The sequence below is a fragment of the Sabethes cyaneus genome, chromosome 2 (assembly GCF_943734655.1).
Source record: "Sabethes cyaneus chromosome 2, idSabCyanKW18_F2, whole genome shotgun sequence".
Classification (NCBI taxonomy): domain Eukaryota; kingdom Metazoa; phylum Arthropoda; class Insecta; order Diptera; family Culicidae; genus Sabethes; species Sabethes cyaneus.
The window spans coordinates 215,077,387-215,189,784 of NC_071354.1; the positions used below are offsets into that span (position 1 = coordinate 215,077,387).

A 112,398-nucleotide genomic window follows, 5' to 3' on the forward strand; every position below is an offset into this window, starting at 1 on the left:
AGCCACCTAAAGGACCGACTGCCCGTAGAACTCTACAAAAATGGCCAAGAACTGCTAGCAACGGCACTTCACTGGATAAGTTCAAGGATTTGGGAGGAGGAGAAACTACCGGAGGAGTGAATGGAAGGTGTAGTCTGTCCCATTTACAAAAAGGGCGATCATCTAGATTGCTGTAACTGCCGCGGCATTACGCTAGTCAACGGCACCTACAAGGTGTTCTTCCAGATTTTGTTGCATCATCTATCCCCAATAGCAAGAGAATTCGTAGGGCAGTATCAGCCGGGCTTTATGTGGTCCCGTGCTTCTACGGATCAAATTTTTACTTTTCGAGAAATTCTCCAGAAATGTCGGGAGTACAACGTGCCCACGCATCATATTTTCGTTGATTTCAGAGCAGCATACGGTACAATTGAACGCAACAGCTATGGCAGATAATGCACGAGTATGGTTTTCCGGGCAAATTGACGCGGCTGATCAAAGCTATCCTTTTTTTTGTATTGTTTATGCAGGGAGAAAATCTTCATAGACAGCACCTTCGCGGTGCCGAATAGGATTCACATGGTGCCAACATGCGCCTACCTACTAAAAACTCTCCTGCTGCCCGTTCCTGAACCCCTCCCGGAACTACCGTTAGGTTTTACTTCAGGAGGGAGGACGTGCCGAAGCACTCCGACTTGTCCGTTGCGTGTGTGGGTCCACACAACACCCTTGCCATTTCATACCGCCACTACCCTTCACCTGGGGCCTGGGCTGCCCAATCAGCCCGTTACTGACCCTAGCAAGCTATGTCGGCCCTGTCGTTGCAAACGTTCTAGCCGTTGCAACTCCGTTATCACCGCGGTTGCCGCCCTATCGACGGCACCCCATGTACGCTGCTCAGCGCACATTCTCTGCACGATGTTGTCGGCGTTGGTGTCTTCTCCAACGACCGCAAGCATCACCTGCCGAGTGGACGTAAACCGCGGGCAGTGAAAAATCACATGCTCCGCCGTTTCCTCGGCTACCGTGCAAACGGGGCAAAAGGGTGAATCTGCCCGCCCGCGCCTATGTAGATACTTCTTAAAGCATCCATGACCCGACAGAAACTGGGTGAGGAAAAAGTTTACCTCACCATGACCTCTGCCGATCCAGGACGATATGTTCTGGATCAGCCTATGGGTCCACCTACCATGGTCGGTGCGATCCCATTCCGCCTGCCAACGCCTAATAGAGTCCAGCCTAACTCTGTCCCTAGCGCCCCTGACGTTCCTCTGCCTATGGCACTCGATATCCTCACCTAGGAGTATGCATATTGGAATCATGGCTGCAATAACCCCAATCGCATCCAACGATATGGTACGGTAGCCGCACGCAACGCGCAATGCTAACAGCCTGAACACCTTGTTCAGGCATGCCTGATTGCGCTTACTCTCCAAAGCCGGGGCCCACGCCGGTGCACCGTATCGTAGCACCGACATGGCAACGCTGGCCATCAGGCGTCTCTTACTGCTGCTAGGACCGTAGCCGTTCGGCATGATCTTAGACAGAGCAGTGACCGCCGTTGACGCTTTACCACAAGCATAATCCACATGACTGGTGAAGTTCAGCCTGTTGTCTGTCATGACACCCAGGTACTTCACACTTCGTTTGGAGACAATCACCTGTCCCCCCACGATTATTTTTGCCTCTATGGCCGACTTTCGGTTGCTGACCATCACAGCTTCCGTCTTATGGTGGGCCAATCGTAGATTGACGCCCGCCATCCAACCCTCTATTATGCTTATGGCGTCTGATGCCAGCATTTCCACCTCCTCCAGAAACTCGCCTGCCACTGTAAGGACGATATCATCGGCGAAGCCAGTGATATCGACCCCAGTGGGTAGTTCGAGCCTCAGCACCCCATCGTACATGGCATTCCAAAGCGTGGGGCCGAGAATCGAACCCTGTGGAACACCCGCTGTCACTTTGTACCTCTTCGCCCCGTCCGCCGTGTCGTACACTAGCGTCCGGTTCTCGAAGTAACTCTTAAGCAACCTGCATAGATGATCCGGTACCCACATCCTATGCAGCGCTACCGCAATTGCACCCCAGTTAGCGCTGTTAAAGGCGTTTTTGACATCGATTGTGACTATGGCACAATACCTGTCGCCTCGCCTTTTCCGTTTCATAGGCTTCTCGGCCCTCTCCACTACGGACTTTATGGCATCTACAGTGGACTTCCCCTTACGGAAGCCAAACTGCGTGTTTGCCAGTCCGACATCACTTTCCACTACAGGCGTCAGCCTGTTTAGGATTACCCGCTCTAGCAATTTGCCTAGCGTGTCCAATAGGCAAATTGGCCTGTACGACGAGGGATCACCAGGCGGTTTCCCCGGCTTTGGCAGCAGTACCAATCTTTGGACTTTCCATTTGTCTGGAAATTCGCATACCTCTAGGCAACTCTGAAGCGTCTCTCTAAACATATCGGGATACGCTTGGATCGCCGCTTTGAGTGCCTCGTTCGGAATCCCGTCAGGACCGGGCGCTTTCTTCGATTTCAAACCCCTGGCAATTACGATGAGTTCCTCATTCGTGACCGGAGTGAGGACATCATTCGATTGACCGTACGGGGTCGGAGGCCACCAAACTGGATCGTGTTGCGGAAAGAGCCCTTCCACGATGACTTTCAGCTTTTGGGGGCAGGTTTCCTGCGGCGCAGATGTACCCTTCATCTTTTTCATTACCACCTGGTATGCACCACCCCAGGGGTTTGAATCCGCATCGCGACATAGCTCCTGGAAACAGGATTTCTTGCTACGCCTAACCTCTTTCTTAAGCGCCGACCTTGTCGCTCTAAGATCAACTCCCCGAGCTTCAGCATCTGCATCGGTCCGGGCCCTCTGCGCTAGCCTTCTCGCTCTGTGGCACCTGGAACGGAGCTGGGCAATGGTATCACTCCACCAGTATACCGAGCGACGACCGTTCATTGGCTGCCCCGTCCTAGGCATAGTGGTATCACATGCCCGTACTAGGACGTTGGTCAGCTCACGAGCACTCAGGTTCGAGCGGGTGCTCTCTGCACTGAGTGCTTCAACGAACAGGTCTTTGTCGAAGGCCTTCACTTTCCACCTCCTCCCTGTCGACTTCGCCCCGCGTGGCCGTAGCGCCCGTCGTTCAATCGTGTACCGTATAGCTTGGTGGTCACTATGCGTGTACTCATCTGACACCCTCCAGCCCATGTTGGCAAGCAACGTTGGGCTGCAGAAGGTGATGTCGATGATCGATTGTTGTACCCCCCTACAAAAGGTACTGACGGATCCCACGTTAGCCAGACTTACATCTAGCTTGGACAGAGCTTCCAGCAAGCTTTGTCCCCTCGGAGTAGTGCACCTGCTACCCCATTCGACAGCCCAAGCATTGAAGTCTCCTCCAATGACAACGGGCTTGCGGCCCGTGAGTTCGTCGGTGAGCACGTCTAGCATCCGGTCAAACTGCTCCGGCGACCACCTAGGTGGAGCGTAGCAGCTACAGATGCAGACGCCATCGACCACCGCGATCACGAACCCCTCTTGGTCGGACGACACCACCTCCTGGATCGGGTATCTACCCATCACGGCGATCGCTGCCATCCGACCCTTATCGATAACCCAGTTAGCGCCTCCTCGGGGGACCCGGTAGGGATCCGCGATAATGGCAATATCGCACCCCGTCTCGGCTGCCGTTTGCCAAAGCAACTCCTGTGCCGTTTCACAGTGGTTTAGGTTAATCTGTATAACCTGCACCCTTATCGTTGCAATGCCCGCCTATAAGCCGCACACAGTGGGCCACCTGTGGCATGCTTATTTCCCGCATCGACTGTGCAGAGCATGCACCTGGGGGGTTTGCTACATCCCCTGGCGAAGTGGCCATCTTCGCCGCACCGCCTGCACAGCTTGGACCGATCGGGGGCCTTACACTTGGCCGCCCGATGGCCAAAGCCCATACACCTGAAACAGCGTTCGATACGCCGTTTCGACACCAGTGTACACACTGACCATCCTACCTTAATTTTGCCAGACGCCAACATCTTGTTGGCGATTGCCTCTGGCACGTTTAAGGTCGCAGTCTGCATATCACCGTATGCCTTCCTCAACCGGATGTCTGCGGGTGCCACATCAACCTTAAGCTGATCCCGCAGAGCATCACTCAGGTCCACTGTCGACGTAATCTCGTCGAGGTTTTTGCACTCGACCAGAACACGCTGCGACAGCGCCTTTACCTGGCCCGCTTCGCCCAGGGACTGCTCTACCAGTTTCTGGTAATTCGAACTCTGGACCGTTGGGTCCTTTTTGAGTTCGAAAAGCATATCCCCTGCCTGGGTTCGGCAGGTCTTTACTACGTTGGCCCCAAGCTCCTGCAACTTGGGGTCCACTCGAACCTTACGCAGTAGATCGGCGTACGACAGCTCACCTGTCAGCTTCACTACTAAGGCGTCGCCCTTATGGACGCGCCTTGGCTTTGGCTTTGCAGCCGCAGCCTCGCTCGGTTTCGGCCTCGGCGGTTTAGGCGGTTTACGCCTAACCACCTGCCATTCCTCATCCCCGGTCCCGGAAGCACCATCCGGGACCGCCTCCGCACGTTCGCTGGTAGAGGCGCGAGCCGAAGTCCGCTGCCTCTTGGCTACCAGCGTTGGTCCATGGTCGGGCGTAGCCGCCTTGCGCTTGGCAAGCGGCGTACGCGCCTGACTAGGCATGGCCACAGCCTTAGCGGCTATGACCAGAGCTTCGGCGATTTCGCATCGCTGCAGAAGCTCTTGCCTCTCCACCTCGGCAGCTATGACGGTAGAGCGGAGGCTCACCGCCAGCTTTTTAATGTCGAGGTGGACATTTGACCTTGAGTTGATGAACGAGTACAACTCGTCCACCAACTTTTTGGCTTCCTCCAGCTTGCTACTGGCTGGAGGAAGCCCAACTTCGCCCTCAGGAGGGTGCACCACGCCCTCCGTTGACATTTGCCTACCGCTGTCGCTCGCCTTCTTGGCTGAACTGGCAGCGATGGCCACCGGCGTTCTAACTGGGGTGTTAGTCCTAGGTGGTGTCAACTTCCTCTTCGGTATCGCCCCCGTTTTCGGGGGGCTTCCCTGTATGGGCTGTGCCCCCGATTTCGGCGGGCTTCCCTTCTTGGGTCGCGCCCCCGATAACGGGGGGCTACCTGTCTTTGCTGTTGGTGACCTTGCCAACTTACTACTTTTTGCAAAGATATCATCTTTGCCACTAGTAGCACCCGTATTCGATCCCTCTTTAAAATTCAAATTTAGAAATTTGTCCATTCGAAAGGGTCCCAACTCTAGGCCGCTATCTCCACTCGTAATTGTGTAGTCGCCTTAACGATCCCATGGTGATCTATGCAAGCAGGGAGGCCATGGCTAGGGACACTCCCCCCTACCCTTCATGGGGGCAGGGATGTCAGCATCCGATCAGCGTTAGTCAGGAATGTATCATCTGAGCCTACACCACCGCACTTTGACGTGAGTGACGAGCTTTGAACGTACCTAAAGACCAGCTACGGTTTTAACGGGACGGAAGGCAGCTGTACCATTAGCCTACTCGCCGTTTCGGGAAGGTATCACCCTTCCTTACATAAGGTAGTAGAATAGCACAGCCGTCAGCCCTGTAGCGCCAAATCCAAACGTTTATTCCCGCCCGTCCAGTACACCGTAATTAGGATCTTCCTGGAACCGATCCTAATGTGCCCATGGCACTCCTGACCTGGCTTTTTTGCTTAAAGTCCTGAGCTCTAACAGGACGCTACTACGTCCGCAGCTGGCTTATAGGAATTGAGCCCCGCTCGCCTCTTTACACCACTGCGCCACGCTAACCGCAAACACTACGGCGCCCGCAGCTGGCTTATAGGAGTTGAGCCCCGCTCGCCTCTTTACACCACTACGCCACGCTACCCTCAGGCACAACGTGCCCCCCTTTCCCTGTTAGCACACAACTGAGGGTGCAACCAAAGACTGGTATTTGGTCGACCCTAGGCCCAGTTGCGTCCCGGCCGGTACCGCGTGGAGGTAGGGATAAGAGTTCCCGCTCCCATCGTAGTGGCTATTCGGAGTCGCGCAAAGTCGAATGCGACTTTGTTCGGCGCCTTAACCTCGCTGAGTTAGGGCCTTAACCGGCCAAAGCTATCCTGGAGCGAGTGATGTGCTAGGTGCTCGTCTCGGGAGCACTCTCGAGTCCCTTCGAATCGCGCAGAGGGTTGTCTGTATGTTTTTCAATGTGGCTATTAAAGGTGTCCGGCGAACGGCCATTGAAACGAGAGGAACGATCTTCAGCAAGAGTAGCCAACTCCTAGCCTTCGCAGACGACCTCGACATCATTACTAGTAACCTTGGGACGGCGGAGGTAATCTACGCCAGACTAAAAACGAAGGCTAGTAGGATAGAGCTTTAAATCATATGCGTCGAAAACCAAATATATGGTAGGAAGAGGCTCCAGAGAAAACAACGTTTGCCTCCCACGGACAGTGACTATTAACGGCAATGTACTGGAAGTGGTTGTTGAATTCGTATATTTGGGACCTCTGCTGAGCACCGACAACAATACGAATAAGGAGATTCAACGACGCATCCAAGCTGGAAATGGAATCTACTTTTACTTTGTAGTAACTTTGCTTTCAGAAGACATACGTGCAGTTGCCGTATTTGAACGAAAGGTGTTGCGGACTATTTTTGGTGGAGCACAAACAGATAGCGGAGAGTAGCATAGGCGTACAAACCACGAGTTGCAGGTACTACTTGGAGAGATTCTCATCGTACACCTGGCGAAAGTTGCGAGACCACGGTGGGCCGACCTCATCACAAGAATGCAGAACGACTGTGTAATGAAATTCGTTCTCTGCAAGAACCCCATCAGGAATATAGGGACGCAACGTGCTAGATGGCTCGACCAGGTTGAAGCCGACTTGCGAGTGTCGAAACGGGCACCGAATTGAGATTGAGTACAATGGAGAGCAATTCTTGATACGGCTCGAGCCACCTAGTAGCTAGTATATTCCTTTGTCCATAACGACGCATTCGTATTTCGGCAACAAAACCTCGTAGAGCTTCCTAGAACGTTTCATTGCCTTGAGATTTTGCTTCACGTTACGATCCGGTAATACTTGTGCCTTGAAACTTCTCAAATCTCTTCACGATTTGTTCTCCAAATCTTTTCAAGACATCACACCATATATTTGGGATAATACAGCATTTTACCCAACTCATGAGCAAATATTTTTCGTGTATCCTAATTTTTTCGTGTTCAAAGTTTAGCTGAAAGTAGTGGTTCATTTCAAGTGTTTTTTTTTCATTTCGGCTACTTCCTCATTTTACTTGTATTGTGAAATTTGACTCACAATTTTTGTAATTCATTTTCAAAATTCAGAAATGATAGAGGAAAAATTCCCCATTACAATCTGTATGACTAGGTACATAATCAACGACCATGTTCCACGTGTTTCAACAGAGTCAGCTATGTTCGGAAGAAGCTTAACGAATTCATAAGCCTTACCAGACAAATTTTTATTTATTCATGGTCAATATATCAGAAACTATCGGAGAATTTGTACTCTGAAAGCATCATCGTGTTAAGCTAGGCAAAACCAGATACTTGATTATCATAAGTAAACGATGATAGATTGCTCATCAGGCACCATCTCCGCAGACGTGGATAGACATTCGAACGAAAGCAGTGCGGTAAGTTCCACGTGTCCTTCAAAAAGGGAAATCGTCCATGACCTTAATGGTTAACAAACTTACAACAATTAACAATGTAGCACCGTAGAAATGTTTACAAATAAAAATTACATCGTATTAGACAGCCTTAAAACAATCGGCTGGTAACAAACTAACTCGATTGACACTGAAGTCTGCACTTCCACATAGTTTATGCTTATGCAGATTTTTTTATTGACCACCGCTCCGCGGTTTTACTCATTTTCCCACAGTCACTGTGACACAATATTAAATTTCTGTACAATTAAAATGTTATACCTATATACATGCTGCAGGCACTTTTTATATTTTCGAACGAACGATATTGAATTTACACGTGCCGTCGTAAAATGGTAATCATAACGCGCGCTGATTTGAATCTATTCGTCAACATAAAACAATGAAATGCGACATAAATGGCGTGTCATTAGTAGGATCACAGCATACTTTGATGTTTGAGCTAAATTCGCCTTGACGCGCATTTATGTTGTGGCTTTTTGCTTGAGTGTGAAAAAATAAACATCGCCGGTTAGCGCTCAGAGGCCAATTAAAAGAAAATTGATTAAGACCAATATTTTAAACGAAGATATGCTTATGAAAATTGAATAGGTAAATTATTAAGCCCATAAAGAATCTATTTTATGCTTGACGAAGTTTTGTTGTCACGTTTTATATTACGTTTCCGCGGTTAGAAGGATGGGGTTAACTGCTATGAAGGTAAAGGTTAAAATATATCATAAGTCAAATTTTATGATAATTTGTGATATAGCAGTGATATCGTAGAATTGATCACAACAGAATGGAAGCAGTGATGTAATCCTGGTCCTGGCACAATGCTTCATTCTTTTCCTCAGTATCGAAATGAGACGCGGTAGAATGCTTTTTAGATCGCCTCAATTGTCAATCTAAACACGGTAAACTAATTATCCGTGAAAATAGAGCTGGAGCTGAATCTACGCTATGTTAGAGAAGTTTGAATATGACCACCGAAATTCAAATTGACAATTTAATTTTCCAAACCGGTTCATGTCATCGCATTTTGTCGCAAGCGTTCAATCATTGCGTCAAGCAAGAAGCTTTAGCATTCGCAGATGTACGCGATCGCGCCTGTCCTTGACGCTTCGATCCGTAATGTTTGTTTGTAGCTAGCGAAGTGTTTAGTAATTTCCGCAGAAGTTGAGGATGTGAAATCTGATTGACGAATGTGAAATATCCTAACTGTTTTACTCGTGTTAGGTAACACTCCGACCTAATTGACCACAGCGAAAGCCTTACTTTGCAAGATTTTTAACCAAAAAGTCGAACCATGAATTTAAATTTTTACTATTTCAGTCTGAAATATACACATGAAATGTGACTGAATTCGCACTGCTGGCATGAATGAAAAACCGCGTAATTGATTGAGCCGCGAGACAGTCAATTAGCCTTTCGTCTTGCTGATCAACAGCGTAGATTTATTTCTACGCTAACCGTAATTTTGTTAAAGAAATTACAATTTGTATTATAAACTAAAGACAATTAACTCTTTGCCGATCAAAATTCAGGTTAGGAAAATGTCTTATAAAAAACTTTAACCAATTTTTAAAATGAATCTTGAATTTTACTAATTGAATTCTAAATTATATACGTAAGATCTAGATTTCATCAATTTCAATAGTTCAAAATACAACCCGAAACAGGCGGCTAATACCGTTCGAATATCATCAATCGCGGCGTGGCTGAAAAGTCTGACTGAATGCTGCTCATCGCCTGGTGAATCAATCTAATGGTCATCTTATCATGAGCACACCAGTCGAGATCATGTTTACCCCTATGCTAATGAACTTACGCAATAAAATTCCAAAAGCGTTTGTACACCTGTGCTTGATGGCTAAATTTGGTCAGCCATGAAAACTTTTTGTCAACGGTTAGATTGCTGGCAGTTTAACACGTGCTCGAATTCCTGGTCGGTTTTCCGCCTGGACATTGGTCTGTAAAATTGCCATTTTGTTGGGAAGAAAACATTTCCTTAAAAGTTTTTTAGATAAAAAGTAATATTTATTTCGGAAAGAAATAAAATCGTATAACAAAATGTACAGCTTCTTTGGCAATACGGCCTTCAAAAAAGTGTCCAAGGTATGTATAATCCTACGTTACATCACGTAATCGATAGTGTCCCTGACCTGAAATCTTACAAAAACTACACCGAGTAAGGTTCGTTACCCTCGCCTGATTCAGTATGGGATCGGAATCAGCCGGCGCGTTGCGTTACCATGACGTGTCATATCTTTTAGTGTGCAAAATTATCCTGAGCCTGATCCGCTGCTCTGCTAGATGGAGTGCATCCCACACCCCACTCCGTGCACGTTAACACGCATTAAGTTGATGCTTAGGTTCCACCTCCTCGAACAACCTCAACGACCATGTGTGTGATGATGCCGTAGGGCACGAAAATTACGTCACTATTTGAATGACAACCTGGAGATTTCATGGATGGTTTCGTTTCGGGCGAGACCGGTTTAGACTACACAAAAAATTGCTTTCTTTTTCTTTTCGGGGCAAAATAATAAACCTCGGGGTAGGTATGTATTATTTGATGTGAGGTAGGTTAGTAACTAGCCAATCGGCATCATCTAATGAAATCTCAAGGATAACACTTCACTTGGGAAAGTTGTCCATCAACAGTGCAATTCTAACAACTAACAAACCTGCTGCTATAATCGTTATCATGTGTGGTCCATCTGTAGATCATCTAAAAATAAAACCGTTTTTGAATTATTTAACCGCTTAATATTGCAGGCTACAAAACGGTCTAATTTGAAATTCATACCACCGCGCGCGTGTGGCATGTTGTCAAACCAGACTCGCTCTCGTATGTGTAGTAATTTCTGCATTGCTAAATCGTCGAATAGTGAATTATCACTATTTTCCCCAACGAAGTAAAGTAATTTGTATTCACAGCTGTTAGCATTCTACCGAATTGCAGCCCAATTACCAAATTATTGACCTAACACGTTGGTTAAATTTTTACTTCAAAAGAAACTGCCGACGCGATGTCCAATTTGCATTCGAGCCACCGAGCCGGTTTGCTGCACGCTGCGGCGTGCACGATTTTGTCACACGAACAGGTGATCTGCACTGTTGCATGTGAATTGGTATCGCCTGCGAAAATGAATCAATAACACTGGTTTACAAATTTTAGAGCCATTCAAGACTAAAGGATTTTCTATTGTTCGACTAGGAGGATTTTTTATTGATGACATTTTTATATTCATTTGATAGTTTTTAACGTCTGTATTTATTACTAAGTTCTGCGTTCAGTAAGGATTATTCGACATGATTTAAGCTATTCAATTTTGACGACGTATACGTATGACAAATAAAAAAAAGATACGATAGATAGGTCAAAGATTCATCCAAAAAGGTTCTAAATAAGAAAATGTGTAACCTGAGACTCCCTCCCCACACTGCAAGGCGGATCATTCGCTTACTCTACTTAACGAGAGTCTACGCTCTATGCCATGAGCGGCTCACGACAGCGTCCAACTCGGAGCGAATAGCTGAAGTAAATAAAATACGTGTTGTCTCGAATACTAAAACCAAGAGATTCCGTCACGAGATTCGATAACGTGGCCCTAGTAAGACAACCTAGCTAAATCAGACTACTGCAAACATTTGAGCAAATACGGATTGGAACACATTCGGTATCGATCTAGGCAACGGAACAGGGACAGATAAAAAGGTGAACCTTACATATGTAGACTGTCGAGAATAGGAGGAAAACCTGGTTACAAATGAGCTCTAGGTGGTCGGTAGGTGGAAGAGTGGTGGAGAAGGAGACGAAACGGTATTTTAATGAATGCCTATGAGTAGTTCTCGTTGAAACGGGGCCACTACTGACACGAGGTCTTCAAATATTGGAACTTTTGCACTGGGTAAAAAAATGGTTAAAAAATGAGAATTACACTTTTAATACTTCGAAATATTGGACCACTCGTTCGCCAAGGGCCCTAACAGTTTCAAAAAAGTTGAATTTTCAGCAAACCTTGAGATCTATACCATGTGAAATATTATAAATTTGCAATGAAACAACTAACAAATTGCCCGGTTCTGTAAAGAAGAAGAACAGGCTCTCAAATGGAGTAAAATTTGTTTTGGCGGCCATCTTGGGTTCGGTCGCCATATTGGATTTTATCAATTAATCACCGTTTTTATGACCCCCCAATCGATTTTCGTTTTAAGGCCATCATTGGAAAGCTGAGAAAAAATGATATAAGAAACATTCATAAAATTAGGTGTGCAATGGCAAACTAAATAAAACAATCAGTTATCTGTAGCCAGGTTCACAATTTTCAATAATTATTGTGATACACTAGAATCTCATTTTACGTCCGTTCATTTTACGTGATTTCGTTTTACGTCACTTTTTTTACGTCCAAAATTTGAATTAACGTCCTCTCGTTTTACGTCCAAATTTTGAATTAACGTCCACTTTTTTTACGTCCAAAACTTGAAGGCGGCAGTCATTTAAGTAATCGTCCCGAAGACCGCAACTTTCTAGATAGTCAGCAGCGCAAGATACAGTCTGTATAAGAGTGCAACATATACGTAAGCGCCACGTAGTGAGTCAATTCAGCATTATTTTCCATGCCACCTTGAAGATGTCAGTCATCTGAGTAATCTTCCTGAAGACCGCAACTTTCTAGATAGTCAGTAGCGCAAGATATAGCTTGTATAAGAGTATTATATATACTCTAGCGCCACGTAGTGAGACGATTATGCGCTATTTTCCATACCAACTTGAAGGTGGGAATCATTTGAGTAACCTTCCGAAGACCGCAACTTTCTAGATAGTCAGCAGTGCAAGATACAGCTTGTAAAAGAATGCTACATTTACATTTGCTATGAAACAAACTACGGACGAAACAGTTATGTTAAGAGGAGAGATAGGGCTTATAAATGAAGTGAAAAAAAATTGGCGGCCATCTTGAATTTGGCCGCCATGTTGGATTTCATCATCAAAGCGCCGTTTTCGGCATGATTCCTCCAACCGATTTTAATTTTAGGACCACCATCGGAAAGCTGAGAAAAAAATACTACAAGAAACATTCATCAAATTGGATGTGCAATAGCATTTACTAAATGAAACAATTAGTTTTCTGTAGCAAGCTATACCATTGGATTACCTATACGAATGGCCGAAACACAAATGGCCGAATCACGAATGGCCGAATCTCAAAAGGCTGAAACACACGGGGTAAATCCAAGGGCATGGTGTGTTGCTATCTCTTTCTCATGTAGGAGTGAAGAGAGTAACTTTCAAATGGTGCTCGGTAAAGGGGAATTCCCAGCTAATTTTTTGGTTCCTGTCAAAATTAACATTTTGGTACCTATGCGTGGGACATCGAAAATGTATGAATTTGACAGCCACTTCACCCCGTAGGGTAAATCACTTCCTGCATAAATATTCAATACACTCAAGTCTTTTTTTACACGGTTTGTATTTTTCGATTACTATTTTGAGATATTTACTATTTTAAATGTGTCCACCTCATCATAACAACTCTTGCCACATACTGTTATGGGACTTGACAGCTCAAGATCGTTTGGAAAAGGTGGAAACTTTCGTAAAATATTCATCAATATCGATAAATATATTTAGCACCCGGGTAAATGTATGTAAATATGCATAAATATATTTAATATATTTATTAAATTTGAAGTGATTCGCCCCGTGCTGAAACACGAATGGCCGAACGTCATATTCGGTCGAAAATAATCACGGGCTTCAGACTGCACGAATGTTGGGTATATGCTGTCCTTATTAGCTGCCGCTCGTTCAGACTTAACCTACGGATTACCTACGAATGGCCGAAACACAAATGGCCTGAAATATAGAGGCGGCTTTCTACACTTTGCCTACCTTGGCTCACTGATAACGGCGGACAATGGCACCAGCCATGAGATTCGGAACTAGGATTATCACCGGAAGACGTGGTTACTATGGGCTTCACCAGTAATTGTGGTCGAGTAAACTAAGCCCTAGTACAAGACGCTTATCTAATAAGCGGTTTGAGAACGGAGAATGGAGGCGGATGATAAACCATGAACTCGCATAGCTCTATGGTGAACCCAGTGTCTAAAAGGTGGCTAAAGTTGGACGGATACGATGGGCAGGGCATGTTGCAAGAATGCCGGACAACTACCCTGCAAAGAACGTGTTTGCCTCAAATTAGGTAGGAACAAGACAGCCAACGGCGCAGCGAGCAAGATGGTTAGACCATGTGGAGTGACATCTGGAGAAGAGTACTCGGTGTCCGAGGCATTAGAGAGCGGTAAATCACAACCGAGCAAATTGTACCAACTTTGTCCAACAGGCTTTGTCGTAGGATGGTAAGCCACTTAAGCAAATAAGTAAGTAATCTACATTAGACTGAAAGCAGAGGTTAGGACCAATAGGAAGATAGAGTTGAAAATAAATACTTCGAAGACCAAATACCTGAAGAGTAAAAGCTCAAAAGAGATCCCAGTAAACCATTTGGTTTGTATATCTCGATTGCAACTGAGAAATACGACATCATATCTGAACGAAAAAGTTATATTTCAGGTCAGATAAGAGCATATATGTACCAAAGTAGAGGCAATATACGTGCGAAAATTTTGACGATTATTTTTAATTCTATCTTGCATTTTATACAGCGGTTTTTATAACACACAACTTAATACTCCTGAATGTATGATTGAGATATAACTAAATACTGCAATCATCTATACTGCTTTATAATTCACAGTCATGAGTTGTATATGAGGACACGCACGACTGCAAAACAACTTATTGTTCACTTTGTTTTGACATACTCTAATCATTATGCAATTCCAATGTTAAATTGACATGAAAACGATTTAATGTGAACTTTCTATTACGATATTGTGTTGTCTGGGATGAATGTTTGCCTCCCACAGATAGTGCTAGATGAGTTTGTGTACGTATTAACCCATTATGACCCGGGTATACCTAAATTTAGACCAAATGAAGTGAAACTCTGTAATCTATCCTAAAAATAAAAAATAAGAAGACTTATCCAATTTAATTCTACTATGTGTATTTTATTCACGACAGATACGTATTTCGCTTACGACTTACAGGCTTCCTCAGTGTCTGTTTTCGAACTCCTGGAACTGAGGAAGCCTGCAAGTCGTAGGCGAAATACGTATCTGTCGTGAATAAAATACACATAGTAGAATTAAATTGGATAAGTTTTCTTATTTTTTATTTTTAGTTTCGTATTCTACTAAGACGCTCCAAAAACTTCAGTCTGTAATCTATTATATTATGGCTCAAATGTGTCAGGAAACGCAAACTTGTCATTTGGAATGGTTTCAAGGTCAAAATATCGCAGGTTTAATATTTCATAGGCTCAGTTTCAAACAAACAAATTACAAAGTTGTTTACAGAATTCTAATCGAATTCTGTGATAGACTTTACATATAAACATCAATTTACATGTCAGGTAATGTTTCGTCACTAAATGTAGACTTTTTCATGCGTTTTGGAGACAAAGTTTTTTTCGCCATTTTTTCAACTTTTTTCCGCCATTTATCATCACAACTTTGCACTGTTGAAAATACAGATGAAATGACAAAAACTGACAAATTATCTCACACACCACACTTCAGACTGATGCCTTATCTCTCTTGTAGTGATATATTAACAATGCTAACTATTGGAATTTAGCAGGAAACAGGTTTTGGGGACGCTAGGGATGCGCTAGGACATAATGGGTTAAAGATCCGTTCGAAATAAGAATAGGAAAATGACAGACTCGCTGGACAATGAGCTTGCCAAATTTGTAAATTTAAAGAAAAATGAGCTCCGTCACCAGTGCATTAATGTTCAATTCTGGCTTTAGTTTTCGGAAGGTCGCATAGTCAACTCTTTTGCAAGACTTATGCGACCTTTTGAAAACTAACGGCAGAATTAACCCTATATGCAGACTAAAAATATTTACCTTTGACCAAAGATGAATGAAGTTTTTCAAAGCTTTATACAATCCTCCTAAAACTTCTAGATATTTGACAGTATGTATAAACGAGCTAACTTTGCCTCTAACTGGTCGCTCATCGCTCAGAACTGGTAACCGTGAACATATTTAACATAAAAATTATTTTCAGTGCGGAGGGTGCGGAGTAACTTTTTTCTCGGGATTATCGGCCAGCAGGGAACTGTCAATTCTTTGCGTGTGTGTGTTAGTGCAATATATTTAACAAACACTCATTACATTACTCATAATAAACAAAGACACCTCTCAGCTCAGTCGTACTTCAAGATTTAATTTGGATTGAAGCAGAAGTGATTTTTAGCTAATTGTAAGTTGGAAATTCGAAGAAAAAAAACATCTCAAATATCCGGTTTCCTCTAGAAATCTACTGGACACCGTTGTTAAAAGACTAGCGACAAAGTTTGGACCGCTTACTTGTGAATTAATTGATTAAATACAGTCTTATCAGTGCAAAAGAAAAAAATGTTCAACGGTAAGTAGATGCGGGCGAGGGAGAAAATTTTTCACCCACCAACGGGGAATGACTCGGAAAATTAAATGGGGGGCTTGCTCTGCTGGCTGACTACTAAGGAAACATCCTGCCTGCTTTGCATGCATGCGGATCGTGTTACCTTTTTTGATCTTTTGCCGAATGCTCCGTAGCAATGAGTGCATGAGTGTGTTTTTATGTCTCTACTTATTGTGTAACTTTGAGAATAAGAACCCAAGAAAGATGATGGATTGTGTCTGTCGTCGACTATTAGAATGAAACATCTGATGACTGCGGCTGATATCGCAAATCACTCATTCAGCGGTGGAGCAATTGTCATCCTGTTAATCGCGTGTTTCGTAAACTAGATTGAACTTGAAGTAGCAATCGGATTAGTCATGATTAATCTTCATTTTTCTTGTACTGTGTACTTCAAGTTGTTAAAATTTTCTTACTCTTTAAAAGATGCAGACTTATCGTGCGAAAGCTTATCTTTATAACTCACATCTGTTTCAGCCTGGCAAACCAGCTGAATCGATAAATACTATGCAGCGTTCAGCCCTTTCAAGTCTAAGTTTCTTAAACATTTGGCAAAACTATGTTGTTTTATATCTTTAGAACAAATTTTATTCCCACTGTTTAATTAGCAAAACCTATTACACCTATAACACTCAATTCATATTGAAATCACCAAAACATCCATGTTGTGCTTGTTTGTCATACATTTCCCGTCATTCATTAAAAAAAAGTCATTTTTGTGATTGAAAAAGCAAACCAATTGTCATATAGAATCGTAGTTTTGTTTAATGTTTCAATGAATGTATTAGTATTACAAATTTATACCAAGAATATTTTTATTTATCATTAGGACTATGGAAGAATCCTCCCATCGGGGAAAAAGACCTTCGACAAGGTAGCGAGTTTAATTTTCTTACGTAGTACCTCTGGCTAGAACATAGAATGTTTACGTTGCGTTTTCACAGAATTTGTGATAGTTTTCTCGAATACAATTGGGGCTATTAGCTTTTAAACCTTTACTATGATGGTGTTTTCTAGATTTTCACATCAGTTGCTTGTCCGTTACAGTCTTTCATTTCATTTCTCAACGCCAGAACATTGTGACTGTACTCAGTTCTATGTTTCCTTAAATATTCTTCCTGTATTTAAAATAACCAAACGAAATTTTTCTTAATTTGTATTTATTCCAGTACCATCCTTATACAATTTGTAAAGATGTAAAGAATGTGTCGATTCCATTCATAAGTATCATTCATATAAGAATAACTGTTGAGCAAACCCAAATTACCTTCATTTGTTACCACCTTCATTACATTCACCCATACAATTAACAACACCGTTAATACATCGCACGCAAATAATGGCTTGGCTCGGTATTGGCGCTTTGGCTTCCGGTCTAGGTAGGATAACAAGAAAACTCTCCTCACTACGCAATAATAGTTTGAAAGTTATATCGCTAAACTAATTTTTCTCTTCTTATCTTGACATTCCTTTACGGATGGATAGCGCTTCAACGGTTTCTCGGAGGCGAAACTCCAGCGAACAAGGTGATGGAGGTAAAAAATGATAACTACATAAATTTACACGTGATGCACCGGGACGATGCCATGCGCCTGTACGCTCCGTCAACGGGTACCACCGATAAAAAGCCAGTGTACGAGATCGTACTTGAGCGGCCACATTCGGAAACAGTTAACACATCGTACAGGTGAGTTTCGATGCTACGTTTAGGGCAGTCGAACAAAATTTAAATGGTAAGAAGTAGTTTCAATCTGATTTTAAAGTTGACTTGCAAAGTATTTCAGGCCACGTGGATTCCAAATATGTAGGTACATCATCTTTAATTAGATGTGCTGATTCTAGCAATGATTTGTAAATTGTTACAAGGATTACTTGGTATTTCCCTTTTTTACATTGTTTGTGCGTTAACCTTGCTTTGTTTGATACGTGAGCCCTAATACTTTCATAGTATATAACCTAGAGATTCTTCTGGATCGAACCAGTAAACCATTTAATTTGGTTGGCGTGTCTAAGACTACCATAATTATTTGATAGAAAAACCTATACTTCGTATTCAAGAATAAAACCGATTAACATTGCCAGTAAAGGTTGAACACGAAAGAACTCAGACACGTAAAATTGTGCCTTTTATGAGCGCCACGCGTTTGTATTTATCTAACAGCTACAACAGTTGTAGCTCGTCGTTAGTCGTTGCAACCCGATCTGCTGATACCGATCTCTCACGACGGCTCGTACTTCCGTCCGTGAGTAGAATCGAGGGCGAAGAAGAAGAAGAAAAAGTAATGCAAAATTGGTATCCCAGTGCGCCACCAGCCTGACGGGTATTTGATTCCCTACGAGTTTTTTGCCTCGGGAATAAACTATGCAAGAAGACGATGTGAGGATGAGCGTACGCGAGTGTGTGGGTAGCAAAATGTCTCGCACAGCACCGGTGGCTGTTTCTTTTACGCCTGCGCGTTCGGCGTAAGTGTTGAATGCTATTTTTTCGTACTCTTTCGCGTATGAGTAGCCATAGTTGACTTCTCGCTCGATTCGCAACATTGCTGGACTGGACTGGTATCAGGTATCAGCATCTTTGGCTCGAGCAGCACGTTCCTGGACTGGACTGGACTGTAGACTAGACTAGACTGAATGGTGGATTGGACTCGATTATGGACTAAACGAGACTGATGATTATGTACCGGAATAGATTGGGTTGTGGAATGCTTTGGGATAAGGACTGGACTGAGATGTGAGCTGGAGTTGACTGTGGACTGCACTAAAAACTAGACTAGCCTGTGGTGTGAACTGCGCTGGACTGGACCAGGTTGGACAGTACTGTGGACTGAGCTGGATTAGACTGTGAGTTGGACCGGGATTCGAACTGGTTTAGACTGAATACATTGATCAAGGGTTATGATAATGAGGATTTTGATCGAAATGAGGGTTTTCACAAGAGGTTGTTGCCTATTTAAGGGTATCATGCGATTAATTGCCTTTTCTGGTCCGACTTGGCAGGATGTTGAATGGTATTTTTTCATACTCTTTCGCGTGTGAGTAGGCTGGAATGGATTGGGTTGTGGAATGCTTTGGGATAAGGACTGGACTGCGATGTAAGCTGGAGTTTACTGTGGACTGTGGACAGGCGTGTATTGTGAACTGCGCTGGACTGTGAACTAGGCTGGACTAGGTGGACTGGACCAGATTGAACAGTACAGTACAGAACAGTACTGCCTTTTCTGGTCCGACTTGGCAGGTTGTCATTGTTCATATTCGACCAAACCGTTGTACAACGACAATCGTGTCACTTACTGTGGTTTGCAATAAATGGAATACTTCTAATATCCCGAAGCTAAGGCCGATTAGGAAATGCTGATAGATAGTGAAAGGCCAACTCAAGAGAAACGTTAGCTTGTAAGTGGCGACGATTCCAAGCGAAATTGCAATTGGACAAATGGGAAAACAACCGGTCCAATGGAGGATAGATCGTATTTGGGAAAAGTTCGAATAATGGGCTGCGGTCTTTCAACCTGCGAATATTTTGAAAATTAAAAATTATAATACATAAATTAACTCTGACAAGATTTTTGTGTCTGAATTATTCTGTGTTCAACTTTTAATTCCAATAATTTGAATAATCGAATGCAGCAACTGTTTTCCAGTTTTGAAAAATATAGAATGAAATTGGCAATAATACTTCCAAAGGGTTCAGAATTCTAAAATTAATTTTATTTATTCAAGCTTATACCGAGCATCAACTCAAGAGGAGGGAGAAGAAAAATTCGAAGCCTTTCATCAGAGACTACCCGAGTTGGTGAAAATGGTTCGAGAGGTGAGCGCACGCAGCTTCTCTTTAAAATGTTGTTTGAAAGACTAACTTTATAACTTTAACTTGACTATTTGCAGATGTACAACATTAACGGTCTCCAAAAGCTGTGCGACACGCTGGTCGAACATCCTTCGTGGACGTTGGCCCACGTAATAGCACACTTCAATCTCACCGATTACGTTTCGAATCCTAAAATTGTAGAATCTCTCGATGATCCCGATCATGCCGAATTGCTTACGCCGCTCCAGGTATTCTGAGCTAAGATTTTCTTGTTCTTTTATATTCATTCTTCAAGAAATATTTTTTAGATTGCTGCAAAAGCAAACAACCTTGAAATGGTGAAAGCTCTTCTGCCGGTTAGCAAGATCGATAACTTAGATAACAACAGCAATTCGGTGTTCCATTACGCAGCTAGCACTACAAAAGAAATGATCAATGTAAGTTGTAACACTGATATCTACTCAGTAAAACTTAATAGTTGCATAAAATGTCCAACTCCATTTCAGTTGCTGGCAGCAAAAAGTACGGCCAATCTAAATCACTGCAACGCTGATGGATACACACCGCTTCATCTGTCGTGTTTGGCCGACAAGCCGGACTGCGTGAAGGCTTTACTGCTGGCGGGTGCTGATACAAACAAAATGGCTCGCTGCGCCAGCAATGCTTTTCCTCAGTCAACCACTACGAGTAAGTAGTAATATACAGTTAATGTTGTGCATGGATTCAATAACCGATTCAGGCGATGTAGAACACACTTCGGTAACTGCATTTTAGTTCTATTCTCTATCAATTTTCTTTTGTCAATACGTCCACCGCATGATCAGAAAATTCAGCGTAGAATAGAAAAGATAACATCTAACTATATTGAAAAAAGTTTCACTGATCTTTATTTGTATTTTTTAAAATAATTATTTTCTATACCGACAAAATGACGAACCTGCACACAACCCATTTATACCATAAAAAAAACAAGAACCTTACTTCCCAGGCAATGTTGCGGACTTCCTCGTTAGCAATCCAAACAAGCTCCTTACGCAGGACATGAAGCACGGTGGTACACCGCTACACTGGAGCTCTAGCCGAGAAGTTCTCAATTCGTTGATCGAACGGGGCTGTGACGTTAATCTAGTTAACTTTAACGGGCAGACACCGTTACATGTTATGGTAAGTCCTAGAGCAAACTCAACTCAACCGTTCGTAAGTTCATAATCTAACCTTTCCATCACTCGTAGGTGACTCGTGATCGGCTCGAATGTGTGGTAGCTCTGTTGGCCCACGAGGCAGAAATCGATGTAGTGGACAGCAACGGCAACACGCCGCTTCACATCGCAGTCGAAAAGAAGCTCCTTCCAATCGTGCAGTGTTTGCTGGTATTCGGAGCCGATGTCAACAAACGCAACAAAGACGGTAAAACGCTTCGCCACATGGTTGGCAAAGACGATTCCGGTTCCAAGGATGCTATGATCCTGTACATTTTGCATTCGGTTGGTGCCAAGAGATGTTCCGAATCGAACGGAACAAGATGTCCTCCGGGTTGCGCGGCTAAAGGTACCTACAACGGCATACCGCCAGCGCAACCAGAAACTTCGGAATCGCGCGAACACATCCAACAGATGCTTGCGACCACCAGTAAATCTGGACGGAACAGCATCCACAGCATTGTCTCGAACACAATCAAAACTGTACGAGAGGAACGCGAACGAGAAATTCGTGAAGAAGTGAAAACCGTTGACGTTTCACAGGAACGCAAAGGAGCCAGCATGATGGACGCGCTGCTCTCGATGTTCACCAACACAGTTCAAGCTGCTTCCAAAGCAAATTCTCCAGGTTCGTCCAAATCATCGCCAACGGAGAAAAATGCCATCGATTTGGGCGACGAACCGATGATTGTTGAAGATGTTTCGACGAATAATAAGTCGCCATCCACATCCGCCTCAGGCGAATTCTACGGTCGTGGACGGCTCCTGTGTTTGGACGGTGGCGGCATTCGCGGCTTGGTACTTGCCCAGATGCTTCTGGAAATTGAAAAACTCGCACAAACCCCAATAGCGCATTTATTCGATTGGATCGCAGGAACAAGCACGGGTGGAATTCTCGCGCTCGGTCTCGGCTGCGGAAAGACAATGAAACAGTGTATGTGCTTGTATCTACGTATGAAAGATCAAGCGTTCGTGGGTTCGCGTCCGTATCCAAGTGACCTGCTGGAATCCGTTCTAAAAGAGCAACTCGGTGAGTTCACTGTTATGACCGACATTAAGCACCCGAAGCTGATGGTTACGGGTGTTATGGCCGACCGGAAACCAGTGGATTTGCACCTGTTCCGCAATTACAAATGCGCCAGCGATCTGCTGGGTATAGCCACTCCGTCGAACAGCCGAAGACAACCACCACCACAGCCGGAAGATCAAATGGTATGGAGGGCCGCGCGGGCCACCGGCGCTGCTCCGTCTTATTTCCGAGCTTTTGGGCGCTTCCTGGATGGGGGTCTGATAGCGAACAATCCGACGCTGGATGCACTGACCGAAATCCATGAGTACAATATGGCTCTAAGAAGTATCGGCCGAAATGCGGAAGCGGTACCGGTGAGTGGCTTTTGGAAAATTTGGTCACTCGAACGGGAGTTTCCATAACCGTACCTTTCGTTGTAGGTTTCAATCGTAGTTTCACTTGGCACCGGACTAATCCCGGTAACTGAACTGAAAGAAATTGACGTATTCCGACCGGACAGCATATGGGACACGGCGAAACTTGCCTACGGTATCTCTGCTATTGGTATGTGATTTAATAATACGTAGAATAGCAAAAATTGTTCAATTGCGCCCAACTTTTGTTCACAGGAAACCTACTGGTGGATCAAGCAACCGCATCGGATGGTCGAGTGGTGGACCGGGCCCGTGCCTGGTGCAGTATGATCGGGGTGCCCTACTATCGATTCAACCCCCAAATGTCGGTAGATATAGCGATGGATGAGAAAATTGACGAACCGCTTATCAACATGCTATGGGAGGTCAAGGCTTATATGCACGCGAACCGGAAAAAGGTAATAGAGATGATCAATCTTCTGAAATAACCGTCTGCTAAACTGTAAAGTCGACGATTATATTGGCGATCACTTGATTGAGAGGAAACGTAAGTTGATATTTCACACAGACAATACCATACATTATTTAAAAAAACAGGCAGTTGAAAAATGGGAAGATAAACCAATCACACCATATTTCATTATACATCATTATACAAGTGTGGGTCGAATTTTGGTTCGATTGCAAATTTCTTAGCTTTTTTGACACAAACAACAAAGAATTCCAGTTATCAATAGTAGTACAACGATAGAGATACTTGAACTAAGAGAGGAGAAAGTCATGCGCCTCCGACTTTACAATGCGCTCGTGTATTGGATGTAGTGAACGGAACAGTTAATGTGTATGTTTTCCATCAATGTTTTGTAAATGAATGCTGCGGATTCCACTAAATGAAAAGTTTTCTCTACTGTACATGTGTTTAGATATCGAACCGGTGATACCGCCAGTTAAGTTTCGCAACTTTAACTAGCCAAAAAACTATACCTAGACAGGCGGGCGTGATTGGAAAATTTGTTTATGCCAGGACGACGTCCACATCCGCATTCAAATTTTGATATCGTAAAAGACGTAACTTGTACCACCAACAATGTAAACATCTGCAGGTTAAAAACTATAACAAACTACCCCAAGATTTCACGTTTTACTTATCACAGAAAAAAATCCTCCGTACACCCGGATCGGTTTCCTACAGCATGGTTCGTTTTTCCTTTTCACCCCTGCCTTCATTTTGAACTGAGGCTTCGATCGGTTAATCATTGAAATATGGAATGAATGTAGGTAGAAGTAAGCTTGAAGCTATTCAATAAATAAGCCAAACCCCATATTTTTATCGACGCCTGTGAGGTTGTTTTGCTGCGATAAATTATAATTTATATTCTTATATAATCACGTACATACATTATTTATACTGTCTAAAAAATTGCTTCCAATTATTTCTGCTTCACAAAAATGAATTTTCATTTGCTGGAAATTCTAAAAAGTTGTATCATAGCATGCTTTGAAAGCCCAATGGTTCGCTTGTGACACTCAAACAAATGCTTTTAAATTAAAACTGACTGTTGAGCAACATGTTTTGTTTTTGGCTGTGCTCAGTTTAACACAGTTTTCGGACTTTAAAACATGTCCAAGTTACGGATCAGTTTAACTAAACTTCTTCCCAGTAGGTTAAAGCTCACGGTCATGTTAAATCAAGAAGTCGTCTCTACAGAACTCAACTCGGATTTGATCTTTTTGTCGCCAGGAGTCCAAACGTTTCATTATTCGACAGTTATCTTATGATGTGTTTGGGCCATTGCACTCTACTAACCAACGCCGGATGCACAACCAACCAACGTACGCACAACGACCATGGCTCTTGTCGTCACCATTCTGTATTCTCCATCCGTACTGCACCGTAAATAGACAGCAGCACCTTCTGTCCATAGAAGTCTAATCAGGGCATCAATATGGAGAGGCACCTAACTCTTAGGATAGAGCCGGGACCATCCTGTTTCAATGGAGCAGTCGTCTCAATTCAACTCAATCTTGGGCCAGTCGTCGCCGTTTTCTTAGGGAAGTCGCAAGTCGGTTTTGACCTGGTCGAACCATGTTGCGCGTTGACCGCCTCTGTACCTGGTGTTGGTGGGATTGTTGAAAAGAACCCTTCTTGTTGCACTGTCGTCCGGCATCCTTGCGACTTGTCCGGCCTACCGCAGCCTATCATCTTTCGTCAGATGTACGTTAGGAATCTCCCCGCTTTCAGTTTTGTACTCCGCCAAATTTCATTCGCAGTACCTTCCGCTCGAACACGGCAAGCAGGATCAGAGCTTCAAGTCCATAAAGAACTACCGATCTAATAAGGGTTTTATGCATTGTCAGTTTTGTATGGATGATCGTAGCTTTTTGCGAGAGGTAAAGTAGGCCCCATTTCTCACTTGAATGCGCCGCTGGACTACCGCTACTCGCATAACAATTCCATTTGTATAGGAAACCCCATATAAAATGGAACTGTTATGCAAGTAACGAGAGTGGGTCTCCTTATCAGTGTTGTCCGTGGTCACCAGCGATCCCAAATACACGAACTCATCTACCTCTTCTAGTACATCACCGTTTACGGTTACTGTCCTTGGGAAGCCCTCGTTTGTCTCCTAGGAGCCTCTTCTTTTCCTTTGGTGAAAATCGTGCCTCTTATTTCAATGCTCGGTTATCGGGTCACCTCCTCAAGAGCGAGGTTAAACAATATGCAGAGTAAACCCCGGCATTGTCTCAATCTTCGCCGCATCTCAAAGGGATTTTCGAGAATGTCTCCGAGATGCGCACGAAACATATCACTCGATCCATTGTAGCTCTGATCAGTCGTGTCGCTTTGTCCTTGAAAACTGCATTTGTGCCTTATCTGCCATAGCTGATCTCGATCGATTGTATCGTATGCCAGGGCTTCGACCGATCCTTTTTTTCTACCGCAGTCACACCAACGCGCATTCAAGTTCACACCGTCCGTTTAGAGGTGGAATACGAACGCTATGCATAACACAACTGGCAGTTTGCTCAGTCAAACGCCGAATGCACGCAACAGTATGAATGCGTTCTAATGCTTTTTGACATTTTCGTTTCGATCAAGTTGCCTTTACCGTTTGGAGCAGCGAATGACTGCAAAACAGTCAAATGACTGGCAATCACCACGCTAACGAAAAGCAACCGCACAATCGTATGATTCAATACTACAAAAAAACAACCACTACATGTGCATGGAAGAAGTCGGTCGGACTCCGTCCAATACAAACGAATATTTTGCTTGCGTCGGACCGACGTCCGGGTGACAAACTATTACTGTGAGCAGCCGATTTGGAGACAAAAAGAGAAACGAAAAAATACGTCACCGTATGCTTCCAGTCAGTTTGCAGTTTATATTCTCAAAGCGCAAAGCAAAACGGGAGATTGACTGTTTGCCTTAGCTGAGATGCCGCATGAATTGTAAGACGGCAGCAGCGCAAGCGGCATATTGACTGGATAAGAAAAACAGTCAAATGATCGTTCAAAAAGCGGAGTTTGAATGCGGAAAGTTCGCATTCGCGGCAGTCACATTCAACTTGCGATCCCTTTTCAAGCCCTGTCGTATGCTGCTTTGAAGTCAATAAAGGTGCAATGCACGTTGTATTCCCGACATTTCTGCAAGATCTGTCGGATGGTAAACCCGCCTGATAATTATCTACAAAATTGTTTCTCACTAGAAGTCCAGGTGTTTCATTACTCGAAAGTTATCCTTGGGTCCACAGTTCAATTCTATCCAAAGTAACGTTAGCAATCCACGGCGCATGTGTCTTCGCCGTTCTCCGTTCTCCGTCCATACTCCACCGAAAATAGTCTGCAGCACCTTCCGTCCATAAAAGTCTGATATGCTGTGCAGCGTTAACTCCATGCGGAGATACACCCGGTTCGATCTCAGCGTCTTGTACACGATTTTACAATATTGAATGTGGTTTTCCTTACTTATGTTGTCGGCAATCAACAGTGAACCCAAATAGGTACAGCAGCTCATCGACCTCTTCTAGCTCAAGGACTTAAGAGTATCTCCCTCGGGGTAAGTTCACCCGAGAAGATGTCCTCGATCTCATGCACGATTTGCCATAGCCTATTCTCGATCGACTGTATCGACGAAGGTATAAAAAAACTGTCGAGTTGAGAATGTTTGATTCGCGGTAGTGCGGGCTTTTGGGAAGACCGCAATCTTCAATGAAGCCAATCCTTCTCACTGTCAAAATACGCGCGGTTCGCGACGCTTCTTCTGCTTACAGCGCTGTTTCCGCTGCAAGAGTCGGGCCCATCAAACAATAAATTCGTTAGGTCGGCTGGACTCCAGACGGCTCAAGATCTTCTAAGAATGGGTATGTACATTTTCTCACAGTTTGGCCGGTTATTCCGACCTCTCGGGGTAAATCGCGGAAAAACGAAGGCTGTACCTTGCCCTTGATCTTCCTCTTCAGCGTCTGCTGCACTTTTCGGTCGCGCAGCATCGTCGGGCGGCCAAAACCAGGCTTCCATTTGACCCATTTCTCCAGAAGGGAGAGGATGTAAATGCCGGATCGACTATATGCGTCGGACTGGTGGAACTGTTAGCTCGAACAAAGCATCGAGCGTAGTTGCTTCGTTGCTTGACTGTTTTCGCCATGGCTGCCGCAAATCAGCTGGTAACACTATAAAATTTTGTTCTGTACACAACAGGGTTACAGGGTAATCGCATGAAAAATTTGTTTTCGGAATTTGGCCTTAGGTTTTTATTCGACCGATGGGTACAGATGGGTAATTTTTGAAATATCAGAGCTGCGCTTACTCCTCTACAACTTCGGAATTCAGTAGATGTTCAAAAGCCTCGGTACTCAACTACTTCATGTTCGATTTTATGTCTTAGTTATTAAACAGTCGACACTTTCGAGCCTTCTTTCAAATCTTCACTCTACTCGCCTCGTTTCACATAACAATACTGTCCCCAATTATAGCCATCCCTGGCGAAGCTAACCAATGCATTTAACTATAAGAGTCATTTTTGCACTGTCACTAGGCTTCATCGGGATAATATAGAATTCAACATTATAAGGAAGGGTGATAAGAGGCCTAAGAATAATTCGCCGTCTAAAGCTTGGTCCATTTAGTAATAGAATGATAAACAATTGCATGTATTTCGGATTCCAATTCACATATTTTTCGTCACCACAGCCTTCGCATTCAGTTTCCTGTTTACGATATTTCTCAATTGACCTGAGCTGAGAACGATTTATGTCTTTCGCTACATACGATTGCTTTATACACTTGCAATAGTCCTCGCTTTTTGCAAGATCTGGCCGAAATTTTACGGGTTCAACGGTAAAGTGGTAATACTAACTTCTGAAAATACTCCGTCTTTCCGATTTCATCGTCTTATCTGTGATAAACACCTGCATTATCTGGCCACAGCTACAGTTGCCTTGCCAGATTATGAAGCATTGCACGCAGATGTCATTGCGTTTTTTTCCCTTCCAGGTTTGACAGTGTTGTGGGGTTTGTTTTGATTACTTATTCGCAAGACCCAGAAGCAAAAAACTGCAAAAAGGACACAAATATATGTTGTACAGAACTGTTATCATTTTGCTACTTCGGAAAAGTCGGGTATTTCCGATTTCCGCAAACAAGTGGTACGAATTACAAGTAATAAACCCACTAGCAATAAAATTAGGTTACAAAGGGAATCAAAACAAAACACACAAAAACGTCAAACTAGAGTTGAGGTTAGGCACCGTGCAAAGGTTTATGACCTTGCGCGCGGATTTATCAGTCAAATGTATATGACAGACTGTTTGGCTGCTTGCTGGCTCGCTAGAATTTAAAACCTCCTCCTCGACATCTCTAACGTGGTCTACAGAGTTTAATATACCCCCATTAAGATGAACCCTTCTATTCTGAACCACAAACAACAATGGTCGTCCTACAGATTAACTATGAAGTGACTCCCGCCCAGTATTTTTGACGTTCTAGATTCAGTCACAGAAAATTGGCGACATCCAGAGGCGAATTCTGTAAACCGCGCTGCGATCGAAGCTAAACCTGTTTGTCAAATTACGAACCGAATTGTTCCGCCCTTTTAACCTTCCCACAGAGTTTGCGGTGAACGATTTGATTTGCGAGCCGTCGTTAAGCAGCTTTTATAAGCCACAGGCACCATTGGGCAATCAAAATAGCACTCGAAACATTGCAACTTTTAGCTTGGTCTATTTAAACTATGGTATATGTTGGCAGTATCGTTGTGCATATAAGTAAAAGGGTTGGCTCGTTATCGACTTCAATCATCAAATAGGTGTATATTTGGATTTACAAGATGTGACAAACGGAATAAGCAGATGCTGTTGTAACTTTGATGGACAGTGAAAATATATAATTGAAGTAATGAAACAAAGAATAGAATATATTGTACTCTCTCTTTTGGAAAATATACAGGATCGAGTATTTATTCTTGTTCACAATTTTTTTACATACCTTCATAATTTCGATGACAGTTATTCTACAATAATTATCGTATCTAATGTTTAATTTCACTTGTACCTACCTAATGTTTAACGTTTTTCAGTTTCAATTTCAATTCAGTTGCATAAACAAATCTGTTTCGTAGCAACGCAAGCATTAATTTGGTGCATTACCGTACACACATCGTCATATTAATTTCAATCACAACTTTATAGGGAACTTCTCTATCAAATCAATTGACCATGTTAAAATTGTCTAACAATCCAAGCGTATTTCTTTCTCCAATGAACATATGGGTAGCAGAAAATAATGAAAAGCATGATGGTTTATACCTATTCAAATAATTAGTCTTCCACCACGCAAAGAATGTTGATACCACTCTTGCCCAGATTGATGCCTTCCAGCAAGCCTTCATGATGATTTCTCATATAAATTAGGAACTGTATGATGACGTAGAAAAGATTGTTGCGATCCTGCATTGAACGAAGGAAGGGGAGAATCATAAATATAAAATGGTTCACAGAATATAAAAACAGCAACAGCCTTACGTATGCGTTGTTGTGAATCTTATCGTCGGAAATGAAGTTGAATTTAGGTTTCATCGGGTTCGAGCAAAGAATGGCACATTTTGCCTTGTTTTTAGTCTTTACCTCCGCCAGTGTTTCTTTGGGATTTTTCTTATCGGCAAGTACCACATATCGATGATAGAAAGGACGACCACCGGGCTGCGGAAGCGGCCGCAGCTGACTGTCCATATAAGTACAGAACAGATGAAAAATGATCTGCAACAAAAAACCAAATATTACTCTGTTTTTACTTTCCATTATTTCTATATGATTATATCTTACCGCCGAATCCGTTGGTAAATGTTCGTCCCAACTAAGACCCTTATAGGACGATCCAGAATTCCAGCGGTAATCGGCTATGCAACTTCCTTTGGAAAAATCCTTTATTCTTTGCACTAGATACTCCTGATTGGTAGACATTTCCAGGAAAGGTATCAACAGTGGCAGCTTTGGGATGTACAGTGTCACCAGCTGCTGATTCTCCGCGGTTTTCTTTAGCCTTTCCAAACCAACACTGCCTAACTGAATATCGGAAAAGCCACGACTTTTGAACGATTGGTCAATACTGTTCATCTCCGCAACAATTTGCCGAAGAATGGTTGCTGATATCCACTGAAAAATAAATTGAAGTTTAAATTTCTGGTCAAAATACAACCTGCTACGAACTTACCATTCTTAAGTTTGCAACATAATTTGATAATTGTACAGAGGATACTTTTCGTAAAACTTCGGAGCTAATTTCCGGATCCATTGGATTGTATGGCCCGCTTTCGTGCTCTTTCAACGTTTGCTTAGTTGCTGGCGCCGAAGGCGACAGCTGATAGAGAGACGTTTTAAGCAAATTTGACATATCATCAAGCTTATAGCTATTCCAGAACGAATTGAACGTGGTTGCAGAAGTGTTCATCCGCTCCAAAAACGAGCTGTTATTCTTTTCGCTATTCGAAACCTCCCTACAAATAAAGGTATTCATCATTGCTAAGTTTTCCGTAACTCAAAAGGAGACAAACTTACCTCAGATAACTCTGCAAACCTTTCTCGTCCACAATGAAATCGCTTTTGTTAGCGATTTTTCTCTTGGTTAAATTCATGGAATTGTTAGCACTTGCGCTGAACGACCCTTCCACGGAGTAGCTTCGTTCGTCCGGTGTCGCTTGGTGGTGAGGGCTGCCGCGGCTGAAAACCCACCCCGAGGATGCAGAAGTGAGGCCACTTTCGTTGAACGAATGCAAGCTGATGGAGGATACATTGCCACCCGGAGTGACAAGCGAGCTGGACACTTCTTTCTTCGCTGCCGGGGTTGTTGTAATGAATGAAGCATCATCGTCGTCAAATTTCAATAGTTTGCGCTGATATTCCGTCCCTTGCAATGGTTCTTTACTGAACAAATAGAAAAAGTAGCGTGCAAAATAGTATGCTACACTCATAGCCACCAGGACAACAGCTGCGTACTCCACATAGTACAACTTGGAGAATGAATAGGGACATTTGTTGGAAATATCAAACAGAATTATTGATAACAAAACAATGTTTAAGGAGCCCCATTTGAGACACTCTCTAGAACGCCGTTTGTTGAGGTTGAGATCTAATGTCCGGTTCACCAGTGGACTACGCTGGGATGGAGAATTCGGGTTGCTGCAAGTACAAAATTATAGCTTCCACAAAAAATGATATACTGTATCTAATTACCTAACAGACATTGTGTGATGGTTTTTACATTAAATGAACTTCGAATTTTATATCTACGGATGCCAATTTTGTGTTAAAAACTACTGAAAACAACCGATACAACAGCAGTGAACCCGACCGCACTATCGCGCACTTTTTTGACAGGACATTGTTGTTGGTGGAAAGCAAATTCACCATATTCACCATTGTTTTGAAAATGTACGTCGCGTGCGAAATGTGTGAACTTTGGTGAAATGTGATGTAGAAAAATAATTTACACGCTTAACCGGTTGTTCCTAATTTGGGTAAAAAAGCGATTCCTAAATCAGAATTGGTAATATGGGTAATCTTGATGGGGATAAAAGAGACAACTTGAGTATCCTGAATCTTTTTCCTATTTGGCCAGTATGGAACATAGAGCTTTCCAGTTATGTGTGTATTGGCGTTTGAAAATGAGGCAAACAACAACAGTAAACAAAAGAGATGCATTCATTTGTCACCAAGGTACAGAATGAATTTCGTCTTCCGCTGGCTTAAATACCAGCAAATTTTCAACATATGTGCTTGAATTTGGAACAGGATGGGAAGTTTGAGCGAAATATGTACTCTGCAGTGCGGCAAACGGAGAAACACAACTAGTAATCGCTATTTTTCGGTTTGTTCCTCCAGCATCAGCTGTTCCCCAAAATGAGGTAAACATCATGTATATACACGCGTGTTCGCTAGTGTGGGTGCTAGAGCTGTCAGAAAGCTCTATACAAACAATTTTGTTTCATTTCAATTATTAATAAAATCTTACCTTCTCACCGTTCTCACCAGAGCCTTAACCTAATAAGTCCAATTCTTAAATTATACCAGATGTGGAGTGGGACCACCACTCTTCGTAATTTTGTCTCAAGGGAATCCAGGGTACATTGACGGAAAGTACCCAAGCCTCCAGCATCTGTTTGAAGAAACTTCCTATTAAAGCAAATGTGCCATAGTACAAGTACTCGAGCTCGATATTAAATGTGCTATCGAAACCGGGACCCTTCATGTTTTTAGATCCTTCACATGGCCAATCAGTTCGTGCGCGGAACCTTTTCTTTGTCGTATGAGACAATTTTAAAACCAATTTAATCTGTGTTTAACTATCACAAGGCCAATAGGGAAAAATACAAGTCTCATATTAAGAATCATTTGAATCATAAAGTAAGTTTACAAAGTAAAACGAATATTGATTTAGCTTTAGAAGCTTTGAAAAGTGCTATTATTGAATCCGGGGATAACTCTGTTCCGAAGGTCCAAAATCATTTAGTGACATTAGATACTCACCAATTGTTGATGACAATCTTCAATTGCTTATTAGGCTGAAAAATTTACGTAGGTGACAATATCAACAAACTCGAGACGATCTTTGAAAATTATTTATGAAGATTTGCAAAAAGAGATGGTGCTTGTACCTTTGAACCATACATCCAGCGCCTCTATGGCTATGGCGAGCCACATGCCCTGGCACATGCTCCTGATCGCTGGTATTGGCGCCTGTACATGTCGCGCAACCGCATTAGATATTTAGTGTTAGAATCTATTTGGAAAGACGTGCACACTTGATGTTGTTGAACGGCGACCGGATTTTCCCAGCCGACAGCAATCGCTGTTAGGGCCCAGTTTTTTCCTGTATATCACTGCGACCACTCAGGTAACCAATAAGCATTTCCAATGCAATTTAAATGCAAGCCAATAAGCATTTAAGTTGCCTTAAATGCTGCTTAAATGCTATTTCGGCAAAATATGCGGCTACTTTACTGCTAGCCCTCTTATAGTGCTGACGATGCTTATTTGTAGCTAGTTACCGACAAAGAGATTTTAAATAGAATTATGGATGCCAATTGACAACAGTTATGCAGTCAAAAGGCTGATAAACAGCAACCTGCAGTATAAAACGCCAGGGATGCTAATAAACGATTGATTTACTGCTTATACTAATGCTTATTGATTACCTGGGCAGTACTTGACCCAGTTGGCACGATGGTAGTTTCGCTGGGGCCGATTGTCTGCCAAACCGGTAGAGGTAGCAAGTTTTAGCACCACAGGGTAGTGTTTAAAAGACAGTCCTTCAAAAACTTTCGGTACTGCGGAGATGGCTAGGTTTGTTCAAAAGAAGTCCAGAATAGAGTGATCAATGCGTCGAAAACCAAATATATGGTAGAAAGAGGCTCCAGAAAAAGCAACGTTCGCCTCCCACGGACAGTGACTATTGACGACGATGGTTGATGATGAGTTCGTTACCATTCGTATAAGGAGATCCAACGATGCATTCAAGCTGAAAATCGAGCCTACTGTTCTCTCGCCAAGACACTTCGATCAAGGAGCATACGCCACCACACAAAGCTGACGATGTACAAAATGCTAATCGGACTGGTAGTCCTCTACGGATTTGCGACATTAACTTTGCTTACAGAAGACATACGTGCACTTTCCGTATTTGAACGAAATGTGTTGCGGACTATTTTTGGTGGAGTACAAACGGAAAGCGGAGTGTGACGGAGGCGTATAAATCATGAGTTTTAGGCACTGCTTGGAGAGATTCCCATCGTACACATGGCGAAAGTTGGGATACTACGGTAGGTCAGCTACGTCGCAAGGATGCTGGACGACTGTGCACTTTAAGAACTCCACCGGCACCAGGAATAAAAGGGCCCAACGTGCTATAGTAGATAGCTCGACCAGGTTGAAGCCGACTTGCGTGTGTCGCGACGCGTAGTGGATTGGCGACGAGTAGCCCAGGACCGAGTACAATGGCTGGTAATCGTCATCAATAGAGTGAATCCCAGATCTAGAGATTCTAGTCGAACTGTCCGGTGCCAAGATGTTGTAGTAGCCGGCTTCAAAATCTTCCGCCAGGATGATCCCGTTCTGATTTCTCCTTCGGTTGCCTCACACTTTAGTCTCAAACTTTGAGTCTCAAAAACCAATATTCGAAAAGGTAGACGCTATCTACCGGCTTGAGATGGGTTTCCGTTATGACGGCAATGTCGATTTCTTTCATATTGAAAAAGTCGAGCAGATAGATATGTTTGCTTCTTAGAGAGCAAACGTTTCAATTAACTACGAAAAGTGCTTTACCGTGCACATCTGCTGACGATGAAGATAGGAAGGAACGCTTGTAAGCGATAACAAATGTCAAATCCGGTACTGCCTGTAGACGTCTACTGAGGGCCAAGCAGGATAAGTTGCTAGAATGCCAGACTGCTTTTCTGCAAAAATGATGTTCACACCTAAACCAAGTAGATGACGGGCACAACGATCGAGGTGATTAGACCAGGCGGAATAAAATGTAGCGACCACTGGGTGCCCGTGGAAATGAAAACTACTAAGCGCCAATGGAGCGAGTTAGATGGAAGCACTGCGTTTAACTGACCTCATAGAGAAGCCAGTCCAATTAAGTAAGTTATTTAAATAGTTGTGCTTGTGCTATTGTCTTCTTATCCGAAAATGCTCGGAAATGCTTGTCTTATATTTTAAATATAGGCTTCATATTTACAATACATAGCATCGTTTTTGAAATAGCTTTTTGGTATAATATAACTTATCACATTAATGATCGATAGTTGTGTAGGAGTATAATTTACATATGAATCGCTTTGGACCACTAAGCATTGGAACATATTTGTATTATTTTGAGCTATTTCTAGTATTACCCGGTGACTGGTAACAATAAAAAATACCTTAGCACTCATAAGTACAATCGTTTTTTTTTTCTGTAAACAATATTTAGACACCACCGTTCAGATAACTGTAGCATATTCGGAAGGTTTCCGCATCTATTGGGAAGATGCACTGTGCGTCAGCAACATTACGTCCTCTGGTAATGGTTTGCGTTTGTACATTGGTTCGGTGACCAGAAATACCACGAGGCATCCGTATACGACCATGAGCAAACCGATCATGTTAACTAGAACAGCCTGTGGTGGGAGTTGGGAATAATTGTTTCTGAAATAAGCAAAATCAATGTGAAATGTTGAAGAGCTAAAACATAAGTTTGAGACAGAATAAATTACATCGAGAAAATAGCTTTTTCCAGTAGTCCCAACAGACAAGCTGTAATGGCCAGAACAAAACCAAATACTCCGAAAAATACGTGAATGGGCATGTAGGTGGCACGCAGTGTGTCTCGAACTCCCGGAAACAGATAGGAAACGAATCCGAATACGTACTGTAAATGAAAAAGAGTTACTAGTATCCTAACAAGTAATGTTTTTCCACTGTCAGAACTCACCTGAAGACCAAATATGACCACGGCCGCCATGCCGACCCACGAGTGTAGCGTGTACATATTCGGTCGCGGAGGATTGGCCAAGTTATGCGAATCGAAGGCAGCCACCAGTGCAATTACGGTAAAAATGAACGCCAATCCATGGATGACGGCATGAGTGATTTTCAAGGGCTTTTTGCGCGCATAGCGGAATCCTCGATAGATAAGAATGGCTGTGCGAAAAATGTGCAGCATGTGCAGAAGTGTTTCAGTGTCAAGCATCCGTGCCCTACGAGCTAAATGCATACTTACAATTTCCGTACAGGAAGATCATTCCCATGGTCATCAGCAGTGGATGCCAGTTGAACTGTACGGAAGGCTGGGAAGTCCATGCGAGGCCATTCAGATGGGCACCAATCCAGGACCCTACCAGGATCACAATCGTTGCACCAACCATTTGCGTGATCAGATACAGAACCCGGAAGTTATTGTACGATCCAGCGGAAGGTCCGTTATTCTCCATCTCTCTTGTTTATTATTCTGAAATTAAAACAAGCCTTTAAATAGCTTAAAATAATAATGCTTATCGCAAATCTGCTGAATGGTGACATCACCGGAAAAAACGTGATTTGTTGTTGACAATGATAACGATAAAGAACTCGAGCATGAGTGTTCAAAATAAGTTGAGACAATAATTGACCGATAATTTCGATAATTATGTATACTCAATCACCGGACGAATCTAGTTATGCAGTCGTTCCATTTCGCGCTTCCTTTTCGAAATTGCGTCAGGGAAATTTCTGTTGGCGAGTTTAATGTGGAAAAAAGCTATTGTCTTTATCTGGGCCAAAATTACAACGTCGTCTAGCCGCCCAATCAATCAATCTTCTCGTGACCAGCCTAAGTAGATAATTTTTAGATTGGTGGCGCGTGGAATGCTTTAGAATATAAAGAAAATATGCATAACGATACCTTGAGCACTTCTATGTTCGAATTTCGACCACAAATTGATTAGCGCGCCAGCACCAGCAACAAGGTGTGGCCGGCTCTTCTTACCTCATTTCCTCAGGAAATGAACATCTAAGAAAATCCTCAATTCAACACTTGTACAGCTGATTCTTATCTGCAATATTGCTGAATTAGGGACTACGTTATCTCGTTTATTTACGACGCTATATCACAGTTCATTTAGGAAGTAATGAGGTAGCGGCATTGTGAATAGTACGTAAATACCATATCGTAAATGTAGATAACAATCAGCTGTTCAATTGTTCCATTCACAACTTTTTGAAGTTTTGATTCCCTGAGATGGTATAACGGAAATGAATTTCAATTACTGAACCAAAAAACTGTTGGTTGCTAACTACTTGCAGTCAAATCGATCATTAAATAAGCCCGAAACGTTGAAAATGTAAGTTCATTTTAGAATGTCTAGCATTCCGGTTTAGAGACTTTGGAGACTAGTTAGAGTTAGCACGAACTCAGATTAATAAATGAAATCTCCATACGTCTATTGACAGGACATGTGTTCACTCTGAACAATATCCTGTACAACGTGCCACTGCAATTAGAAGGGTAAATCTAAGACCAGTAGGAAACATCTATTCAAGTCGAAATATATAGTTAAAACCTACAAGGTATACAGCCCTAAGGGTTGTACGAAAGAGTGACGTAGGTTAGATCATTAGATCAAACACTAAAGTGCATTTCTGGCATATGTATCTTTATTAAAATCTGTGAATGCCATTGTTAAGTGAATGTTTAAAAGAGAAGAGCGAATTATTCAGATTCAATTCTTCATTGAATGCAATGGTAGCTTTGAAAATACGTGGACGGCAAGGGGTCGGACACTCGGCACAGCCGTTTTTATGTTAGGCGACTTGAAACGAACCGAACTGTGCCGGTGCTGTACCGAAAGTGCCGAACTGCAAGATTTGTTAAATTTGTTAAAATCTGATAGACCTGGCAACCGTGCGAGATGATTTTGACAACTGGCAGTGCTCCCATTTCATATGTAAAATTGAACCGGAGGTGTGTAAAGCCCTATAAATGTTATTTTTATAAGGCTTTAGAGGTGTGCCGTTTGATATTTCTGCAGTGCCAGGGCACTATGTGCTGAGTGTCCGACCCCTTGGTGGACGGGGACATAAAGATTTCTTTTAAAAAAACTTGTGTGCATCCTAAAGGTTGAAATAGTAATGAATGACCAGCCCACAGATTATTGTATTGCATATGATTATGCGTAGCTTGACATGTTTCAATAATCTTACTTTAACTCCCTGGTGGCCTTTAAAAGGGCCATTGGCTACAAATAACATTAGAGCCAAAGCACGTTCATCGCAAATATGACGTGCCATTCGAATGTCCTTCTCTTTTGACATGAATGGCAACAGACACGTAAGTTAGCGGCGTCGATTCACTATCTTTTGCTTCGAGAAGGTTTAACTAGTTTACTTTCACACCTTACCGCTTATTACATAGCAGAAAATATGGGACATACGCAAAAATTTCTGTTTTATCTATATGAGAGTCCTTATCCTTCTAGCACAGGGGTGAGGGTCTCAAACCATCATAAAATAAATTCATGCCTCCAAAAGCCCCCACATGCCAAATTTGGTTCCTTTTGCTTGATTAGTTCTCGAGTTATGAGGAAATTTGTCCCTGAATTTTGAAACCTCCACATGCCAAATTTGCTTCCATTTGCTTGATTAGTTCTCGAGTTTTTAGGACATTTGTGTTTCATTTGTATAAGAGGCCTCCTCTTACGCCCTCCTTAAAATTGCTCTCTTACTCCCCCCCCCCCCCCCCATTTGCTGGTCATTTTATCAATCCAACGACATATAAATTGTTCAGTTTCATACAGTAGTTCAGAAGTTATTACAATTTGAAATCTTTCATTCAAACGTTACACTTCTATTTTCGTTTTCACAAAGTGCTACCCAGTCCCAGTATAGTAAACAAAGACGTAGTCCTACGTCAAAAGAGATTGGAAAAACTATCTAAGCATATCCACGAGAGAGAATTTGGCCAAGTATCGACGAGCGTGGAATGATTTGACCTTGGTCCTGAGGAGGAAAAAGAACCAGAAGGAGGACAGAGATCGTGAGGACATGGAACAACTATTCCGGGCTAATGACACGCGCAAGTTTTGCGAGAAGGTGAACCAAACTCGTAAGGGCTACACATCTAAAACTGACATGTGTAGGGACGAGGGAGGGGATCTAATCACGAACGAGCGCGAGGTGGTTGACAGGTGGAAGCAGTTCTTCGATGAGCACCTCAATAGCAGAAGGAAACGCAACGGAAGAACCTATAAACGACAACAGCTTGCCGGCTCCCGATCTCGAACAGATCCGGCGAAAAATCGGTCAGCTGAAGAATAATACAGCCGCCGGAAAGGACCGACTCCCGGCAGAACTCGGCACTCGGCTAGCAAAGGTTTCAGAGATTTACGAGGAGGAGAAACTACCGGAGGAGTGGATGGAAGGTTTGGTCTGTCCCATTGACAAAAAGGGCGACCGGCTATATTGCTGTGATTACCGCGGCATCACGCTTGTCAACGCCGCCTACAAAATGCTCTCCCATATATTGTTGCGTCGTCTATCCCCAATAGCAAGAGAATTCGTAGGACAGTATCAAGTAAGCTTTATGGGGGCCCATGTTACTACGGATCGAATTTTGACTCTCCGACAAATCCTCCAGAAATGTCGGGAGTAAAACGTGCCCACGCATCATATTTTCGTAGATTTTAGAGCAGCCAGCATTCGATACAATTGAACGCAAACAGCTACGGCAGATAATACACGAGTACGGTTATTCGAACAAACTGACGCGGCTGGTCAAAGCTACTCTGGAGCGAGTGATGTACTACGTGCGCGTTTCGGAGACACTCTCGAGTCCTTTCGAATCGCGCAAAGGGTTGCGGCAAGGGGATAGGCTGTCCTGTATGTTATTCAATATCGCTATTGAGAGTGTGATCCAGCGAGCGGGTATCGAAACGAGGAACGATCTTTAGCAAGAGTAGCCAACTCCTAGCCTTCGCAAACGACCTCGACATCATTACTAGAAACCTTGGGACGGTGGAAACAATCTACGCCAGACTAAAAACGGAGGCTAGGAGGATAGGGTAACAAATCAATACGTCGAAAACCAAATATATGATAGGAAGAGGCTCCAGAGAAAGCAACGTGTGCCTCCCACGGACAGTGACTCTTGATGGTGATGAACTGGAAGTGGTTGATGAATTCGTATATTTGGGATCTCTGGTCACCGCAGACAATAACATGAGTAAGGAGATCCAAGGACGCATTCAAGCTGGATATCGAGCCTATTTTTCCCTTCGCAAGACGCTTCGATCAAGGAGCACTCGCCGCCGCGCAAAGCTGGCGATGTACAAAACGCTAATTAGACCGGTAGTCCTCTACGGACTTGAGACAACAGCTTTGCTTACGGAAGATATACGTGTACTTCCCGCATTTGAATGAAAGGTGTGGCGAACTATTTTCGGCGTAGTACAAACGGATAGCGGAGATTGGCGTAGGCGTATGAACTACTACTTGGAGAGATTCTCATCGTGAACCTAGCGAAAGTTGGGAGACTTCGATGGGTCGGCCACATCGCAAGGATGCCGGACGACGGTGCAGTGAAATCCGTTCACTTCAAGAACCCCACCGGCACCAGAAAAAGAGGGGCCCAACGTGCTAGATGACTCGACCAGGTTGAAGCTGACTTGCGTGTGTCGAGACGCTCAACGAATTGACGATAAGTAGCCCTGGACCGAGTACATTGGAGAGGAATTCTTGATACAACAAGAGCTACCCCGGCTCTCGGCTGGTAAATTAAGTAATTAGATAAAAAAAATCAGAGGGGTTGTGCACAAGACACGACCGCATAAGTGACGTAGGACCACGTAGGTCTGTTTGTAGCAATAGTAGAATGTATCCATGTATGTAATAATACGATTCTTCATGTATACAACCTAGATACGTAACGTTTGTCAAAGTAGTAACATTGTATAGGTTCAATTCTCAACCGATTTTGGAGTTATATCCATGAATTGATTAAATCTATTTTATTAAAACGAAATCAAGTCAGTAAATAAATTTTTATGATCTGTTTCTACGTTGAATAGTGCTTTTCCTCAGTTGATCGGTAGACGGTACACGAGTTTTCAAAAAGTTGAAAGTTTTGCGCAAATTTTCTGCGGCATACAAAAGAACACTGATAATTGAAGAAAGAATTCACAAAAGGGCGAATGTCGCAAGCGTAAACAAACCGAGTGAGGGTTGATTTCCTTATGCTGGTCCAGCAAAAAGTGACTCACCCGGTTTGTTTACATTTGCGACATTCGCCCTTTTGTTAATTCTATCTAGAATTAACAAGCTGCAGACGTTTTGGAAGTCGCAGAAAATGTCGCCCGTGACCAGAAAACTTATAACCGTCATTGGTTGGTCGTCCGCAATGGTGAAAAATTCAACTTTTCCCTCGTTGCCTGTAATTATGGTATTAACTGGGCAAGAAAATATAAACTCTTCAATCGTTGTGTGGCCCTTAAAAGGACCGATTGTTTGATTATCATAACTCCTGCTTGCAATAAACTTGCACTAACGCACTTAACGTAATTCTCTGTTCGGTAAATTGGAGTACCGATAACCGCTAACCAGGCACGATTTATTACAACGGACCAACCGGAAAGCCTCAGCAGCTATGCGATCAACGAAGCCGTTCGTGTATATTCTTGAATCACGATGAAATACCATTCCAAGTGGCCAGCTGCAAGTGACGTGAGATGCTTCTGGTCGTTTCGTTGTCGCGAGCAGCATATTTCCTGCCAATTCCAGAACTTCAGCAGCCAGATATTCCATCACGGCAACGAAATGAACCACCAGCAACAAGCGAACAAAACCACGAGAGGTGATCGGTTAAAATTATTTGATTAGAAGCGAACATTAGAATCAATCTAAATTAAATAGAATTAAAATCAGTGAGCAAAAATTCCTCAAATCTTCATGAACATATGTTTCGTTCTTAAAAGAACGGATTTTCGACGTGATATGCTGGAAATTTAAGCCTTCTTTTCTGTCTTCTTGGGCAGCAACAAAACAGTTTAGATGTTCGGAAAGACACTTTTCATAGCAGTGGTGACACGGGACAGCAATTTGTTCAACTCTTCGTTGTTGCGGATGGCCAGCTGCAAGTGACGATAATTCTGATCGTTTCGTTGTCGCGAGCAGCATATTTCCTGCCACTTCAGCAGCCAGATATTCCTTCACGGCAGCGAAACGAGTACTCCAGCTCCAACACCTCGCTTGGTGAATTTGCATGTCTTCGTTGCCTTACCCGTGGGAAGCAGCAACAGCTGAAGCTCAACAATAGAGGTTTTCCGTCAAAATTTTTTTTTCACTAAATGTTCGGTTTTGACTCTTAGAAATGATACCCATATAAAACTTTCTTTATTAAAGCCTCTAACTACTGTAAAAATGAAAAACTAAAATACGTATATTTCAACCGGTCACTTCTCGGATGTCTTACATGCCTTTTTGTACCAGTGTCCTCTATTTTCACCACTTCGAAACCATTTGTGCCACTCTTTACTCTTGTGGCAAGCAACAAACGAAATGAAAAAGAAGGTAATCATTAGCTTTTCATTCGTTTTATCCTTTTCACTCTACCGCTGATACACATATGTCAAAAACTATTATGCAATGCTGCCAGAAAATCTGAAAATTTTGATAAACAGTGCAGCCGAAACGAATTTTTTAAAACTCAACATTCGTGATTTGGTGAAAAGAAACTCAACATTCTTGCAATTTGCATTGTTTAAAAAATCGTAGTAAATTCTAGAGTCAACGAAAAAAATATATTTTTGCACCATTGTCACTCGTATTGGGAGTACTTTTGAGAAAAAATAAGAAAAGGAGGGGTATGATCTGACGGAAAACCTCTATTTTCAATCGGATTCTATAGGGCGTAAATTAAATACAATCATAAGGAAGCTTAACCTATAGCTTATATCGTATATATTTCTGTCATCCGTGCTAGGGAAGCACTGACGAGGGAAGGCAAAAATATGAAAATAATTCAAATTTTCAAAATCAATTCAAAAACAAAAATTTTTCAAATTCAATTTCAAACACAAAATCAATAGTTTTCTATATTTTCAATATTCTCAATCGATTTTCCGATCAATTGGTGTAAATATCTTGGAAATCTATTGAAAATTGACTGAATTATAAACCGAAGCGTGAAAACGCGTTTCTACTTTGATGACGTCATTTCCAACAACTAATCACGAAGCGAGAATTCTGGTAAAACATAGGTTCAATTTTTCAATAGTTCAACATCATGATTCCACACTTTTCTTTATTTGGGTCAATTCTTAGAAGATTTTTCAATCGATTGGTGTAAGAATATTGAAAATCGATCGGAAAACCGCTGAGCTATTAGCGCTCAAAACCTTTCATTTTTCGTGACGCTCGCATTTTTCGATTTTTTGGAATGACACCCTATCTCAAAACTTGCCGTAAGACGTAGTCCTACGTCAAAAATGACATAATTATTACTACATTCCATCTAGTCACCACTTTTTCGCTCTTAGTTTTTACTCAAAATAATCCACACATTCTACGTGAAAAATCACGTTAATTTCTCTAGGAGGTACGTGATTGTCAGTTGAACAGTATTGGAAAATATTATAACATATATCTGGGTTTTACGTGAACGAATTAGTGTAAACTACGTGAAATTCACGTAAATAGTACGGGAAAAATATTAACACAATTTTTCCTGTAATTTCGACATTAATATTATTTTGAGTGTTAAATATGCGGATTTCTAAATTACAGTTTAATCCACGAAAGTGACTGTTTTTTAAAATTATACATAAAGGGTCGAAGGGCATAAAACTTTTTATATGGGAATAGCTAAGGAAATTGCGGACGAAAAAATCTATACCTATAAAGAAGGATTTCTGTCTGTCTGTCTGTCTGTCTGTCTGTCTGTCTGTCTGTCCGTATGTTCCTTATAGAATCGAAAACTACTGAACAAATCGGCATTAAAATATGCATGTAGAGGTTTCTTGGGGCCAGAAAAGGTTTTAGTGATGGTTAGAGACCCCTCCCCCCACTAAGAGGGGGGGCTCCCATACAAATGAAACACAAATTTCTGCATAACTCGAGAACTAATCAAGCAAATAGAACAAAATTTGGCATGTGGGTGTTTTTGGTGACAAGAATTTATTCTATGGTAAATTGAGACCCCTCCCCTCTTTATAAGGGGAATTATAACTCCTCTCCTCTTTAAAAGGGGGGGCTTCCATACAAATTTCCTCATAACTCGAGAACTAATCCAGCAAATGGAACCAAATTTGGCATGTGAAGGTTTTCGAGGACAAGAATATTTTTTATAGTAAATTAGGACCCCTCCCCACTTTAAGAGGGGGGGCTCCTATACAAACGAAATACAAATTTCCTCATAACTCGAGAACTAATCAAGCAAATGGAACAAAATTTGGCACGTGGGTGTTTTTGGAGACAAAAATTTTTTCTATGATGAATTGGGACCCCTCCTCACTTTAGGAGGGGGGGCTCCTATACAAATGAAATACAAATTTCCTCATAACTCGAGAGCTAATCAAGCAAATGAAACCAAATTTGGCATGTGAAAGTTTTCGAGGGCAAGAATATTTTCTATGGTGAATTAGGACCCCTCCCAACTTTAAGAGGGGGGGGCTCCCATACAAACAAAATACAAATTTCCTCATAACTCGAGAACTAATCAAGGAAATGGAACCAAATTTGGCACGTGGGTGTTTTTGGAGACAAAAATTTTTTCTATGATGAATTGGGACCCCTACCCACTTTAGGAGGGGGGGCTCCTATACAAATGAAATTCAAATTTCCTCATAACTCGAGAACTAATCAAGCAAATGAAACCAAATTTGGCATGTGAAAGTTTTCGAGGGCAAGAATATTTTCTATGGTGAATTAGGACCCCTCCCAACTTTAAGAGGGGGGGGCTCCCATACAAACAAAATACAAATTTCCTCATAACTCGAGAACTAATCAAGGAAATGGAACCAAATTTGGCACGTGGGTGTTTTTGGAGACAAAAATTTTTTCTATGATGAATTGGGACCCCTACCCACTTTAGGAGGGGGGGCTCCTATACAAATGAAATTCAAATTTCCTCATAACTCGAGAACTAATCAAGCAAATAGAACCAAATTTGGCATGTGGAGGTTTCTGGAGGCAAAAATATTTTCTATGGTGAATTAGGACCCCTCCCAACTTTAAGAGGGGGTGCTTCTACACAAATGAAATACAAATTTCCTCATAACTCTAGAACTAATCAAGCAAATGGAACCAAATTTATCATGTGGGTTTTTTGTAGGCAAGAATATTTTCTATGGTATATTTTCTATGGATTTCCCCACTTTAAGAGGGGGGGCTCCTATACAAATGAAAAACAAATTTCCTCATGACTCGAGAACTAATCAAGCAAATGGAACCAAATTTGACATGTAAGTGGTTTTGGACGCAAGATTTTTTTCTATGGTGAATTGAGACCCCTCTCTTCTTTAGAAAGCGAGTTATGGCCCATCTCCCCTTTTAAGAGGGGAGCTCCCATACAAATGAAATTTAAATTTCCTTATAACTTGAGAACTAATCAAGCAAATGGAACCAAATTTGGCATGTGGGAGATTTTGGAGTCTTGAATTTATTTTACGATAGTTAGAGACCTTCACCCCTGTGGTAGGGGGATATGGACTCTCATACAAATAAAACAGAAATTTTTGCAAAACTCAAAAACTAATCGAACTCGAGAAATTCGAGACTCTTCCATAAAACATTAGTCAATACAAGACCACAAAAACTATCTATAGTAACACTAGATCATTCAGGACGAGACGGTCGCGAGTGTTGCCGGTGACCCGCCGTCGGAAGCGCCGCCCACTGGGGGGCTTGCAAAACTCAAGATTGTGACAAAGATCATCCGAGATTCATGATTTATGTACAACACAGGTTAATTTGTGGCAATACGAAGTTTGTCGGGTCAGCTAGTACTAAATAAATTTGTAGTCATCTATTTTCCCTAAATCTTGAAGGAAAAAATCTGATTATCTCGGCCATCCAGAACATTCAGGGATCGTAGAGCTAACATTTTTGTATAAGAATATTTATAATTAAATTTTCCCAGCAGTCCAGAAAAAATATCTGAAAAATTTTTCCACGAAATTTTTTCAATGCGAAAAACCCCAAAGAAAAGTCGAAAATATTATATTAAATATTTCGTTGTTTCTAAGTGTTGGTCAAAAAACTCGATTTCCTGTTCAAATGTTCCCTATCAATATTTCAAATTACAGGAACCAAGCATTATAAAGCCAATAACTTTTTTTTACAAATGTAAATAAATCTTTTCAGAAATTCTTTCCACCAAATTTTTTCTATTGTGAAACCATCAATGATTGAAAATAAAGGTAAATAAAATCTAAACCAGGAAAAAAATTTTTTGAAAACGTTCCATGAAAAAGAACATAGCTTTTGACTTTGCTCCAGCGCCGTGAAAAAAAAATTCCAGACAATATTTTCCTGGATAACAGATGAAATTTGCTTACTTTTTCATAAAAACAAATTTCGTTCCGGGACAGAGCGTGTAGGGCGCTATATCTCTACATATTTGCGTTGGTAGGAGGAAATGCTTATCAACTTAGGGACTATTTGCTTTTAGAAATGCTTTAGTGGTCTCACTGTTCCTAGTTTTAGCTGTCAGGTACTGCGAACCAATTAGCAATATGATGATTATCTACATCTTCATAAAAATCGCCAAAAATGTAAAACTGTTGCGCAATGGACAATGGACAATGGGTTCTTAATTTAATTTTGTTCTAATCATTCATGAAGCACATTATTACCCTCAGTTTTCGTTAATGGTCCTGAGGCTAGGTTCTGAGTACACTCAAGTCGCCTTTTACGCGAAGGATACGTCCCGTGTAAATCAAAGCCGCGTAAATTCCGAAATTCGCTTAAAAAACGCGTAAATTTCGAAAACCGCGTAAATTGCGAAATTCGTGTAAAAAGACCGCGTAAATTCCAAAATTTGCGTAAAAAACCACAATTTCACGTAAAAAAAACTTTGTGGACTTCAACACTACGCGAAATAATAGACGTTTTGAGCACATCCGCGTAAATTCCGAAAATCGCGTAAATTCCGAAATTCGCGTAAAAACCGCGTAAATTCCGAAATTTGCTTAAAAATAGTCGCGTAAAAAGCGACTTCAGTGTATTTTTTGCAAGGGATTAGCATCGCTTGCTTTCGTGCCTCGTTCGCTGCAACAACTTTGATAACCAAATTTATCCGAAACCGTGACAATTACGCAGATTGAAATTCGAAACCAGTCATTTTTAATAGTAGTTTGTATTGTAATTTACACTAATAATACAGATACGTTATTTGTATGATCTTTATTACGAAACGAGAAACTCGCATTAAAGCAGCATTAAAGTTGGAGCATTAAAGTTTTCAATGTAATGGTTCGTAAACGAATTAGAACGCGTGATTGATGACCACCATGATATCTGTATCTTAAATTTGCGAGAAACTATTAAATCAAATCAAAACATTCGTGATAAATCGTCAACCTTATCTACCAGACGGATGCAATATTTTTCGTCCATACAGTGGATTCGTGCGGGACTAGGTTATATTTTACTTACGGAAATAAATGTCCAAAGCATAAAATTCATATCCTCGAATTGAATTCAGGCTCAAATACGTCGCACGCGCTTTTTAAACGACAATCTGCAATAGTGATCGCGGAAAGCTTTTGTAATGGATAAAATATAATCGCTGACGCGCGCGTTGTTTTATCGGATCATATCATCTACCAAGATGAACCCTAATCTGTACCTTGCCCTGCTAACACAAATCCTATCCCGTGATACTTGTGGAGATGCAGTGGTACCCGCGGTCTCTAGCAGCAAGTATCGGACTAATATTCCTTCCTTTTCCCATGTAGTACAGCCTTTTGGTCGTGGCCGGTGTCGTTAGTGGTCAATTTTCAAAGTATTGAATTAGTAGAAGTTGCACATTGAGAATGTAATGCTACTCCCAAGCACCATTTAATTGGTTCTTTGTGCAATCTTACTGGTTCACGAAGTGCAACTACGGACAGTCTACCTAAGCTAAGCTAAGCTAAAACAAATTTCGTTCTGGGATACTTGATTCGAGAGTTAGGAACTTTTGCGCGATAAGCGATTTCCATTGTAGTTTTCTGGATAATAGAAGAATAGTTTTTTAATATTGGTTCCATTTATAAATCTATGCACTATGTTCGTGTACAACATTTCATGAAAACGTGTGCGTTAATTTTGAAAAATACTTAGAACTGCATCCATGTTCAGTTGAACCGAGGAGCAGGACTTGAGTGTTGAGCAGAGCTAATGTTTAATTAGCTGTGTTTAATGCGATCTCGGTAAAACAGATTCGAAAAATAAATTGTTGGTATTTCGGTAAAAACCTTTCATTCCAGATATGTATTTCAGTTTTTTTATTGCGGAAAAATTAAGAAGTTTACAGAGGCTTTCCCTTTTAAATTTAGTATGCAATATTGTAGCACATATTGAAAAATCATTTCATTTTTCCTCTCTACATTTTAGCTAAATTTATAAAAACGCGTCTCGTGTCTATTGAAATGTCAGAAGCACTCCTGCTATCTAGGTACCTGATACAGAGGTGATTCAGAGCCGCTTTCTCATCCAACGCGATGTGCATTAAAATACCATTGCATTCTGCGTAGCAGAATGAACGAAGCAACAGGGCGGGCGCCTTCACCACCCAACCCAACCCAGCAGAATGTCTCCACCCAGTCACCCCTGGAAAACGCTTTACCATTTTCCGCTACCATATGGAAGCTATTGTTCGGTGTAAGGTCAAACAACATCACACGCCCGGTTACTGGGGAGATGACTGTGAAGAATTATGCTTTGTACATGGTAAAGCGTAAGGAATGATAAGAACTTTTAGTGGAAATAAATAGGTAGGTACATGCCATGGAGGCCAGAGCGCAACAACTTGTTGCCCACCAGTCATAACGGGGTGGAATATAGGAACCACACTGCAAACGTTTGCGGAAAACTTCCCCCTGTCAATGCCACTACGTTTAAGGAAATAATTCAACCATAAAACCAAAAAACCAACGACCGTCACCGATTTCTCTTAATTTTCGGCGATATGAAAGTTACTTCCTCACTTTAGGTTACTCCACTGGCGCACAGTTCGTTGTTCTCGAATATTATTTTTAGCGCTTAGGTATTGTTTTCACTAAACTTAATTTAATTTTCGCACAGCATCTTACCGAAATTGTTTCCCTTAAATTGAAACCGGAGGCTACTGGATCCAGCAACAAGTAGTGAAAATGGCTGCTGCAGATTGCGGGTCAAAAGCGAACGGTCCGCGTCACCCAATGATATTGGCCAGTGGGTGAATGAAATCGGCAGTTGTTGCCACGATCGCGAATACCGCTAAACTGCTGTGCTGAGCTGCAGATTTCGGAAAGCACCGCGAAGTTAAACCAGCGATAATGATGATGATGATGGCGATGATGACGATAGCACATCGTGTCTACAGTCGCGGATAAAATGCTTGAACGGCGCGTGAGCGTGAATAGTCAGAGAGCGCAAGAGTTGTATAAGAAACGGTTTGGTTGAGTAGATAAATGCTAAATGTGCCTACACAACTAATAAGTAATGTTTTTGAACATTTTTAATAAAACCAGTTGATATCATGTTTTGATATTTCAGCGATAGCGATGATTGTTTTGTAGGGTAATCCAAACCATTCCCAAATTAAAGATCGAACCACATTTTACCCTACTCCACTCTACTATAAGGAATCCTTCTTTACTCCACCCATTGAATCTTTTCAACAATTTCCATGCGGAGAGAACTATTGTACCTACGTATATATTTATAGATTTATTGTGCAGGAGAATGCAACATTTAAATTATCTTCAATGATTTTTTGTTAGTTTTGTCAGTCACCTGATCGAAACAGATAAGGGTTAAGCTTTTATTACACTTATTTGTTAGTCATTTGAATCATTCAAAAGGCTAATCAGTTCTACTCTCACAAACAGAACATTCTCTTTACTCTTGCCTGTTAACAAGTGATATCATCACGGACATGTGTATATATAGTATACTCGTCAATCAGTTTAGAGTGAATGGCTCTGTTGTTTGAATTTTACCGATAATTTTGACTATTATATACTACTAGAAGACCCGGCAAACTTCGTACTGCCACAAATTGGACTGAATGTTTCAGATTGTAAATTTTAGATGAACTGAGAGAACTGCCGGTTTTTATAAAACGGAGTGTATTACAGGTGGTCGGTGTTAAGTCAGACCGAACCAAGTGACAAAACTCGATTTCGAGAAAAACGCGTTCAAAGTTTGCTGCTCTGTATGGTTTATAGTTATCAATCGTTCGAAAACATTTCATAACTCTGGCTGTTTACCACATTTATGTAGTCTGATTAGAGTAAGATATAGTTTAGGAAATTTTAGATCGTTTGCTGTCATTAACTCATTTTTTTTAAATTTTGCGACTTGGTCCGGTCTGATTTAACACCGACCTGGTATAAGTAGAATTTTGTAGTTTTTTAAGGAGTTCAACGTTTCTTGAGTCGATTAAACACCAGATTTCAATCGTATTAAGGCATTTAGTAAAAAAATCTCAAAATTTATTATGATGGGCAACACGTTGAAGACATGTCAGTTCAAAAGGTGGTTTGCCAATTCCCAATACCCAATGGTTGAATTGGTGGAAGTTGCTTCGAACCTTATCTCATAAATTCTGCTGATTGTTAACTTATTTTTTTGTAAAAATTGAATTCTATGGCATAAACAGCACCTTATTTTAGTCTGCTGTCTAATTATTTGCAATATACGTTAAAGCATTCCTGAGAACAGAATGCTGAAATGATGATGCTGAAACATGTCATTGTTCTATGTAACGCTCTCAAATACTTTTTATACGCAAAAGTACTCGTGCCCAGGGTTGCCACATGCACAGATTATTCTGTGTTTAACAGATATTTGAAAGAAATCGCCTGTACAGAATCTGTATGCATAGAATACAGATTTTCGCCAAATTACACAGATTAAACAGATTTTTGAGCTTTTACATGAGAGTGAAAGAGACGGAAATAGTCAGCAAAATGACTGTCTACCTCTTTCACACTCATTGTTTTGCATTGGACAGATTTTTGCACAGATATTTTTCCTCGTCGTACAGATTGTCAGATTTTTCCAACAAAAAACGCAGAATTATATGTGGCATCCCTGCTCGTGCCATTATCATCTTCCTATTCTGTATGCTGGTTCTTAAGTTAACCAACAACAGTAATGCAATATGTTTTTTTTTATTTGATTAATAAATTGATTGACATAAATTAAGCGATACAATTGTCATTGCCGAATCTCAATAACTGTAATTCGCAATCTACGTTAGTATTAATTACGGATCCAGTTAGCTTCATTATTTCACAAAATGAATTAATGTGTTAATTTCATTTCTAACCGCCTCCTCAAATATGTGAAAATACTAATAAAAGTACCCATTTGCCTTGAATCAATTTTTATTCTTATTGTTCCTTTGGTAATTCACGCACTAAAACAATTTAACACAAAAGCATAATTTTGTGCACTTTTTTTGCTTTTTAGGGGTGCAATGAAATCGGTATTCTTCATTTGGCGATTGGGAAGTGTCAATTTAATCAATTTAGTGCTTCAACCATTTATATGAATTTCATTACTGACACTTTAGGCTTGAGCTTAGGCTTATCAATAAGTTATACCTACAACGTATTACATAACGCTGATTATTTTCTGATCTTGCAAGTTCACAAAAATGGTTAATAGCAAGAATATCCCTCTTTGTTACATGTGGCGATTTAAATGAAGGTAACATGTGTTTGTTTACCGCGGTAACGGCGCTGTTAAAAATCGTACGTGGTATCGGTCGATGATCATAGTAGCCAGTAATACAGCGCATTCAATGTGTTGCAGGTTTAATATAGAAAACTAATTTTTCGAGTTTTCCAATCTCTTCAGTAAATTTTCCAATTTTTCTCGCCGTAAAGCAGCGGGGTGCTATCCGTATCTTAACGAACGGTGTTTGACAGTCCACTTAACGAAGGGCGCTATTTCAAAAAATGCAAGAAATAGCGCCCGTCTGACAGGTAGATTTGCTGCCAACCTTTGTCGAGATGTGCTGAGATGTTGGCAACAAAAACATGGCACCCATCGCAAGCCCCTGCCGTAAAGACATAGCGGTGGTGGAAACGAACACAATAAAAAAAGACCACTCAAATCGGACGCTCCGTTCTCAAGTGATGCGCGGTCGAACTTTCGCACTCCTCTTTTATATATAAGATTACATTAACTTGGTAAGTAGAACCCAACCAAGTATTCAAATAAAGTTTAGACAAAAACTAAATTATATTAATAATAGAGTGCTTCTAAGCCAAAGTTTAGACATAAAAAACAATAGCATTGAGCAAAAATTTAAATACAGCGGTTTACCGATTTTATCCAACCCTCAAAAATTTTTGAATAATATATGGGAACGTCGTCCAATTTGAAAATACAAATGCTCTGAAATAGAAATGAATGAAAAATATTGCTTGCATTGATAACTTCGTTCGTTTTCCCAGTGTTATCCACACGTCTCGAGTTTATTTAATTATCGATAAGTTATAATTTACATTAATTAAACCATAGTCCGACATTTTCACAAGATTTTTACATGAATGAATCATCGAAATCAGTCGATATGTCCTATGAAATATATACAACTGTCAGAACCATCGCTTTTAATGTACAGTAAGAGATTTTACATACTCAAACTCAACTAATATTTCACTTTTTGCCAAACAACATTTCGAATGGCTGACTTGAAATGCAACGAAAAATAATATCTGGTATGTATTTTCATAAACTATCAAAAGTGGTATGTCGCAGTCGCATGACTGCGACATGGTTTAACCGTAAATTTACTGACCGAAAATCCGACAAAATTCGGGTAGTCGGAACACCCGGATATAAAATAAAAATTGTTGTTTAAACGTTTCAATTCGTCAGTGGTTTCAATTTACCTACGTAAAATCTAGGACAGAACATGACACCACAGACAAACAGACATAACACTCGTTTTCCATTCATCGTACCGATAAAACCGTCATTTCAAATTTGGGCTTAGTTGGGAATGTCTCCGTTTTGGTCAAAGTGGCGCTTTTAGACAAAAGAAGGGGAATTCCCCACAAAAAATACTTGCTACTTTGAGGAACACCCATATTGCTATTTGATATTTGGGAATGTCGATCATAGATGGTGCTAGTGTTCAGGCTAAATGTGAGGTACGATAATTTTTGTTGATTTTTCTTCCAAGCGTTATGTCTGTTTGTCTGTGATGACACGTTGTATCGCCAAAGAGCCAATTTTCTGTCAAAAAAGAGTCAGCTTCCTGATTGACTGATTTCATGCGTGCAACTGTAGAACTGTAAAAATTCACAAGGGAAGCGCAAAAGTGTTGCTGGAAACCACAGCAAACCCTGAAACAATCAAGTTTTTCAAGTTACTAGGTTTTTAAGAGTTTGTTTATCGTGGCGTGTTAACATAAAACAAACTAAATCGAAATGTAAGTATTATTCGATCAGATTGGATCTATTTTTGTGTAATTAGTGATCTAGTTAGTGGCTTCTATCATAAACTGCAGCTGCATTCTTGGAAACACTTTTCGCTTGCCGTAGTAAATTTTGAAAGGGAATCGCCAAAACAAAAAAAAGAAGAAGAAGAAGTCACATGTCATGTACTGTCCTAGCGTAAAATTATGTACATAGCAAGTATCTGGAGCTTTCTGACGATATTTTAAAATGAACGGCCCGAAACTGGAACTCGAAAATCTCGACAGGGGTCAAAGTATTGCAGATTGCAAGGGAATTTTTACCATCCAAAGTGCGCAATCGTTCATAAAAGTGCTATTTTGGCTTAAATTGTTTCGGTCTCTTCAGTGCACTTATTGCTTGGAATGTAACGAAAAAGTGCGCCGAAGATATTCCGAAACGATTTAATGCTGGATCGCAGTTTTATGAGCGATTTCGCACTTTGGATGGCACAATTTTCCTTGCAATCAGCAATATTAAAAGGGAAGGAGTGATAATAGGCCAAATGTTTATGGGTCATTCCATGCCAAGTGACCGAGAAAAAGTTCAAACGTGTAATCGACCTTCACGGATTTGAACCTAATTTTGCCAGATTGTTCGTTTTCGGCCACACACTTAAACGATTCGGTAAAATTTACCGAAATCTAAACAGCCGAACGTTCGGTAAAAAATTTGGTGGTGCATATCGACGTTTACGGATCATTAATAATGTTTGGCATCATAAAAAAAAAATCGGACGTTCAGCTGTTTAGACTTCGGTAAAATTTTACCGAACTCGGTGGTTTTTATTAAGTGTGCAGGAAGTAAAAATCCAAAATTTGGTACGGATCGAACATTCCCTTGATTAGTGGAAGCGCCTCCATTTTTAAGAATAGAATGTCATCCTACAAATTACGTTAAACCAAATTTATATTTATTTTTGTAACTTTTTATTTACATTATTATAAGCACACACACACATAAATGGCGCACAAAAGAACAGCGGTACTGGAATCAATTATCTGAAAAAAGGTCTGGTTATAAATGTATCACACTAAACAAAACAAACATTTTTATGATTAGTTATAGACGCAGATTGTTTGATTTGTTTAGTTTAGGCTATACGAACGAAAACTGAAGGTTGCAAATATAAATTTGTAATTTTCTTACCTAGAATCGGAAACTACAAGGAGCAGCGCGTGTCATGTCTTGTCACTTGTTATGACATAAAGAGAATAGGGCGAAAAACGAAGAAGATGAACCGGTTCTGAATGTCAAATTCAGCCGGCGCCATATTGATTCTGTACGATTTCTGCCAGGCATCCGACTTTTTCGTAAGCGGGGAGACGCCCATTTGTTTAACGTGGTCGAAACGAACCAAAATCACTCGAAACGAGATGCGCAATGTCACCCCTGGATCTGTACGATTTCTGCCAGGCATCCGACTTTTTCGTAAGCGGGGGGCTTAGCAAGCTCTACACTCAAAATAATTTTCACGTCGAAATTACGTGAAAAGTTATGTGATTATTTTCCATCTAACTTTTCCCGTACTATTTACGTGAATTCAACGTAGTTTGCACTAATATGCGTGCATTTATGTGGAAATCAGATAGATGTTTTTGTATCTTCCAATAATGTTCAACTGAAAGTCACGTAACTCCCTGTAGAGAAATTTACGCGATTTTTCACGTGGAAAGAACGTGTGGATTATTTTGCGTGTAATTATGTGTAATTATGTAATTATGTTTTTAATTGAAGATAGAATTAACAAAAGGGCGAATGTCGCAAGCGTAAACAAACCGAGTGAGGGTTGCTTTTCCTATATGTCGACCAACATTTGAAAGGGGCGGATAAGCCAACTGTCAAACAGAACGAGTGAGAGTTACTTTTTGCTGGAGCAGCATAGGAAAATGAACTCTCACTCGTTCTGTTTGACAGTTGGCTTATCCGCCCCTTTCAAATGTTAGTCGACATATGCTGGTCCAGCAAAAAGTAACTCTCACTCGGTTTGTTTACATTTGCGACATTCGCCCTTTTGTTAATTCTATCTAGAATTATGTTTGGCAGTTTTCGGATAGCGTGTACCCATTTGAATGTGCTCTAAAACAAAATCTGTCTTGAACGAAAGCGGGAAAAGCAGGCGTATAACGGGTTTGTTATTATTGGGCAGCTGTCAGAATCGAAAGCAGACCATAATTTTCGGAAAAGCCGAGCTTCAGCATTTTGTTAGTGTTAAATTATTCTGCAAATTTGTAAAAATTCGTTTTATTTTCCACATAAAAGTCTTATAACCTATTCTCAGCACGTCTGCTGTATTGATCGCCGATAAAGATTCGATTACCGACTGCGGCAATTTACGGGAAAATTCTGGAAAGCTCGACTGAAGGTAAGTTAAAAGCTGAATCATTAGAAATTTTTGTTTGCGCCAAATTTCAATTGTTCTTGCATAAAGAATGACGCGGATGTGCTAAAATTTAAAATTAGCAGTGTCCGGAAATATCCGATTTTTGAAGCATTGAGTAATTGAAATACAGTTTAGAGTACTTTTATTGAACGCAAGCTCTGCACTTGGTAAAACATATTTTGTTCAATCCTAAATACGTTGAAATTTTATACTTATATACTTAAGGAATCCAATAAGCTGACTCTTTGTTCTTTGGTTGATGTAGACAAGCGGGATACGACATGGCTAAGGTTCACATCACTAACGTTGTGGTACTGGATAATCCGAGCAGCTTCCTGAATCCGTTTCAATTTGAGCTTACGTTTGAGTGCATCGAAGAGCTAAAGGAAGATTTGGAATGGAAAATGATCTATGTCGGTTCGGCAGAATCGGAAGAATTTGACCAGGTGCTGGACACAATCTACGTGGGACCAGTGCCGGAGGGACGCCACATTTTCGTTTTCCAAGCCGATCCCCCGAACGTGGCTCGTATTCCGGAGCAGGATGCCGTTGGCGTGACCGTTGTACTGCTCACATGCTCCTACCGAGGTCAGGAGTTTGTTCGCGTTGGATACTTCATCAACAACGAGTACTCCGATCCAGAGTTACGAGAGAACCCGCCTGCCAAGCCACTATTCCAGCAGATGACCCGCAATATTCTTGCTTCCAAGCCGCGTGTGACTCGATTTAAAATCAACTGGGATGACAACCCGGCAAACGGCACCAATGGAGCTAATGGAATGGACGACGAAGCTGGTATGGCAATCGAAAACGACCGCCTCGACGATATGGAAGCCGGACCGAGCGACGTTGGAATGATGCCCGAAGCGACGCATGACGACAACAGTTTGGCTCTACCGAGGGAGTTCAACGAAAACTCCAACTCGCTAGCGATGGAATGCTGAGATTATGGGTAGTGCGTGACGTCCGATAACTTGTCTCTGCTGACTAAGAGTTTTAGTGTGCTTCGTCGTCTAGCGTTCAACGTTGTTTTCTTTTACTCACTTGGAGAGAATAGTCTTACTCGAGGGTGAATCGACACAAGAGCGGGGATAATTTTCTTAAGAAATACTTTCCGAACCGTTTTCTGAACCATATCGTGCTGATTCACTGATTTTGCTTTAAAATTAAATCGATATGTAAATAATTAATAAAAAAAAAATATACTAAAATAATACACACTACAAGTTTAGTAATAAAGTATAGTCTGATATTGATATTTTCCAAATTCGAGTATGTTTCTCCCTTACTGTGCAAAAGTTGATATTTTCAATTCAGGAAAGCTCCGAGGCACAGGTTTAGGAGCATATTTTACGGGGCGAGTGACGTGGCACAGCGAATTTGAATTCGCGTTCCGTTCAGCATTAGTCGAAGTGAATGACGTAAGATTTTCAAGACGAATCTTTTGGCTTATGCGAAATGTGACAATTCACCAGAATGAATGCGAACGACAATGAAATAAAGTTGCACGTCACTCACCCCTCACCATTCAGCAACGTACAGTTGCGCATGAATTGTCTAACTTGCCATTTTACGTGACAAATATCAAATGGCTACTGCGATTGTATATTGTAATCACAAAATTAAAATTGTTTGCTTTTTCTTGTCTTGTATTTTCTTGAAAATAAAACCGGTCGCGTCCGGGCCGTTGGGTTAAAGTTTTGAGGGAGTCGAAAATGTTTAAAAATTTTACTTATACACTTTATTTCATTATCGTTAAGAAAATAAGAATTTCAACTGATATCTTAATGTTTGCGTTTGCTTGAAAAAAAAACTGTAATTGATACGTTTATCATTTCCAGAGACTCGTGTGAAATTACTCAGTGTCAATGCACGTGATCCTCGTCACAGGAATGCCAGGTAATGACCGTATCCGTTCCGATAAGAATTCCCATTTTGCATTCTGATCAATCAAAGTTTTATCAAATTTCAAAATAGCCAGTTTTTTCTGTTTGGTTGGTCGGAACGAGTTAGATCAAAATGTAAAATCGAGGTTAACATTTTTTCTTACTCGGCAGGAGTGGGCAAAACCACTATCATGCGCAGTGTTAGCCTAGAGCTCAAGAAACGCGGCATGCAATTTGATGGGTTTTATACGGAAGAAGTGCGAGCGGCCAATGGTGAACGAACGGGTTTCGACATTGTCACTTTCGATGGTAAGCAAGCACCACTGGCACGAGTCAGGTAATTGGCCACCCTTGATCCCTGCATTATGGCTCGTTTAGCACACAGTTTTGTCTATTTTAGTGAATCTTTGCCCAATTATCCAGCACGGTATCGAGTCGGCAAATACAGCGTATGCGTTTCGGAATTCGAATCACTAGCGCTACCAGCCCTTAATGCGAGCACTGCAAATCTACTGTTGCTAGATGAAATCGGTAAAATGGAACTCAAATCGAAAGCTTTCGAAACTCGTCTGGCTCAACTCACGGCTCGCCTTACCCGGGGAGATAATCTATTTCTTCTGGCGACAATCCCATTGAAGGCAGTGCTTCCGATCGTCGAACAACTGAAAGCCATCCCGAAAACGATGTTATTCCATGTTACTTTTTCCAACCGCAACAAGATGGTGATGGAAATTTTAGAGGCGACTATTCGGATGACTAGTGCAGGTCAGTAACCAAGTAGTTTAAATGACTCGAACTTCTCAAATATATTTATTCGATTATAAATAATTATGCTTACAAGTTGTGGAACGCACTGCCGGTTAGTGGAACAACCACTAACCCTCGCTATCCATTGCTCATTTTTGTGTCATATTTACTCTCAGACCGTGCGGATCGTTTGCGCACTCGTTTGTTGCTTTTCTCCATTTCGTTGAACTTATCTGCCCGGGCTGTCCAGAAAGCATTCTGTCGATCACTAATCTCCAGCTCGGTACCCGAGAAATCTTCGTTCGGCGGTAGCAGCATACTCCAGCTTCGGTCGCTGTTCAGCTTCGCTATCGAGCAAAGAATTTCCCGGATCTCCTCTGTCGGAAGTTGAGTAATCAGCGCCAGCTGATGTCGATCCAGTTTATCACACTGGGTAAATCGATACAGAATATAGTCACGTGCTTTGCACATCTGTTCCGCTGGAACACCGTTGATACTGGACACGCTCCCCTCCAAATAGATGCTATCCGATTGAACAACCCAGTTGCCTCGGATTAGCACACCAGCCATCGGAAGGGTCCGAAGAACCTTATCCGCTGCAAGGCTCCGGTCCGGCAGAAGTTCCATAATTTGCTGAAAGGTGAGTACCTTAGCTACAAATGAGAAAAATATCATTTAATTATTATTTCTCGAATTAATCAACCCATCCTTACCATCCTTAAGAATTACCCTAATCTGGTCGACTAGTGCCATTTGCCTTAGCTTATGCATGCAAACGACACGACTTGGCAGCATAGAATCTATATTCCTATCCGTTTTCTCCTTACTAATTAACATGTCTAGATATTCGGCAGAACCAACATTCAGTACACTTTCCGTGCCCACACGGGACGAGCTGCCGCAGAACAGTTTTTGTCTCTCCAACTCGGCGGCAGTCGAACTTTTAGCGTGCCAAAACGTTTCGCACCATGGTTCTTCCGATTCCATCTTAGAGATGTAGTTGAAAGACTTCTCCCTGGCCTTACGCACCTTCTCGTTCTCGGTGCGGGCAAATTTTACCGTGACCTGTTTGGCTTCCTCTTCCTCCCCATCGGCGTCCTGTTCCGCTTTCTGCTCGGCCTTCGTACGTGTATCCTGCTTGTCAAAGTAGGAAAACATTTGCCGCATCGAAACAATACCGTTCAACGGTGTCGCATGGATTTCCCGATCCTGAAGAACGCACATCATGTACCTATTTATATCTTCGATGGGCTTCGAACTGAGAAAAGATTGCTTGTCCATCGTTCCACTGCGAAATGTTGGTTTCTGCTGTCGATCCTTCTCTTTGCCGTCTGCCGCAATCGCAAACTGTTCACCCTTGAAAGAGTCGTAATTTTTCGAAGCAGTATTCAAGGCGTAATCCACTTTTATCTGTTGCAATAACACACAAGAAAAAATGAAAACAATTACCATGTGGCGAGACGACTACAGCACGACCTTGCGATAATAACTTACCTGCTGATTAATTGGTTTAACACAACTATTTACAACTTGGCCATCGTCGAAAGTGGCATTCGACGACTTAACTGGGTACTGCAACAGGTAGAGATTCTCCGCGAGAGTTGTGGACAGAAACACTGGAATCTAAAGGATTGACATGAAATCATGATTAGATAGTCGAGCTTGATTCATTAAAATTATTAAATTACCTCTTCTACAACCGGGTCATCTTCGTCATCCATTATTACTAGCCAAGTCGAGGCAAACTATAAACTTCTAAACAGATTAAAAAGCAGCAATACCTGCCGGAAATATTTTCACATTAGGTAGGAGGTTTCAAAAAAAAACGTGAACAAAATCTCGAAGCCCGCAGGTAACACAAGAACAGCCAGGATTGGAATGATGAAAAGAGATGGCGATATTTCAGGTTTCATCATTCAGCCGTGACAGCTGGTCCAATGCGATCTAAAAGTTGTCGTGCAATAAATATAACGTTTTTATCGTTTGTATTCCAGATGCAGGAATATCAGAGTACAGTGGACCCTCGTTCGTTTGAACGATTCGTCATGCAAACTAACGGGGTTAGCTTTTAATTTGAACAACCCGCTTAGGCGCGTCCAGCAGAAATCGAACAAAAATCTGGCAGCGAAAAACTTTTTCTGCCAGGCATTCTGCCTGATTTCTGGCCGCCGTCACCCGTGAAAACTAGCAGAAAGGCAACAACCGACTCTGGTAGAAATTTCGCCTAACGGTTTTGTCTGCCAGATTTCTGTTCGATTTCTGTCAGCCATGTCGAACAGAACCGATACCGAAACCGATTCAACCGGTTTGTTTTTTGCGTAACTTTTTGATTAAAAAAAGCTGTCATCAAAAAAACAATACATACACTGAGAAAACTTTTCGTATAATTTCTATGTGTCCCACACATAGATTTTTGCAATGTGCCTAGTCAATGAACTTTATAGAGCTTGCTAAGGGATGCAAAAACTTATCGTTTTTCACTCAAACGTATGTTTTTTTACCGGGGTATAACTGGGGGAAAACAAAAACAAACGTGTAAAATCAATGTAAAATCTAACAACAGCAACAACAAATCGCGCGTCGATGTGTGCGTGCGGTAAACGTCAGCAAGCTCAATATGCCACAGAGTTATAATTTATGGGTACGCGAAACTTTTGCACATACTATTCATATGCGCATATTTTTTGTGTATAATTGCACATACTATTCATATCCGTATAATTTCTATGTGTATTTCTATAGGCGGATTGTGTTTATATGCGGCACATGATAATCATCTAGAATTTCATATGGAAATTTACCATTAGTTATGTGCAGAATATTTTGAGTGTACATTTGCGCATTTTACACTACTTTATTGTTCATTCTTACGTTCAGCTTATTTTTGTTAGTTTTCGGTGCATTTCAGAAGCTGAAACCAGATGAGCGGGACCTTTGGTCTGAAAACAAAAAGAATGCACGGAGCACGCACGTTATTGGAATCGACCATTTAAAATGTTTCGTGAGGCTTTAAAAACAGAAACTAAATCCCTCAGAAACAGGTTGAATATTATTTTCTTACCTGTAGTGCAGAACTGCAACATTAGGCAGCATCGCGTGAAGCACGTATCTCCCGTTTCAAAATGTCATTTTTGACATACAGAAAAGCGAGCGAAAAACGAAGAAGACGAACCGGTTCTGAATGTCAAATTTTGCCGGCGCCATATTGATTCTGTTCAATTTCTGCCAGGCATCCGAATTTTTCCTAAGCGGGAACTGGTAACCCTAAATATGCTAGATCTTGTGTGAGCTGGCTGCCCTGTTCTTTGTTATTGTTTTGGTGGTTTGATTCACTTGGCACTTGCAAACAGCGAATATTTCTACCACAATCGTTGGGAAATCGCCTTTTGAAACATATTAAACACGCTAGATCAGTACAAACAAATCGTGTTTATGTACATTGTCTGCATAAGCAAATGATGTTATATTGAGAATGACATTTAAACCATTTTTAATTTGCGCGTCGTGCAAACCAACGGGGTTCAAATTAAAGTGTTCAGATTAAAAACGGTCAAACGAACGGGGGTCCACGGTAGTATACTACTGTTTTACCTGACTCACTGCGAATATGCGTGTTATTGAAATAAAACGTAACCATACGTTTTATTCGTTTATAACGCATATGCAGTTTATATCGATAACAAACGATTTCTTATAAGTTGTGCTTTGGTTATTGCATTAAATTTGTAAAAAGTTGCATAAATAACAATTCGGTTTCACAATCCAATTATTGCGTACTACTGGCACTTGAAATATAACGTTTAAGTACGTAATTTTTAGTGATCAAAATTAACGATATTTTCGATACAAGGGCGATATTTTTCGAAACCTTTCGAACCAACACGACCCCGCGAATACAACGCATATTCGCAGTGAGTCAGGTAACACAGTAGTGTCATACTCATCATCCCATCAACATCTCTATATCGAGCTGCAGTGAACGTCAGCGACAGCATGTCCTGGGCTCAAAATTTGACACCGGGCCCAAATCAGACTGCTGGCAGTTGAGTGAAACGCAGTGCTGATATGCTACATCATTTTCGCACACACGAGATGTTTGCGGCGAAAACATGGTTGCCTGCAGATGGGGTGAGTGTAATAGATCAAGTTCTACTCTCGTTACCACGCAAGTATGTGCGGCGCTACAGCAAATGCAAATTTTGAAAACAACCGTCACAAAAACGAACGCTTCAGCAAAGAACCTCGATCACGCCGCAAACGACTCAGATCATGCAACGGGCTATGTTGTCCTCTAGACTAGAAGCATGCTTTTATACAAATTATTGCTGATTGCATGAGAAATTTTGCTCTCAAAAGTGTGCAATTGCTTATAAAAGTGCTATTTTAGATTGAATCGCTACAGTATCTTCGGCAAACTTTTTCGTTATATTCCAACCAAGAAATGCGCCGAAGACACTGATACGATTTAAGCTAAAATAGCAGTTTTAGGAGCGATTGCGCACTTTTGAATGTAAATGTTTTCTTGCAATCAGCAATATTAAACGATAAGAAACTTTTTGATAGTAATAAAAATTCTAATATCTAATGATAATTCAGATTATGATCTCTTTTTACAAGTCAAAATCTACCTAAAAAATCTACCTCCATGGACGGAAATACATTGGAATTTACACTGATAAATATTGTCCGTCAACAACGTCACCACCAGAAAAGCGCTCACCGCCTGCGTTGATGGTGTTTTATATATATATATCACGAGCACGTGTTTTCGACTGTAAACTTTTGTAAAAAAGATGCCTACGTCACAAGCTTTTCTAGCTTTTTTCAATATGATTGCTTCTGCTTTTAGGCCTTTCGTTTCACTATGCTCTATTCATCATGATTTGAACAACATTTTTGACATTTCAGTAATACATCGCAAGCTTTGTTTCCGGACGTTCACGGCAAAACCAAAGGAACTTGCGGAAAGAAAACATGCGATATATTAAATGCTGTTCAAATATTACGAACCCGTCTGCTATTATGGCTCGCAAAAAGCTGGATAAAGCGGGGTACGCTGCTGAAAAGTAATGGGTATAAAGATAGGACAAGAAATGCTCAAGAAATCGATTTCGTTTACGATTTCTTAAGCAGTACGCACTTCATAAGAAATATTATTTCACGTTCAGATGGCGCAGTTTTACACGCAGGTGAATTAAAACGTCACTTTTCCTTACGGAGTAATATCCGGCGCAATTATTACCACAAGAAAAAATGACAGGTGGTTGCTTGCATTGGAGTTGTCAAAATTTCTTCGGTAAATAGCAAGATTTTTTCTTGAGCTGTTTTCTTTTCAGCAGCGTACCCCGCTTAAAGCCTAGTATCCAGCTGAAAAGAAAACAGCTCAAGAAAAAATCCTGTTATTTACCGAAGAAAATTTGACAACTGCAAGGCATGCATTTATCTGTCAGTTTTTCTTGTGGTAATAATTGCGCCGGATATTATTCCGTACGAAAAAGTGACGTTTCAATTCACTTGCATGTAAAACTACGCCATCTGAAAGTGAAATAATATTTCTTGTGAGGTGCATACTGCTAAAGAAATCGCAAATGGAACATCTTTTCTTTGGCATTTCTTGGCCTATCTTTTCGCCCATTTCTTTTCAGGTCGATACTAGGCTTAAAGCTGGAATCACACTGACCACCACCGAACATCAACGGCAACGTATCGTAACGGAACGTCAGTGATTGACGCATGCATTTTCAATATGCGCATTCACACGCGTCCGGAACGTCACATCACGGAGCGTCAAGGCACTCTTGCAACCATCACTGACGTTCCCGTTGACGTTGACGATACGTTGCCGCTTGCCGATGATGTTCGCTGACGGTCAGTGTGATTCCAGCTTAAACTTATACGAGTAATATCAACTCAATCTATAAGCTACTTTCCGCTAGCGTGTACGCGAATTCCTCTTCACTTCATGAAACGTCAAAATGTGAATAACAACATTTTTCGACAAAAAACAGGTCACTGTCAGTTATCGAATGCCGGATTAGGGCAGTTTCCAACGCAACCCGGGTGTCTATTCGTTGTATTCCTAGATTTTTCGATTTTGGATTAAAAAACTTAAAAGGTATGAAAACAACAAATTTTCGTGTCCGTTTTAAGTTGTAAGTATTTTAGCACGCCGTTTTACTTTAAATATTTTTCAGAACGTCACCTAACGATGGAGTATGGTCAATATTCCAAACGTAAGCCGTGGCGAAAAAATCTGTATGAAAACTCCGAGTATGAAGACAACTACACCGATCCCAGCTTCCTACAAGATCTGAAAACCAACCAAAACCTTCAGACCTACACGTTTTCGGAAGCATTCTTCGGAGCATCTCGAGTGAGCCTGCAAATATCGATCGTCACAGCGTTCCTGATTGTGTTTCACTATCTGTACACGGACGGCGTGAGTCCGCAGAATATCCTAGGAAAAGCCGTGTGTGGAACCATCGTTGGATATTTCGTATATTCCGTCCGCAACCTTCGATTTGCACATGTCATTGAGGATTCAAAAACCGCTGTGGCCGTGCTGGTGTTCGGCTACATATTCTCACCGCTGCTGCATACTCTGACCGACAGTGTCAGCACGGATACCATCTTTTCGATGACGTTTCTGGTGCTGGCCCTGCACCTGATATTTTTCGACTACGGCGTATCGGCAGCGATTGTTTCGAAGGCGATTTCCCTGAACGCGGCTATTTTCGGTGCCATCTGTTTGGCTTCCCGGCTTTCGTCGTCGTTTCATGCCTTCGTCCTGCTCGAGGTAGCCGCCGTCTACTTCGCCCTAGGGCCTATTCTGGTGGCAAGGGTGTTTAACTTACCACTGGTGCTGGCAGCCGTTGCCAGCTGTTGCTACTTTTTGCTGCAAATTTCCATGACCATCTTCTGGACCTACAGCGCTGCGCTGGTTTTCGTTAATCTTCTGTGTCCGCTGCTGTTCGTGCGACTGCAGCGGCATAAGAATAACATCCACGGACCGTGGGACGAGGCAATTGTGAACGATTGTAATAGTAACAGTAGTTGAATCGTTCTATTCTGTACAATAAATTCTAGTCATTAGTGCTACCAAAAATTGTTATGTTAAGGTAGTTTTACGAAAACGGACAATGATTTTGTATTAATATTTTTAATATGCTTCGGAATAAATTACGGTACTATTCATCGCTTATATTGATATTTTATTTCATATATACCTTTTATTGATTGCCTATTCAGCTCAATTTTCAAATATCATTACAAAAAACGGGGGGTTTTCTTCCGATACATATGTGGTACTCGCTACGTGCTACCAATTTTTAGTACTTGTTCTTATAATCTCCAATCGTGCAGCGCTTCCAAAGAACACGAAGCGTTTTTTTATCATTTGCAAACATCCAATTGTGTCAAAAACGTCGATCGATTTAGTTATTTCCACGTTACAAATGTGACCTCTTTTTAAAATGCGCATTTTCGGGTGTGTGAGAGCATATTTTAAATTTATGTTTGTAGTTAGGGTTAGGTGTTGTAGTGGTGAGTGGTTTAATGTTCGTTTTTTTTTTGTTTCAACATTTGCAGCAGCACAATAAAATGACGAGTCGAAGCAGTCAAATTCGTTTGCTTCAACATTGATTTAACTATTTTTTTTACTATATGGTGTAGCGTTTTTTGGCTTGCATTGTATTTTATAGTATTTCACTCTCATCTAAAAATCGGTACAAATGCGAATGATTGTTTATTATCTTATAGTTCGGTAAGAATTGCCGTTAGCTAAGTTTAAACAGTTCGTATTTGAGCAAAATATTAATTTATTTGTTGGTTGTTATGTTATCCGCGGTCGGATAGCTTTTACTTTTTTCTTTAAAGGTAATAAATCTATTTGAACAACGTTGCCTAATTATCTAAGCTTGTTGGTTGGTTTTCAAAATCGAAGGACACATAGGAGAACAAATCTATCATATACTTTGCTTTTTCGTGTTTTTTTTCTGTTATTAAAATGGTTACACTCGACTGACTGAGACGTGGCAACACAATACACTAACTGGTAGGTATTTTCGACAGATGCTCAACCGTTTTGAATGTATTTTTACACCATTTTAATAAATGTAGATAAGTAGCTACTACAAAGTATCCAAACTATTTTCGGCATTCTATAAGTATGCGATATAACACTTGAGCTATACATTCTGTTTCCGTTTTTTTTTTGTTTTGTTCTTCCGAGTTAACTCCGGTTTAGATTCATTGGTGTAAATGTTTTATCGTTATTCAATCAGCAGCAAACTAAAAGTTGTATATCAAAAACTTTGTTCTGTAACTACCAGTTTCAACCAAGCCAAGGTAATTGGCATTTTCAATCAGTTTCTATTGATGGGTAATCGGTAAATATTCTATTTCGGATCTAATGTTCACAACGTACTGTACTGGCTTGTATTTCTAATGTTGGTTTTTTGTTGGCAATATAGATGAACTTTGCGTTTGTTCTGAATTTCGTTTAATTGTAAAGTCATGCTACACAGTGATGCAACCTGATGTTATACATAATAATGTAAGGTTTTAGTTCTTTCGATTTACTGCTGTTCTATTGCTGAAAACAATATATGCACTTAAACAAAATTGAACGACTTTGTTAATATATTGTGACAGAACAAACACATTAGCACAACAACAGCTCTCATGAATACATTTTAAATTTACTTAAAGAGAGATCATAGAATAACATAACTGTAAAGCCATGTTGCATTTGCCGGTGGTAAGTAATCAATAGTAATGAAAGTACTATATTGTAACACATTTAATAATGAACCGGAGCAATACAGCTCCTGGTTCTTGCAATTCGAGCAAAGAAGAATAAATTACTCGAAAGAACCAGCTGATACATTTTCATTCTCTACGCAAATTGTTCAAAAAGCACCAGAAACAGTAGAAAACTCATTCCTCTGGTCGGAAGAGCTTGAATATTTCTGCGACGTAAAATACTTTCATTTTACAAGTTATTATTTGATAAAATCTTCATTAGCATCTACTAACAAACTATTTCTGATTGCACCGTAAAACATAAAGTCAACCGAAAATAACTCTAACTACAATCTATTACAATTACACTAATCCTCTTCGCATTGCTCGTCAGAAAACTACTGACGACCTCTCGCGGGGCGGTCTGACTAAGCGTGTTCACTCGGCGGCAACCGCATGGTGCTTACATTGACAGTATAGATTCCGCAGCGGCGAATCCGACCCGTTGACGTAGCTTTCCAGCAAGCTGCTGGAGGCCGCCTGCAGGCTATAGTGCCGTGGTCGGGCGGCTGTCACAGGCCGATCACCACCGCCGGCGGCGCCAGCGGTCGCGGCAGCCGACGTCAGTGAACAGATAGACGCCAGAGACGATGTCAGCGAGGAAGTCGTCCGCTGACCGACGACACTGCCGGGCGATGGTTTACCTAAATTATCACCTAAGATCGTCGTATTGGCGACGCCACTAGAGATGCGGCTACCGGAACCGTCGATCGAGCCCGGTTGAGCACGGTCGCCGCCATCGGTAAGGTTATTACAGCTAAGATTAAATATTATACGACGACCATCACAGCCTGCAAGTGGGGAAAACGGTTGCTTACTCGCACGTATGCTCCCACCACGTTGGTTAGATTTCTTCAAAAAGGACGACGATGACAACGACAGCGGAAGCTGAGTTGCCTGACGATGGGTAGAATAATGCAATAAAGAGGAAGAAGTACTGGTCTGTTGCTGCAGGGAAACGTGCGGCATCTTACTGCTACTGCTCGTCGTCAGCTGTCAGACCGCCAATTTCGACTGGCCGCTGCTGTCCATGTCGGTCAGCACTGAGCTCGGATTAGCCTGATCCAGCAGCGATCCTGTGTGATAGAAAATAGCACAAATAAGCTGACTGGCATACAACTATAACAGGTTGTTATATCTACCCAATTCCACATCGTTTCCGGTTCTTGAATTTCTTTGGCGGCACAAAAAAGGAGATGGTGTCGGTGACGATGGTTGGTTCTGAAACGATAAAGAAAAACCATATATGTTAGCAGTGATTTTATAAGATTTGACTCGCATGAAAATAAAAAGACTTGCGATTAGGTTACCATGGTAATAAATATGCTCAATATGCTGCTTCACTTGTAAGTTGTAGTTGTAACAGAAAATGTTTTTAGCAATGAATGATTGTTCATTTTATTCACTGTATCTGGTCCTAACCTAGGACTCAAACCCCTCATGTGTAGCTAAATTTACTGTCGCATAGAAATAAAAATGTGCGTAAATACATAATTCTGATCGGACGACATACAAGTCCAAGAAACATAATTTCATTAAAATTCTAACTAGGGAAGACCATCTTAAAAAAATTATTTTTTCTTTATTATTTTTGCAGTAGAACATTTTTTAAGATATATTTTATAAAATTATTAAAATCATTTGACAAAAATTGTCTAAGTTAGTGGCTATCAAGTTTTTTCCTCCCCTTAATGGATCATAACAGATTTACTCAAAACAACAATGAAGGCCTTAACCAGCTAATTTGAAGTACAGCTTCATAGCTTTTCTTATTTATAAATTTGTGGGCCCTACTTTGTAAGTCACGTCGAGCAACTCGACTCGACTCAAACACTGTCGAGTTTCGAGTGTCGAGTGCGAGGAAACGGGCAACATAGCGGCTCTATGAATAACCAAAACAAAGCTAGCTCAGGCGTCACTTGCTGACTTGAGTCCGCTTTTTAGCGGTCGACTCAGTCGAATTACTCGACTAAATCCGGTTGGGTGTGACTTACATAATACCAAAAGTAAACTAATCGAGCAAAATGACACTCTACGTGACGTACAGAATAGTGCCCAATCTTTAAGTGACAAAAATCACGACAACGTTTTTTATCATTTTCAAATTATGACCAGCAAACTAAATTTTTTTTTAGAAACTTCAAGGCGGCGTACGATTCAATCAAGCTAAATGCTTGGACATTGTTTAAAAAGAAAACTGATTACATAATTGATACTAACTGTAACCCGCGCGTCGCCTCACGTCTAATTGAGCGCAAATTGGAGGTACGCTGTGTAACGCTAACGCTATGTAACTCTATGAGGTGCAACTACATTACTTTTGCTCGACTTGAATGCAATCTGGTATGATTGGTTTGAGTCTTTGCTTAATGTGGGCGATTATTACCACGAAAATACATATCGCGCCCCTCGTTTTGGCTACAGACAAGGCTCTTATATATATAGACTAGTTGAGCCCGAATCTTACGATCCGGAAAATATAAATGTCTGTTCAGAATTCAGAAAACTGCGGATTCCATTGGCCAGTGTTTGCGAAGATATTGTATTAGTTCTTTGAGTTCTTATATTGCAAAATATAGCTCTAAGATTTTGTACATAAAAGAGTCATAGCCAGAAACTGAAACAATTTTTTTATGGTCGTAGTGGAATTTATTTAACTGAATAAATACACTTGGCTGTTTGCACCATTTATGTAGTCTGATTAGAGTAATATATTGCTTAGAAAATTCTTGATCGGTTGCTATCATCAACTCATTTTTTAAAATTTTACGACTTGGTCCTGTCTGATTTAACACCGACCATACGATATTGCGACAAGCAATCGAGTTGAGCAGTCGAGTCGAATCAATCAATCGAGTCAAGCAGTGTGGTCGAGCAGTCGAGTCGAACAGTTAAGTCGAGCAGTTAAATCGAGCAGTTAAATCGAGCTGTTCAGTCAAGCAGTCCGGTCGAACAGTTGAGTCGAGCTGTTAAGTCGAGTATTCCAGTCGAGCAGTTGAATCGAGTACTCTAGTCGAGCACTTGAGTCGAGCAGTCGAATAGAATGGTTTAGTAAAGCAGTAGGTTCAAGCGATTAAGTTGAACAGTTGAGTCGAGCAGTTCATTCGAACAGTAACGTCGACCAGTCGAGTCGAGCAGTTGAGTCGAGTAGTCCAGTCGAGCAGTTTAGTCAAGCAGTCTAGTTGAGGAGTCGGGTCAAGATGCTCAGTCGAGCAGTTCGGTCGAAATGTTGAGTCGAGCAGTTCAGTCAAGTAGTCCAGTCGAGCAGTTAAATCGAGCAGTTAAGTTGAACTGTCGAATCAAACAGTTAAGTCAAGCAGTTGAGTCGAGCAATCGGGTTGAGTGGCTAAGTCGAGCAGTCTAGTCGAGCTGTTGAATCAAGCTGACAGTTGAGTCGAGCAATCAAATAGAGTAGTCTAGTCGAGCAGTTGAATCGAGCAATCGGGTTGAGCAGTTGAGTCGAGCAGCCGATTCGAATGCAGTAGGATTTCGAATTTGGCAACGAATGCGTGTCGCCTATGTTGCCAAAATCGAAACCGTGCCAAAATCGAGACCCTTTTCTGATGTGAAAAAATTAACTGTAAATGCGTTAGAAATCGACTAGATATTGTTAATTAACGATTGCAACCATTTTATGTTTAAAACGTCCACCAAGAGCTATCCGTCCGCTGCAAATAAGATTTTGGCAACTCGCGGTAAGACGTAGTCCTAGGGCAATAAATATATTATTGTTTGAAACCTGCTATACCCGCAAATTTTTTTTCATGAATACACTGAGGGCATTATTTTTTCATAATTTAAAGCATATATGCGGATACTGGCTGATATTTAGACATACTTTTGGAAGTGAAATTTGAAATACATTGTGTTGCCAAAAACGGATACATTTGTTGCCAAAATCGAACCATGCCAAAATCGAGCCATGCCAAATTCGAAATCCCACTGTAGTCTAGTCGAGTATTTGAGTCAAGCAGTTCATTCGAGTAGTCGAGTCGAGTAGTCCAGTCGAGCAGTGGAATCGAGCAGTTGAGTCGAAAGGCATGCTTTCCAGTCAAGCAGTCTGTTCGAGCAGCCGAATCGAAAAGTCCAGTCGATCAGTTCAATCGTGCAGTGCAGTCGGGTCCAGTAGTAAGTCAAGCAAATGTGTCAAGCAGTCGAATCGAGTAGTTGAGTCGAGTAGTCCACTCGAGCAGTTAAATCGAGCTGTTCAGTCAAGTAGTCAAGTCGATCTGTCCAATCAAGCAGTTGAGTCGAGCAGTCGAATCGAACAGTTCAGTCGAGCAATACGTTAAGCAGTCCAATCGAGCAAACAAATCGAGCAGTCTAATCAACCAGCCCACTCGAGCAGTCTAGTCAATCAGTTGAGCAATCGAGCAGTCCAGCAGTCGACCATTGAGGTGACTGAGAATACAACCCATTTCTACGAACGCATGACGTCCTGTCAGAGACCTGGTTTTCGGTACAGACATAAGCCTCTTATATAAATAGATTTTTTTTTTTGTATGCCAGAAGGGCATTGGGTTAAAAGGCCACTGCGCCAGTCTTAATGATCGTCTTTTGTGGCAGGCCCCGATTGCTGTACACAGTTTACGGATCGCTCATACCCATTGATGGAGTTGAGCGGAATAGTTGTAATCCTGTGCCCCAATTCGGTACTACATGGTTTATAAAGCCAATGACCGTTTTGGGATTTAGGCTCCATACCTGATATGGAGTAAGAAGGAAACTTCCTAAGAAGTTGTGCCTTGATAATGCAAGAGCTCCGCAATAGCAGAGCAGATGCGCTGAACTTTCAGGTTCAGAGTTACAAAAGCGGCAGGTGTCAGATGATACCTTGCCGATATTCTTTAAATGATAAAGAGCGGGGCTGTGTCCTGTTAGGAGTCCCGTGATCGTGCGTAGTTCACTACGAGTTAAATGGAGTAGTTTTTTAGCTACTGCAGGGTTTGGGTAGATAAACTGTTTAGCTTGTCTACAACCCTGTGTTTGATTCCAACGGGATGCTATTTCTAGCATTTCCCATGTCATCAGTTCGCCTTTCACGGCGGATGTGGAGGTGCCCAGAAACGGTTCAGGACCAATAAATTACTGAGCTGATATAAATAGATTATATAAATAGATGTGCTACGCTTGATGGCTCTTACTAAAAGCGTCAGAATAGCGGGTGAGATAAGGTGACTGGCTATCGAAAGACCTGTTCAACATTGCATTGGAACGTGCTTTTCGGAGGGCAGGCCTGTAGAGAAGCAATACCATCTCACATGCTCCTAGAGTTGGCGATACGACACCGATATCGTCGGTGGTAACCGTTGTTGGCAATCATTATGGTAATATAAATTTTCAAAATATTTCATAATTCATATATTTTTCTACAAAACTTTAGAACTAAGCACAAATTATTTCACCGTCAACAACACAACAATTTATTCTTTGCATTTATATATCGTGCATTTATATAACAGCGTATCGTTATTCTTTGCATTTATACAGTTACAGTTGAACGCGAACAGCTATGACCGTCTACAGACGGTCTTACCCGTTAGAGGGTTAACTTCGTTCACATACTCTTAGCGTTTCGTGCAAAAGTAGCTGTTTTTTCGTTTGCATTATTTTACCAAGTTTAGAACATTTACCTTCCCACTGCGCGATTATTAGGTAGGGTATGTTGCTACATCGTCGTAATTGCCTATTCCCGTCCTATCCAACACAAATTATTAAAAATATCAGCATTTTTATGACACACAATGCTAAACTAGTTATTCCCTAATATTTTAGTTTGTTGTCTATCATAGGCGATCAATCAAAGTGAGCTGTAATCTATTTAAATGCTTTTTATCATTAAAGAAGTCCTGTCAGCCAAATTTTTTACGTTTTTTCGTGCGACGAAGAAGACAATGTCGACTAATCGTTTTAATTTCCGTCATTCATAAATGAAAATAACTCCCGCAAGGCATTGTCGTTATTCTACAGCCAGGAAAACTTGCCTGACCTGCGGAAATTTTGCAGAATAACATTTGTCATGCCGTCCTACACCACAAACACATGTGCGTTAGTTTCGTAAACATTGGTGTGATTTTTAGTTCGAACAATGAAAAATTTTGATGGACGGATTTTAAAACGGTACGACGAATTTAAGAGATAAAGTCAGTTGCGTAATTTCAATAATATGCTTTAAAAATCGCTTTTCAGTGATTTCAAAGTTCATGGATCGGAAGGTAAGTGTGTTTTAGTCAAATCAGCACAAGAACTTTTGGAGTATTAAATAAATCTATCCAATAAATGATGAAAATTAGAATAGTTTTACTTACTAAGACGGGAACTAGAAATAGACCCTATTTAGCATTGCTAAATTAGCAATTTCCCACCACGGATCAGATTTTCGTGCGTCGGCAAGTGTTGCAGAAATGTCGCGAATACCACGTGCCCACGCATCATTCATTCATCGACTTCAAATCGGCGCATGACACGATCGATCGAGATCAGCTTTGGGAGATTATGCACTACTACGGATTTCCGGATAAACTAACGCGATTGGTATCGAGTAATGTGTGGTTTAAGTATCAGGGGCAGTCTTGAGTCCCTTTGAATCTCGAAGAGGGTTACGGCAAGGTGATGGGCTTTCAAGTTTGCTGTTCAACATCGCTTTGAAGGGTGTGATAAGAAGAGCGGGGATAGACACGAGTGGCACTAACTTCACGAAGTCCGTCCAGCTTCTTGACTTCGCTGACGACGTTGCCATTATTACACGTACCTTTGAGAGGATGGCGGAAACATACATCGGACTGAAAGCTGAAGCCAAACGGATTGGACTTGCCATTAATGTATCGAAAACAAAATACATGAAAGGAAGTGGTCCTAGAGAAGTGAATGCTGACCACCCTCCAGTCCCTGGATTCATTTAGACGGTGATGAAATCGAGGTGGTAGAAAAGTTCGTGTATCTGGGCCACGCAACTTTGACGAAGTAACATAAGCAGCAGCTGAAGAACATCAAAACTGCCGCCTCGACTGCGGTCATCGTGGTTCTACATTCTGATCAAAATTCAATCATTATTTTGGATTTTCGATGGCGCGCGTTGCTTTTATCTTTCTCATACAAATACAAAGCCGCATGATAAAATTTAATGCGGATATGCTGCACAACTACGGAGACTACTGAAAATTTATTATTTTTTCTAATATCCGATTTTATTATGGTTGGTAGAAACCAAATCGGTCAGGATGGTCTTACAGTAAAACTTTAACTTTTCTGCTCACGAATATCATTATCATCATCACTAAAGTTGGCTGACTGACGTAGATTTATACCGGAGCAAGCTTTATGCTTTATAGCTTTGCAGAACAAAGCGAAAAGCTTCATAAAAATATAGCGGCGGCAGTCTAACAGCGAAAAGCATAATCGGTTTTATTGGTGCTTTCAGCACGATAAGACAACTTGAGTCTGATTCTTAAAAAATTTATAAAATCTTTCTGAAAAGTGGGTCACCTGATCGGAAGGCAGTTTTGGAGTTAGTCATCACAAAGTTGTAGTGAAGCTTAGTTTTATTGATGGTTTTATGAAATTGGTCATGAAAACCATCAGAGGAACGTAATAAAACTTAAATTTCAGCTTGGGATTTTACCCCAAAAAAGTGTCTTAACGGTGTAAAAAATCTCTTCTAGTTAAAAATGTACTAGTCAGCCGCCAGAGATGGCTAAGAGTGTGATATTCACTATTTCCACAAAACACATCCTACCAAACGGTTTCCTAAGGGAGAACGAACGAACGTTAGTGTTTATTTCTATCATACCATTTTTATATGCATACAATTCAAGGTTAGGAATATGATTCTGGAGGAATGCTACGCTCGAAATTGTATTAATAGAGAGAGAATAAGTAGCATTGTCTGTCTACTTCGAAAAAGTGTATCTGTGTGTGTGGGTGTGTACGTTAGTGTGTTTTCGTTACCTTCGGAGCGATAACTGACTGTTAGAATTTTTAAAAAGGACCGACCGAAATTAAAATTCGTCAAACTATAATTTTAATTCTTCCCTCGTGTGGATTTTTTATAAGATTTAGTCTATGATATAGAATATAGGACTCTATCCATAAAATATTATCTATATATATGCGGACATTAGTGTCGCTAGTTTTTTTTTTTGGATTAGTTGATGGGCGTTTAGACGGGAATAAATGCAATTTTCACATGCTTCGATCTAATAAATTATCATACTCTTCGATTTCAACAGGTTTTCTTAAACTTCTGTATAGGACGACATCTTGGTCACGACAGGACTTAGTTACGGTATTTTTTCATATGTTTTTTGTGTGACTAACTCTATACTAATATCACTACCAACTGCATGAACATAGTCGCTATGTATGTAATTTAATGCATTTTAAAGTTTTTTTTATTCGAAGTCTTTGCTTATTACTGCTTTGGATTATTTTTGTTTGCGAATGCACTAAAATGCTCCGAGCAGGGAGCACGAATGCTCAAGAGTACATCTTTATCTCAGCTGACATAGTTGTGTATGGTTACTTAAATAACACCGAAGTATTCTCACTCAAAACCATTCGAATGACCTGAATTAAAGTTGTGGTTGAAAAAGTCTAAGACAGTGTTCTCGAATTCCAGTGTTTTAGAAATGAATATTTGAAGAAAAAGTCTCGAACCAAATAAAGTGGTGTTTATAGATAAATTTTCGACTGTGCCTTATAAGATAATTATCATTTGCTCTCACGTTAAATCCTCTCGTGTGTACGAGGTATGAGATATATTGACAACTTATTTGCTTCCGCTGTGTTCGACTTTCTTGAGAAGAATGTGCTTCGCTATCATTTTATTTTATTTTTTTCAGACCAAAGTTTTAGAATTTTACTCTACTCGTGTATAATTCTCAAATATTCTGTATAACTCTTGTATAATGCTAGTCGTTCGTTATCTTTATCAATATACATTATCAATATCATTTCTTTATATTACTTCTTTTTTTATCAATTTTGCCTCAAATATATCTTCTGCTTCTATATAATTTATAATAAATAAATCTAAAGATTCGGTTTTTTACGTTCTGTTTACTGCTATTTTTCTTCTGCAATCGTAAATCCACATTCAATTATCTAACGAAACTTTTACTCGATATGATTTCACAGTTACTCACTCTTATTTTCTCATTTTTTTACGAATTTGTTTTTTTTTCTAAAATAGGTTCACTGTGCGCTGTATAGATCAAAATCTGTTTGGTTTTCTATTTATTAGCTTCTAAGTTTATTATTTCGTTTCTTGTTTTTTTTTTTGATGAAATTATTCTCAATACAAGCATTTAACCTGTTACCTAGTATAGTCGTCGGTTTGAAGAAGTAGTAGATCACAGAAAGGGAGTCCGAAAAAGATCATTCATTACTTGAAACATTTAAAATATGAAACAGTGTCAACCTAACAATCAATAGAGATACTCAGTTTTAAGAAAGAACATTATTTAATTATGCGCTATTTAAATTGCGGTTTAAATTACCAATTTGTTGCTCGAGCTAGAATATACGTATGCAGATTTGAAATGTCTTAAATAAATTAAATATTATCATCGTCGTGTTTTATCCCTGTACAATTATTTCGTATCGTGCAGTTTTCCAACTGAGTACGATTCAACTTGTGAATTCAAGACTATATAGTTTTTTTTTATTTTATTTGCCACATATTAATTCTTTCCGTTACTCTCTCTTTCTCTCTTTTAATGTTACTGAGCCACAGTTTACGTGTGGGGTGGGGTGTAGAAGAAACAACTGGCGAAAGTAAATTGTTTTCTATTAGGACTACTGATTTTTTATCTTATGTAGTGCTCTGTGAATTTTCGCAAGAGGATACGTTACAATTATGAAAGTGGTTCCATAAAGATTCGATCTGTTTTGCGTAAGACACATAAAAACATAGTTTAATAGTTTAACTGAAAAAAGCTACTGTTTTCAGATATCAGTTTGATAATTATTGAGCTTTTCTCTAGTTCCTGCTTGTTTTTTTGTCGATTAAGTTAAAAAAACACTATCAAAAATATTAGAATTTTACAATGAACGTAACAAACAAATATTAGACCATGAGGAAGCAATTTTTTTACAAGCTTAATCTTCGTTTTTCCTTACCGTTTTTTTTTTGCATTTTAAATATACTTAAATAGAGCAACCTCAAAATAAAAACAAAGTACTTGAACAAATTACTTCTTAAGCTGCAATCAAACATTACAAATTTTTGACATAGGAAGTTCTACTGATTAAAAAACTTACATACAAACATGTATTGTGCTCAACAGCTAATTACAGCGAAAATTATCCGGACCGAAATCTCACTGTATCGTACACTTAGTGAATAAATTCATTCCTTTATAAATTCCTAAACAATCGATAAACAATAATAGAAGTTTGCAGTCACATTTACTTTCCTCTTCCAACTATCCTGCAATGGTAACCGTGGTCAGTTCTGCCGTTCCTTCCACTACTTGCTGACTGCCGGTAACGTGTCTCCTACAGCTACAGTTGCTCCTCCGGCGGCTTCGGTTTCACCGCATTTGCCTTGTGCGGCCTTGTGTAGATGTCATTCCAGCTCCGTTACGCTGGTTACACGGTGTCCCTTCTGGCCCGGCTGCTGCTGAACGTAAACGGCCCCGTCGACGGTGTACACGGCATGCAGCAGCCCGTCGCGCTTTTTCTTCAGTGCAACACTTTTCAACTTCTGGTTCAGTTTGGTCAGCGACTCGTTGATGAAAATTCTCCGGTCCGATTGTAGGCCCAGGTCGGCCAGGCAAATTGTTCGCTTCTTCAGATAGGCTCGATAGAATGCATCCCTTATAGTCTTGAAGATAAATTCGATTATGACAATTGTGTGTTCCTCTTGTGTGTCTTCCGTGTCCACCTGCCGCTTACGATTAGTGTTTGTGTGCTTAATGGTGGTGCTGGTGGCAGTGCTTACGCTAGCTGATTCAGTCTTATCGTGTGTGCGGTCGGTTCGTTTACGGCGTATGTCGACCAGTGGAATGTCGCTCTCCACATAACCCAACAGCGAACAAATTTTGCGAAAATACAGCTGCAGATCTTCACCCTTCCTGTATGGGATTCCAGCCAACTCCAGTACGTTGTTACAAACGGCCCGATCCGTGGTGTCCATGTTGCGCTGTACGTCCAGTCGAATCTGATCGATTCGCCGGCTTAATCTATCAATCTTCTGATGCATGTCGGCTTTAATTTTAACGACACTGTCTAGCAATTTGTCCAATTTCTCTTCCAGCGGCGACTCAAGTGCAGTGGCGATGCAGTCCATTGTGGTGTCCTCATTCTGCCCCATCGCCTTGCCGGGTGTCGCCTCGTAAATGTTGGCTGGGAAACAGACAGTAGCGACGACGTTGTCATCAATGGAAACCTCCCTGTTTTCGTCTTCTACACCCACTTTGCTTTCACCCATCCCACCCTCGAGGATAGACGGCGATTGTGGCAGCCGCTGTGGGTTAGGAGTTATACTATCATCTAATGTTATATCATCATCGATTTTATTGTAAATACAGCGTTCAGTCTTTTCTTTCTCGTTAACAATAATATTATTGCTGTTGATGTGGTCTTCGTTAAATTCCTGGCCGGCGGTGCCGGTACCGTCTGCTGCCGCTATCGTGATTAATTGTTCGGCCATGCTGGAGAACTGCTGCGTCGCGGCATTGAGTGACGCAACGGCTTGGTGCAATTCGTCGTCTGGGCTGCATTTTTGCTGCAGACTGCAAATGGCGACACTGGGCAGCTTTGCGATGCCCGGCTCCTGCTGCTGCGTGCTCGACGACACGAGTACTGCTACGAGGTCTTTCAGTAGGCGGCCTTCACGGTTGTCCACCAAACTGCTGCCGGCCCGGAAGAGGCCGCCCGTTTTTTGCACTGTCTGCACTGCAGTCGCACTTACCGATGGCGACGAGACAAAATTCACAGCCATGAGGCCACACTTTAAATTTGGTTTTTCGAACACTTTTCTCACGCAGTCACTCCGGAATGTTCCACTATCTTAATTTCTACAATATATTGCTCGATTGATTAACTTCTGTGCTATAAGATAAACCAGTCTTTAAAACTCTATCAGTACTCTGGAAAAAGAAAAAATTTTCTTCACTCAAAAACGATGCAGGCAGTTTGAAGCGATTGCACACAATGAAGTGCCGAGGAAAAAAGAAAGCTTTTCCGTGCCGGAATTTTCCACACAAGAACCACCCTCTTCAACACCTCCGGTTACGCCACCATCCCCCGTTTATGCTACAGAGCCCACTCCCATCATCTTGACGCATACACTGAACACAACCCTCTATCGACATGCCATGCATTGCTCGACAACAATTGTATGTAAACAAAAAACGGACTTTCCTTTCCTGGTTCCGGAGGTCGGGGCATGCGCACTACAGCGACCGGCACTGGGCGCAAGTCCCATCGGGAGCCAGACTGTCACTTTCTGTCTGCACAATGGGTGCTGCTCCCTTCAGGTGTAACATTGTTGTTCAAGCTGCAGCGAGTGTACTTGGAAGCTTTCGGGGACTAAACATTTCGCCGATTCACTAAGGTAACAACATAATGTTGCTACCATTATTGTACTGATACAGGAAAAACATTTTCAATCGACACGCAGTCGAACAATAAACCTATAATAGCCTTAAAGCAGTAAATATCGAACAATCGAATACATTACTTTTTTCAGGACTTTTTACGTCACTATTTTACTTACTACCGAACCCGTTGTGTGAAGTAAAAGAGCATTCAAAGCCAAAAAATAGTCAAAATTCGTCAATAAATTTCAAATAACATGTTAATTAAATGAAGTTTTTGATTAACAAATTCTAAATGATCTGAAGGAGCTCATTTTATGAAACCGATCTCATAATCACAAATTGTATCGAGGAATAATAAAATAAATAAAATTGTTCAAGCACCTTTCGCTCAATTTAATATGAAGGCGACAGCAAAACACATACAGGTATACCTCGATATAAGACAATTTATAATTTCTAAAAGTTGTCTTATATCGAAATTGTCTTATATCGAAACATGGTTTTTTAAAAAAAAATTGCATTAGCGGTCGCCAGTTTTGCTCTGTTTTATGTGTTTACGGTTTTTGAACTATTTATTATTGTTTGAGCTATTAGTTTTTTACTATTTTTGGGGTTATTTTGAAATAATGAACATCTTCATGGCACCGAGTTCAGAATGGAAAATCAGCTCTGGTATCGTTACCAGCTATGTCAAAGGGATTTGTTTCGATATAAGACAAAATTGTCTTATATCGAATTGTCTTATATCGAGGTTGTTTTATAACGAGGCTGTCTTATATCGAGGTATGCCTGTAGTAGAATTAAATTGGATAAGTTTACTTTTTATTTAATTTCCAGCAAAATTAGTTTTAATTTTGTTAAAAGGCCATGATCATTATATTATTTTAATTGATCGAAGTATCTAAAAACATTTTCCCTAATTTCAAACAAATCCCTAATTTCATGGTAATAATTAAATTTGCTAATATCCAACGCTCTACTTAGATCTTTTTTCAAATCAGATCTATTACAACACTTTTCCAACAGCTTAAATAAACCAGGTAGCTTCCGGAAAAAATTTAAGATCGAATCATTTTATCATTTTTAACACTTCCGACAAACTTCGTATTGTCACAAACTAAATTGTGTTGTACATAAATCTTGAATCTCGGATGATCTTTATCACAATCTCGAGTATTGCAAGTTTCTGCGGAGTTCATGGGTGTTTTATTATACAAATTTTCCTCACAGTAAAGTAGAAAACAACTCCCTCCATTGCTTAGCCTGATAAAATAAACCGGATAGCATTTAAATATTCGCCATCGTTCCAAACCATTTCGCCGAATACCATTTTGCTAAACAGCGATTCTCGGTTGACCATAACGCGGAATATAGAGTTTCGCAGAATACCATTTCGCGAAAAACCTTACGCGGGATGTACCATTTCATGGAAAATCTTTTCGTAGAAAGTACCATTTCGCAGGGGTGACCCAACTGAAGGAAAGTAATAGAGGTCAGTAGATCTACGAAAATAAATAAACCTAGATAGAGGTGATCTCTACGGGAGGCTGCCCCCCGCAGTGGCCGGCGCTTCCGACGGCACGTCGCCGGCAACACTCGCGGCCTGTGGCCGTCTCGTGCTGAATTGTCTAATGTTACTATTCATAGTTTTTGGTGGTCTTGTTATTGATTAATGTTTTATGAAAGAGTCTAAAATTTCTCGAGTTCGATTAGTTTTTAAGTTACGCAAAAATTTCTGTTTTATTTGTATGAGAGTCTTTATCCCCCTACCACAGGCATAGATAAGTTTCCTGTCTTGCTTCTCATTGCTCATGGGTTACCACGCTTGTAAGATCGAATAATCTTTCTTCATTTGGAAAGCAGAATTAGGTAATGATAAACCCTTTGAATAGCGCATCAGATTATGACTTGGTTAAACATTTTGCAAATTCTCTGGAATGCAGTGAAATAAATCAGTGTCCGCAAGTAATGAAATTAGTATGGTAGTCCAACTAAATTCACGATCAAATCTTATTGCAGCAATTCAAAAGGCTTTGCCTTACGTTACATATGTCAATAATAAATCTATACCTATAAAGAAGGATTTCTGTCTGTCTGTCTGTCTGTCTGTCTGTCTGTCCGTATGCTCCTTATAGAATCGAAAACTACTGAACCAATCGGCATGAAAATATGCATGTAGAGGTTTTTTGGGGCCAGGAAACGTTTTAGTGATGGTTAGAAACCCCTCCCCCCACTAAGAGGGGGGGCTCCCATACAAATGAAACACAAATTTCTGCATAACTCGACAACTAATCAAGCAAATGGAACCAAATTTGGCATGTGAAGGTTTTCGAGGGCAAGAATATTTTCTATAGTAAATTAGGACCCCTGCCCACTTTAAGAGGGGGGGGCTCCTGTATCAAAGAAACACAATTTTCCTCATAACTCGAGAAGTAATTAAGCAAATGGAACCAAATTTGACATGTGGGTGTTTTTGGAGACAAAATTTTTTTCTATGATGAATTGGGACCCCTCCCCGTTTTAGGAGGGGGGGATCCTATACACATGAAATACAAATTTCCTCATAACTGAAGAACTAATCAAGCAAATGGAACAAAATTTGGCATGTGAAAGTTTTAGAGGGCGAGAATATTTTTTATGGTAAATAAGGACCCCTCCCCACTTTAAGAGGGGGGGCTCCTATACAAACGAAATACAAATTTCCTCATAACTCGAGAACTAATCAAGCAAATGGAACAAAATTTGGCACGTGGGTGTTTTTGGAGACACTCCCCACTTTAGGAAGGGGGGCTCCTATACAAATGAAATGCAAATTTCCTCATAACTTAAGAATTAATCAAGCAAATGGAACCAAATTTGGCATGTGAAAGTTTTCTAGGGCATGAATATTTTCTATGGTGAATTAGAACCCCTCCCCACTTTAAGAGGGGGGGCTCCTATACAAACGAAATAGAAATTTCCTCATAACTCGAGAACTAATCAGGCAAATGGAACCAAATTTGACACGTGGGTGTTTTTGGAGACAAAAATGTTTTCTATGATGAATTGGGACCCCTACCCACTTTAGGAGGAGGGGCTCCTATACAAATGAAATTCAAATTTCCTCATAACTCGAGAACTAATCAAGCAAATAGAACCAAATTTGGCATGTGGAGGTTTCTGGAGGCAAAAATATTTTCTATGGTGAATTAGGACCCCTCCCAACTTTAAAAGGGGGTGCTTCTACACAAATGAAATACAAATTTCCTCATAATTCGAGAACTAATCAAGCAAATGGAACCATATTTGGCATGTGGGTGTTTTTGGAGGCAACCATTTTTTCTATGATGAATTAGGACCCCTTACCTTTTTAAGAGGGGGGCTCTCATACAAACGAAATACAAATTTCCTCATAACTCTAGAACTAATCAAGCAAATGGAACCACATTTATCATGTGGGTGTTTTTGTAGGCAAGAATATTTTCTATGGTATATTTTCTATGGATTTCCCCACTTTAAGAGGGGGGCGGGGCTCCTATACAAATGAAAAACAAATTTCCACGTAACTCGAGAACTAATCAAGCAAATGGAACCAAATTTGACATGTAAGTGGTTTTGGACGCAAGATTTTTTGCTATGGTGAATTGAGACCCCTCTCTTCTTTAGAAAGCGAGTTATGGCCCATCTCCCCTTTAAGAGGGTGGGCTTCCATACAAATGAAATGCAAATTTCCTCTTATCTCGAGAACTTATCAATCAAATGGAACCAAATTTGGCATGTGGGAGTTTTAGATGGCAGAAATTTTTTCTATGGTGAATGACGACCCCTTCCCCTTTTAAGAGGGGAGCTCCCATACAAATGAAATTCAAATTTCCTTATAACTTGAGAACTAATCAAGCAAATGGAACCAAATTTGGCATGTGGGAGATTTTGGAGTCTTGAATTTATTTTACGATAGTTAGAGACCTCTCACCCCTGTGGTAGGGGGATATGGACTCTCATACAAATAAAACAGAAATTTTTGCAAAACTCAAAAACTAATCGAACTCGAGAAATTCGAGACTCTTCCATAAAACATTAGTCAATACAAGACCACAAAAACTATCTATAGTAACACTAGATCATTCAGGACGAGACGGTCGCGAGTGATGCCGGTGACCCGCCGTCGGAAGCGCCGCTCACTGGGGGGCTTGCAAAACTCGAGATTGTGACAAAGATCATCCGAGATTCATGATTTATGTACAACACAGGTTAATTTGTGGCAATACGAAGTTTGTCGGGTCAGCTAGTAAATAAATAAATGAAAACCCTAGTCATACAACTCTAACAAAGAAATTTACAGACAACTATCTTTCGGAAATCTTTTGAATTTTTTTATAATGGTCGTTTTTACACGTATGTCTACCGTTCCTCTTTTCCTCTGCTGGGGCCCAACTGATCGAATCAAGCTATAATAGGAGCCAATTAAAACCGGATTCGAAGTGTCGAACTCAACTTGTCCTCCCAGGCCCTGTGGATCGAAGATACTGGTGTACTTATGAACCACAGCGAAATGGATCCTATAGCCTGGGTAAAGAGGAATGGTACACATACTTTATAAGCGGTCATTAAAGACTTCTTTCCCCTTCACGTCTTGTCGCACTCTGTTTGGATACTATAAAAACCTTTGTTTCATTACTTTCTTCTACTGTCTCCTCCGTCGATTGTAACAACTACCGTTAAAAAGTGAATTAAATGTACGAGGTTAGTCTAATCTTTCGAAGAAAGAAATTGAAATGTATTTCAATTCATCAATGACAATGAGAGATTCTCTTCGTGTTTCCTCTCTTTCGCTTTTTCCGGCGATACTAATGCTTTTTAACACATCACCTTTGCATGAAACGGTTACCGGAGTCACTAGTTAGCTAAATGTTTTGAACATTTCCTTTTCTATGCATTTATGTAGCCGTAAAAATCGGAAGAGAGGAGACGCGAAGAGAATCTCTCATTGTCACTTAGGTCTATTTGAAAAATTACCCGGGAATTGTTAGTTTCGCAAACATCAAAAATGATTAAAACAGATTCCTTTCACGAGGAAATACACAAAAGTTTTGCATTCAAACCTGACGCAGATCAAAATAAAAGTATAAAAAAATCATTCAACGCATTCTAGAGTTTATCAGTATAAACACCAACTGATTTTTACTGAAAATTAATTTTAAAATGTCAAGCAAACGATTGCGAACATGTTTTGTACAGAAATAAATTAAAATTTATTAAAAAATCGCATCTCCGTGAGTGACCGGAGACACTCGTGGATAATTGTTGTTCTCTCTCTCGTTCTCTATTTTTCATTCTCTTTCTCTCTCTCTCTCTCTCTCTATCTCTCTCTCTCTGCACTAGCCCAGTAATTGTCCTGTACTCTTAACAACCGGTTGAGGAGGAGTGTGTCGATCAAGAAACGGCCATAAGTCATAAAAACTTCCAAATTCATTTCGAATTTCAAGTCCAAACTGAAGTCCAACTTCGAGTTCAATTTAAAATTAAATTTGTTTCACATTCCTGGGGTCAATCCCGGTGTAGTGGTTAGCATTGGTTGCATCATGGTTAGCAGCAGCACCCAAGTTCAAATCCCAACCGAGAAACCGTGGGTGCGAACTTCACCTGCCATTGCCTCGATATATTTTTAGTCTATTTATGTCTCAATTTTCCAGTTTATCTAATTAATCATTATTCGCATAAGATACTACCTCGTTTTTCAAGTTCAAGTACAATTTGAGTCTTGTTTCAAGTTAAATTTCATTTCTCATTTTAAGCCCTACACTGAATTCAATTTCCAAGTCCAATTTCCAGTTTCATGCCTTCATGCCCAAATTTAAATTCCAATCTCATGCCCAATTTTAAGTCGAAGTTAAAGTTTAATTTTGAGTTCAATTCCGAGTGAATTCAAGTTTAAATCCGAATGCAAGTTCAAATTGCAATCCAATGTCGATTTTATGTCTAATTAGAAACTTAGTGTCAGTCCTCTGAGGTGCGCTGTCCCGTTTTCTCTATGAAATTTAATGAAAAGAAAATTTTCAAGGTGTCACCAGTTTCGCAATACTGGTCCACACTAAAGTTTTTCATGCACTGCAACGAGTTTTGCAAGTGTGTAGTTAGCCATCAGCCACGGTCGTCGCTGTCAGTGTCACTCGTCATTGCAACCCGAGCAGTTGATACCGATCGCTCGCGAGCGTTCACACTCTTACCCGCGTGTGTAAGCGAGGGCGTAAGATAAAGAAGCAAAGAAGAGGTAAAGCAAAATCTGTATCCATTACATACAGACTAGTGTGCCACTCGCGCTGACAAACTGTTGGCAGCTCACGTGCTATTGGCTTCGTGAGCGGATTGTGCAGAAAGACGCTACGAGGTTGTGCGCTAGCGTGTGTGGAGGTAGCAGAATGTATGCACGCAGTACCAGCGGAGGTTTGTCGTACGTTTGCATCAGTCGAATATCAGTCGAGTTGGACGTTGGAAAGAGTGAGTATCGTTTGCTTCTCGCGCGATTTGCAACAATGGGTGTAGCTCGGAAGTCTAGAGTTTTTAATTTAATCTGTTTTTTTGTAAAGATAGTGACTTTAAATAGACCGGCCATCCTGCGATTACTTAATTTTTTTAGGTCAAAACATACTTCTAGAACCATCTAGAAGCTGGGCACGCCAGTGTAGACACCTGCGCACCAAATAATCCGAGCTGATCTTTACTAGGGCTGTGGTTTTTTTTATTTTTTTCAACACATCGATTATAAAATGGAATGAAACAATTTGTTTTTCAAATTAGTAAAATAATCCACAAAGGCAATTGACTAGTCCGCAAGCCGCCCGTACATGAAGTTTTCCAATAGAGTTGAAATATAATTTAGTTCACGGAGGCTTACGTTAGTGGTTGAATCTTTTTCGGCATTAGGTCACTTAGAGTAGCAAATATGGCCGTCGCTGTGTTGGTCAATGTCGAAGAAAACGATTGAAACTGTCATGTCTTCATTCTACGCCGGTCTCACGAGTTGGGACTTTCCACAACGACAACCTGGGGTAATTTGCTATTGAATTTATGTCTACATGCTTACAAGAAAAATGGCGTTAGCACAAGACGCAAAGTTTGCTGGTCATGGAATTAGGGCTTAGAATCAACGACAACCGGCCCCGATTTTCATAGAAAATCATCTCAAAAAATAGTCTGGTTGATCGGGCATGAGCACAAACAAAATTGTTGGTACATACCGGTGTCGTCGTTAATCAGTCAAGTTTTAATCATAAATCTGGAATGCTATTGTGAAATTTCCATCATTGAAACTTTTTTCAAAGGTTACCAAATTTTTGAAATGTTCGACGCCTGAGAATATTGGAATTGCTGCATTTTGTGTGTCCAGCACGATCTATAAACACGTTTAACGATGTATAATTGATCTTTCCAATAACCTTAGTGGAAAATTTCGTATAAGCTAACTATCGAAGAGGTAATCACAGACGATAATGGTAATCATAGTATATTATATTAACAAACAAACGAACTATATGACAGTTTTATGGCACAACTTCTTTTAAACGTTAAAGTATATTCCATCAAGAAGAAAAGTATGCAGCGCATTTTGTTAGAAATGTCGTTGAAGAAACACGATTCAATGTAACAATGAATGAGACGTGACGGACAAATAGAGGATTTTCGCTTTATGAAAGGCCTGTAATAGGTCTCTTGCCACTCTCATGCATAAACATAAACGCACATACATACATACAACTTTTTTCCTCCGAGTGCCATGCCATTTCCTTTCTTGATGGTTTTATATGCAAAACTTGTCACGAAATTTTCCGCCCGTTCAATTGTCTGTAGCAGCGTGGTTTACTACTTCTTTCTTCGCACAGAAAAGAACGGGAATCAGTTCAACGCCTAACCAACATTCTAGCCACCGCGCCGCTACCAGGCCTCTGTTTACTTCGTTGTTAGGCAATAAGGTCGACAACCGATGTTCGGGATACGGCGGCAATTTTTTCATAGCGCTATTTCGTAGACGTTACATTAATACTTTGTTTATCAATCAGTTACATGACAAAGGCAAATGTAGAAACCCGTGGAATAATGATCCCAAAACCCCATCAATACAAATAATCATGCAGTGAACACTTACCTTAATGGTATTGTTATTTTGGCAGCATGTTGCTTTTATACAATTACTTTCGTCGGTAGTGGGGCAGTCTAGGGCACAGCAGTCCTGTGTAGCGCTACCGTTTAGACTATTCGAAATTCCGTCAGAGCCTATTGAAGAAACATTAAAATGAATGCTCGAATATTATTTGAATCTTCCAGAAATCAACCTTACCCGAATAACTATTAAGCGCCTCGATTTCAACAAATTCCGGCTGAATGGTGGTCGAGTGGATGCCCTCATTGTGGAAAAACTCCTTTACCTTTTCGGCGATTTTCATGTACTCGGACAGATTTCTGCAACGGATGTGAGCGGAGGCGATAATCCGGTCGCCAGCCAGCTGCCATACGTGGAATTCATGTACGGCGAGCACTCCATCTACTTTTTCCAACAGCCGACGTTGGATCGCGTCGACTTGAATGTGAGTAGGAACAGTTTGCAACAGGATCAGCGCCGAATCACGTAGCAGTGGCCAAACCGAATGCAGTATTAGGACAACCAGCAGGATCGACAAAGCTGGGTCCATGTATAGTTTGTATTCCCACTCAGTGAATCGTACAACCTATTGATAAAAAATGGGAAAATTAACAACATGCAGCGGAACATTGACTGAGGAAACTTACGAGTGCACTGATTATCACAATAACGCTACCCAGAGCATCGCTTAGCACGTGCAGGAAAGCGCCACGCATATTCATCTGCCCCGAATCATGAGAATGTCCATGGTTCGATACTTTTTTTGTGACAGGATGCTCGTTCTAAAAATCATAAGTATACAACCATTTATGACTTCGCTTAGCGTCTTTGATCATTCAGTCAGTTATTCATACCTGAAACATGAATGACTTATTCTCATTGTCGTCCGAGTTGACTACGTGGTTTAGATTGCCGTGAGAGCCTAGACCGTGCTGGTGTGTTAAACCCCCATGAGAATGCATGTGGCCACCTCCGTGTTCTGGACGGAACGAAGCAAAAAGAAATAAAACTCTTTACAAGTTCATTCATTCATTCAAGCGTGTGATTGATACGTACTGTGCAGCAGCAGTAATCCTAACAGATTGACTAGAAGTCCGATGAAACCAACCCAGATCAGCAGCTCTGGCTCGTGTATGTGTTCCACTTCGATAAATCTGCAAGCACAGAATTGACCCCGTATTATTATTACAGACATGTGTATGTTATCGTTAGCATATGGCGCAGATAAAACAGCGGAATAGGTCTATATTTAAGCTCCGATAGTTTTGTTATTGATTTTCGAAAAAGTGCTCACCTCTTGCAGGCTTCGATGGTTATGCTGAAACATAACGCCACTAGGAACACCGCATTGACCAACGCACCCAGTACTTCCGCTCGCGCCCAGCCGAATGTATTTTTAGACCACTTCTTTGGTGACATCTAGTTGCAAGTAGAGTACAAAAGTTAAACTGTGCCTGATTGAATAAGAAAAGCAAAACGGTCGTCATACCTTAATTGATAGAAACGAGATCACAAGAGCCGCAATGTCTCCCAGCATGTGAAAACTGTCGGCTACCAGGGCCATCGAGTTGGTCAGATAACCGACGACTATTTCCACGAAGAAGAAGAACACGGTTAATGTCATTACCGTCAGTAGACGGCATTTTTTCCCGCTGAACTTGGCCATTTCGGGAGACTTAATTGACTACTTAGCAGCTAATACTTTTCTTAAGACAAAATGTTCCTCCACAAACAAAGGAGGACGTATGTAAGTAACACCAGCTATAAAATACGGTTCATCGATCCTTTGAAGAATAACTGCAAAAGAAATAAAAATAAAATACATTTTAGCGAAAGTTCTTAGAAATTAATCACAATATTCGTGCTGGTCTTGCTGTGATAAATCTCCAAACTAATGATTCACATTCATGCCGTATAATTTACGCGCTACCGACTGATGGCGCGTGTAAACAGTGGCCAAACCGTCGGCTTTGTGCGCAGTTGGGCGTGTGCATGATTTTGCATAATACACATGTAGGTCCATCTTTTTCGACCGTTCAAGTTTCGTTTCGTGGCAAATTATTACATCTACGTCGACGCTATTATAGAGTGGCTCACTTTACCATGCTATTGTTACAAATTGAGCTGCTTCGGAATTGGGTGAATTTATTGTTTGCAAGATATAGATGAACGAACGAAGACGAACGAGTTAAACTCAGCAATAGTGTTCGAGAAGCGGAGGGGGGGGGGGGGGGGCGATTGTGCAATATCATATAGCAATGATGGGACCAATCTAAAGCGCGAATTAGTTTAGATGTAGAACGTGATGAAATGCTGGTCCAGCAAATCAGCCTGTGAGAATCGAGACTGTTGTTGTAAGAGTCGCAGCGCCCCAAGCAGCGCAATTGTTCTGTCACTAACAGTTAATTGTGGACGTCTAGTCCCTTTGTACATTCTTGTTTATTTCTAGTAGAATGCCACCCACTTTGTAAAATAAAAATTCCGACCTTTACCCTGCGATTTTCCAGATAAGTTGAAAAACTAATTTTATTAAAAAGGAATTTTGTTTAGTTTTTAATATGAATATGGATATTGCAGTGTGATGGAAAAGAATAAAGTTGCAAGTTTTTATAAATCAATTTTTATCAATGTTTTATTCATTTTACGGTTCTCTGTGTGAGACCCATTAACGCATCCGTCCGGAATGCAAGCTAATAAACTATTTTGCATTCTCGTTCAATAGAAAGCGTGACTAGACTTGTTTGCCTCAGGAAATATCACCCTAGCCAGTTGATCCTAGATCAGGTTAGGGGTGATACAATCACGTTCATCATTTATTCAATAACACTACTTACGAGGAGAGAATATAATTTTATACATTTTTTCGATGACTTCATTGCTCATTAATCATATCGCAGTTACTTCCGCGTATTTCCGTTCTCTTTTTACCTGTTCACTCGAAATTAATTCTAATTTAAAAAACATTCCCGATAATACGGATAATTTCCGGTGTCCTTTAGGTATCCAAATTAAAAAAAACGCGTAAATTCCAAAATTCACGTAAACACCACAAAAATACCAAAATTCACGTAAAAAACTGCCCAAAAAGCCTTCAGTGTATATCTTTTTTTAAAGAAGTTATAAGCAATCGAATTTTGTCACAATTTTGTCTATTTTAATCCCACAATTGTCTACCCTCATTTTGTTTGTAGAGGTTGGAAGAAAACTATACTGATAGGTACTTCAACGTTTTGGAAACCAACTGCTAAAAAACCAAACGCGCTCCTAAAATTACGTTCATTTCGCTACATATAGGCTAACTGTTTCTAACTTGACGAACCCTTTCCAAAATAAGCAGGACTTTTCATATGCAATACACGCACCTTGTGTTTACAAACTTCAAGGCCGCGTACGATTCAATCAAGCCAAATAAGTTATGAATGATTGTGTGATTGAAAATGGTTTCCCAATAGTTATGTTTAATTTGAATTGGAATTCAATATCACCCCACCGAGAAATGACAAAAAATATTAATCTCTTTTGCTCATTGATTACAATATCATATAAGGATATCTCAATCACAAAAAAAATATCAAAAGGTGGATGACCTTTTCTTTTCTATTTTTAACCGAAATAAAGAGCTTTTCCTATCTACCGCAAGAAAAACACATATATAATGATTTACCATAACAGTACTATCCCTGTGGTTTGCGCGTGGCAAATCTTATCCGTCGAAGTATACCAGCATGCAAGCACGCTTATCACAATGAGAGTACTCAACTTAAACACTTGAACAACACCCACTCCTGCTTCTTCTAAAAAGATTGAATTGTGATAGCAACAATGTAGTGGCATCCCGATCAGGTCACCATACCATAATTATAACCATTATTCATTGGTCTAAATAAAATCTGTTAGAAAAAGATTCTGAAATGATTGTAGATAATGTTAAATTCATGCATCCAGAGTCATGTATTAAAAAGAGTATAAATATTTAAGGCACAATATATAATCTCATTTTATTAAAATTACTATTATTATTCAAGGCCAATCAAAATAGCAAACAAATTTTCAAAAATTTGTGAAATTCATGACCGTATCTGAAATGTACAAGATAACTCGTTTATACGTTATCTGCCTTCCAGTTGGCCGCGAGGTACGACGCTGGTTTAACAAGCCAGAGTCGTCGTATGTTCGAATTTCGGTTGGGATAGGCTGTTAGAGTCAATAAGATCGTAGCACTAGTCCCGCACTGGTCCTGTACTCTAACAGCTGGCTGCGAAGTCTGTCATAGAAAAAACACAAAAGGTCAAGGTCAAGTCGATAACGGAATGTAGCACCTAGGCTTTACTTTGCTTTTACCTCGTTTATAATAGTTCAACAAAAGCCCCGGCCCATAAACGCGTCATTGCTCACAGAAAAATTGTTGTTCCTGTAGTGAGCGAGGCACGAAAGGAAACGATGCCAAATTGACATACGAAACCACGCTTGCTCTGTAAGCACCAGTTATATTAGACTAATCTCAATATTCTAAAATTTTCTTTTAATGCCAATAATAATCAAACAATTGTCAATTTTATATAAATTTAATATAATGGTAATGTTACCGTTTAAACAGTCATAAGTTGGTAATGTATATTTGCCATATAATTTATATGACGAGTTCAAAAATTTGGTCACCACCGATTGGAGATTCAACGACGCATTCAAGCTGGAAGTCGAGCTTACCTTTCCCTCCGCATAACGCTTTGATCAAGGAGCATACGACCCCGCACAAAGCTGATGATGTACAAAACGCTAAACAGATCAGTAGTCCTCTACGGACTTACACTTGCCACATTTGAACGCAAGGTGTTCCGGACTATTTGTGTACTATTTAAGTACAAAAGGAAAGGGCAGAGTGGCGCAGGTGTATGAAAAACGATCTGCAGACGCTACTTGGATAGATCCACATCGGAAACCTCGCGAAAGTTAGGAAACGACCTAGGGCTAACCACGTCGCAAGGATGCCGGACGCCTGTGTAGTGAAATCCGTTCTCCTCAAGAACCCCACTGACATCAGGCATAGAAGAGCCCAACGTGCTATATGAGTCGACCAGCGTGAAGCCGACTGACGTGTGTCGAAACGCTTAACGAGTCGGCGACGAGCAGCCCAGGACCAAGCATTGGAAGAATTCTTGATACGGCAAGAGCCACCCGGCTCTAAAAGTAAACAGTTGATAATTTATATCGGAAAATATTATTCCGCTAATCTGCACATACGAGATTTCCACAAAGTCCCTAATTTGATGAGCGTATCCCCTTACCAACACTAATATGCAGAGATAGAGCACCCTACACTGTTGATGGAGGCTGGTACCGAATGACCGAATCATAAACGACTGAATTTCAATAGCACACACAGAAGGCCAAAATTTCGTTTGGCCGAATCACGAAAGGCCGAATTTCCTAGGAATTCCTAAATAACTATTTAATAAATAAATATGAATTGGCAAGCAGGGTATGAAATGGGGAAGGCAAATGAGGAGCGTCCAACAAGCCATACCACGCCCCCACCTAGCGCCTCCACGTGGCCATACCCGGTAATGCTCTAATAAGTAGCCAAGCTAGGAGGTGCGATGCTGGGTGTTTTCCTGCTGCGGCTTTGGCGCGCCACACGGCCTTGCTAATAGGTAAGCCTACTATAAGTTATTTTAATTACTTTTTTCGTTTTAGCTTATAAAGCATCTCCTGCCATATAGTGCAAACTTTGGCCAAAACGAATTTTAATACTGCACATGAATACCACAAGAAAACATTAATTATTGGAAGACTTATGAAAACTCAAAGGACGCAACTCTATTCCATTCGAAGGACTGCTGGTGAGATTGTTCTATTTTTCCCATATATACCACATTTCATCATAATATCATATTATTAATAGAATTACTATTAATATCACATATGTGGAAGCCTGGATGATGAAGTGGATTGCCAACCAGAAACCTTAAGGTCTGAAGAAAGAATTATACAGTGTGGCACATATGCATTCGAACAAAAACAAAATCATATACCTATTTTGGTAAATAAAGGCTTTATTTCGAATTTTAGTTTTAGAAGTTGCTTACCCATAGATACAGAACGCAATAAACAATCATTACTCTATTGAATTGCCTTATGCCTGGATAACTCGCTTCAAACACTTTTTAAAGTTGTTACATGCGGCACGCACTACTTCCATCGGAATATCATCTCATATCTTGTTGGCAACTAAATTAAATTCATCCAAATTATGATACTTATAATCCTTGAGTTTCTGTTGCATGAATTCCCATATACAAAAATCCAGTGGGTTCAAATCAGAAGAACCTAGAGGCTATTCAATTCGCCAGATTGGCTTTGCACCACGGCTGCACAAGATTTGTAGTTTGGGCTAGAGCTCCATGCTGCTGAAAGCAGTAATATTATTCACCATACATTCCCCGAACGTAAGGCATCAAATTTTGTTCTTAGACCATTTCTAGATAGTATTTTGCGCTAACTTTCACACTCTTGTCAATAAATACAAGAGGAAATTTTCCTTCCTTTGAAATGCCTCCCCATAGGGGCCGTGCAATAATTACGTAAGGTCTTTTTCCTCATTTTTGAACCCCCTCCCTCCCCCCTATATAAGATTTTGTAAGATTTTGGCCAATCCCCCCTCCCCCCCTTAAAAATCTTAGTAAGATTTTTTGAAACATCAAAATTCAAGTTTTATTTAAAAAGTTAGACATTGAAAGAATATTGAAACAGCTAACAAAGTTCAAACAAGTTCATAAAAACCAATATTCAAACATATTCATAAAAAAAAACAAACAATATCAATTATCTGTTGTAAATCCCTTTATGGCCCACGCATGAACAGAACGTATTTCAGCATTGAGGTTGTCAATAAATGTTGGTGTATGTTCAGAAACTCACTAGCGTTCACTTAATTCGCATTGATCCAATCTAAATCGTCTGAACACGTGTCCTCGTCATGTAGTGAACTTCTTTGCCTCTTCTAGATGACACGCGACATGGTCTTATGTTGGAATTGGCACTGGGTTGCGTCTAATTTACAGATCTGTAATGACCATCCGCGATTTCCTTTGAAGCAAAATACTGACCCCACTCTGGTCAGATGCGGCAGGCAAGATCTTTGAGAACAGAAGAACAATACATCCCAAGAAACATTTTTGTTGTGTAGTAGCTTATCAAGCATTTGTTCCATTGGTGCAGCTATACATTAGTTGAGTAAGCTACTTTTAAACAAAATCATGATATCATAAGGGATTGCGACTGCCTTGCGGGATTGGGATAGGCAATTGCAACGAAATATGTTGGAATAATTGCATAAACCGATGACAGAGGTGTCGTGAACCGAAGCGACTGGCTTGCGTTCATCCGCCCGTGCTCTTGCTGCTGCTAACCAGTAAGCGGAAGGGTCCGCGCCGCTGGTGGGTATCAGCCACCTTTTACTGCGGCGCTTTCGAACCCTTCGGTATTGCTACCGGTGGATCTCCGCTCCTGTTGCTGCGGCAGTACCTTTCAGTCCGAAAGGCGTCCATCTGCCCAGCTATCGGTTTAGCCACCGATTCTGCTCCATGGTCCATGGTGGGATGATCCTCCAGTTGTTGCCTCTCCAAGGTTCGTCACAAGAATGAGCATTCATATGGATGACGTCCCTTTATATAGCATCGCTCGGCAGCTGACGCGCCGTTGCCATATTGGACTATAATACGTTGCATTGACAGTGTTGTCAGAGCAGACCGATGTGAATCGCTTTATTATTTTTTTGTTTATGATGTTTATTCATCATTAATTATTATTATTATTCTTATTTCCCACAAGAGGCTCTGGAACAAGTAGGCCAACTGCTGTTTCCTTGAGTGGGCAAGGCTAAAATACTCAGCAGGTTGCTACGCATTTCCTTGCAGCATGAAAGATTTCGATACTTCACAACTTAACTCATCAATTTAACAAAATTTGTAACAAATAACATGAGTTGCTATTAAAAATGTAACTTTTTCATAATTTGTTCGCGTGTGAAAATCTTACGTAAGAAATGATTAAACCCCCCTCCCCCCCAAATAAGATTTTGTAAGATTTCGCGGAACCCCCCCTCCCCCCATTATGCCTTACGTAATTAGTGCACGGCCCCATACCATGACTGCTGATGAATTTTACATTACGTTTGTGCTTTGGAACGTCCACGATCAAAACCGACCACAACCGATCAGGTTAAGCATGATGGGAGGTTTGAAAAACAAACAACTTCTCATCAGAAAAGATCACTTCGGAATCACCGTGCAGGATGGATTTAACGTGTTTCGAATGCTTTTATATCCAGATCCAAAAAAATTTCAAAATTCGACGAAGAGTTTTCCTTTTGATATTCAATTGAACTGCCAGTTTCTGTGCGGACCGGTCGCAACTGCGACATATTCGCCTTCGAACAACCTTTTTGGCCTCTGCAGTTCTAACGCTTTATTTTCTTCCGGTATTTTACGGGTGTCAACAGATCCCATCTCGACAAACCTTTGTAATATATAGTCTTTCTATGCCGTGATGTTTAAGGCCACGAAAAATAGTGCCACATGTAGCACCGTTTCGGAGTTTATTTATTATCAACGACCGTAACTCAAATTCTGGTACGTGCAAACCGAACGAGCCACCATACAAAAATGAAACTGCTTCAAGTAAGACTTAAGTCATGATAACATACACGCATGGTCTTAGTTTGATTGTATTAATTGTATATGCCGCAGCAAACACAAAAAGATTTTTGTTCGAATATATATGTGCCACCCTGTAGATCTAGGACCCTGTAGAGCTACGATGCTGGCCAAACAAGCCATTCGTCGTATGTCGTAGTCTTCTTCAAGCTTCTATTAACAAAATAAAAAAAAGTACGTTGATTCATTTCCGAGAAAAAGGTAAATAAAATTTGTAAATCGTGCTTTTACAAGAGCAGCATTTTATTACATCGAATTTGTGTCATGCCGCACTGGAATACTTATGTGCATGATCGTTTTTCAGTCACTTCCTGTGGTCGGATCATTGAAGAATTAGTATCAAAATAAGTTGGAAAAAATGTAGAATCGAAATCTGAAAAAAGTGGTTTTTACCATTTTTACTACGAAAGTCAAGTTTAAAATAAATAAATTAAATTTTGTTTCCCCTGACAATCGAATCCCCGGATATAGGAGTCCGGTCAGTAATACGAAAAAAAATCCACAAAACTTCGCAATAAAGGAAAATTAGAAAGAAGTGATGATTCAGAAAATTATTCACAACTAATACGAGGACAACCCACAATTAGCACTAATTTAGCATTGGTCTACAAGCAGTTTTTAACCATCTTCCAGAGGAAAGAGAGGGTGTCAAAAGAGTGTGATCTATAATTTAAGAGATTGAGCAACACAAAATGATTTTTCTATACAAGATAATTCTTCTTCACATACACATACAGCAAAAACAATTCGCTATCTATAGCTGAAACAACCTGTTTTTTATTTATTCGAATTTAATTTAAAAAAAAGATAATGTGAATTCATTTTTTATGAATTTGGGTAACAATAAAGAAAGGAACTCATTTCTTCATTTTCTTCAGATGTTCACATTGTTAAATGTGTTCACATTGTTCTTAAAGTTTTGCTTTAAAATAGTAGTTAGATACAGTTGATTGTAAGGGTTTTCTTCAATGTATCACACAAGCAAAATCATTCTTGGATTTTTTTAAATTAGAAACTTGGCAAAATACAACCGCAGAACCTTATAAAATCCCACTGACATATAGTACTGTACTGCACTAACCTTGACCAACTTCATCCAGCGGTAGACGACGATAAGCTAGCAGTTAAACTTAAAACCCAAAAATAGTATATCAAGCTATTACTACCTCATTTATCCCACATATCGGCAAAAGAAAAAAAAAGTTTCATTGAGTCATGGATGGGACTATTGGAGCAAGACGATTCTTGTTGTTAACCGCAAAATTACATTCATCAGTCAGATATTTAATTGCTTCTAATGAAAATCTACTGTGTGGCTAGACGACTATTGCAATATTTTGTTTTTTTTTATTTAATAAAACTATTCGAATATTTAGAATAGCTTTGTGGATCTGATTTGCTTAGTCAAATCCAATAATTCCAAACCTGGGAACGTGAAAACGAACTATAAAACGATTCACCGGTATCAGTTGAGATTAATATTCTGGCGGGCACTTCACATACACTCGTCCATCATCAGATATTACTAATCGTTGCTGTCTGTGACGTAAAGACGATTGAATTGAGACGATAGACGTGTACCTGTATCTGTGGGTCACCGGCAAAATCACTATCAGACGAGTAATAAACACATGGCGAGGCGCCCCGCGTAGGTACGTACAGTCGATAGCTAATGTGGACTTCCCCGACCCGAAAGAAGCTTGAGAGGCGTCTGCACAAAGTTGCCTTGCCACTGATGATGTCACGCTTCTACTTCTGTAGAGCCGACAACGACACTCATTAGAGCTGGTTCAGGTAGCTTCCGTTCGTCGGGATATGACAAGTGCACTGTGACGTAAAAGGACATTCATTATCGGTGTCTGTTTATGCAGCACAAAGGAAAGAAAGAGTCTTTAGCAATGCTGTTAGGTGAATCATAGGAGGTGCAATCTATGAAATATTATGTTGCAAAATAATTAAATAGAAACCCTAAATAATTTTCAGGTCCGAAATAAATATATGGCTCAACCCAATCAATTGAGCATATTTTATTACTGGGAAAACTTTTGCATTATGATGTCATATAACAAAAGGGCCCCTTTAAATACAACGTTGAACTCAATTTGCAACATTCATGCATTTTTTTTTGTCGAAAAATCACACAAAAAACTATAAACAACTGCATTGCAATTTTTTTATTCCCATGGCTGGCCAATGTTAAACAACCTGCACCTGATTCGTTAACGTTTGCAATTCTAAAGAAAAGAATATTCCAACGAACATAATACAGGAAAAAGCGGTTGATTTTATGAGCCATAGCGATGTGATTGTTGTTTATGCGATGCATATGTTCGAAAAACAGGATAAATGCATTATCGAAAATAAAATTTCACTCTTGCTATTGTGTTCTGCTGATGCTATGCGATCAATCATGCACACGGATGCTTTACAAAATAAAATATCCACAATAAAAGACCTGAAATTGGTCAGATTTATGATTAAATTCTCTGGAATGTTCACTATACATGACCTTACACTATACATAAACTTACTTACATTATTTATAATTTCCTAGTTATTATTTTTTCAACTTTGACCAGCAACCAATCCTAATGAAACTAGAATGCTAGAATGTTACTTGACAATGACACCGTGTAAAGTAGAACAATTCACTTGTAATTTAAGCACGCAAAAATATGTACGTGGTTGTATTGTTGGTTTGCGGTATTATATCATAGTTTAAACTATTCTTATCAGTTTATCTAAACAATGCTTGTTGTAGCCGTTGATTCAATTATATATAACACCCCGAACGGATAGAAAAGATCCCTGATTGTGGTTGGATTGGAACTAGATAAATTTACACCGCTATGCTTCGCAATTTATCAAACGAAACTAATCTCGCCTCACCAACAAACGTATGTGCTGCTTCATCATGTGCACTTAAAATTCACAGGACGGCACTTTGGGTGCTCCATCTAACTAGAAGCGTACAAGGTATTCAATACGTGCGCAAAAGCCACCGGGTAGACGGTCAGTCAGCCCCGTACACGATTGTTGAGGCCGCCTGCACATTTGTAGATGTGATTAGCCTCCGTGTCCTGATTACAAACTAACATCTAAGAACATGTGCTTCACAACTGGATGTTTTTTTGCAGGGGGAATCATATTGCTAAGGGTGGCTCCGGTTTCGTTATCGTGAAACGTACTGCGGCTCATGTAAAAGTAATAACTTGTGACGTAAATACTAACAACAAATACGAACAAACTTCTTTAGTGTAGAGATAGGCTGCAATTTGCTTTGACAGCATTGCGTTGTTAACTCTTACGAACTGGTATGACCGCTCTACTATGAATCATGTAGATAACCAAATTAGATATAATTGAGTGAAATTTGTAACGAAACTAAGTTATAGAAACTCTGGAATAATAAGAACAAGTAATTGCCAACCTTCAACAGGAGGTACTCTCTGTGACCTTTTGTGAGTACGTCTGCGTCTAGTGGAATTTGAACAATCATCCCCATTAGGCGTAATCAGATGCGAAACCAATTTTTAGGTTAGTAGAGAACAACCAAGTTACATATCGGAATAAAACGTTGATCAGTGTTTTTATTTAATCTTAAATAAAGTTTCATTTTTACCTTTCGAGGCATGTGTTGACGTAAACACATCAGTGAGAATTATGAGAGTGCAAATCTTCCATATTCCTTGTTGGACTGCTTAAACCTGCGTCAGAACTCAAATATGTTGATTATCGAGCCTAAATGTTGAAGTAATGCAATTTATTACCATATCACAACCCTTTGCATCCTTTGGTAATTGACAAAGCTAACGAAAATATGCTAAATACATTCGACCTTTTTCTAACACTCTTCACAGTTGTCTACGAAGTGAGAGAAAAATTGGAATTTTCTGTTCACTTCTTAATAACAACTTACTTGGACAACTTACTACTATGGGCAAAAAGTACCGCCTAATGACGGCGTATGACCGGTCAGTCGTTTTTCTGCCATACCTCAGAAACAAAACACGACGAAGCAATGATCTCGTGTGGAATCCCACAAGGTAGTCATTTGGGACCGTCAATCTTCCTGCTGTATTTCAACCAACGATGTCAATCACATTCTAAGAGCCTTTACAATTTATCCTGTGATGACAATCTGAACATTTACTCCAGTACAGACGAATATGTATGTGGTAATACCCCCAGTATTTTTCGAAGAACCTTAGTTTCGGTGCGTAGGGGGGGTTCATGTCCTTGGGTACGAAAGTAACCCCGTTGGCTTCGTACCACTCCAGGGCATCCTTTGAATGGTGGCACGAAGCTAGATCAGGCCAGAAGATTGTAGGGCCCTCGTGTTGCTTCAGCAGAGGAAGCAGACGCATCTGTAGATACTCCTTGAGGTAGATCTGCCCATTTATAGTTCCGATAGTCACGAACGGCGAACGAAATCTCATATGCTCCTAGGGTTCGCGGACGACATCGATATCATCGGTATTAACCGTAGAGCTGTAGAAGAAGCGTACACGCATCTTAAGGAGGAAGCTGCGAGGATAGGGCTTATCATAAATTCTACCAAAACAAAGTATATGATGGCTGGTGGAGAGCGTGGTAGCCCTTCGGGTGTTGGAACTGCAGGGTGATAGATGGAGATACTTTTGAAGTGGTCGACGAATTTTTTTACCTTGGTATGTTAGTGACATGTGACAACGATGTGAGCCGTGAAGTAAAAAAGTGGATAGCGGCTGCCAACAGGGCCTTCTACGGATTACGTAGCCAGCTGAGGTCCCGTAGCCTACAACTCCGTACAAAACTCGCGCTCTATAAGACGCTAATTCTCCCGGTGGTACTCTAAGGCCACGAAGCGTGGACGTTGAAAGAGAGCGACCGACGAGCTCTTGGCATTTTCGAACGTAAGATCCTGGGATCAATTCTCGGCGGCAAATTAGACGAAGGAGTGTGGCGCAGGCGCATGAATCAGGAAATATACCAAATGTACAAAGATGCGGATATTGTGAAGCGACTAAAATACGGCAGGTTACAATGGGCTGGGCATGTAGCAAGGATGCCGGATGAGAGACCAGCGTAAACAATATTTAGCAGAGAACCCGACGACTTCGAAGCAGGCCATGTACTCGTTGGATGAGCGCTGTTGGCGAGGATGCTAGAACAGAGGGTGTTAGGGGCGACTGGAAAGTGGCAACCCAAGACCGAGTAATGTGGAGACGGCTCCTGAATTCGGCATGGATTAGCATCGATAAGCGGATTATCGCCGAAAAAGTAAAGTAAGTAGTCACGAACGGCGCACTCCGTTTGCCACATGAGCAGGTCACTTGCCAAATCATGTATTTTTTGGCAAACTTTGAAAGTTTGTGCTTCCTTACTTCCTCTGGAACATCAAAATTGTGTTGGGCGGTGTTCTCAGAGTTTCATATCAACGTTTTGTTTTACCTTACCTACGACTCACCCTTGATTGCACGATTCCGAGTGATTTTTTGATGAGAGAGTTGAAGATTGGCGCAAAATCAATTCGCGACGTTGCTTTTCGGGTGACGCCATTTTTCCAATTCTCGATAAAAATACAGTGTAAACAATACGCTCTAAACTACTTGTACCCAAAGTTTCAAGAGAAAATACCCAATGGGTAGTTTTCTACAGCCAACGTTTCTTTGATGGTGCAATTTGATGTCGGACACCCTTTACTAAAACAGGACGGAAAGGATTGAGTCGGTAAAACGCCGCTTCTTACGCCTTGTTCTCTGTGGTCTACCATGGCGAAACCCTTTCAGCTTTTCGAGTTACGAAAGCCGATGCCGATTAATCCACTTAGAGACACTTCTGATACGAAAGAACACTAGAGAGATCTATGTGCTGTTGATACGTTGCAGGGAAGAACTACTGCGCATTAACTGTTTGGTCTCGAGGGTTGGAAGGCGGATGCGACTCTATGGTTTAAAGCTTCTGTCGACTACCGCGAAGTGCAACTTGTTTTGTAGACCTATCTTGGGGCAGAGCACAAATGCCAGAGCGATGGAAGATGAAGATGAAACATTTTGGGGTCGAGCCCTGATAAGTTGATAGCAGTGCTGTTAATATTCATCGGCATAACGTTCAAACTTCTGGATTATCAGTCTACCTTGCATTGAAAATCTGCTTGCTTTGATCAAACGTACATAATAACTAAATGCAGCAAGCATGAACTTCAAGTACGAGAATATAGGATATCGGCGCCCTGTGATATTGTAACAAACTGATATTCACGTTTGAGCAGTGAAAATCAATAAAAAAAAAATGTTGTGGCTTAGCATCTATTGCGTTCAGCTGTTGGACATAAGATTTTTCTCATCATTAACTGCATTTAAAATTGTTTTTACCTGAAGTGAATATCACCTTCTGGATTTGAAAATCACTTTCTGCTGTTCTATTTTCACGATATATTGAACTTGTATCCTATGATGAAAATCACTGTGCAGTTGTACATACGAAACTCAGAGGCATAAAAAGCAATGTATGCTGAGAAAAAAGATTTTCTGTTTTGTTTGAAATTCGGTGATAATTTAAGGCCCTGGTTGATAGTGGATGTGGAAGTGTATGCGTGATTGTGGACAACCAATGTTAGACGGGGCTGACGAAATCCACTTCTTCACTATACTATATTTTACAACTCAAGTAGTACAAGATGCTCAGAGAAAAGCACATTTATAAATTCGATCTATCTACCATTTTTCCCCTCTTCTTCATCATCATCATATTTAAGATAGTAGATAGCACAAAGATCTCAGTGTCAGTTCGTGGAGTCCGCGTGGGGCCGAAGTGCTTCCGCTACGGGCATAGGCGTGTCGGCTATATTTGGGGCTCTACCTGTGTTTAGTGGGTGGCATTGCCCATCTCGTCGGGTAGAACCGGCGAGATTTCCCTTATACTCTGATGATGACAACACAAAATGGTCCGGCAAAGAGTTTTATACACTATCAATCGACCAACTGGATAACCCGAACAAAAGAGCAAAAGAAAATGTCCAGCAGCCTTTGTAAATTACAATAGGCTGCAACGGACCATACAATTTGATACAAATGTAATTCGTCTGCATACGATAACTTAAATCAAATACTCAAAGGTGTCATCGAAATGCAGTGAGAAAAGCAATGGGCCAATATTGCTACCTTGTGGTACACCCGTTTTCAAATGAATTATTTAAATAAGTGTCACATGTAGAAACGCAAATTTAAGTAACCGAGATATTTTTCCATTCAATTTTACTACTGTGTATAATAGAATTAAATGACATAAATTTAAATTTACGCACACACCCAATTTATTTATTATAACTTGAGCAGCACTTGCAGTTTTCAAACGCAAAAGATGTAGCAATCAAAAAAGGACATCGACTCGAGTGTATCAAAGAATTACATTGCTCAATTCTGCCTATAAGGTGCTTTCCCGTAACCTGTTCTGTAGACTGAGACCGTTAGCGGAGTCTTTCGTCGGCGAGTACCAAGCTGGTTTTCGTGAGTCACTCCACGACGGATTAGATGTTTACCCTGCCTCAGTTCTAGACAAGTTCCGGCAGTACAACTTGCAGACTCATCATCTGTTTGTGGACTTTAAGACGGTGCACGATTTAGTCAAACGAAGTGAGCTTGTGGCAGATAATGCTAGAGCATACTTTTCCGACGAAACTAACGCGGATTCGTGCGACGCTGAATGAGTCAAAATCATGGGTTAGAATAGCTGGTGAGACTTTCGTTACGTTAGATGGATTGAAGCAAGCGAATGCATTCTCTAACCTGCTATTCAACATTGCATTGGAAGGTGCAATACGAGGAGCAAACGTGGAAAGGAACGGGACTATCATTACGAAGTCTCACATGCTTCTTGGTTTTACGGATGAAGTCGTTATTACCGTAGAGCAGTAGAACAGGCCTTTAGGCCTTTTAAACGGGAAACAGCGCGATGCACAGATTATTCTGTGTTTAACAGATATTTGAAAGAAATCGCCTGTACAGAATCTGTATGCATAGAATATAGATTTTCGCCAAATTACACAGAGTAAACAGATTTTTGAGCTTTTACATGAGAGTGAAAGAGACGGAAACAGTCAGCAAAATGACTCTCTATCTCTTTCGCTCTCATTGTTTTGCATTGGACAGATTTTTGCGCAGATATTTTTCCTCGCCGTACAGATTGTCAGATTTTTCCAACAAAAAACACAGAATTATATGTGGCATCCCTGATTGGGACTTATCATTGACACCGGCAAAACGAAGTACCTTGGTTGCTGGCAGAAAACGTGGGAGTTCACACAGTGTTGGTGCCGAGATGGAGCTGGATATGGAACGGTATGAAGTAGTTGAGGAATTCATATACCTTGGTACACTCGTGACATGTGACAACGATGTAAGCTGCGAAGTGAAACGACGAATTGCAGCCACGAATCGAGCTTTCTATGGATTACGTAACCAACTAAAGTCTCGTCGTTTGCAAATTCGCACAAAACTGGCGCTCTGCAGAACACTACTCCTCCCGGGGGCCGTTCATGAATCATGAACGCTAAAGGAAGCTGATCGACGAGTGCTTGAGTGTCAAATTCTGCGATCATTGCTAGATGGAAAATGGAATGTGACGCAAACGCATGAATTGCTAGCTGTATCATACTTACAAATAGTGAAGGCAGTATAATGTGGGTAGTACAAACCCTGAATTTTTTAAAAATTTGTTTTTGTTCAAAACTCTATGAACGTACAATGTAAAAAATTCTTTGAAATTCTGGGACCTTTCAGCTCAATTTGCACGATACCCACATGTTAAGTTCCAAGGATCTTATTTTGCCCCAACTTATCAAGAGGTGCAGTTTGGGCTATCGCGTATTTACCAACCAATCCTTTATGAATAGCAACAACAAAGTAAAATATCGCCAATACGCTACCACTCTAGTGCAAAGTTTGGACGATGCCGCCAGCAGCGGGCGGGAGCAAACCGCGTCACGTCTGCTGGCGAGCTTTAAATTTTTTATTAACGCAATCGATTGTATATTTACTACAAAGCAAGGTTGACATGTCTCTCCGATAGCCTTGGGTGGTTGACTGAATTGACTGAAGTAGGACTCGGGAACGCCGAGCTTCTGCCACTTTTTTACTTGATAGGGGTGTGTGTTTGCGGGTTTGATTTGCACGTCGAATGATTGATCTATACATGCATCACGTAAACGAAGGTATCTCCATAACCGTTTTATGAAGTATTAATTATCAGCAATATAACCAGCAATAAAGTTCCTAACGATCTGAACTGAACCACTGAACCGCTGATATCAGTATGCCAGATTATCTGGAATGTGCAATTTTTAGAAGAGCGAACAAAAAGCGTACACGTGTATGAGAATAGGTTGGTTTTCGCGTCCTCAACTATGTCTAAATGGAAAAAACAAAAAAGTAACCACAACTCCGTTTCAGTAACGTTGAACCCATACGTATCATATAAAAAATGCTGCTCAGCACATTTTTGTAATAATATGTCCAAACTTGCAAGACTGACATTATATTCATTCCGTTCTCTCACACGATTGCTTCAATGTTTTTATTGCATGTACTGTGTTGTGTCTTACAATGTTAAGGCTAAAGATGTTCAAATTGATTGAAAATAATGACTTTTTTCACCAGAACTTGAAAAGTAGTGACCATGGGGTCACACCATGGGACCATGTGACTTGAAGAACGAGAAAAATATCTGAAACGGAACTTCTAAATATTAGTAGATCCACCTCAAAATTGCAGGAGAAAATTTTAAATTTTGTATTCAAATCATATATTGATTCATTTTTTAATATTCAATTTATATTTCAACCATTTCAACAGTGCTGGACACGCTCGATCGTTTTTGAATATTCCCTGAGAATTTCAAGTAATAGCAAACAAGTATTAGAATAAAATTTAAGTTCCTCCTACTTTTTTACTTTTTGTGTATGTACTAGTTAATTTTCAATAATGAAAATAGTGAGTTTTGAATCTTTCAAGCTAACCAGCTTGAAATTAGTGACCTAAAAAGTGAACAACTTCCAGCCTTGCAATCTCATCACTCACAAATCCAGATTATCACATAGGTATCTATCGTATCAACCACCGGTAAACGAGTTCAAAAGACTGCATATAAAACAAACCCAATAAAAGCAGTCAAATATAATGGGAGAAGCATAAAGCAGTGCCATATTCGCTCGCATACCAATTAGAAACAATTAAAACTTCTCTATGGCTTATTCAAATAAATATGATGTGTACGAACCACCGTCGTTAGCGATCGCGCCCGTTGTCTGGCCGGTGGAATATCCATACGCAATGAAACAAATGGAAGGAAACTCCCCCATTGACGAGACTGTTTTAATATTCGATGAATAACGCATGCACTGCAGAAATGCCACGATCAATGGCGATCAATTGTCGAAAGATATGCGCTCGCTCTAGATATTCGACAAAAGAACTAGGGTTGTTTTAGGAAAACCGTTAGAAACCAAAACATCTGCGAAGCGTTTTTTTGGGTGTTTAAATCAAATCAATCTAGTACGAGCTGTTTGCACTTGTTGGTACACAAAGAGTGCTCTTTGTGTAGCACTCAGTGTAAAACGGGAGTGGGCCTTAAACACAAAAGATAGAACAAAGCTTAGTTCAACAATTTTGCAGATAATAATAAGCTCCATGAGTGCCCCCTACATAACTTTTTCTAATTTAGCTTGGCTACGGTGGTACGGCCAAATAAGGAAAATCGAAGCGCAAAAAGCAAAACAGCCCTGCCTGGGGCTACATTCCGTTTCGAAATTTTGACCGTCTGATTTTTGTTCGACATGCTATTAGTGTTATAGAACAATTTCGGGGCTAAGGGCCACGACCTATAGGTTCTAACACAGCCTCTCCCAGTCGAGATTTAGAAGTTTTTAACGAAATCTCCTGTGGTAGCAAATTTCTTTAGCATTACTGTAACTACCCACTCAGCCAATTTTTCTGTTGGAGAGCCCACTGTTAAGCTTCAATGTCAAATGAAGATTTTCTTAGCAATTACCCAACAGAACAGAGGTATCCTAGCAATCAAATAGGTTTTTTGTTTCCAATTTGCTTGGAAACCAAAGTTTTTTTATACACTTCTTTTTCATTTCGAATTTAGGCTAACAATAGAATGGTTTAACGAAATTTTAACTACCATTTTAAAGCTCATAGGTCAAATAGTTTTTTAGACATTTTTGGAGGAAAGTCACATCTTTATTATACACTTTTTAAGCCATTTTTTAGCTTACAAGGTGTATCTGCAATGTTCGCTATGTTTAATGCAATAGAGTTAAATGAAATTTTCTCCTAAATTTCTCGAACTTATTTCTACAACTGTAAAACAACATATTCTTTGCAAATCATTAATATCTTTTCAAGCACCTATGCGTAGCTGTGTTTGTGGAACTTTGATTGTTAGGCGGACCCAGCAAATACAGGTCGATAGAAATTAAATTTAGCATGTTTTGAAGCATGAAAAAGCATTCTTTCCTGCTCTCCAAAAACTTGGCATACATATGTTCACCTGAATCACACGGTCTGAAATTGATTGTACGTGTTTGACATATAAGCTATACGCACTTGTCCCCATTCACACACTCTTTGTTTCCTAACTTTTCCACAGATTTGTGTCATACTCTACTTGTGTGAGCGGGTGGTAAAAACATAACTTTTTCAAGAGCTTTCCTACTTTGGAGAGTCCAAAAAATTTAATGAACAATAAGATCTCAATTTTCTTTTTGTATGTCAGTCAAATTTAATCTTTACTTACCTTAAGAAGAATGAAGATTAGAAAGCAAAGGAAAACTAATAGGTTACGTTGAAGCGGTTCGCAAAAGACGAATGATTTTTTCCATCTTTGTTCTCTGCTGGAAAAAGCTCCAACGTTCTCGAATTGTTACCATTCACTAACCACAGTGCTGGAAGTAGCTACCGAATATATATATATCCTATCTTAGCTGAGCTGAGGAGAATCACTATGCCAATGTTTTTTTTCGGATGACTTTCCTTTCCTTGTAGGTATAACCCTTCAGATAACTTTTTTATTATCAACTTTTGAATCAGCTCTAAAACGCACTCTTTTCTGCTAGCATTACGTAGCTTGAAGCAATTTAGCAAATATTAAAGTGCTTAGTACCGCGTGCAAAATTCACAAGGGTAACTAACACACATAATCACTGACTTTACGAGCTCGCTGGTTGCTTTTTTCACGAGTTCCGGAAATTGATGACGCTCCCTTCCTTTGATTGCTTGACGATTTTCCTGTTTGATTGAGGTTAATTCTTAGTCAAATTTGTTGCCTAGGTGAATTGGACTGCCCTTCCAAGCAGCTACGACAAAGCAATTTAGTCAATCCATTTTCTCGACACGTTGGGTTTTATCACCATTCACCACACATTATCAAATGGCTCATCTTCACACAATTGTGATCCAATTCACTATCAAACCGAATTAAGGCTGTCATAAAAACCAAACCGACTATCGTTATCAATTCCTTCGCATGGCAAGCTCTGATTGCGTAGTTCGTCCTTGGAGCAAATCGAACTTTTGTATACGCATTTACATTGCACTATACACACTATCCAAACAGTTTAGCTCTTCTCGAGAGAAAGATATCCTCTATATGTCAATGTCAACTATGATGTATTTGCATGACCAGCTGAGAAACAATCACCTAGCGCAATTAAATGGGCAATTTCTACCTGCTTTTTCTATAGTGTAGAAGATACTACACGCTGGTCCTCCTGAGGGCGACTCACTTCGGCAACCCCACTGGTAGGTAGGTAGGCAGTATCAAACCTGCCAGGAAATAAAATACAATCCGAGAACACACGAAACGGAAAGGTTGACGTTGAACACAGTACTGTTACGATTGTGTGTGGTTGTCTGGCAGAAATAATTTCTCTATGCTTGGTGTTCACTGATTTTATTGTGTTGTTGGGTTTGGTGCCTCTGCCTGGATGCAAGACGGCTCGCTCGCTCTATCTACAGATGTTTGTGGCAGCCTGACGGCAGGGTAGAGTGAGTAACAGATAATACTCATCGGGTCGGGTGCCGTGTCGTGTGACTGAATGGCAGCAAAACCCTATACTGCCTTGACGCACCAAGCACCACACCGCACCACTATCATCGATGTACACCGTGGAATGATGATAACGTCGACCAAGCACGTTCGACTGACGTTTGGGTTTGTTTCGCCCGTTTGCTGATTCCTCGATGCGCTTCGGCGCAGCACAGTGGGGCGAAGCCTTCAATATGACCGTTATCTTCAAGTTATGAATGGTGAAACCTGTGAGATATTTTCAATAATCCATGAATCAATGGTTCAATCCGAGATGGTGAACTCAATATGGTATTGTTTCGCAGCGCTTGTGGTTAAACATTTACATTCATCTGTGCCATTAGCGCGGGGCAGAATACAACATTGTTTTGTTATAAACATATTTATAAATAAACTAAACTAAACAATAAACATCGCTCTCTCTAAGTTAACCCTACGAGCACGGAGAGGTTCTAGGTTAATCAGTTGACAGCGGCTTTAATAACTCCGGAAAACGGAAAGGGTTTCTTCATGGCAGCTTTCGCAAATCGAATCTAAGAAACCGAAGCTGAACTAACTCAATTCTCTCGGCGTTGTAGTTGTAGTTAGGATTCCAAACGGACGAATAGTATTCCAGAACTGACCGCACCAGCGAACAGTACAGCGATGAGAGGCAATATAATGTCCGAGAAATTTTTCGCGATCTTAAATATAAAGCCTGAGCACCTTAAGGCTTTGGCGACAACATATGAAATATGAATCATTACTGTACACGATAAATAGGGATGAATAACTGTAAGGAATGATGGAATAAAATTTGTGTTAGATTGATGGTTCTTAAATTAATTGCTAGAGCTACTTAAGGAGGACTAGGCCTTTCCTAGGATAATTTCAGCAAAAAATAGCAATAACTTAATAAAATGACAAAACCTGACTCATTAAAGGAAATGTGAATGAAAAATTGCATTAAAAAAACAAATCAAACTAATATAATAGTTTTACCAAGAGGAGGTGGGCTTTTCTACATTTTTGCATATCTTATGATTGCAATCAATTCCATAAGAATGGAACTTTCTCACCGTAACTAGAGTAATCGAGAATTCATTTTTTTTTATTTTAATGTGGTTTTAACCAGTTGGTCATTTACCACACGAGAATCCAAGTGACCCCGGGTTCATTTAGCGTTATACATTGTTCTCTGACCAAACTGGAATTTCTCAGCGTCACCAAAACGGTACGCTGCACCGGATACTTAGACTTGACGGTTTTGGAAACTGGAATGCTTCTGTTCGAGATGCACTGTTGGTACGCATTGCGCTAATCCGATAGATACTTCAGAAGCTATGCTTTCTAGTTGGCCTACAAACAGGGCTTCTAACGCTGCTTGTTCACACGTGACACGTTGTACTAGATAATTTTGTTCTTTTATAATAGTTCCCAGTTGTATAATCACTTTTTGTAGGTGTTTGAAGTCGATTTGGATAAAACAGACGCGACAAAATAAGACGGCTGTGCATCAGTGTTCATTGTTCATGTAAATAACTCGTATTTTCCGTGACCCTGCCTGGCTATTAACTGCCTATTTACGTTTGAAACTCTGCATTTGATTCCCATCAATTAGGTTCCATCACACATGGCTCGCTGCAGTTAAGTTTACACTTTTATTCTCTGTGAGAGATAAATTGCATATAGCATTAGCATTAGCCCTATTCACTATAGATCACCACACTAGCTTTATGTTCAGGAAAATCGCACATAGGGCATAGGAAACAATGCACAACTTTCAGAATTTATAATTAAATGTAAACATAACCCGGTGACTTCCGGTACCTTTTCTTTTTGCGCTTTCTGCATTACAGACAGTATTGCAGTATAATAATGCCAGATATTTGAAAAAATATCTGCTTGAAAATTCGAGTCGAAATACCTTACACACTCAGAAAAATCTACAGGGTATATTCCACTCATATCTATATCAAATGTGCTTCTTTTAAATAAATATGTTCAGTTATAATCAAATTGGGTACTCAGGTTAGATTGGAAAAAATATAAATGGGTTGTGGAACAACAGCGGTGACCTGCTTACTGAATAAACGTCCATTGCAGCCGGGTGGAAGGCGCAATTCCAGACAGAATAAGAATGAAAATATCGAGAACAGCTGGAATAGGATACGAATTGAGAGCGACTGTCAAGATGTGGAACCACGAACAAAGGACAAGATTATAACAGTTGAGGAAAGCCAAAGCTGCTGGGAAGGACGGTATTCCGATCTTTCAACAACAACGAATGTGCAGCTGTACAAAGCAGCTCATCGGATCATCTTGAAGACCTACTTACTTATTCAGCCGAGAGCCGGGGTGGCTTTTGCCGTATCATGAATTCCATCTTGGTTTAAAGTCGCAATAGAATTGAAAGCCAAGGTTAATTAATTAAACACAAAAAAGATTTATTAATGAAAAAACGAACTTATCACATTGAAAGCACATTTAGTTATAAAGATAGAAAATGGCTACCGCCACTGTTTCCGCTGCTGCTGCTCTGTTGCCAAGTCTGCTTCGCAGATAAGCGCGTAGTTGTGTATACACACACATGTACGTTGCTGTACGTACACATAACAGGGATGCCATGAATGTTGCTATTCCAATACTCCTCCTCAACATTGGTTACCATCACGTGCAGCTAACCCCATCATTTCAGCAAACTTCCTTTGTTTGACGACACCAAGCGGTTTTGTTAGAATATCTGCTACCATGTGCTCCGACGGACAATATTCCAGCTTCAGCACTTCGTTGTTACACAAATTTTTGACGTAATGCTCCCTCGTCTCCACATGCTTCGAACGCCGACTTGTTCGTTCTGA

General features: G+C 40.6%; 8 protein-coding genes across 10 annotated transcripts; 4 read left to right on the forward strand and 4 right to left on the reverse strand.

Moving 5' to 3' along the window:
* Positions 1-15,997: 15,997 nt before the first annotated feature.
* LOC128734697 (85/88 kDa calcium-independent phospholipase A2) lies at positions 15,998-25,807 on the forward strand. 2 transcript variants are annotated; one of them, XM_053829005.1, is made up of 11 exons: positions 15,998-16,201; positions 17,067-17,111; positions 17,723-17,924; positions 19,958-20,048; positions 20,123-20,293; positions 20,354-20,482; positions 20,552-20,732; positions 21,034-21,209; positions 21,278-22,627; positions 22,694-22,817; positions 22,883-25,807. In XM_053829005.1, exons 1-11 carry the CDS (start codon positions 16,192-16,194, stop codon positions 23,113-23,115), a joined length of 2,712 nt encoding a protein of 903 aa, XP_053684980.1. In that variant the 5' UTR covers positions 15,998-16,191; the 3' UTR covers positions 23,116-25,807. The 2 variants fall into 2 exon arrangements, with proteins under 2 accessions (XP_053684980.1, XP_053684981.1); XM_053829006.1 differs by lacking the exon at positions 17,067-17,111.
* A 3,260-nt stretch (positions 25,808-29,067) lies between these two features.
* Positions 29,068-31,466, reverse strand: LOC128733520 (transmembrane protein 209). Its single transcript, XM_053827167.1, has 6 exons — positions 31,357-31,466; positions 30,682-31,302; positions 30,338-30,620; positions 29,950-30,279; positions 29,650-29,883; positions 29,068-29,574 (listed from the first exon to the last, which is right to left on the reverse strand). The coding sequence occupies exons 1-6, from the start codon at positions 31,365-31,367 to the stop codon at positions 29,446-29,448; spliced, it is 1,608 nt and encodes a 535-aa protein (XP_053683142.1). The 5' UTR covers positions 31,368-31,466; the 3' UTR covers positions 29,068-29,445.
* A 3,338-nt stretch (positions 31,467-34,804) lies between these two features.
* Positions 34,805-49,056, reverse strand: LOC128737066 (plasma membrane ascorbate-dependent reductase CYBRD1). Its single transcript, XM_053831617.1, has 5 exons — positions 48,927-49,056; positions 35,885-36,112; positions 35,597-35,805; positions 35,379-35,533; positions 34,805-35,310 (listed from the first exon to the last, which is right to left on the reverse strand). The coding sequence occupies exons 2-5, from the start codon at positions 36,093-36,095 to the stop codon at positions 35,142-35,144; spliced, it is 744 nt and encodes a 247-aa protein (XP_053687592.1). The 5' UTR covers positions 36,096-36,112; positions 48,927-49,056; the 3' UTR covers positions 34,805-35,141.
* Positions 49,057-55,488: 6,432 nt separating this feature from the next.
* LOC128737239 (histone chaperone asf1) lies at positions 55,489-56,868 on the forward strand. Its single transcript, XM_053831837.1, has 2 exons — positions 55,489-55,659; positions 55,943-56,868. Exon 2 carries the CDS (start codon positions 55,959-55,961, stop codon positions 56,619-56,621), a length of 663 nt encoding a protein of 220 aa, XP_053687812.1. The 5' UTR covers positions 55,489-55,659; positions 55,943-55,958; the 3' UTR covers positions 56,622-56,868.
* Positions 56,869-57,265: 397 nt separating this feature from the next.
* LOC128738787 (cancer-related nucleoside-triphosphatase homolog) lies at positions 57,266-58,377 on the forward strand. The gene is made up of 3 exons (XM_053834163.1): positions 57,266-57,576; positions 57,735-57,900; positions 57,964-58,377. The coding sequence occupies exons 1-3, from the start codon at positions 57,546-57,548 to the stop codon at positions 58,334-58,336; spliced, it is 570 nt and encodes a 189-aa protein (XP_053690138.1). The 5' UTR covers positions 57,266-57,545; the 3' UTR covers positions 58,337-58,377.
* Positions 58,360-60,168, reverse strand: LOC128738783 (DNA-directed RNA polymerase III subunit RPC5). The gene is made up of 4 exons (XM_053834158.1): positions 59,999-60,168; positions 59,805-59,933; positions 59,024-59,720; positions 58,360-58,963 (listed from the first exon to the last, which is right to left on the reverse strand). The coding sequence occupies exons 1-4, from the start codon at positions 60,029-60,031 to the stop codon at positions 58,449-58,451; spliced, it is 1,374 nt and encodes a 457-aa protein (XP_053690133.1). The 5' UTR covers positions 60,032-60,168; the 3' UTR covers positions 58,360-58,448.
* A 4,188-nt stretch (positions 60,169-64,356) lies between these two features.
* On the forward strand, positions 64,357-65,501 carry LOC128738786 (phosphatidylinositol N-acetylglucosaminyltransferase subunit C). Its single transcript, XM_053834162.1, has 2 exons — positions 64,357-64,425; positions 64,505-65,501. Exon 2 carries the CDS (start codon positions 64,519-64,521, stop codon positions 65,365-65,367), a length of 849 nt encoding a protein of 282 aa, XP_053690137.1. The 5' UTR covers positions 64,357-64,425; positions 64,505-64,518; the 3' UTR covers positions 65,368-65,501.
* Positions 65,502-68,074: 2,573 nt separating this feature from the next.
* LOC128738784 (proton-coupled zinc antiporter SLC30A1) lies at positions 68,075-109,574 on the reverse strand. Of its 2 annotated transcripts, none has more exons than XM_053834160.1 (10): positions 109,200-109,574; positions 89,263-89,570; positions 89,068-89,192; positions 88,830-88,927; positions 88,628-88,752; positions 88,421-88,555; positions 87,972-88,359; positions 87,780-87,907; positions 68,255-68,333; positions 68,075-68,188 (listed from the first exon to the last, which is right to left on the reverse strand). In XM_053834160.1, the coding sequence occupies exons 2-10, from the start codon at positions 89,437-89,439 to the stop codon at positions 68,109-68,111; spliced, it is 1,335 nt and encodes a 444-aa protein (XP_053690135.1). In that variant the 5' UTR covers positions 89,440-89,570; positions 109,200-109,574; the 3' UTR covers positions 68,075-68,108. The 2 variants fall into 2 exon arrangements, with proteins under 2 accessions (XP_053690135.1, XP_053690134.1); XM_053834159.1 differs by having other exon boundaries at positions 108,269-109,574.
* Between the last annotated feature and the right edge of the window lie 2,824 nt (positions 109,575-112,398).

What these genes read in the sequence shown, in the direction of transcription:
- LOC128734697 (XM_053829005.1), top strand. An exon ending in AATTGCTTACGCCGCTCCAG is followed by an intron (nt 20,294 to 20,353) that starts GTATTCTGAGCT and finishes AATATTTTTTAG; the next exon opens with ATTGCTGCAAAAGCAAACAA. An exon ending in AGACACCGTTACATGTTATG is followed by an intron (nt 21,210 to 21,277) that starts GTAAGTCCTAGA and finishes CATCACTCGTAG; the next exon opens with GTGACTCGTGATCGGCTCGA.
- LOC128733520 (XM_053827167.1), bottom strand. An exon ending in GGTTTGCAGAGTTATCTGAG is followed by an intron (nt 30,621 to 30,681) that starts GTAAGTTTGTCT and finishes CTTTATTTGTAG; the next exon opens with GGAGGTTTCGAATAGCGAAA. An exon ending in AGATTCACAACAACGCATAC is followed by an intron (nt 29,575 to 29,649) that starts GTAAGGCTGTTG and finishes CGTTCAATGCAG; the next exon opens with GATCGCAACAATCTTTTCTA.
- LOC128737066 (XM_053831617.1), bottom strand. Translation starts at nt 36,095, where the DNA reads ATGGAGAATAACGGACCTTCCGCTGGATCGTACAATAACTTCCGGGTT. An exon ending in GATCTTCCTGTACGGAAATT is followed by an intron (nt 35,806 to 35,884) that starts GTAAGTATGCAT and finishes TTTTTCGCACAG; the next exon opens with CCATTCTTATCTATCGAGGA. An exon ending in TGGTCATATTTGGTCTTCAG is followed by an intron (nt 35,534 to 35,596) that starts GTGAGTTCTGAC and finishes TTTCATTTACAG; the next exon opens with TACGTATTCGGATTCGTTTC.
- LOC128737239 (XM_053831837.1), top strand. Translation starts at nt 55,959, where the DNA reads ATGGCTAAGGTTCACATCACTAACGTTGTGGTACTGGATAATCCGAGC.
- LOC128738787 (XM_053834163.1), top strand. Translation starts at nt 57,546, where the DNA reads ATGCACGTGATCCTCGTCACAGGAATGCCAG. An exon ending in CCTCGTCACAGGAATGCCAG is followed by an intron (nt 57,577 to 57,734) that starts GTAATGACCGTA and finishes CTTACTCGGCAG; the next exon opens with GAGTGGGCAAAACCACTATC. An exon ending in GCACCACTGGCACGAGTCAG is followed by an intron (nt 57,901 to 57,963) that starts GTAATTGGCCAC and finishes TGTCTATTTTAG; the next exon opens with TGAATCTTTGCCCAATTATC.
- LOC128738783 (XM_053834158.1), bottom strand. Translation starts at nt 60,031, where the DNA reads ATGGATGACGAAGATGACCCGGTTGTAGAAGAG. An exon ending in ATGACCCGGTTGTAGAAGAG is followed by an intron (nt 59,934 to 59,998) that starts GTAATTTAATAA and finishes TCAATCCTTTAG; the next exon opens with ATTCCAGTGTTTCTGTCCAC. An exon ending in TTAAACCAATTAATCAGCAG is followed by an intron (nt 59,721 to 59,804) that starts GTAAGTTATTAT and finishes TTATTGCAACAG; the next exon opens with ATAAAAGTGGATTACGCCTT.
- LOC128738786 (XM_053834162.1), top strand. Translation starts at nt 64,519, where the DNA reads ATGGAGTATGGTCAATATTCCAAACGTAAGCCGTGGCGAAAAAATCTG.
- LOC128738784 (XM_053834160.1), bottom strand. Translation starts at nt 89,439, where the DNA reads ATGGCCAAGTTCAGCGGGAAAAAATGCCGTCTACTGACGGTAATGACA. An exon ending in ACCATCGAAGCCTGCAAGAG is followed by an intron (nt 88,928 to 89,067) that starts GTGAGCACTTTT and finishes CTGTGCTTGCAG; the next exon opens with ATTTATCGAAGTGGAACACA. An exon ending in TTGTGATAATCAGTGCACTC is followed by an intron (nt 88,360 to 88,420) that starts GTAAGTTTCCTC and finishes TTTTATCAATAG; the next exon opens with GTTGTACGATTCACTGAGTG.